The 144,179-nt window shown below is 37.9% G+C and overlaps 2 protein-coding genes across 8 annotated transcripts; one reads left to right on the top strand and one right to left on the bottom strand.

Annotated features, from left to right (window-relative positions):
* Nucleotides 1-589: 589 nt before the first annotated feature.
* Nucleotides 590-108,964, top strand: ZDHHC17 (zinc finger DHHC-type palmitoyltransferase 17). 7 transcript variants are annotated; one of them, XM_045062096.1, is made up of 18 exons: nt 590-812; nt 22,664-22,759; nt 25,806-25,909; nt 33,625-33,747; nt 41,703-41,780; nt 42,366-42,510; nt 47,487-47,551; nt 48,193-48,355; nt 56,149-56,274; nt 68,207-68,349; nt 69,690-69,790; nt 77,799-77,923; nt 78,997-79,059; nt 81,974-82,067; nt 82,947-83,030; nt 84,276-84,433; nt 85,131-85,225; nt 94,872-96,657. In XM_045062096.1, the coding sequence occupies exons 1-18, from the start codon at nt 720-722 to the stop codon at nt 95,158-95,160; spliced, it is 2,145 nt and encodes a 714-aa protein (XP_044918031.1). In that variant the 5' UTR covers nt 590-719; the 3' UTR covers nt 95,161-96,657. The 7 variants fall into 7 exon arrangements, with proteins under 7 accessions (XP_044918031.1, XP_019690813.1, XP_044918033.1 ...); XM_019835254.2 differs by lacking the exon at nt 94,872-96,657 and adding an exon at nt 87,683-87,989 and having other exon boundaries at nt 591-812; XM_019835255.2 differs by lacking the exon at nt 94,872-96,657 and adding an exon at nt 104,344-108,964 and having other exon boundaries at nt 592-812.
* Nucleotides 96,357-115,295, bottom strand: CSRP2 (cysteine and glycine rich protein 2). The gene is made up of 6 exons (XM_003989061.4): nt 115,157-115,295; nt 104,413-104,525; nt 101,332-101,500; nt 97,994-98,123; nt 97,213-97,306; nt 96,357-96,665 (listed from the first exon to the last, which is right to left on the bottom strand). Exons 2-6 carry the CDS (start codon nt 104,522-104,524, stop codon nt 96,589-96,591), a joined length of 582 nt encoding a protein of 193 aa, XP_003989110.1. The 5' UTR covers nt 104,525; nt 115,157-115,295; the 3' UTR covers nt 96,357-96,588.
* Between the last annotated feature and the right edge of the window lie 28,884 nt (nt 115,296-144,179).

Consider the following 144,179-nt stretch of genomic DNA (forward strand, 5'->3'; position numbering starts at 1 on the left):
GTTAGCTCAATGAGGACGGGCTGGATCATTTAAAAAAGGCTTCTGGAAGAGGAAGCCCCAAGCTTCACCCGTGTTTTTCCGGGCGACCCCGAGGCACAAATTGCCGGATGACCTTTTTGAATGTAGAGGAAAGGGGTGCGTCTGTCTTCTTCGGGAACGCTGCACATTTGGATTCAAGCCTGACAGCCCAAAACCTTGTACCTGGAGCCGGGTGATGGTTCCACCCCGGGTCTCTGGGAAGGAGTCCCGGGGGTCTCTGGACAGGGTGCTCTTGGGCGTGGGCCGCCTCGGCTGCCCGAGCCCCCAGTTCTCCGCTGCGCGGCGCCGGAGCTGTGTCTTGCTCCCGCGCCGCCTCCAGGTTTCCCGCGTTATTGACTCAGTCCCCCCTTGGCAGCCTCCCTCGAGCGGACTGTGGCGCACATCTGCCTCGTGCCGGGGGCCCGCCCCCGGGCTATGCTGCCCACGCCCAGAGCCTTCCGCCCATCTGGTCCGGCGCAGTGCAGCAGAGCGCGCTCCCGCTCGGGGCCGGCCCGGCTCGCGCGCACGCGCGCTGGGACCCCCGCCCTCAGAGGGGAGTGGGGCAGAGGGGGCGGTAACGGGGGAGGGGAAGGAGAAGGAGGAGGCGGCGGCCGCATCGCCTCCGGCGGGGCTCGAGCTCGCCCTCGCGCGTGCCCTCCGCCTCGCCCGAGCCCCGCGAGGGTGAAACGCTTTCTCCCGGCATGCAGCGGGAGGAGGGATTTAACACCAAGATGGCGGACGGCCCGGATGAGTACGATACCGAAGCGGGCTGTGTGCCCCTTCTCCATCCAGAGGTGAGGAACCGCGCCGAGCGCATTCCTCGCCCTTCGGGCCCCGACCGTTCTCCCCCGAACTTGCGGAGGGCTATGGCCTAACCGTGTGGGGGTAGTGGAACGTGCCGAAGTTGGGGAGGGCGGGGAGGCAAATCCAGGCCCGAGCGCGGCTGCGAGCGGATAACGGGGTGGAGATAGCGGGGCGGGCCTGGTCGGGGCGGGCTCTGGGACGCAGTCCCTGGCTGTGCCTAGAGGACAGAGGTGGAGATGTTGATGGTTCTGCTCTGTCGCCACGCTGCTCGCGGGTGCACAGGTGACGGGGGCCTAGTGCTGGCTTGGAACCGCAGCTTACGCCCCTAGTCCTGCTCCAAGCTTCTCGGGGGCGAGGACAGAGCGCGTCTGGTTTTGATTTCTTCTCCTTTGCTTCGCTGTGGTGAATGGTGGTAGCTCTTCCTCCCATTTAGCTCATCACTGTGGGTAGTGCAGGGTAAGAACACAGTTTCTGTATAAAGTGATGTCCTTCCAGGTTATGCCATAGGCAGCACCTCGGCCGCCTTGTGTCGGATGTCCTTATATGAGCGTTTGTCCTTATGCGATTAACGAGAGAGGTCAAAACTTTTGGGAATAGAGCCACGCTTACACTAGCTTGTCAAAGTATGGGTTGTTTTGGTTTGGGTTTTTTTGGTTTTGTTTTTTGGAGCCAGGGGAAGACAGTGCAACACGTTTCCCATCACAACAGGAGTATCTTCCCATGTAAGTAAACAGTGTCCCGCTCCAGGATCTGTCATATTCTGTACTTGTTTACTTCTTAATTTATAGCTGAGCTAGTGCTAGTTCAGTCCTGGAAGCAATTCGTGATGCATTCCAGTTTTCAATGATTCACAGTTAGGTGTGGGTCAGGTAGCGGCAAAGCTTACTGAAGAACTGTAGTTTTTATGAGGTTAAGGGATGAAGACAACCTTTGTGTTGTAGTGAGGGGAACCAACATGGAAGTGTCTATCTGGTTACTTTACAGTAGAATGATTCTACTTGTTTCTGAACTTTGGGCTATATTGCATGCTTTTATTATTTAGTAAAATGTAAATAAAGATACACACTTAAACATGTTCTGTATTAATACTCAATCACCCTCTTACTCATCACTTTGCTTTACCACAAACAGATGGGACCGTTCCTTAGGAATATGCCTGAGCCACTGTCCATAGAAAAGGCTTCTCTGGATTTCTGAGAAACAGAGCTGTCCAGTAAAACTAAATATTTTTGTGACCAAGGTAGTAAGGTTTTTAGAACTGTCATTGGAGCTTAGGCCTGAAAAATATACCAAGAAACAAAGTAGTTTTCAGATGATGCATTGAAAATAGTGCTAAGGAATATTTATTATTCGTCTATTCCTGTGAAAGTTTCAAATACTTAAATATTGATTTTATGTATTTTAACATACTGTTCTCTTGGTAAACCTTTGCTTTGTAAAATAGTACATTGTTTGGTACTTTGGTAACAATCCAGAGAGAGATTGCTTGGTATAATGAAATGGCCTGTAGGCTTGAAATTTACAGACCAGTCTTCCGGGTGCCATGTAATAGAATGTTATTAGAAAATCGATTGAAAGTGGAAGTTGATATCAATATCTACCATTCCTTTTCACCTAGCAAACACAAAGTCTGATTAGATGTTATGAGTCTTAAGCTTAGAATTACAAGAGCTAAGGTCTTTCTGCATTTTTCCTGTGGTTAGTGTTGTGTGCATACCTGGTAAAGTTCTGCTTCCTTGCAGTATGTGCTCGGGCAAGCTACTTCTGAGTTCTAGCTTCATCGTTTATAATACTGGTTTGGAATAATAACTGATAGGCTATTGTGAGGATTGAGACGATGTATTCTTTTTTTGTTAAAATAAGCAGTGTTTTCACCTTCTTTTGGAAAGAAACCCATTCTCTGCCTTGGTAAGCAAATAAAAATGCTTTTAACTTCTTTTAGAAGAGAACATAGACCTTTGGTCAGACAGACATAGGTTCCAATCTGTATTTGTAGTAATTAGCCGAGGGACCTGAGACAAGCACTTAATCTCTTTAGGTCCCAATTTGTTCATCAGAAATGGAGATGTGGGCTAGTTCACTTAGCTGTAAGGGATTAGGTGAAGCTGTACGTGTTGAGGATTAAGAATTGGCACATTGTAGGTGCTCAGTTAATGTTACTTCTTTTTCCTCTACCAGAAGAAGGAGGGAGATGTTACACATTTTGGTTTTGTTAAATGGTTTAGAGACTTGTGTGGACTTTAATTTATGGAATAGAATCTTGTAGGGACAAGTTTTATTTTACTTTTTATCTTAATTTAACACTGTGTCACAAAAATAGTTTCTCACTTAATATTTGTTGAACAAATTATTATTTGTAGGATAAAGAAATAAGCCATTTCATAAACCTTCTGTTAGTATGCAAACTGTGCACTCTTAAAACCATTCTCAAGGGATTACGTAATTAGATAAACAGTGAAACCTTTTTAGAGATATTTCCTGTGAGAGAACCTTTTTAATTAAGTGATCCATTCATTTAGTCAGTCTTTTAAACATTTGTTTATTTTGTTTGGGTCAGGTACTGTGCTGGACTCTTAAGACTTTGGGATTTTTGTGTTAAATTCAGTGAGAGACAGGATAGGGTTAAGAGCCACTGGTGATAAGCAGAATTTGGGTTTTGCCACTTGCTATTATCGTGATTCATTTACATTTGTAAAATTGGGTCAGTATCTCTTAGAGTATTTATTGTGAGTATTAAGTAGTATAATAATGTTTTTCAGTGTTTATATAATGTTTATAAAGCAGTCATCCCAGACTGAGGCTGCCAAACAAATCTAACCTTCTGAAAGTCCTGGCATGTAGCGAATACTGGTGCTATTACTTTGTTTTCTGATGAAATAGGTGATTATTCATTTTATCATAATGGAAGAAATTAGAGGTTATTTGGGAAAAGATGAACTGATTATCATGGGATTAGGGTGCTAATCCTAACTCTTGACTTTCGGCTGTTGTACCTTTAACTACTCTTAGTTTTTTTGCTTTGAAGATAAAAGAGTTAGACTAGATGATCTCTTAAGATTTCTTTAAACTCTAATGTTGTGATTGTATGTTGTGAGTTTTCAGAATCAGTAGGTTTGAGCATCTACTACGTGCATAGCACTGTGCTAGGTTATATGGGTGAAAATAAAATAAATAGGATAGCTCCTGCTCTCCAGAGTTAGTGATCTAATTGGGAATATATACGCTGTTAAGTGTGAAACACTTAACAGAAGGCAAATAAGTGCTGAATTGAGTAGTGTAGCCTGCAAGCAGTGTCAGATTTCTGTCATCTAGAATGGTTAGAAGAAAGACTTTAGCAGGGACATAGAGACCATATGTTGGTGTACAATCCAGCTGACTTGCTATCATCACTCTTCCGTTTCACCCGCTAGTATATCCTCAGTAAGCCTTCCTAACTCTTTCATAGAATGAGGCCACAATACCCCCCTTTGCCAGAGTATTATTATAGGGACTCTCTGTTTCAGCAAGATCTGACTCAGAGCTTTGAACTGGATTGCCTAGATTATCTAGGGCTTTCATCTCTTGTTTTCTTTTTTTCTCAATTTAAGAACTTCTGTCACTGCCTTTTCTTTAGTTTCTCTTTTTTAAATGGTATATATATGGGTTTTTTTGCTTTACATTAATTTTGTCCATATTCATGTCTCATTTTTTTGTTTAAAATTTTAAGGCAAAATATTACTACGTCTCCCGCCTTCAGATTTAAAAAAAAAAATCTCTTTTTTGAAGTTTTCTTTAGTGAAAGTGATTTTGCCTTTTTCCGTTACTGTTTTTTTGCCCTATCATGTAGTTAGAGATACATGTGTACACATAAGTAAATTAATTCATTTGCTTTCAGAAAGTAGATAGAAAATTTCTTTGAAAATTGCTTTTCTTCTTCTGTTGGGTTACCGGCACACGCTTTCCCTTTAAAGTATGTCTTTCTGGCCGTCTTTAGAATCTGATGCCTTTTTTTATTCGGGAGGAACGCTATAGGTCATGTAGTTGTAATTTAGATTTAAAAACACTGTATCTCAAGCATAGTAATCACTGAATCAATGTATATAAAATACAAATGCAACTGATTGGTGACCTCATAGATTGTGGCAAAGCCAAAGTTGCAAACTACTGACCTATAATTTAGCTGTGAGAAATTAAGCTGTGAGAAATGCCATTTTACAGTTTTGACTTGTTTTATTTTGCTCATTATTTTTATTTAGTTTGAGAGAATCATTCTAAAAATATTTAAGAACAGACTGTGGAGTGGATAGATATAAGATAGAGGTTAAAAGTGTGAGTACTAGTGTATGGCTGCTTGAGTTTAAATTCTAGTGTTGCCACTTACTAGCTATGTGACCCTGGGCAAGTTATTGAATTGTGTCCTAATTTTCCAGATTTAAATGAGAGTATAATAGCACCTACCTCATGAAGTTGTTGTGAAAGTTAAATGAGATAATATATGTAAAGTTCTGAGTCTGGTGCTTAATAACACGATACATGTTAGCTGTTAATGTTGTGGTAAGAAATTAGTAATTCTCAACGTTTATTTATTTTTGGGACAGAGAGAGACAGAGCATGAACGGGTGAGGGGCAGAGAGAGAGGGAGACACAGAATCGGAAACAGGCTCCAGGCTCTGAGCCATCAGCCCAGAGCCTGACGCGGGGCTCGAACTCACGGACCGCGAGTCGGACGCTTAACCAACTGCGCCACCCAGGCGCCCCAAGAAATTAGTAATTCTCAAGCAACAGTAGTATACATTATTATTGGGTATGGAGGCAACTAAGTAGGTAAGAAAATTAAAATTGGGGATTGAGGAGAGGATAGGCAGAGGACTCTATTTTAAGCCTTTTTTATATTATTTATTTATTTTTAAATGTGTGCTTTGATATGAGGAGTGTTTGTTGAGCATCTAAGTATGATCTTGATGCTTTGATAGTCCACAGAGTAATGGGGAATATAAAATAAGGCATTGCAGAATAACAAAAGATTAACTGTAGGCCTCCAGATCCCTCCCACTAGATGAAAGTGAGCATGTTAAAATTTTGTTAAAAGTTAAAAACCTATGGCAAACCTCTTTTCCTCTAGAAAGTATCCTAAGGTTATGTTAGGGTAATTAGGATTAGTTAGTTAAGGCATCTTGATATAGTGTACTTTTTTAATGGAACCTCCTACAATCACACAATCCAAAAAACATTATTTCAATACAAGGTTACATGAAATTCTCTTTCACAGCATCATCTAACTCTTATATTATTTTGTAATTAGATTCTGTCGCCGATAGGTAATTTAAGAATAAAATATCAAATACTTAAATTTTTTTTTTTTTTAATGTTTATTTTTGAGGGGGAGAGGCAGAGAGAGAGAGGGAGACACAGAATCCAAAGCAGGCTCCAGGCTCCGAGCTGTCAGCACAGAGCCCGACGCGGGGCTCAAACTCGGGAACAGCAACATCATGCTGAGCTGAAGTCGGATGCTTAACTGACTGAGCCACCTAGGTGCCCCAAATATCAAATACTTTAAACTTTGGAATTAGAAGAATTGATTCAAGGCAATATTGTATTTATGGAAAATGAAAGTAAAATTCTCACCCAATGTAATAATTTTCTAATTGTAGGATAATATTTTCTATTAAAATATCCTTAGAATAGAGCTACAGGCAACTAATTTGAAAGTACAGTGAAATTTAGCTTTCTGTGAAGGAAATATTGCAAAGAACTTAATTTCCTGAATTATAGAGGGATAAACAGAATATTTTTGTCTTCTGTTTTAATCAGTGAAAATTTGCCATATTATTCCATTTTCTAGGGTTGATACATACTAAATATGATAGAATCTCAGATAAATTGCAATATTATAGTGTCTTAAGCTTGTCTTTGTGATTATCAATGATTATTGAGGAGATGGAGATGAGGGGGTTAAATGTATCTGAAGGGGTTTTTTTTTGTATATATGTTAGATAGCTTGTATCTTTTTTTAATGCTTATTTTATTTTGAGAGAGTGAGAGAGAGCCTGTGTGCACACGCGAGTGGGAGAGAGGGAGAGAGAGAATCCCAAGTAGGCTCAGTGCTGTAAGTGCAGAGCGTGACATGGGGCTTCAATTCACGAGCCCGTGAGATTATGACCTGAACTGAAAGAGTCGGACACTTAACTGACTGAGCCACCTGGGTGACCCTAAATAGCTTGTGTTTTTCAATTGGTTATTTAATACTAGGAAAAATCAAGTGAAAAAATAGTAACCACTGATTGAGAATTTACTGTACTGTACCCTTGTGAATTAAAAAAAAATTTTTTTTTTTAACATTTATTTAGTTTTGAGAGAGACAGAGACAGAATGTGAGTGGGTTAGGGGTAGAGAGAGAGACACACACAGAATCCGAAGCAGGCTCCAGGCTCTGAGCTGTCAGCACAGAGCCCGACGTGGGGCTCAAACTCAAGAGCTGTGAGGTCATGACCTGAGCCAAAGTTGGACGCTCAACCGACTGAACCACGCAGGCACCCTTACCATTGTGAATTTTTAAAAATGACTTTTTGGATTACCAACATTTGTTAATTTATGAAGGATTTAATGAGGAATGAACAAACCTATCCCTGTTCTTATGATTGATAAACAAATAAGTAAGTCCTTCACTGAAAAGAGAAGTTATTTGTTGTGTAAGAATCCTTGAGTTGCAAATGTCTCCAACGCTTTAAAAATTCTTTTTAAAAATGTTTATTCATTTTTTGAGAGAGAGAGAGAGAGAGACCAAGTGTGAGTGGGGGAGGGGTAGAGAGAGAGAGGGAGACACAGAATCTGAAGTAGGCTCTAGGCTCGGAGCTGTCAGCACAGAGCCCGACATAGGGCTCGAACTCATAAATCATGAGATCGTGACCTGGCTGATGTTAGAAGCTTAACTGACTGAGCCATCCAGGAGCCCCATTGTCTTCAATCCTTTTAAAACTAACTTGGGCAAAAAGGAAGTTACTGATTCCTATAATTCTAACTTAGGATAGCGAGAGACTCAAGGATCCCTGGAATCTGAGCCAAGAATGTCAACAAGACTGTTTTTCCTCTATCCTCATCTCTGCCTTTCAGCTCTATTTTCTCCTAATGTAGGACAGCTGCTTCTCTGTAGTGGTGATATGGATGTGGACTTTTTTTTTTTTTTTTTTTTTTTTTGCCATATGTCTCAAATATCAGCTAACCATTAGAGGGGGACTGCATGTTTTCCCTTTTCCACATTGGAATTGGGTTTTCCTGATTTAGGTTTTTTTCCATTCTTACAGCCATGAGATAGGACCTGTTATTTGCTAAGATCTCTTGGTTGGATTTGGGGGAAGAACAGTTTCCTTAAGGAATGCTAGCATGTGAAATTATTTCTGTCCTCTATACTCTTAATTTAAAGAACTTTTTGTTTGCTTTGTTTCCAGCCATCCAGTTTTGTTGTTGTTGTTGTTGTTGTTGTTGTTGTTGTTACGCTTTAAGAGATGTTGTAATAACATTGAACTCATTCTTAATGCCAAATGTTCTAGTTGGGTTACTGAATAACAAATAACCTAGACCAGGGGTTGGGAAACTTTCTGTAAAGTTTCCAGATAGTAAATGTTTTCAAGTTTGTGGGCCATATGAGTCTCTTTGGCAACTACTCAGTTCTGTGGTGGTCATATGAGAGCAGCCAAAGACAATATGGAAATGATTGGATGTGCTGTGTTCCAATAAAACTTTATATATAAAATCAGGTGATGGGCCAGATTTGACCTGTGGGCTAAATTTGCCAGGGCTATATTTGTCCCTTATCTGGGCAATACATAGGTACTCCAAGAAACTTATATTAAAATATAGATTTCAGTGCATTGAATCCCATTAATCACTGGTATTCAGTAACTTTATCACAACTTGATTTGTGTGGGAGATGGATTAGGTGAAGTAAGAATATGAGTGTGTGTGTGTGTGTGTGTGTGTGTGTATTAGAATCTTACTGAGAATTTTGTTAGAATACACTTATTTCCATGCACACCACTCACAGTTTCCAATTTAGTATGTGGGTTTGTGGTATGCATATTTTGAAAAAGTTCCAGAGATGATTCTTATCTTATAAACTCTCATATTTTGTTCCCCGTTCAGTGATACATACTTGATATGTGGGAAAACTTTTACTCCAGGAGGAGGAAGGAAGGTAACTTGACATTTAATATATGAGGCATTGTACTTCTTGCTATTCATGTTATCTCTTTGGTTTGATAGATCACAATAATGGTAATTGCTAACATTTATCAAATTATAACCATGAACTAGTCACTATCCTGAAACAGTTCTGCATATATATTCATTCATTTAATTCGTACATTTTTTCATACCTATTTTATAAATGAGGAAATAGAGGCAGAGAGAGGGTAAGTAACTTGCTGGTAAGTGGCAGTACTGAATTTGAATCCAGGCTTACTGTTTGAATTTGGTTGCTCCTTTTTAAAAGTGCAGCACAGTGTGATAGTGATAATACAGTCATAGAGTTGATTGAATATTATTATTTGCCAAGGCACTGGTTAGCAATGCCCAGGGATTACAGATGCCCTCATTTACTTTTCAAAAATTCTTAAAAGTTTTTTTTAATAGAATTTATTTTTTAGACTAGTTTTGAGTTCACGGCAAAATTGAGCAGGAAGTACAGAGATTTCCCATATACTGGCTGCCCACACACCTGTACCACCCTCCCCATCAATATCCTGCATCAGAGTTACATTTGTTACATTTTATGAGCCTACATTGATACATCATCATCACTGAAAGGTCATAGTTTACCATAGGGTTCACTTTTGGTGTAAATTCTATGGGTTTTGACAAATGTATAATGCATCCACTATTACAGTAGTATATGGAATAGTTGCACTGCCCTAAAAATCCTCTGTGCTCCACCTGTTCATCCCTCCCTTCCTGCTAACTGGCAATCACTGATATTTTTACTGTTTTCATAGTTTTGCTGTTACTGTAAAGCCACGTAGTTGGAATCATGCAGTATGTAGCCTTTTCAGGCTGGCTTCTTTACTTAGTAATAGCATTTTAGTTTCTTCCATGTTTTTTCATGACTTGACAACTCATTTCTTTTTTAATGCTGAATACTGTTTCATTTTCTGGATATACCATAGTTTGTTTATTCACCTACTGAAGGACATTTTGGTTATTTCTGTGTACTGCTCATTTACTTTTTACAGTTCTGAAAAGTAGGTATTATTGAACTGTTTATAGATTAGGAAGCAGAGTCAGAGAGGTGAGGTAATTTATTCAAGTTCACATCATTAGCAGTTGGCAGAGTTTATATTAGAATCTGAACTCTGACTCCAAATTCATAATCCTCGTATATACTCTGCCATATAATTTAATAGGCCAAAACACAAATTAGTTTTGATTATATAATAGAAAAACTATCAGAGTTACTATCAGCTTTTGTTGTTAAAGAAGTTAGGGGAGGACTCCGTTTTGGCAGTTGCTGTAAGGCTACTTTTTTGAATAATCGACTTGAAATCCTAAAACTAGATTTTTGTAAAAACAGCTTCAAAATTTTTGTTAATTCAATTGATTTTTTTTCTTTCTTCCGCTTAGTCTAAACTCATAAGGGAAAATATGTTTTCATTAATAAAATCCCTTGAAAGGAAATGAAATAACCCTAGGTATGGATCAGGGAAGGCTTTGGAGGGGTTGGAGATAAGTATTCTTAGCATTAAATCTGTGGTAGTAGCTGATGAGAGGACAAGTGCTGGCTTGAGTCTAGGCACCTCCGGTGTAAAACTTTTTGAAGAGTCACACTATCATTTGTGTTATCACCCTTCACTGTAATTATAAATATTCACTACTCTCCATTTGCAATTCTGTGACTATGGTCATGAATAAACTGTAGACATTCTTTCTAAGGGAATTTTCCTTTCTGATTGAACACTCATTACGAATATCCAAGATCTTTCAACTCTTTGTATAAAAAGTTAATTAAGTTGATTTCATAAGTTTCCATTTTCTAAACTTGTTTTTTCCTTATTTGTCTTCTTTTTTTCTGTGGATAGTTGAATGTAACCAAATCCAAAAAAAGTCACACTTGGGGGAAAAAAAATTGACAAACTAGAATCTAGCACTATAAGATAGCAGACCAAATAAAAACTTAAAACTTTCTGAACTATCATCCTAACATCTGATTTATTCTATATTGTTGGATAATATATGTGAATTTTCAAGGTATCAGAAATTTAAATTCCAGTATGGGTTTTTGGCTTTTAAGAAACATGGCACATGATTATTGTTAAAAATTTAAGGAGTACAGAAGGTGTATAGTAGAAGGTAAAGTATATAACTGGTGCATTTTTTCTTAATACACTTAGGACATAGTTCCATCTTAGCATATAATTATTTTTACCATTCTTTGTAATATCTAGACCTGCCTTTTTTTTTTAAAGTTCTTATATTTAATGCAGTTTTATAATATTATTTGACTATAAACAGATAAGTTAAAGTGTATATTATAAACACAGACAAAGCCTGCTGAGTTCTGTGGTTCAGGTTGTGCAGATTATTATGTTAATCCTCAAATCAGTTTTCTAGGTGTGCAGGATGGTTTAGTGTTGATCTGGCTGTATTTCATGGATGTGATACACAAAAAAAACTTCTATGCTGTTCTGTCATCTTGGTTTCTCCTAGACCTGCCTTGTTAATGTGGTAGCTACCACCAATGACATGTGGCAATTTAAATTTAAACTAATAAGAATGAATATAATAAAAAGTTCAGCTTTTCAGTCACATTAGTCAGGTTCCAAGTGTTTATTAGGTATGTATGGCTAGCAGCTACTGTTTGAGATAGCACAGAAATGTAGCATACGTCCATAATTGCAGAAAGCTCTATTGCACAACACTGGTCTGGATGGGTTTTTTGTTTGTTTGCTTTTTGTTTTTTTGAGAGAGACGGGTGCACAAGTGGGGTAGGAGCAAAAAGCGAGGGAGAGAGAATCATTTTCAATTAAAATTTTTTTTTATATTTATTTTTGAGAGAGAGAGAGAGAGACAAGCATGAGTGGAAGAGGGGCAGACGGAGAGGGAGACATAGCATCCGAAGCAGGCTCCAGGCTCTGAGTTGTCAGGATAGAGCTGGACAGGGGCTCAAACCCACAAACTGCGAGATTGTGGCCTGAGCCAGAGTCGGAGGCTAAACTGACTGAGCCACCCAGGTGCCCTGAAAATCTTCTTTCTTTAAAATTTTTTAAAAGTTTATTTATTTATTTTGAGAGAGAGAGAGAGAGAGAGAGAGAGAGAGAGAGCAAGCAAGGGAGGGGCAGAAAGACAGGGAGAGAAAGAGAATCCTGAGCAGGCTCTACACTGTCAGTGCAGAGCCTGATGCGGGGTTTGAACCCATGAACCGTGACCTGAGCTGAAATCAAGAGTCAAACAGTTAACCGACTGAGCCACCTGGGTGCCCCTGGATGATTTTTTAATCATGTGTATTTTTTAAAAATATTTTTTTTTAATATTTAAAAATATTTTAAATATTTAAAAATATATTTTTAAAAATATTTTTTTTTACTGCAGAGCCATTTTTGTTGAGGTATATTTTATTTATGATAAATTGCATAAATTAAAAATTTTTAAGTTGATAATTTTTCTTTAACTTAAACTTTTTTATTTTTTTATTTTTTTTTATTTTTTATTTTTTTTAATTTTTTTTTCAACGTTTATTTATTTTTGGGACAGAGAGAGACAGAGCATGAACGGGTGAGGGGCAGAGAGAGAGGGAGACACAGAATCGGAAACAGGCTCCAGGCTCTGAGCCATCAGCCCAGAGCCCGACGCAGGGCTCGAACTCACAGACTGCGAGATCGTGACCTGGCTGAAGTCGGACGCTTAACCGACTGCGCCACCCAGGCGCCCCTAACTTAAACTTTTTATTTTGAGATCATTTAGATTCACATGCAGTTGTAAGAAAAAGTGCACAGAGATCTTGTGTTCCCATTACCCAGGTTCTCCCAATGGTAACACCTTGTAGAATTATAGAGTAATATCACAACTGGGAGATTGATATTGAATCACTGAAGATATAGAACATTTCCATCACCAGAAAGATCCTTTGTATTGCCTTTGTATATCATGCTAATCTAGTATCCATTTCTGTAGTTTTTGTAATTTTAAGAATGTTATTTAAATGGAATCATAATTGTTTGTAACCTTATGGGCGTGGCTTTTTTCAATCAGCATAATACTCTGGAGATTGATCTGGTTGTAGTGGACATCATCACTTTGTTCCTTGTTATTACTGGGTAGTATATGGATATACTACAGTTTGTTTAATCATTTACCTATTGAAAGATATCTGGGTTGTTTACAGCTTTTGGTTATTATAAATGAAGCTACTTTAACCATTTGTGTGCAGGTCCTGTGTAAACATAAGTTTTCATTTCTCTGGGATAAATGCCCGGAAGTGCAGTTACTGGGTTATATGGCAGTTTTATGTCAGTCTTTTTAGGAAACTGTCAAGCTGGTTTCCATAGTGACTGTACACAACCAGCAGTGTGAGTGATCTGATCTCTGTATCCTCACCAGCATTTGGTGTTGACACTTAATAATTGTAGCCCATTTTAATACGTATATGATTATAAGTCATTGTGGTGTTAATTTGCATTTCCCTAATGGCAAATGATGCCAACTATGTTTACATGTGCTTGTTTGCCATCTTTATATCCTCTTGGGTGAAATATGTCTTTATATCCTCTTGGGTGAAATCTTTATATCCTCTTTGTTTGCTAGGGCATACAAACACCACACACAATGTAGCTTAAATAATGGAAATTTATTTTCTCATAGTTCTTGAGACTGGAAGTCCAACATCAAGGTATTAGTAGGTTTGGTTTTTTCTGAGGTCCCACTCTTTAGCTTATAGATGGCTGCTCTCTTGCTGTGTCCTCACATGGTTTTTCCTCTGTGCTCACAGTGCCCCTGGTGTCTGTGTCCAGATATCCTCTTCCTTTAAGGACACCAGTTAGATTGGATTAGGGTCCACCCTCATGACCTCATTTAAACTTAATTCCTTCTTTAAAGGGCCTGCTCCAAATACAGTAACATTCTGAGGTACTGGCAGCTAGGCTTCAACAAATTGATTTTGGGGTGACACAGTTCAGCCCATAACAATGTCTTGTGCCAGTTTTTTTTCAATTGATTCTTTATTTTACTGGTGAGTTTTGAGAGTTTTTAGTATGTATATTAGACACTAGTTCTTTGTCTTAGTTTGCAGATATTTTCTCCCAGTCAATAGCTTGTCTTTTCAATCTCAACAGGGTCTTTATTAGAGGATAAGTTCAAATTTTGATGAGATCCAGTTTATACATTTTTACTTTTATGGGCTGTATTTTTTTCTGTCAAGTCTAAGATTCTCCTTGCCTAGCCATAGATCTCAAAGACTTTCTTTTTCTTGTTTACAGTTTATAGTTTCGTTGAAATATTGAAGTTCAGGATCAGTTTTGAGGGTTTTTTTGCATAAAGTGTGACAATTAGGTTGAGGGTTTTTGTTTTTTGGGTTTTTTTTTTTTTTTTTTTTTTTTTGCCTGTAAAGGTCCAGCTGCTTCAATACCCGTTGTTGAAAAGCTTACCTTTCTTCCACTGAATTACTTTTACATTGTTGTCAGAAATCAGTTGAACATATTTGTGTGTGTTTATTTCTGGGTTCTGTGTTCAGCTTTATTGATCTATATATCTATCCCTCAGCCAACACTATACCATCTTGATTACTGTAGCTATATAATAGGTCTTGAAATTGAGTCACTGCTTTCTTACTTTGTTAATCTTTTTTCAGAATTATTTTAGCTATTTTGCCTTCCTATATAAATTTTAGAATAACCTTGTCTACATCTACAAAAATTTTTGCTAGGATTTTGATAGGAATTGCGTTAAACCCATGTATCAATGTGGGGAGAATTGGCATCTTTACCATGTTAAGTCTTCCAATCCATGAATATGGTATGTCTGTTTATTTAGATCTTTGATTTCTTTCATCAGTGTTTTGTGGTTTTCAGCATAAAAGTACTGTATATGTTTAGTTACACTGATTTCTATCCTCTCAGACTGACTTATGGCATCTCTCCAGCAGTTCTCATACTCCTACTTCATCAGTTTTTAGCTTTATCAGATTATATGTACTAGTGATAATTTCTCCCATCCTAAAAAAATCCCCAAACCAAACCATATTTTCTTTTTATCCCACTTACCTTCTGTCTTCTGCCCTATTTCTTTGCTCTTATTTATAGCAAAACTCCTCAGAAAAGTTGCTTATATTTGCTGTTCCCAGTTCCTTTCCTTCCCATCTTATCTTTAATCAGTCCAGCCTGGCATATGCCCTACCTTGTCAAAGTAAAGCAGCATCTATGTTGCTAAATCCACTGGTCAGCATGAGGCCCTTATCCTTCTTGACTTTTCATTTCCATTGATACAGTTGATTTCTCCTGGATAAACTTTCTAAACTTTGATTCAGGGAAATGCAGATCAAAACAAGGTATAAGTTTGGTACCCATCGGATTTCCTAAAAATTAACTTTGGTAAATCCAAGTATAGTGAAAGGAAAACTGCACTGCTAGTGAGAGTATAAGCTGGTACTACCACCTTAGAAAGCAATTTAATGAAGTTGAAGATACTCAAAGTCCTTTTATCCAGAAGTTCTACTAGTAGGTGTTTACCACAGAGAAACTTTTACTGGTAAGCTCTGTGTAAGATTGTTCATGGTTTATAATGGCAAAAAGTCTCAGGGAAATGTATGGTATTTATTCATCTAATCAAGTACCATGTAGCAGTTGCATTGAATAAACTAGAACAACATCTATCAGCACAGAAAAATCTAAGAAACGTGATGTTAAGTGAAAAGTACTAGGTATGAAAGGACAAATGCTTTATGATGTATTTGTATATAATAAGATATTAAGTGAAACTTTTCTTGTCATCTAAGCATGTTTCCTGGAGCTCAAAGCTGAGGACAGTAGCTGACAAAAGATCCCTGTAGTGTAAACAGAGATGCTGAACTTGATGGGAAGTGGCCATGATTTGTCCTGGAACTCTATTACCTCCAGCTTATACAAAATAGAGACTTTACTGGGAAGAAGGGCTCTTTGAAGAGTTATCAAGGCAAAATGGAGTGATGTAGTGTTTTTATTGTCCTTTGTGGGTTGCAAACAATTTCTTTGAAAGACGGGCACTTTTCAGGAGGGAAAATGTGTCTATAGCTGGATGTCTGCTGGGTTGCAAAAAATAGGCTTTTCTTGGGATGCTGTCTTGTTAAAGAATTCATGGAAAAGTGTGATTTGGGTCCCCTGGAGCTTTTGAAGGCCCAGAGATAGGGGGCTGCTGCTGCTTTCCTGGTGAAGTATAAAGGTAAGGGATACATAAAATAGCCTTGCAGTGGAAGAGCCAGAGAGAGGGCTTCCTCTGTGTGTGCAGTGATGTTAAGAGTATTTCCTTTGGACCAGGCAAACACTTTAGAGGCTAGATAGGCTAGAGCCATCATGAAATAAACTTACCAAAAGAAAGTTTTCTGCTTGGCATAAGCAACCCCAGGGTTATACCACTAGCATAAGAGCTGAGGAGGAGTTTTAGAAATGAGCTAGAGAATGCCTATTTTATACCAGAAAATGTTACAGAGGGAGGTTCTGTCAGAGAAAACCAGAGCTGGACAATAGTTAGAATGGGAAAAATGAATTTCATTCAGGAACTATTACAATAGGGAGGAAAGAAGCCCCTCAGTATAGAACTGGGCTCAGTTCTGAATACAGCAGGGACAATTGGGGATTTATAACAGAATGAGGGGCTCAGTGGATGGGAATACTAAAAGGAGACATCAAGGGTAGGGGGATTCTTGCTAAACTAACTTAACAGAATTCTTTCCGAAAGCTAAACTGTGCAGTCCTAGTAAAGTTATGGGGAATAAGGGTGAGGCCTAGTTGAGAAGAGGGCTCAGACGGCTCTGACCAAAGTTTGGTTAAGAGTTACTGTTTGTCCTCATGGGGTGAATTTCAGAAATCTCAAAATGCTCCACAGGAGAGAGCCACATTATCACCAATGATTGAGGGTATTTGATAGCCAAGAGAAAACTACAGATAGCACCAGTTTATGTAATATGAACTTGCCTCTGTCCTATGGTAAGCAGAATGATGGCCCCCCAAAGATATCAAGTCTTAATCCCTGGAACCTCTGTTACTTTATGAAGGGAAAAGAGCCTCTAGGTATAATTAAATAAAGGGTCTTGAGATGGGGAAGTTATCTTAGATATCCAGGCAGACTCTGATTATAATCACATGTATCCTTATAAAAGGGAGGCAGAAGGAGATTTGAACACACACACATGCAGAAGGCTATATGAAGCAGACTGGAGAGATTCGGAGATGCTGGCCTGAAATTGGAGTGATATCGCTACAACCCAGGGAGTGCCAGAAGCTACCAGAGCTGGAAGAGGCAAAGAATGGCTTCTACCTTAGTACCTCTTCAGGGAGCATGGCTCTGTTGACACCTGTGATACTGATGTTTGATTTTGGACTTCTGATCTCCAGAACTATAAGATCATATATTTGTGTTGGTTTAAGCCACTAAGTTTGTGGTAACCTATTACACCTGCAGTGGGAAACTAACACACCATCACACAGTACTGTAATTATTGTTTGCAGAACACAGAAAACTGGATCACTAACTCTGCCTGAGGGAAACAAGGAATGTTGTAATGACATTTGAATTGTGAATTGAAGGATTTGTAGAAGTTTGCCAGACCTGAGATGGGGTGTGCCTTCTAAGTGGAATAGCTAACATGAGCAAAAGGACACTGAGGTTTTCAATATACAAAACCTTGGAATGGCTGTTAAACATACGGGATGTTGGGGCGCCTGAGTGTCAGACTTCTGCTCAGGTCATGATCTCACAGGCTCTCTGCTGTCAGCTCAGAGCCCGCTTGGGATCCTGTGTCTCCCTGTCTCTGCCCCTCCCCTGCTCTGCTCTCTCTCTCAAAAAGAAATAAACATTTAAACAAACAAAAACATGTAGGATGCTTGGAAGGAAATGGTGGATACCAAAGCTGGAAGAAGTTGGGGCCAATTCATGCAATTTTTCATGATTACTGAAATGTTACCGTTTTACCCTATATACATGATTATAGATTTTAAGCAGGGGAGTGATTGGAACAGCAAGGTGGACAGACTATTTGAGAAGGTATTATAGAGGCAATAACAGAAAAGAACTGATGAATTTGTTTGGAGAAAAATAGTAAGACTTGGTAGCTAATTAATTACACCTGAAGTGCATCTGGGTGGCTCAGTTGGTTAAGCGTCTGACTTTGGCTCAGGTCATGATCTTACAGTTTGTGGGTTTGAACCCTGCATCAGGCTCTGTGCTGACAGCTCAGAGCCTAGAGCCTGCTTCAGATTCTGTGTCTCCCTTTCTCTCTGCCCCTCTCCTGCTCACATTCTGTCTCTCTCTCTCTCAAAAATAAATAAACATTAAAAAAAATAATAATTACACCTGAAATTTTGGGAGACTAAATCAAGATTGAATGAGATTTAATATGAACATTTTGGTAGTTGGAAATGCCTTTTAGTAAATCATACAGGAAGGAGGAAAAATGTATTGTGGAGGTGGTGAGGAGGAAAAAAAAAATGATTAGATGATCTTTTGAAATTGTACATCTGATTGGCACGAAAACAGACACTCAGATCAACGTAACAGAATAGAGAACCCAGAAATGAACCCACAAACGTATGGCCAACTAATCTTTGACAAAGCAGGAAAGAATATCCAATGGAATAAAGACAGTCTCTTCAGCAAGTGGTGCTCGGAAAACTGGACAGCGACCTGCAGAAGAATGAACCTGGACCACTTTCTCACACCATACACAAAAATAAACTCAAAATGGATGAAAGACCTAAGTGTAAGACAGGAAGCCATCAAAATCCTCGAGGAGAAAGCAGGCAAAAACCTCTTTGATCTTGGCCACAGCAACTTCTTATTCAACACATCTCCGGAGGCAAGGGAAACAAGCAAAAATGAACTATTGGGACCTCATCAAAATAAAAATCTTCTACACAATGAAGGAAACAGACAGCAAAACTAAAAGGCAACTGACAGAATGGCAGAAGATATTTGCAAATGACATATCAGATAAAGGGTTAGTATCCAAAATCTATAAAGAACTTATCAAACTCAACACCCAAAAAACAAATAATCCAATGAAGAAATGGGCAAAAGACATGAATAGACACTTCTCCAAAGAAGACATCCAGATGGCCAACTGACACATGAAAAAATGCTCCACATCACTCATCATCAGGGAAATACAAATCAAAACCACAATGAGATACCACCTTACACCTGTCAGAATGGCTAACATTAATAATACAGGCAACAACAAATGTTGGCGAGGATGTGGAGAAAGAAGAACCCTTTTGCACTGCTTTTGGGAATGCAAACTGGTGCAGCCACTCTGGAAAACAGTATGGAAGTTCCTCAAAAAATTAAAAATAGAACTGCCCTACAACCTAGCAATTGTACTACTAGGTATTTATACAAGGGATACAAGTATGCTGTTTCAAAGGGACACATGCACCCCCATGTTTATAGCAGCATTATCAACAGTAGCCAATGTATGGAAAGAGCCCAAATATCCATCAATGGATATGAATGGATAAAGAAGATGTGGTATATATATACAATGGAGTATTACTCGGCAATCAAAAAGAGTGAAATCTTGCCATTTGCAACTACATGGATGGAACTAGAGGGTATTATGCTAAGCAAAATTAGTGAGTCAGAGAAGGAAAAATATATGACTTCACTCATGAGGACTTTAAGACACAGAACAGATGAACATAAGGGAAGGAAGCACAAATAATATAAAAACAGGGAGGGGGACAAACCATAAAAGACTCTTAAATATGGAGAACAAACAGAGGGTTACTGGAGGGGTTGTGAGAGGAGGGATGGGCTAAATGGGTACGGGACATTAAGGAATCTACTCCTGAAATCATTGTTGCACTATATGCTAAATTATTTGGATGTAAATTAAAAAAATAAAATTAAAAAATAAATTGTATGTGTAATCTGTAATTTTGCTCAGAACTTCCTGATTGTTAACTACTGAGCTAGGTACCTGAGTGCCTTTGTTCGCAATTGAAGATGTGATTTGTGAATTTCTTCTTTTAGGCTTTTCAGTGTTTCTTTGCCATGATATTTGCAATTTGGTAATTAAATTTGAAACCTAATGTACACGTGCACTTGACTGACACATTTAAAAAACAAACAAAACAGCTTACAGTGCTTAAGAGGTACTTCCTCAGAATTTGCCACAGATAGGACATTTTGTGTTTGCCCTATAGTTTTCTGGAGCCAAATTGGAAGTGTGACCAGCACTTGAGCTTGGACTACTGGTGAGAAGAGTTGGCTGTGGGTGTGAAAGGCAGGAAGGAGAGAAGGTGACTTCCATAAGATTTTCAGGCCAACTAGGAGATATATTAAAAGAATGCTGGTCCGAATCCTATAGTTGGAAGATAAAATTGAGAATCTCTAGTGAAATATCAAATTTGACTTGTTATAGTTTACAGTCCAATGGTCAAGAGAATGTTAGGGGAGGACTAAGAAGAGAATGCCTAAGAAAAAAACATCTGAGTTTAGTTAGGAAATGTAAGATTAACCTAAATGTTCAAGTGACTAGGAAATGTTTCAGTATATCAGTTTAAGTATTTTGTAGTGGTAAAAAGCGTTACTTATAAAAACTACCTGTAATGGTATGAAGAAATGTAAAATGGAAGAATATAAAATATGAGACTATAATTACAGACTACATAAAAGTATTTGGACAAATAAGGATTGTATAGTAGTATTGAAAGAAAATTTAAAAATTAGGTTAAATTAGAAAACATTTTCTCCTAAAAACACATAACTCTAGTCTGACAATGAAAAAAAAATCCAGACAAATTCCAGTCGAGGGTCATCTGTAAAATACCTGACTACTCAAAACCGTCAAGATCATCAAAAACAAGGAAAGTCTGAGAAATTATTAAAGCCAAGAGAAGCCTAGGGAGCCATGACAACTTAAATGTAATGTGATATCTTAGATGGGATCCTGGAAGAGAAAAAGGATATTATGTAAAAACTAAGGAAATCTGACTAAAATACAGACTTCAGTTAATAATAATAATAATAATAATAATAATGTATTAATATTGGTTCATTAATTGTAGCAAATATGGCATACTAGTGCTAGGTATTCATATTAGAGGAAACTGGGTGTGTAGAATATGAGAACTTTGCATTATTTGTAAATCTGAAACTATTCTGAATAAAAATCCTAAAAATAAAGTTTATTCCTAAGAAGGTCGGAAAGGGAGAAAAATACACATGAAGGCATCTATTCATCAAATGCCTGTGGATAGAAAAAAACAGTATGCCATATACATATGTATATAGTTACAAATATTTGTATACATATGGATTCCAGAGGGAAATAAAGTGAAAACCAGTTATTTGTTTATTTATTTAGTTTTATTATTGAGAGAGAGAGAGAGAGAGACAGAGCATGAGGGGGGAAAGGGCAGAGAGAGAGGGAGACACAGAATCCAAAGCAGGCTCCAGGCTCTGAGCTGTCGGCACAGAGCCTGAGCCCAGTGAGGGGCTTGAACCCACAATCTGTGAGATCATGACCTTGAGCTGAAGTTGGACGCTTTAACTGACTGAGCCACCTCGCTGCCCCTGAAAACCAGTTTTTAAAGAAGCTAGGTGATGAACATTTTCCCACTCTAAAGTTTGTTGGAAGCAAGCAAGATTAATTTGATAGTTGGATTGAGGTGATGGTGATAATACTACAGTATGAGAGAACCTGTGGGTCAAATTGGATTCTTTATTAGAAGCATCAATTGTTAAAAAAAAAAAAAAGAAAAGAAAGAAAGAATCAACTATCATGTAGTGTTAGCCAGGGATCCAGGACCACAGTAGAATATGTAATAAATGGGACCTGTTGCTTACTGAAAAAACTTGATTTGAAATCTTTCCATTGTATAATCAAATCATTTTTGTCTAATCTGTTAAGAGTGCAGCAAAAAAAGTTAGGAAGAATTGTCTTGAGTGTAGTGCCATCTGCTGGCACTAGTACCTAAATACATTTAAAAATCATTTTATCATCTTGTGATGTCTACTGGTTTTCCTTATTCATTATTCCCTTGGTTATATTTGTTTTGTTCTTGTGCTGTCTTCTTGTTATATATAATTGATACTCCTTTTTAAAAAATCCTTATGGTATCCATAGAGTTTAATTCATCACTACCTCAGGTTTTAAGAAGTTCTCATGTTTGGCTTGTCAATTTTAGCTGGAACTTAAAAGTAAGTCAAGTGTGCATGGACCTTTTTTCCTTTTATTTGTTCTTGTCAGAAACCCTTTATAGTGCTCTAATTTTATCTCTCTACATTTAATGGGATTAAATGTGAGCGACTCAAAATTATATAATTAAGTACATTTCACTTCTTGATTCAGAGTCTATCCTATTAGAATTATACCTGACAGCAGACATTTACACGGTGCAAGTCACAGGCATATACTTAATCCCTGCTGGCTTGCTAATTCACTGTGTATGTGGGCTGTGCACCAAAGACAGGCAGGTAACATGTGCCTTGTAGGTAACGTATACGCCCTAGAATGCTGTTAAATTGATTTCTCCCTCTTTTTTGGGGGGGGGGTTGGAATTATGGCATCTTTTCATCTCTCTTGCTCCCTTTCTCTCTCTCCAGCAATTGTATTTTGCTCCCTTTGAATTCTCTTCATATCCTTTGCCTATTTTGTCAAATGTGATGTTATTCATGCTTTTCTCAGAGCTTGGTATATGGCCAGAGAGTCCAGAACAGTCAGAAGAGTCCAGGGAGTGCACACACTCCCCAAGAACAGGAAGATGCATCCTTCTCTCACCAGGTGAACGATCATTCTTTCACATTGGTATATGTATGCTTTTATGGGGAGTGTGGCTGACCTGGGAAGCCTTCATTCATGCTGCCCTGAATTCTCTGTGTGGCCCTGTTATTTTCAGACACATTTCAGTATCATCTGCCGTTAAGGAAACTATATCCTTGGCTGTATTTGTTAGCATCTTTATATCAAGCATATTAGCCTTTATGTTGGAGACTGCTAATTTTTTTTAAGTTTTTTTTTTTTTTTTAAGAAAAAAAGATTATTTTGAGAGAGTGTGCATGTGCACATGAGCAGGGAAGGGGCAGAGAGAGTGGAGGTGAGAGAATCCCAAGCAGGCTCTACACTTTCAGCATGGAGCCAGGCGTGGGGCTCGATCTCACATACCCTCATGTCCCCCACAGATGTCCCCCCTCCCACTGCCGCTTTTAAAAATGAATGTAACCTAAAGGTTTAATAAGTCTGGCATTTAAAAAAAGTTAACTAGATTGCACACAGACAGTTGGTAACTAGTTAGTTGGTTATATTCCATCTGGACATGTGAATAAACGTGTATTGTGGCATCTATCTTCTTGATACACAAGCCAGCATTTGCCTGTACCTGCTGTGTGAGTTTCAGTTCTGTCATGTTGATTTCTCTTTGCAGCAGTGTGCAGCAGCTGAGCTCTCCCAGCTCCTCTCAGTCTTGTCTACTATGTCAGCATTAGATTGGGGAGGTGCTTTCTCATTCCAGTTCTCTTCAACAACACCAGGGTTGTAAAAACCTTTGGCTGCGAACTAGGTACTTTAAGAATCTTCATATGGCATAATTTCTTTACTCCAATACAGAAAATCACTGTGTTAGCCTTAGAAGGGATCCTGGAGGACTTGTAATCTAGTAGTTTTTAAACTTTTTTTAAAAAGCTGCTAATGTTTTTTCAATTAAAGAAATCTTATATAAAACCTCAGTATCTGAAAGGCAGGGTAGATAACAAAATGCTGTGTTTAAAGAATTGAGAGTAATGAAGCTCTTTAACACCTTGTTGTTGGTCCTTGAGGCACCTCAGAGAAACTCTGACCTCATTTTATTCATCCTTCTCTTTTTTTTTAAAGTTTGTTGTTGTTTGTTTGTTTGTTTTGTTTTGAGAGAGAGTGAGAGAGAGAGAAAGCGCTCAGGTAGGAGAGCTGGAGAGGGAGAGTGAGTATTCATCCTTCCCTTTTCACAAATAAGGGACCTGAATCCTACAGTAGTGAATTGCCTCACTGGGTGTAGCCTAGATAAGAAAATGGCAGACTTTGGATTCAGTAGCCTCTCAGTTAAGGACTTTTTTTTCTATTACACCAAGCAGTTGCTAATGGAATTACTGCATTTCTCAGTGCTCATGATAATTGTATTCTTAATCCCCTTGATCCATTTCACCCATCCCCTCACCCACCTCCCCTCTGTAACCATCAGTTTGTTCTTAAGAGTCTGTTTTTTGGTTTGTCTCTTTCTTTGTTTCTTAAATACTACATATGAGTGAAATCACGTGATATTTATCTTTCTCTGACTTATTTCACTTAGCATTATACCCTCTCTCCATCCATGTTGCTGCAAATGGGAAGATTTCATTCTTTTTTATGGCTAATATTCCACTGTACATATATACCACATCTTTATTCATCTATCAGTGGACACTTGGGCACTTTTATTCTTGGTGACTGAATTTTTTGGCACCCTCTTAAACTTTGCACTGCCCTTACCATGTTCTGGCCTGAGGTTGCAGTACATTGTATAGTGCTTTATGTACAGCAGGCCAAACATGCTCTGTGTTTTGTTGTCATATAAAATAAACATAATTGTATCTTGGTGCTGTGTTATATTGAGGAAGCTGACTATGCATAACAAGTTTTGTTAAATACAAAATTACAACATACTAGCTTTGAATGGGATGTAATATTCTGTAAAACTGTTTAAAATTAGGAGTGTTGACCTTTTTAGAACTATTTAAGTAGATTTACATTTTATCAGAGCTGCCCCATTGTTCCTTACTCATCTCAACATAGATGTTTAACAAGCCCTCAGCATGGAGTGTAAGAAAAGATAGTATCTGAAAATAATAGAAGAGTAATCTCTGTTGGTTTGTTTCTTTACCACCTTAGAGTTTATTTGGCATGTGATGAAAGTTTGAAAATTAAAAAAAAAAATTTTAATGTTCGTTTTTGAGAGGGAGAGAGAGAGAGCACGCACGGGAGCACAAGTGGGGGAGGGGCAGAGAGAGAGAGGGAGACACAGAATCCAAAGCAGGCTCCAGGCTCTGAACTGTCAGCACAGAACCCCAGGGGGGGCTCGAATGCACAAATTGCAAGATCATGACCTGAGCTAAAGTCAGATGCTCAACTGACTGAGCCACCGACTGTGCCACCCAGCCACCCCTAAATTTTTTTTTTTAAGTTTATTTATTTTGAGAGTGAGAAAGTGTGAGCAGGGAAGGGGCAGAGAAAGAGGGAGAATCTCAAGCAGGCTCTGCACAGAGCCTGATGCGGGGCTTGAATTCATGGAACAGTGAAATCATGACCTGAGCAGAAATCACAAGTTGGACACTTAACTGACTGAGCCACCCAGGTGTCCTGTGGCATGTGATGAGGGTTTTAGAGTGTTAGATATGTACAAACTTGTTGAATCACTATGTTGTACACCTGAAGGTACTGTAATATTGCATGTTCACTATACTCAACCAAATTCAGAAATAAAAAATAGAATGCTCAAGGTAGAGGTTTTGCTGGAATAAAAGACAAATTGGTCTGAGAGAATGAGAGTTGAAGTTCAGAGTTCTGTGGAGCTAAAGATGAATTTCAGTTACAAATTTGTCACTCATCTCTAGTCTGGCAGCTTTTGTGTTTTGAGAGTATGTGCAGGGGTAGATCTATTTGAACATGCTTTTTCTCTGAAGAGGACATATTTCAGAATAAGGTAACAACCATTTCAATAATGAACCTTCTTCAAACAGTGCAAAACTGGTAGTAAAATATTGAAATATTCTCTGTATCTCTTTTCTGAACTTTTGCCTTTGTGTAATTTACTCTTTAACAGGAAATCAAATCCCAAAGCCATTATAACCATGGATATGGTGAATCTCTTGGACGGAAAACTCATATTGATGATTACAGCACATGGGACATAGTGAAGGCTACACAGTAAGTTTTTTGTTATAGTTGTTTTCTTCTTTGATACCTATATTTTAAGTAAAATATGAGCACATGTATTTCTCCTTATTGATAATTCTCTATTTGGTGAGATATTGTTCTCATACTTTAGCTCTTTGTACAGATTTACCATGGCTGATTTAAAGATTTTGTCTAGTTAGTCCAATGTCTGGGATTCCTCAGTGACAGTTTCTGTTAATTGCTTTCTGTTCCCCTCAGTGGATTATACTTTCTTGTTCCTTTGCATGTCTTTTAATTTTTTTTTGTTGAAAACTAGACTGTTAAAATTATATGAGGTCACAGTTCTAATATCAGATTCTCCTGGGGTTTGTTGTTGTTATTTGTGCCATTTCTAAATTAATGCTGTAAACTGTCTTTGTCATGTGTGGCCACTGAAGTGTCAGCTCAGTTAGTGGTAAGTAAATGATTGGACAGAAACTTTTTTTCTTTTTTTTCTTTTTTTCTTTCACCTTTATGTATTTATTTTGAGAGACAGAGACAGTGTGAATGGGGGAGGTGCAGAGAGAGAGAGAGCAGGAGAGAGAGAGAGTCCCAAGTAGGCTCCTCACTGTTAGCACAGAGCCCCATGTGGGGCTCAAACTCACAAAATTGTGAGATCATGACCTGAGTCAAAACTGAGAGTTGGCTGCTCAACCAACTGAGCCACCCAGGTGCCCCAGAAACTTCTTAAATCCCTAGAACCAGTAAATCCTGGTCTTTGTTGAGGGACTTTCTGTATGGTTTGGACACTCAGTACTCTTCCAGGCAGTTTTCCAATGCCTTAGCCTTCATTGTTTGCTTGCCTGGAACCTCAAAGTCAATCTGATGTGAGAGCTTAGGGTTTTCTTAGGCTTCTGTTGAATATATGCACATAACCTTATGCTTGTGCATGGCTTTCTAGATTCCCAGGAATATGTCTGAGCTTTTCAAAGCCCCTATGGATATCTCATTCCTCAGCCTTTGTTTCTTTCCTCAGATTTGTCTGTTTGCCCCAGCTGTTACACATCCTCTCAAGCAACTGTGATGTTAAAACATTGGCAGTCCCCAGACAGAAGCTTTTAATCAGTTTAAGTTAGGTTCAGTAGATAAGCCTTTCAAGTGGACTCTTCTAGGGAACCACCAAACAGGTCAAACAATGACCTCTCTTTTGGAAGAAGGCTTTGCAAGAACTCCATCCCTGTTCTGCTTACTCTGGTACTAGTGTAAGGGAACCAGTGTGAGTTTGCTCCTTGGTGAGTCACAGATACACCAGGTGGAGCTGTCACATTAGTTAAACTTTATTTGCAGCAAATGAGATCATGGGAAATAACTTGCAAAGCTGTGACTCCCTGAGCAAGGGTGGATGGATTCCTTTTATTTAGTGTTAAGATGAATATTTAAAAAGGAGATCCTTGTCATCATATGTAGAGATGGGCATACGGTTGCACACACACCTTAAGGAAAAGGAAACCTGCCTGTATACACATTGTATGTTCTGTAAAAGAGGCATGTGCTTGGGGTGCCTGGGTGGCTCGGTTGGGCATCCAACTTTGGCTCACGTCATGATCTCACGGCTTCTGAGTTCGAGCCCCACCTAGGGCTCTGTGCTGACAGCTCAGAGCCTGGAGCCTGCTTTGGATTCTGTGTCTCCCTCTCTCTCTGTCCCTTCCCCACTCTGTCTCTGTCTCTCTCTCAAAAATAAATAAAAGTTAAAAAAAAAAAAGAGTCATGTGCTCCTCCTTGGGCGGAGATTTTGGTCTTATAATGAGTAAAGGTAGTTGTCAGTCACTCTAGAGGTTATGCCATAGTCTGTGCAGGTGCGATTCAGAGGTTATGCTCAAACTGGTCTGGATGGTCTGGACTGGCTGGAGGTCCTGTCTGGGCAGTTGCTATTGCTTGAGGGGTGGTTTTGGTTTCCATTTCTGAGTTAAGAGATAAGCTGGAAAGAAGAGCTTAAGGAAAAATGTGGGATGAAGGTTGGTGAGTTCAAGCAATAAAGGTCAGGTCTTGGAGTCTAGCTGGTGATGTTGGTACCAGGAATACAAACATTTTTCAAGGCTGCTGGGGAGCAGAGAGTCTGGGACTGGGACTCAGGGACTCTGGGAGTCTGGGACTCTGTGTTAAAATACCACAAAATTCTCTGTTCTTACCGAAATTCAGCTGTTTTTTTGACTGAATGCTCTTTGGATTGTTGAAAGCCTTTTGTTAATTTCCATAGTTCTGAAAGCATTAATTTTGACAGTTTTTGCCATTTTTTTTCGTTTTTTTTTGTGGAGAGACAAACTTTCAAAGGTCCTTAGTTCACTGATGTCACTCTGCCTTCTTGAATGTTATATATAGTCAAATATCAAAGCACATTGTGCCCCCTGTATTTAGCAAACCGATTACACTGTTTTACATTCATCTTTCCTTTTGAGACTCCTTCTTTTTATACCTCCTTTCTCTCATTCGTGATTAATCTGTCTCACCCAAATGTATCATTTCCATCAGCAAATATACTCCAGTATCTTTGATCTTAAGAAGAAAACAACCACCCTTTTTTATCCCTTACATACTCTTCTGACTATTCAATTTCTTGAAAAGTATCTGTCTGTAATTTCTATCTTTAAAAACGTTTAAATTGTGAAACATTTCAATCCTACAGTGTAAAGTGTAGAGAAGAATATAACTGTCAGATTAATCAGATGCTACTAACATTTTGCTGTAATTGCTACAGGTTGCTCAGTGTACTACTCTCTTCCTTCTCCTCAAGGGAACCTCTCTTGAAAGTGCTGTGAATTATTCTCACGAACATTCTTGTACATTTATTTCTACAAACATCTATAAAAAATATGCTATTGTAATATATACCTAAAATTTATATAAATTGTATGCTATTCTTTTTTTTTTAAGCTTATTTATATATTTTGGGAGGGGAGGGGCAGAGAGAGAGGGAGAGAGAGAAACCCAAACAGGCTCCATGCTGTTGGCACAGAGGCTGATGGAGGGCTCAAACCCACGAACCGTGAGATCATGACCTGAGCCAAAACCAAGAGTCAGTTGCTTAACCGACTGAGCCACCCAGGTGCCCCTAATTGTATTCTATTTTACATATCATTTTGCAGCTTTTTTTTTAATTAAAAAAGCTATATACCTTTAGCGATTTATCAGTATTGATAAAGACCTAATTTATTTTGCTTTGTTGTTTTTTGAGAGAGAGAGAGAGAGCAAGAGAGGGACAGAGGGAGAGAGGGAATCTTAAGCAAGGCTCTGTGCTGAGTGCAGAACCTGGTCTGGGTCTCGATCTCCTGGCCATGAGATCATGACCTGAGCTGAAATCAAGAGATGGCCGCTTAACCAACTGAGCCACCCAGGGGCCCCAAGGACCTAATTTATTGTTTAACTGCTTTGTCTTATTCTATCATTCTACTTACTGAAGGATACTTACAACTGCTTCTACAGTACTTTGTTAGTATTACAAACATTGCATCAATGAATATCCTTCTTCCTGTTTTCCTGAATACATAAATAAGAGTTCTAGGGTAGAAAAATCAAGTGTAATTTCTGGCTTCTTCAGTATGTTCCTTCAACCTTACCAACTATTGCCAAATTGATTTCCAAAGTGGCTGTGCCAATTTGTACTTTAACCTGCAGCAAATGCGTTCTTCTTTGACTACTTCTTGCCAAATCCTAGTTTTGTCACACGAATAATTGTTACCAGTTTAATGGTTGTGAAATGGTTTTCTGGGGTTTTTTTTTTTGTTTTTATTTAAAGAAAAATTTTTTTTAATGTTTATTTATTTTTGAGAGAGAGAGAGAGAGAGGCAGAATGCCAGTGGGTTGGGGCAGAGAGAGAGGGAGGCACAGAATCCAAAGCAGGCTCCGAGCTGTCAGCACAGAGCCTGACAGGGCTCAAACTCACGAGCTGTGAGATCATGACCTGCGCTGAAGTCACACGCTCAACTGACTGAGCCACCTAGGTGCCCTGGTTTTCTGTTTTGATTGGCCTTTCTCTGATAACAAATAGTGTTGAATATATTTCCTATGTTTATTAGCCGTTTGGATTTCTTCCTGTGCAAACACATGTTAAATCTTTTACCCATTTTGAATTCTTATGTCTTTTTTGTAATTGATTTGTAAAAGTTCTGTATGTATTTTGATGGGAGTCCACAAGAAGTTAGTGGAATATGTGTCCCCTTAGTGCCCTTCAAAGTCCTATTTTGCTGCTGTGCTAGCCCCTTCACACCTCCCAGACATGCAGCTCACCATTCAGTACTCCTCTCCAGTGTGTACAAACTTCAGTTTTTTTTCTGCAACAGTGTGGTAGAAGTTCTCCTCTGGAAACCTGGATTTCCACAAGGCTCTCTCATCTGTAGGAGGTTGTCTAAGACAGTGTTGTCCAGGGTTCCCAGACCATTGCCAAGAAGGACTGTAACCAGGTCATGGGCCACTGCAGGATCTGTGGCTGGGGCACTGAGGTCTGTATGCCTATTACCCAGCACATGGATGGATGAGACTTCTCATCTCCCTTTTAGTGTGGTACCGGATCCCATAACTGCCGCGTGGTACTGGATCCCATAACTGCTGCAGAGGCACTTTTGTCCATGAGTAGATGCCAAATTATTGTTGGAAGGGGGACAAAATGATGGATGTCTTATACTACCCTGATGCTGACATCAGTCTGGTCCATTTCATCTTGTATAATATATATTGTTTTAATCATTTCTTAGTCTTCACAATTGACCTAGCTATTTTGGCCTTTTACTCTCACAAATGAATTTTATTTATTTTATTTATTTTAATGTTTATTTTTGAGAGAGAGAGACAAGCAAACAGACATAGAGTGCAAGTGGGGAAGGGGCAGAGAGAGGGGGAGACACAATCTGAAGCAGGCTCTAAACTCTGAGCTGTCCAGCACAGAGCCCAATGTGGGGCCTGAATTCACGGACCGCGAGATCATGACCTGAGCTGAAGTTAGACACTTAACTGACTGAGCCACCCAGGCACCCCCACAAATGAAATTTAGGTTCTACTTGAGAAATTCACGAGATATTTATTTGGGATTTTAATTAGAATTTCATTGAATTTGTAGATTAATATGGGGGAAATTGGTGTATATATTTGTCATAAGTGTTGTTTATAGTGAGAGCAGTGTAATTAAATGTGCTTTCTCATTATTTTAGACGATTTAACATTTCATATTATAATGATATTGGAATCTGATCCTAAATATATTTTACTTGGATACTTTGTTTTAATGAATTTTTTTTTTTCTGAAAAAAGATAACCTCACAAAGATACATAATTTCCTGATGGAAGAATTATAGTCTATGCTACATTGACTAAGTCACAGTAATTACTTTTTCAGTATTATTCACTAAGCAAATATTTTACTGACTTTTAACCTGAAATACCCATTTTTAATGACAGTTCTTGCAACCTATTCAGGTTCTGGCATTTTTACAATGACAATAAATGGGTTTATACGTATATGTTAGAGAATTGTGTCAAAAATTTTAGCATATCCACATGAGGAAGTTTTCATAGGTGATATATTTAGATCTTTCAGAAACTATATTATGTAATGATGCAAACATTTTCAACTATACAGTTTTTAAAAACTGTTCTCTTTATAGCAAGTTTTCTTCTAAAGTAGAAGTAGTTATTTTCTCACTGTGTCTAAAATACCCTTTTGCCTTGAGGAACAGACTAAATATCTTTATCCATTTTAAGCATATATGGTTGATAGTATACTGTGCATTCATTTGCTGTCACTACCCCTCTCAGCGCCCCCCCCCCCCCTCCCAAGCCAGTACATTTGAAATACTTTTCTTTTTTGTTAGAGGGAAAATGCAGTTCACTTCTTTGTATGGTTAAGAAGATTTTCGGGTCATCTGGTTGGCTCAGTTGGAGAAATGTGTGACTCATGACCTCCGAGTCATGAGTTTGAGCCCCACATTGGGTGTAGCAATTACTTACATACATACATACACTAGAAAAACAAAGATTTTCGTGGTCACTTATCTCATTTAAAATGTGAGGTAGATTCTGCTCTTCAAGGTTATGTGTCTAGTTTACTTAACTAAGCACCTGTAGGCAGTTTTTTGAAAAAGAACAAAGAGCTTAAGATACCACTATCATCTCTGAATTGTGAAACTCTTGCTCTTCCCTTTGGTTGATTACGTTGTGCACGTGTGTGTGCACATGTACATATACAGTACAGAGCCAGTGAGGGCAGCAATGTGAAGGCTCTGTTAAATATTAGTGAAGCTTGATTAATTACCTATGGCATTAATATAGTTAGACATTTTAGTGTTTGTTTCTAGTGCCCCATTATTGCGCTACCCCTCCCCCAACCTCACCCTGTGGTGTGCCTTCCCCATTTTGGAGACCGCTCTAAGAAATACAACTATAGTCAAAGCTCGTTTAAATTTGTTTTTGTGTCTCATATTTCCAAGGACGTGATATTTTGTTTAGAATAAAGCTGGTGGTTCTTGAGGCTCCATGGTGGATTCTTGGTAGTTTATTGTACTGTGCTCTCCATTTTTGCTTATGCTTAAAATTTTCCATAATAAAAAGTTTAAAAACTATGTAGCCAAACAGTATTCAAAAGCTGAAAGGTGGGGTAGGATCAGGCTCTCTGCAAGTGCCTATCTTCTTTATCAAATAAAAACATCTTTCCCAGATCTCTTCCAGTGTACTTTGTCTTATGTCTCAGTGGCTTGAACTAACAGGACTCTTTCCCTACCCACCCTACTTCCTGTCCCCACATGTTCTCTGTCCTCTTTTATTTGCCCTAAGGAATATCAAAGCTAAATTTGTAAACAAAGAATCCTGAGGCTTGTGAAATATCCTTTCTTCTTGTTGTTCTTTTAAATCATTGATGCTTTTTGTTACTGCTTTTTTGTGATTTAATATTTTTTTTATTTAAAAAAAATTTTTTTTAACGTTTATTTATTTTTGAGATAGAGAGAGACAGAGCATGAACAGGGGAGGGTCAGAGAGAGAGGGAGACCCAGAATCCGAAGCAGGCTCCAGGCTCCGAGCGGTCAGCACAGAGCCCGATGCGGGGCTCGAACTCATGGACTGTGAGATCATGACCTGAGCCGAAGTCAGACACTTAACCGACTGAGCCACCCAGGCGCCCCTGTATTTTTTAATATAATTGTCTGTATTTTTTTTTTTTAATTTTTTTTTTTCAACGTTTATTTATTTTTGGGACAGAGAGAGACAGAGCATGAACGGGGGAGGGGCAGAGAGAGAGGGAGACACAGAATCGGAAACAGGCTCCAGGCTCCAAGCCGTCAGCCCAGAGCCTGACGCGGGGCTCGAACTCACGGACCGCGAGATCGTGACCTGGCTGAAGTCGGACGCTTAACCGACTGCGCCACCCAGGCGCCCCAAATTGTCTGTATTTTTATAAGCAGCCTTAAGTGTTTTATAGACTAAGAGGTGATATTGATAAAAACAAGCAATCACTAGACATTTTATTTCTGGTATCCTTTTCTCTTCCAATTGATGAGATATTGCATTCTTATAGATAAGACATTTAAAACTGAAAATGTTGCTAACTGGATTAGGAAAAACTGTTGGAATATTGATATTTTTAAAGTAACATTTTACATTGAGAAATCCATTTTAATTTCCAGGTATCATAATAGAGCATTATTTTCTTCTGGAAATGTTACTTTCAGCTTTACATTTGTTGTGAAATAGTAATAACAATCTTATATTTTTTTCTTTTCAAGATATGGAATATATGAACGCTGCCGAGAATTGGTGGAAGCAGGTTATGATGTACGGCAACCAGACAAAGAAAATGTTACACTCCTCCATTGGGCTGCCATCAATAACAGAATAGATTTAGTCAAGTATGTATTTTTTGTATTTTAAAGTAATTATTTATTATAAAATTATTCTAAATTATAAAAATTAGTAATTTCTAAAATTCATTGCTTTTACTTTTTATTTTTTTAATGCTTATTTATTTTGAGAGAGAGAGAGAGTGTGAGTGCAAGCGTGGGAGGGGCAGTGAGAGAGAGGGACAGAGAGAGAATCCCAAGCAGGCTCCTCTGATGTCAGCATGGAGCCCGGCACAGGGCTCGAACTCCTGAATTGTGAGATCATGACCTGAGCCGAAATCAAGAGTTGGATGTTTAATCAACTGAGCCACCCAGGCACCCCCCACCCCTTGTTTTAAAATGTAGATTCTATGTACCTTTTTTTCCTGAAAAAAAATAGTTTTTAACATACATCAAACACTTATTTGTACAAGGTGCTGTGCTGAGTGTTTTTCCATGTATATTTCCTTTAATCTTAATTCTTGAAATAACCCTATGTGAAAACTAACAACTTTCACTGTTGTCTTGATGTGGAAACTGGAGCATATAAATAGGTTAAATAGGTTACTAATGACATGCAGCTAATAAGTTGGAATCAGAATATCAACAATCTAACTTGCAGCTCACGTTCTAAATGTGAATTCTTTGGGAAAAAGCTACAGAAGAAAAGGGAGCAGTCACAAAGATAGTAGGTAATAATAATCTAACTATTCATGCCAGTATAAGTAATGAATATTTACTAAGTATAAATGATTTTTATTACTTACTGCTAATCTGCTTTTTTAGGTTTAATAAGAGGCAGTTAGATAAGCAAGAGGTTAATAGAAAGTCTTTTTAGTGAATCTAGTTTAGTAGTCTCTGACAATTTGGACATAAGTTCTTTAGATAAAGATATGAATCTGAAGTAAACCAGTTGCAGATGTGCAGTTATGTACAGCACACAGAGTCCAGAGACAAATGGGATATTAATGCCAGGTAAAAGAATTTTCCATTTTGAGTATGAAAGAAAGGATAAGCAAGTAATAACGAAAGCATTGAACTTGAATCACTTTCTTCCAGAGAGCATATCTCTATTTGTTCCTTTTGTATTCTTGTATATCTCATCTTCCCTCTGCCTTCGATATGGGTCTCCTGATATCTAATTCTGTTTTTGTTTGCCAGAAAATGTTTTTATTGCATCTTTATTTGTGAAGGAAATTTTCCATATGTATAGAAATCTAGGTTGGCAGTTTTTGTTTTATTTTTGTGTTTTACTCATTGAAAATATCATTCCACTATTTTCTGGCTTCTGTTACTATTGAGAAATCAGGCTGACTATTGTGCTTTTGTGGGCTTTTTTTTTTTTTTTTTTTTTTTCCCTTTTCTTCCCTTGGCTGCTTTTAAGTTTTTTCTCTTTGTTTCTGGTATTCTGCAGTTTCATGATGATCTAACTAAGTGTGGATTTCTTTTTATTTACCCTGAATGAAATTGCAGTGAATTCTTGATACTTCAGATTGACATTTTCATCAGTTCTGGAAAAATCCCAGCTATTATATCTTCAAATATTGCTTCCATCCCATTCTTTTTTTGCTCTCCTTCTGGAACTCCAGTTAAACATATGTGTGACCTTTTCATTGTATGCTCTGTGTCTTTTATCCTCTTTTCTGTGTGTACTGTCCTCCGGTGTGCTTCATTCTGGAAACTTCTTACTTACCTTCCAGTTTATTTATTCTCTGTGTGTAATTTGCTGTTAAATCTATTCAGTGTGTTCTTAATTTTATTTTTCAGTTCTAGCATTTTCGTCATTTTATTTTTTAAGCCTGTATTACTGAAATCATTTGTGGCTGAAATTTTCAATCTTGTATTCTTGAACATCATAAATAATTATTTTATAATCTGTGGGAAGATAGCATTTGTTGTTTGTGTGGATCTGTATCTGTTAATGTTGTTTCTTCATGTGCTGATTGTCTTTAAATATGTACCACACAATGTGTTTGAAAAATTATTTGTTGAATAATTTGAGGCCTAAAATGAGATTTCCATTTGTTTCTGCTAGGCACACCTTTAATTTAATTTCAAGGCTTTAGATTTTCTGGATCACCCACGTGGCTAAACACAGGCTAGAGCCAGGTTTATTTCTGGTTCATAATTACTGCTACAGTGCAGCTTTTTGGGGTCTCAGCCCTTGTTTTGTTTTGCTTTTGTCTGCTTAGCTTGCTTCTTGGCCAGCTCTTCTGCATCAGCAAATTGTCTCCAGGGCAGATGGTGCGCACCCAAGTAGTTTTCTAACTTCGAATTTTAACGTCTCCTGACTTTTGGCCTGGTTAATGCTCTTAATCTTGTTAGGTTTTACTCTTTAGGAAATGTTTCTTATATTTCATTGAACTTTTTTAGTTTAATGGGAGGGTTGATTCAAATTATCTAGTCTTCTAAACCTCTGTTTGTTTTTTTGGTTAATGTTATTTAAGTCAAAGTAGTGTATAAACAATTTGAAAACTCAAATAGTACTTAAAGTCTTACAGTAGGAAATAGCAGTCACTCCCCACCACCTGGGTCCTATAGCCCAGAAATAACTATTTTCAGTACTTGAGCTGTTTCTTTCAGTATATATGCTTTATTTTATATATTTATGTTGCTACTTTTATCTAGAAATCTATTCTCTTTACAAAAACGACAGTACTTTTTCTGCTTTTTCATTTAATATATATGTCTTCAAGATTTCTCATTGTCAGTACAAATAGAGCTGCATCATTCTTTTTAAACAGCTGTACAGTGTTCATTTATATGGATTTAATGTATTTCATGGTTTTCCTGTTGATGGATGTTTGGATTGATTTTGATGTTTCTACCATTACAGCCAGTGTTCTGATTGCTAATCTTGGTCATATATCATTTTGTTTATTTTTATATATACCTGTAATATTTATAGGAGAAAAAAAAGAAGAATTTTGATTTTTTTTTTATGTTTATTTATTTGAGATAGACAGGGAGAGACTGCATGCAGGGGAGGAGCAGAGAACGAGAGAGAGAAAGAAAGAGAGAGAGAGAGAATCCCAAGTAGGCTGTGCACTGTCAGTGCAAAGGCTGACACGGGGGTTGATCTCATGACCCTGAGATCATGACCTGAGCTGAAATAAAGGGTCAGACGCTTAACTGACTGAGACACTCAGGTGCCTCAGATTTTGAATTTTAATAAATATTGCTCACTTTTATGCTGTTACTTCTTGATTTATCAATTATTATATATTTTGACTTTCTATTTTAGGATAACTAGATGTCCTAGAGCTCCTCACCACTAATCATTCTTCCATCCTCTATTTTAGTATTAGTTAAGTCACTGTGCATAGTGTAAGTTGTGAGAATGTAAATTCTCACTGCTAAGCTCAGAAGTGTTCGATGATTATTTGTTCTTTCCTTGCAGAATTTTGATTTTTGTCTGAAGCTGCAGTTACTTCATTTTATTTTCTTCACTTGTTTAATTTTCTCTATATTGTAAGTAATCCTTCCCGTATCCCATACTATTACAACCGTAAAACCCCTCTATCTGCCAACAGCATCACCTAATTTATCTGTTCCATTTTTGGAGTTGGGAGGGGGAGGAAATCATTCCTGGAATTCTCCACTTTTTTCCTCCAACCCAGATTATTTGCTCTTTAGAACTAACATACAGCCATTATCTTAAGACTTTGCTTTGCCATTATTCTGGGAAATCCTTTTGCTCCAATGTTGGTTTCAGTTTCCTGGATCTCCTGTTTTTTGTCTCTTTTGGGTTGCTCCCTGATTTTAGTAGAGCACAATTTCTGATAGCTTTCTGAGAGAGACAGCACTTGGGAGGTAAATGATTTGAAGTTACAATTATTTCTGTCCTTACACCTTATTGGTTGTTCGGCTGAGCATGGACTTACAGATTAAAAGTAGTTTTCTTAGAATTTTGAAGCATTACTTCATCATTTTCTTAATTCATATGTTACAATTGAGATTCTGTTGGTCAAAAAATTCACAGTTGTCTTACGTGTAAAAATAAAGTCTGAAGTGAGAAATATAGACAAAAAGTCTTGATGCTGCCTGCCTTACAAGTGTTCCCAGCCACTTGTGGAATAGTGAGGTTATAGAGTAGTCAGTAGTTGTAGAGTGGGTTAATAATTAGTATCTGTGCGTATTATATCTTCAGGTGGGTAAACTTAATTTTTTATAGTGCATAATCTAGCAAGTTACTTTCCTAAAACAAACATGGTGATTAAAGGCAGTTTTCGATAACAACTGGTATTTATAGCCTCAAAATTACTTTTTACTACCGATCTGGAATTATACCCCCACTTAAAAACTACAGCCTATTCCTACCACAACAAATAGCATGAGCATCATATTTGCCTAGGGTCCTTGTACACATAGGTCTTATGGGAGTGGCTTGTGGTTGTTCAGATGTATACAGCACACATAGTGGGTTTGTATTGCATCTTGGGGAATTCATTGCTTTTATAATAAGAGCAGGCTTGCTCTTTGTTCCAGAGGGAGACATTACCTCATCTCTCAAGGTTGCTGGATACAAACACAACTCTGAGAAATGACCTATGTAGAAGTGGTCAGGGCCTTGTATTCTTCGTTTATACCTAGCAAGGCATATGGAAACATGAGAGACCCATGGAGAAATGTCTCTCTTAACAGTTATGTTTCATTAGCATGTATTTAACTACAAAGTAGTCGGGACACTTTCATGATAATAAGAAATAAAATAAGTATAATGTGGAAAGGAGGAGACCTTCAGCTTAGCCTGGATTGTCTATAGTTCCAATGTTTTCAAGCGAAAGTCTTTATTTCTCAGCTTTACCCTAATGTAATAAAATAGAAAGGATTAGCTCAAGCTCTTGTGTTCAACAGTCTCTTGTTACCTTAAGATTCTTCGTTAAGAGTAATAATAATACTTGTAAATAATACTTGATTATTATAAATAGTCAAGTAAGTAATACTTGAGTTCAAGTCAAAGCTTTATTAAGGAACATGGGGCTTTATTAAAAAATATAGGGTTCACAATTTTTTGAGAATACATTGTATGTGTGGCTTATTCTTCTTCCCTGGGAACATGTACTTTTTTTTCTTTATCCTTGGCTTTGTGAAAATTCACATTATTGTGCATTTTATTTATTTATTTACGCATTTACTTACTTTATATCTAATTTATGGCCATTAAGTGGCCACTTTTAATCTGGAAACTTGCCTTTTTGGTTTAGGGAGGTATTCTTGCATGGTGCCCTCAAGAGTGCCTTTCATTTTCTCTGTCCGCCCCCCCACCCCCGCCCCCCAGGAACTTTTATTGTCAGATAATGGAACCAACCAGATTGATTTCTTTTTACCATTTATCCCAAATACTTTTTATCTCCCAGTATAGCCATTGTACTTTGGGGAGATTTTCTTAATTTATATAATTTATCTTCTAATCCTTTCTTTGAATTTGTAATTTTACCAATTGCATTTTCAATTTGCAAGTGTTTTTTTTTTTTTTTTTTTATCTGTCTCCTCCTCCCCTTTTAAAAAAATATTTTGTTCTTCATATCATGAGTATATCATCTTCTCTTATTTTTGGAGGATGTTAATTGTAATTTTTTTGTTTTTTAAGTTTTGCTTTATGTTATCTGTTTATTTTAGGCTTCTTCTATTTATTTGGTCTCCTTCCATATTTGCAACTTTCCTCAATTATCTAATCATATTTGGGAGAGACATAACAAAGCTGATTGGAAATTGTAGAACTTAGATCACAACAGGAACCTCTCAAATGTCTACTTCTAGAAGTTTTTCTCTGGCATTGTTCAGTGTCTCTTAGAGAAGAATCTTCTAATCTCTTTGTAGGAGGAGCTGAGTATCTATCTCTGTCTGCCAGCTGAACTGAGCAAGGAAAGGGGTTTGGGGTTGTAGTTGTTGTTTAGCATGTAAACTTTCATTGAATTGCTATGTTTTCAGTATAGTGTCTCATATGGTTCTCTGATTTAATCCCCTGAGTCTCAGATTTCTCTGATGAAGGTGCTCTGAATGTACTTTTCAGCAAATGCTGAGTGGTTGAGTGTTAAAATCAGTATGAGCCTGAGGCTGAAGCCAGAAGTCATCATCATACAATGAAATTTAGAGATGTAAGAATGAATCTGAACTTTTAAGAGTTTGAGGTATTACAGTAATTTTGAAATTTTGAGGAGTCACATTTTGAAATTCAACATTACAGTGCACAAAGAAGTACTTACCTAGCACTGTCAGCTGCTTGTTTCCATCCATGTCACTAAAATGCCTGTTTGTGGTGCTAAATACTTAACTTTTGGCAAGAATGTAAGTTACAAAACAATTTTTTCAGTAACTTTTATTAACTTACAGCCAGTGTTTTTGTTTATAGTCTAGCTTCTTTACATTCTACAGAGGTAACAGTTACCTTTAATCCCTTAGTCTTTCCAGGGTTTTATAAACTCTGGATTGCTTCTCATTGGTGTTCCCTCTGGAGACATTTGAGTTTTAGCTCTTTACTTTTCATCTTTCAAATACTTGTTAATATCTCTTGTTCATTGATGGTCCTATCTCAAAACCTAGGGATCATTAGTTAATACCTGCAGGAACATTCCTTGGTAACCTTGTAGTATACAGGAGGCTTAAGTTTAAAAGTAAGAATTAAATGATCTTCTCAGAATTTTGTAGTTTTGAACTAGGGTTTAATAGCTATAAAGAATAACATGTTGTAAAAATTTGGTACTTCTTTTCCAGTAGTTTACAATGAAAAGGCAATAAAAGTTATTCTTCTTTAGCATACAGAAAAAAAAAAAAAAAAGTTGTACTTTAGAACCAGTCTGGAAATCACTCATTGCCATAGCCCTAGCAAGGATTTGAAATGTGAGTAAAAATAACTCTCATGAACAAATATATTGACTATAGAGAACATAATATAAAATTGCCTTAAAAAACATCCCAGCTCTTATCAAAGTTGTTCTTTGGCCTAGCTATATTTCTCTTTGGGCTCAGAAAATCATTTTCAGCTATTATATAGTTTAAACTTAAGAAACAGTTTAGGAATAGTTAAATGTTTGTATTCAGACTAATGTCTGATATTTTGGACTGGAAATATTTTAGTCTGGAAATATTTTGTTAAGTTACTTAAACTATTTAAGAAGATATGGTAGAGTTGGGCCCTTTATTGTGTAATGTTTTAAAAACACCAGTTTAACAAATACATAAAGCAATAAATTTCTGAATCAAACACATGAGTATATTAAATGTTTAAAACTGTGTACATTAAAAGTGAATGTGTTAGTGATCTAAAGCAGTAATCACTTAGAACAGTTTAAGAATCTCAGTAATATACACACATCAAGTATTTGACATCAGAGGTGTGAAATCACTTATATTCAAGATTCATTATATTGATCAGTTCAAAGTAAGCATTATGATAAGCAGCTAAGTCCTGTTCATTTCAGAAGATATCAAGATGTTATAATGTTAATATATTAAGCAGTGAGGTTGCTTTTTTTTTTTAAAGCAACATACCTTTAAAGGCATAACAAGGCATTCTAAAGAACCTCTATGTTATACTTACAATTTATAAAATTCTTGCACGTAAATTGTTTGATTTAATCTACAGTAATTTTGTGAGGAAAGTAAAGCTCTAAAAGCTGAGCCTCTACCAATGGTAGACTAAGTGGCCTGTTCTACAACTTTTCTGTGCTGTTGCTCTTTGATCCAAGTCTTAATGGTTCTCTCACCACCTTCTTTTTTTATAGAATTGTTATTTGGTATTGCTGTTCTTTTTTGTAACTTTGAAAAAATTATTTTCCTTTTGCTTCTAGAACAAAAGAGAGTGATGTGTTTGATATAAATTCTACTAAGTATATTTTTTAAAGATCACAAAAGATTGTTTATCAAGAGACATAAACTAGCATGAGATCTACAATGGAAAACATTTTTTTCTTTATTTTTTACATAATTTCATAAAATTGAAAATGCAAGTTGTCTAAATTATTTAAAATTTTGTCTTATAGATACTATATTTCGAAAGGTGCTATTGTGGATCAACTTGGAGGAGACCTAAATTCAACTCCATTGCACTGGGCCACAAGGTTTAAATTTGCTTCTGGATTATTTTTTTCCTTTGGTTTCTTTTTTAGTCTATAACTAAACAATTTTCTTTTTTTAATGATATGCTAAAATGAATGGGAGAACTTAAAGTAATAGTTAATACCAACAGTGTACTAACGTATTGCCGTATGGTGTTACGTGCATTGGCAGCAGTTTGTTGTCCCAGAATATCTTTAGGGAATTCACCATGCTGATATTAATCCAGTTAGGTTAAGACTGAGTTTGTAAATGTAATATTATGCAGCCTCTGTATATTTACAATTAAAAGAAGTTGCCCAGTTTCTGAGATAATTAAGATAATATTTGAATAGGATTAATAGAATATAGTAACTATTTATTACATATTTAAAGAAGTTATAAGTATCTCTAAAATTTAAAAGACTTATTTCAGTTGAGACTTAAAAACCTTAAAATCCTAAGTATGTCTTGACATATGCCTATTTTAAAAAACTTTTTAAACATTTGTATAATCTTTTCCACCATTACCCTATTTTAAAAAAGATCTTCCCGGAGATCCTGTTTGAAATAACTTTATATATTTAAGTGTTTATTCTTTTATGTTTTAGACAAGGCCATCTATCTATGGTTGTGCAACTAATGAAATATGGTGCAGATCCTTCACTAATTGATGGAGAAGGATGTAGCTGTATTCATCTGGCTGCTCAGTTTGGACATACCTCAATTGTTGCTTATCTCATAGCAAAAGGACAGGTAAAAAAATTACAATGGTGTGGATTTTAATCAGATGTTCTTCATGGTTTATTTTGAATAGTACTCTCTGATGGATGACAGTGAATAAATATATAGTTAGTTTCATATTGAGGTAGTAAATGTAGTTAAGTTGAAAATAAGAAAGATAATCAAGAACCAGATAATTATCTATTAAATTGCATTTTTTATTTCTGAGAATGATAGAGATGAATCCTGGAAAGTAAGAAAATTTAAGTATCTATTTTTTCCCTTAATTACATCTTTTGAATATATCCTCTGAATTCATTTAAACTTTTTTGAACATATTTTACTGGTTATTTTCTCTATTAGGTACCTCTTGGAGAAGGGGATAAATTGTTTAGGATCAGTTTCTTGGTTTCTGCTGTGTAAAATAATGCTGCTTCATACATGTCAGAAAACTTCTCATGTTTAAGGGGTTCTTCCTGACTTTTTGAGTGTGTACTGACTATAATCGCATTAAATAGGTACCAGTTTATATATACCATGTTTTTGTGATAAATGTATTTCATTAAAATTAATGTTTCTCAGTTTTTGTTTCATGTGTTTTCTCTGGTCATACTTAAATATTAGTTTTATAGCTAAGGATCTCATCATAAGAGTAAGACAAATGATTTTACTTCAATGCTATTAACATTTATTTTAGATTAAAATTTTTATGCAGATTCGCAATTTGAATAGCATTTATCTTATGAATTCTTTTAAGATATTTGTTGTTGGCAGTGCCAAGCACTGACCCTTGTGTGTTGTGCTTATAGCTTAAGGAAAGAGGCGTAGACCGGCTACTTGCTAGTAGGGGAAGGGTTTCTGTTATGGTATTGACAGACTACCCACAAAAGCGGTTCTGACAGCTTTAGAACAATATCAGCTATTCCTTGGGTTGACTGGTCTTGGCTTGGTGGTTCTTTGCCTTGTGATAATGGCTGGGGCTACAGTCGTCTGGGGGCTTAACTGAGATGGAGGATGGCTCATTCACATACCTTGTATCTTAATAGGAATGGCTAAAAGGCTGGGTCCAGGTGGAATGCTGAGATGACTAGTCCTCTCTCTTTTTCTCCATGCAGTCTCAGAATTCTCTCTCCATAGCACCCTCCACGTAGTCTTTCTAGCAGGGCAACTAGACTTCTTGTGCGTTGGGAGCTCCCAAAAGAACAGAAGCAGCTCTGCCTCTTTTAAGTCTTAAGTCTTGAACTGACACAGCAACATTTGTGCTCCATTCTGTCGGTTAATGCAAGTAACAGGGCCAGTCCATGTTCATTGGGGGGACACGTGGATGTGAATACCAGCAGGTGAAGTTTATTGGGGGCCATCTTTGGATACCAGCTGCCACAGGAGATTACTTTTGTTCTCCCAGAGTTCCTTCTAGGCTGGGGTTTGGAGCAACAAATGGTGCTGTAACCCATGATAGTGTTGTTAGTGGCTTTTTATTTTGCAGGTATAAATTTATATTTGCTTTTTTTCCTTTTGTTTTTTTAACTGGATAAGAAAAGTGGTATAAATTTTTTTAGTCTTTTTGTTAGCATATTGATTTTGGGTTTTGGATGTTTTAATAATCTTTTTAATTCTGGCATAGGATATTGGCTATAAAATTCTCGGGGCAGGGATTTCTACCTGTTACAGTACCTTTTGTATATAATAAATGCATGATGATAACAAATGGCAGTTTGTTTTCTTTTTCATGAGTAATTTTTTTGCTACAAAAGTAACACACTGTAAAATATTCAAACAGAAGAGCAGAGTATGACTTAGAAAATGAAACCCCATGTCTTCCCTTACCCGCATCCCAAACTGAGATCACTTTCTTTTAATTGTTTAGTATATTTTTCCAGAATTTTTTTCCATCTATACACTAATTATAAAAGTAAACTTCTGTAGTGTTCATTACATCATACTTTGGGGTCCAAAGTCCTTCTTTGGCCTACAGAACCATGGGTTCTTTGGCCTACAGAACCATGGATTCTCCAGCCCATCTTTTGTCATTTCCCGTCACTCACTCTGCTTTGACACACCAGTCTTCCTCCTGTTCCTTGAGCAGCTCTGCTACGCTGCTGCTTTAGGGCCTTTGTGATTGATCTTACCTTCTGCTTGGTAAATCCTTCCCTCAGATAGTCACACAGTTCTCTGTCTGTTTTATTGCAGTCAGATGTTTGCTCAAATTTTATTAGTTCTGATTAGTTCCCAATTATAAGTAATAATAAAATTACTATATTTTCATTTTTTCTTTTTCTTCCCTTTCACTGACTTTAGTCTATAATACTGTTTTTCTTAGTGTTAACTTCTTTCTGGTAGATATAAGTACATTTCCATTACTAGATTTTTTTAACTATAATTAATATCCTTTGACTCATAGCTATTACAGATTAGGCACTCTTCACACTTTCTTTCCAACCTTCTTTTTCCATTTTTGTCTTCATTTTTTTCTCCATTTTTTTGTTAATTGTATCAGTTTTACATTCTTAGGGCATATAACATTTCCATTTAGTTTGTCATTCTGTTCCTCACACATTTGTTTCATTTTAGCTCTATTGTTAAAATATATTTAGTGTTCACTACCAATTCTTTTGGATGATTTTCAGGAGAAAAGGGAAAATGCTAAGTTATGGAGCCCTGTTGATCATGGAATCCCCATAAGCTTTTGATCTGGGCTTGTTAATTCTTCCTAATAGAGAATACCCATACGTCCAGGCTGAACTTGGAAAAGAAGTACCAAGTTTTAAATCCTGAGCCAAAGAAAGAAAAGGTTGAATTTCATTTTTCTTTTAGTACTCTAGAGTTGTGGCATTATTTTACATTTTTAATTTCACTTATATTTTTTAATACTGTCACTTTAAAAGGATAGGAAAAGACAACTAAGAAGGAAGAAGAAACTAAAGAATTTACATGTCTGTCTTACTTGGACATCAAATTTAGTTGAGCTATCTTGAAATTAGGACAGTGAAAGAAGTAAAATAAGTTACAGTGCTTGACTCATATAAGAAACAAGGAAACTTGTCATTTCTGAGAAGATTTTCGTAAAGATTTTAATTGAAAAAAAAATTGGTGTGTATATTGGAAGTATCGAATGAGGTTACATAGGACATTCCCACCCACATTTAACATGAATCCAGAAATGGATTTATAATGGATAAGGCATGCCATTTGATTACAGTATTTACTACGAGAGACAAAACTGATGATACCAAGGATGCGTCTAGTTTGTCTAATGTACTGTTTCCTTAACATTTTTTCTGCCTCCATACCCTTGAAAATGTTCACATTTGAGGCATATTCCCTCGGTATCAGTGGCTCAAGAGAATTGCTGCATAGAGTTTTAAAGTGTTTTGCAGTATACTCGACTATGACTCTGTCCTCTCTGCATGACTGGTATACTAGATAACACAACTTGGATTACAGCTGCTACTTTTATATAATCCAGAATTGGGCGATGGGGAAGGGAAGAAGAGGAAATTTAGTATCTGTTGAATGTCTGTTATATTCTAGGCTATAGAGTGCTTTACACACATAGGTGTTATATGTATAACACATAGCCTGTTATATTCTAGGCTATAGGTGCTTTACACACATTGTTCCATTTAATCATCACAGGGTTCTTAGGAAGCCATTATATATTCACGTTTTTAAATGAGGAAGCTGAAGCTCAGAGAATTAAAGTGATTTTGCCAGTCTTCTAGCTAGTAAGTGGTAGAGCTAAGAATTCAAAACCATGTCTGTCTAAAAGCCTATGCCTTTCCCAAACAAATAGGTAGATAAACATGTCTTTTCACTTCACAAATGGTTTTTGATCACTTCACAAATGGTTTCACTCTGCTGGGCACTGAGAATACAAAGATGAATTTTAAAACAATTTTAATCCTCAAAGAACTTCTCTTTAGCTAATGGGACAAATACTTCAGGCATAGAGGATAATTAGTCCAGGTTGGAGTTAGGAGAGATAATTTTAGAGAAGTGAAACTGATAGTATCCCTGATACATCAGGATGTCTTGAAAGGAGATTTAGGTAACTAGGGAAGAGTTTTGGTTAAAGAAATGGTAGTTTTAATTCTAATTTGTCAAAAAACTAAGCAAAAGGGGGGGGAAGTACCATTAGGAAAGCAAAAAGTTGGGTAGGAGAAATAAAATAATCACTATTTTGCTGGGAATAGTATTCATATACATTTGTAATAATGTAAATACCAAATATTTATAGAACCAAAAATACAGTAGATCTCTTGAAAGAATAGAAAGGTGCATATTTGTTATGGGGCAGGAAGAGTAAAAAATTCTCATTTTGCATACCGAAGAGTCTCAGAAGATAATGCCTAAAACTGAAAAATGAAAAAGTAGTAATTCATGCATCTTACTTTAAGATGTGGAGGGTAAATACCAAAGCAATGAGCTAAAAGAGGTGAAAATAGTGGAGAGAAAGGCAGAGAACAGCTTTATCACCACAAACTTTGCAAAGTTATTTGACTCTAAAAATGTACGTACATACCAATAAAATAGAAAGCGGACTTTTTTTGAGTTTATTGAAAAGATAGGTCTTTTTATTCTTTGTTTTGAAATGGCTAGAAGTAAACAGGGTTTCGTTATTCCTTCTTATCACGAATTTGTATAAATAAGTTTTTTGGACACTTAAATCATTTAACTTCTTATTTGTGGGTGAAAGATGAAGAGTAGGTCAGGATCTTTAAATGCAAAACATTGAAAGGCTGATTATAGCATCTGAAAAGGGAAATCTATAAATATATGATAATTAAATACATATTTAATGTTTTGTCAATTAAATATATGCCCATTAAGTAAAATATTTAGTAACAATAGGTGGTTTTATTTTAAAGTTAGAAAAAGTTTCATAAATGACCCTTGATTGAAGAGTGTTATATTGGCTTTTCCTGTGACATGCAAATTAGATTTTTCAAGTAAGTTTTGTAGGAACTTAGAAATTTTTACTGTCTTACTTTTTTCTTTTTATTTATTAGGATGTAGATATGATGGATCAGAATGGAATGACACCTTTAATGTGGGCAGCTTATAGAACACATAGGTATGTAACCATCATAAAATATTTATTCAGATCATTGTCAGCATAATAAAATGTAAAATAAATGATGGGAAAAGGCAGTTAATGTTCTATTTGCTAATATTTAGAATTTTTATTATGAGTACATAGTGTATGACAATTACTTTTTTGAATGTTTGAATCTTTGTGCTTACCTTCACCTTGCTAGTTACGGTATTCTTAATCTATTCCTCTTTTAGCAGTTTTTAAGAATAAAAGATGTTATCTTATTTTTAAAAATGATTTTTTTCACATTATTTGTATATCGACAGGGTTGATATATTAATTAGTAAGTAGCCTGAAAATATTTTTGGAACAATCCAGATTTTAATTAAAAAATGTAATTGTTTAATTATATAGGTATTAAGACCTCAATCCCTAATGAAAAACAGAAAATGTCAGGACCATGTATGCCTTCTCTTGGAACTTTGTATAGGTGTTGCACATATTTAATCCTTCAGATTAGAATATTGTCTCATTACTGATTATAAGGTTGAGTATAGGTTAGAATGGAAGTGTTCCAAAAGGGGATGCAAATGCAACCACGATCAGTTTAGTATTTGTAATAATTTCTATAATTGAAATTAGGGTTGTTGTTGTTGTTTTTTTTTTTTTTTCCTTTTCAGTGTGGATCCAACTAGATTGCTTTTAACATTCAATGTTTCAGTTAACCTTGGTGACAAGTATCACAAAAACACTGCTCTGCATTGGGCAGTACTAGCAGGGAATACCACAGTCATTAGTCTTCTTCTGGAAGCTGGGGCTAATGTTGATGCCCAGAATATCAAGGTAAAAATACCCTGTATTGATTATGTTATGTGAAATGTTAAGATCTCAGTTCCTCAATAAAAAACTAGATTTTTTCACAGACTGTCAAAGATGGAAGAAACGTCTTATTTAAGCTCACACCCTTTGCTTCCATGCAAGAATTTGTTTTGAAAGATTGATTTATTTACTTTTGTCTTGTAGTATTGAAGTAATTGTCAGATTTTGATGGCCTTTTCATTAGTGAATTCTTTCTTTTGAAAATTAAATTACATAACCCATATCTTCATAGGTGAAGGGAATAATTTTCTGGTTTCTTTAAGAAGACCAGTACAAAGAATCACATGTTTGTAGTTATACCACATTATGCATAATAACTTTCAGTGATTCTTTGCCTTGTAATTGTCTTGTTTTAAAGATCAGGACCTTTACAGATTTATTAAATGTAAATACCTCTCCCGCGGATGTTTGGCCTGATCCAGGAAAAGTATACAAGAGTATCTAAGAGCAAAGCACAATTAATTAACATTTGCATTCTGAACATTTAGAAATTTGCAGACATTTCATGAGTAGTTGAAAGACAGTTCTGTTGGTAGTCTTAAATTTTGGTTAACCATTTTTATTTTTAAAGCTTCAGGATCCACCATGTTGTTTGGCACCATTCTTTCTGTGAAATGACTTTAAACTTTGAAACATCATCTTTCAGTAATGTGAATTCATAAATAATTTTGTGCCCTTTGACAAGTGTTCTTTAATTTTGACTATAAACCATAATACTTTTGGAGTCAGATCTCTTAAATTTCTAAGGGATGTGTGCTAATTCAATTTGAAAGACATTTGAGCCACACAATATTCTGAAATGGCAATCAAAAAGTAGGTTATCTCCTGCTGGATCAGGGCATCTAATTATTCAATTAGAGTATTCAATTACTCTGAGGTTAAACTGCTAAAATAATATAGCTTAGACTAGCTGTATGGAGCCTAATTTACTTAAAATTTTAACCAATTTTTAAAAATGAGTTTAATTAAAAGTACTTAGTTAAAAGTAGATATCAAATATCTTGTTGGAAACTATAAGAAATTGAGAAAAAGTTTCTTTCTTTCTTTTTTAAATTTCAGGTCTTTCTGTCTTTCCCCAAAGTGATCAGAATGGCTGAATATCTGACAATAAAATATTGAAAGAGGAAAGTCAGCATATTATAGGGCCTGACACATGATGGGCACTCTAAATATTTTTTGACAGACTGAAGATTTATGTAGTCTTGAGCTTTACCTCTAAGCTAGTTTTTCTGACACTCTGCTATTATACCTCCCTGCCACTTCTGAAATTATAGAGAGAAAAGTTTGCTTTTTGAAATGTTTTTTTTTAATTTAATTTAAAAAAAAAAGTTTACTTATTTATTTTGTAAAAGAGAGAGAGCCCCAGTGGGATAGGGGCAGAGAGAAAGAGATGAGAGAGAATCTCAAGCAGTCTCTGTGCTGTGAGTACAGAGCCCAGAATGGGGCTTGATCTCACAAACCATGATATCAGACCTGAGCTGAAACCAAGAGTCAACACTTAACCTACTGAGCTACCCAGGTGTCCCCCAAATGTTCTTAAATAGGAAGCTCAGAAACGTTTTTAACACTATGATTAGTAAATTGGGCTAACCTCAAGGCCTAAAGGACAGGAAAGGAAGAGTTTGACTAAGGCTGACTAATATCCCCATATGAAAAAATTAGTGAGTTTACCTTATGTTTATATCTGTATTGCTTTAGAGCATTGTTTCTCTTCTGTTTGGTACTGGACAGCCATTCTTTCTTTCTTTCTTTTTTAATGTTTATTTATTTTGAGAGAGAGAGGCACAGGGGAGGGGCAGAAGGAGAAGAAAGGCGAGAGAATCCCAAGCCAGGCTCCGTGCTGTCAGTGTAGAGCCTGATGTGGGGCTCACGAACTGCGAGATTATGACCTGAGCCAAAATCAAAACTCAGATGCTTAACCGACTGAGACACCCAGGCAGGTGCCCGCCTCCTGGACAGCCATTCTTAAAGTGATCATGCCCCAGGAATATATTTCAAAATATTACATGTTACATTATTAAAAAGATAGAACCAATTTTACTGTGTCAAATACTGAGTCTCCAGAGACTCTACCAAGAGCCTGTTGAAATTACAATAATACTAAAAATTGTGATAACATGACTGAACAGTTCTGGAATTTGAAACTAGTAGTATGTATTTTTAGACCATTTAAGAGTATATTTTTTATACATATAGACTTTTGGATAACTTCACTTGGATCATGATCTTTAAGTCTTTGAAGTGTAGATTGTAAATTTAATATCTTTTCAAATAAATAGTGAGCCCTTGCACTTTGCATTAACCATTGTATAAAGATGAGATTATTTATGTATGTACGTATGTATGTATATTTTTGAAAGAGCAAGTGTAAGTGAGCGAGGGACAGAGAGAGAGAGAGAGAGAATCCCACAAGGGGCAGAGAGAGAGGGGGAGTGTGGAGCCTAAAGCAGGGCTTGAGCTCACCTGAAGCGGGGCTCAAGCTCACTTGATTGAACTCACAAGCCATGAGATCATGACCTGAGCTGAAATCAGATGCTTAACCGACTGAGCCACCCAGGTGCCCCATAAGCTTTTTTTTTTTTTTTTTTTTTAAAGAGAGCATGCGCAAGCATGGGAGGGGCAGAGAGACAGACAGACAGACAGACAGACAGAGAATGAATTCCAAGCAGGCTCCACACTGCCAGCGTGGAGCCCCATGCAGGACTTGATCTTGTGACTGTGAGATTGTAACCTGAGCCAAATCAAGAGTCAGACAATTAACTGACTAAGCCACCCAGGCACCTCAACCATTGCATAAACTTTTATTAGACTTAGTAAAAGAAATAATCTGTAATGAATTTCAACAGAAAGGTAATGGTAAGAGAGATATTTGAAATGATGTAAATAATTTGAACCTTATAATTTTAATGGTTTGTAGGTTCAGGCATGTGAATTATTTGGTACCAAGATAGGATAAAGCTTGAATGTAGCTTTCTTAACTAGTGCAGTCCAGCGTCTACAGTGTAAAATAATTATCGTGCCTGTAGAACTTTTATTTAAATTCATGTTTGTTTTTTTTATTTTTATTAATGTTTTAATTTTATCTGACATGTATAAGCAGGATTGGCTATTGACAAAAAGAAGTTAGTTTGAAATGTAGTTCCCTGATAGCTTCTGGAGTTACATCATCATCATCATCATCATCATCATCATTATCATTGTTATTATTATTTAAAATTTTTCTAAATTAAGGTATAGTTGGCATGCAGCATTTTACTAGTTTCAGGTGTACAGTGTAACCTGAACTTGTCGCGAGATGACCACAACAGGTCCAATCAGCATCTGTCACAAAACTTTGTTTTCTCTTGTGATTGGAACTCTGAAGATTTGCAGTCTTAGCAACTCTCAGATATACAATACAGTAGTATTTATTTTTGAGACAGAGAGAGACAGAGCATGCGTGGAGGAGGGGTAGAGAGAGAGAAAGAGACACAGAATCTGAAGCAGGCTCCAGGCTCTCAGCTGTCAGCGCAGAGCCTGAGGCAGAGCTCGAACTCACGAGCTGTGAGATCATGACCTGAGCTGAAGTCAGACGCTTAACCGACTGAGCCACCCAGACGCCCCTACAATACAGGAGCATTAACTGTAGTCGCCATGCTGTACATTACATCCTCAGGACTTATTTTAAAACTGGAAGTTATTGTTAACTTTCAGCTCCCTTCACCTATTTCACCCACCCCCAACCCCTGCTTCTGGGAACCACTGGTCTGTTCTCTGTATCAGTTAACTTGGTTTCGTTTTATTTGTTTTATTTTTTAGATTACAGATATAAGTGAGATCATACAGTATTTATCTTTCTCTGACTTATTTGGAGTGACATTATTTTTAAAGGAAATAAAGTTTAAGGAGTTGCTTCAGTTGCTCAGGGAACACTTACACTTTCAGAGGAAAACTAATCTTTTTATCCACACTGGTGGAAAAGTAGATTTTTGTTTTAAAATGCACTTTTTGTGGAATTAAAAAGATGAAGTATCAGATGCTTTTTTTGCTGGAATCTGGCATTCCAGATTCCATATGCTGAAGTCTAGTCACCACCTTCTAATGGAAACCATACATTCATTCATTCACTCATTCATTCATTTAACAAATATCAGTGCTTGGGAGTCCAGGCGTTTAAGATAGATGAAGTCTGTATTCTCTCAGAATTTACATTGTATTAAGAAAATAGACAATAAGTAAAAACACATGCATATGCATCCTCATAGGAAATGTGGTACAGTGATGAGGGATGAAGGGGCCACATGAGGTGAGAATGACTTGTGAATACCTCTGAGGAGATGACATTGCTTTCAGACTTGTCTGATAAAGGGATCAATTATGCAAAGACATGTGAGGAAGAAACTTCGCACGTAGATGAGCCTGCAAGTGCAAGTCCCAAGGTCAGGAGTAAGCTTGCCCTGTTAGAGGTGCAGCAAATGACAGCCTGGACTGAGTGCAGTGAGCACGGGAGTGCAGTCACTAAGGAAGGCAGGTGCCAGATAGTGCAAGGCCATGATAAGGTACTTTGTGTTCTCAGTCATGAGAAGCAGTTTGGGAGGATTTACATAGGCTGGCTTTATAATCTTTGTGTCTTAAATATTTTTAAAAGACTACTTTGGTTGCTGATGGAGAATGCATTGAAGAATTAAAAAAAAAATGGAGGGGATGGGTAAAGATCAGTTAGGCTATTGTAATAAACCAGGCAGGTGATGTTAGTTTAGCCTACAATTGTAGGAATAGCGATGGAGAGCAATGAATGGATTTGGAAATGATAGTTTAGAGTAGAAATGAGAATGATAGTTTAGAGTAGATTAGATATGAGGGTGAAAAGAAATATTGATGACTTAGATTTTGTTTTGAATAACTGAATGTCTTGTGATATATTGAGGTTGTGAAGACTGAAGGAGGAAGACTTTCTTGGGGTGAGGGTGGTAAGAATATAATTTGAGGTGTGGTGCCTTTTAGCTATGTGGAATAGCAAGCTAATTAAACTTAAGTTGATATGAATGTCAACAGGGGGAAAATTAATTAATTGAAAACAACGTAGATTCTTTGTCCAGGAATTTGACAAAGTTGATTTATACCTGTATATTTTTCCAGTTTTTATTTCGAGAGCTAAGAAAGAGACTAATTGATAATCATGAATTATAACAAAAAAGATACAGTCTGCAAATCTGGCTGTAATAGCTAATAAAAGTTGCACTTTTCAAAGAATATGAAAAATTATACTTTGTGTTATAGTTATAAAAATATTGATCCTTTTTCTTCTAAAATAGCTTTTCTAATTAAAATTAGTTTCTTAGAAATCTGTCTTTATATTATTTACCCTTATAAATTAGTTATTTGAATAAAAAATTCAATTCTTTTAATATGTAAATAAATGATTTTTTTTTTCAAAATAAGGTAACTTTAAAATGACTATTTTGATCCTTAGAAGGATCAGGAATGGTCATATACTCTAGATTAGAAATTCTTAATCTGGGACTTACTAGTGAATTTTGGTTAGAGGGTGAGCCCATGAACCCCTGAAATCGTTACCAAAAAATTACTTGCATCAGTGCTTTTTGGGGAGAAGGTCAATGGCTTTCATGAAATATGACTCAAAAGAATTTAACAACCGTGGCCCCACATAATAGTTACATGGAATAAATCCAGTCTTGTTAAATGATAACAATAAGGAAGGGAAAAATGATTTGGGATACTAAGGATTTTTTTAAAGTGACCTATGCAGTAATCCCTTTTTATTACAGCATCTCATTTGTGAATTTTTAAAAAATAATATTTTACCCTCTCCCACATGTTTTGGTTATACAGATAAATTTAGATGAATTGAGTTTTGGGAGGACAATTAATCTCCAAGTGCTGCCCAAGCATTTATCATTTTTCTTTCTAAAATTATCAAACAGCATAATTTTTACCTTGTGCGGGCTATAAGATTACTGAGCTTTGTTAATATATGGAAAAAATCTTATATGGTTTCTTGACATGAGATAAGATACTTTTTTCTAAAAATAGTTTTTATTACCTCTTAAGTAACTGCCCTAGATGGTCTCCAAACAAGAATTTTCCTAGTTTTAACAATGAAATTCAACCTCAGGCAAAAAGTGATTTTTCTCCTCTCCACCTTCCATAGTGTTTTTCTCACCAAAACCTTTTAAATACTTCTTTTATTACCAGTTACATAGTCTATAAACACTCCATGACTCTTGTTGTTATTGCTCTTGTTATTATCATTTACTGTTTGGGCTGACACATGGAGTAATCAAATATAGACTTGACTTAGAACCCTGGTTTTAGTATCATTCTTTAAATTAATTGCTTGTTTATTTTACCAGCTGAATAAAAACTATACAAAAGCAGTCAGAAGACTAGAGGAATAGTTGAAAGATTTCTTAAAGCTCCCTCCATCTTTTTATCTAGGCAATCCTTAGGTGTCACATGGCCCTCTAGTGGAAGGGATGCTCAGCTGGACCGAGGCAACAGCAGGATATTCTCTGGGAATTGTTACCCAAGGGATTGCTTTTATTCAGGTAATCTTTATAGTTTGGATTAATTAGCTGGTTCTTACAACTTAGGTGATAGAAGTTTTGAATAGGTAAGGAGGTATTTTACAGTAAATATTCCTATTTGTGGAAGACTCACCTAGCTTAAGCCCGTGCCTTATTAAATACTATTGATCTTTTATTAAAGGATTGGTTGGGCATTTTGTTATTGTTGTATTGTTACAGTTGTTGCTACTGGTGGTAGTGCTGTGTTTGTTTTGTTCTTTGCTTTTTATTTTTTAGTGTTTTTTTGTTTCATAGAGTGTACTTTATACTTGATAAATAATCATCCCTCATAAGTCAAGCTCTCCAAGGCTCCTTATTCTTTTGTTTTTATCTAGTTTTTCAGAATAAAATTTCAGTATTTTCCTTTTTTAAGTAATTTTGAATATTCATCTATACATTCTTAAAATTTTGTCAGACACAATTTTTCACTTTACTTTTATATTTAAAGTAGATAAATAGTGTAGAATATTAAAAAGAATAGAAATGTAGGTGTCTCACTAATGAGACAGAAGATTTGAAATTAACAAGGGCAAAAAGAAGCATAGATCTAGAATTGCGGGCGCTTATATCTTCTTTCTTCCTTTAAAACATACTAGTTTCATTCACTTCTACTCTTTGGCATTCTTCTTCTTGAGATTAGAAGCTACAGGTCCACAACTTGTTTCACTATTTTTTGTTACTGTTCTCATTCTCTTTGGAAATTTCTGGATGTGTGAATGAATTTAAGATGATAGTACAACAGTAGGAGAAATAGAAGTTGACTTTTCTTCTTCTTCCCTATTCTCTTCAGACCTTTGTCATTATTGAAATTAAACTGAGAGGTTTCTGGCAATTTAGTATTCTAGTAGGATGTTTTGTAGTAATAAGTATTACTAATAAAACAAAGATATGAAATAACCGACAAACTTGATAGCCTCTGATCCAGCAGGTGCTGAAATACCTACTTTTTGATGTACTTTAATATAAGCCAAAACACAAGCAAAAATAGAATTTATAGAATAAGATGAGTAAATACTCTTACTGATTGTACCTTGAATGGGAGAGCATAAGTAATATGTAATGATTTAGATTCTTTTAGTATTTGACTTTGCCTGATGTCAAAACAATGTTAGTGAACTAATTGTTCAGTCAGTTTATTTTTATGGGAGTGCTTTAAAAGTTTTTTAAATATGAATTTCTTCTACTTATCAGGGTGAATCAGCACTTGATTTGGCAAAGCAGAGAAAGAACGTGTGGATGATCAACCATTTGCAAGAGGCGAGACAGGCAAAAGGATATGACAATCCGTCCTTCCTTAGAAAGCTCAAAGCTGATAAGGTAAATTCATGACTGAAGTTTATCAGTATATAATCTTTTTAAGTAAAATTCATAGGCATGCCTTCTTACCTGAGCATTTATAGTTTTTAATTTTGCCATTGACCAGTGTGGCTAATTTGTCAATGATCAAAGGTGAATAGCATTAAGCCTTGAGTACCATTTTATTTTAGGCTGTTCTGGTGGTAATACTATTTACTTAAAGTTAATGTTGATCTATGTGTTATCACAACAGAATGACAAGTTTTGGACAAAGGGAAATGTAAAAGCATGCCTCATTTATTTATAGTTCAGACTTCCTTAATGCATTGAAAATTCATTGGTCCATTACTTAGACATGAGAAGAGTTAGATTTATAGTTTATAAACTTGCCTTTTTCCAACCCCACAGTTGAGAATAATGAGCAATTTTTGCATGTTGTATTACCTCTTTCATTTTACTACTAGATATGATATAGAGAATGGTTATTTTTTTATTTTCTTTGATTTTGCTCTGTCCTCTAGGATTTAGAGTTTTTCTCAACATAGCAAACAAAGGCTGATGTCTCATAATAACTAAGCTTGTAACAAAAGAGTCTTATATTACTTTGGAAAGTCCCATAATCTTTATGCTTTCATTTGTTTAGTGTAAATATTATAAAGGATTTTTAAAAAATACATTGTCAGATGAAAATGACTTTGTAAATTCTAGATGTTTATTAATATATAGTTACTTATTATAGCAATAATGAACTAGATGCCAGGTTTATGTGTTTGGATGTGATTTCTTTTTTAATTTTATTAAAAAGATGTATTTACTTATTTATTTATTTTTAATTTATTTTTTTAATTTACATCCAAGTTAGCATATAGTGCAACAACGATTTCAGGAGTAGATTCCTTAATGCTCCTTACCCATATAGCCCATACCTCCTCCCATAACCCCTCCAGCAACTCTTTGTTTTTTCTCTATATTTAAGAGTCTCTTATATGTTTTGTCCCCCCCCCCCCGTTTTTATATTATTTTTGCTTCCCTTCCCTTATGTTCATCTATTTTGTATCTTAAAGTCCTCATATGAGTGAAGTCATATATATGTTTTTCTCTAATTTTGCTTAGCGTAATACCCTCTGGTTCCATCCATGTAGTTGTAAATGGCAAAATTTCCTTCTCTTTTGATTGCCAAGTAATACTCCATTTGTGTGTGTGTGTGTGTGTGTGTGTGCGTGTGTGTGTGTGCGTGTATATACATATATATATATGTATATACATATATATATATGTATATACACATATATATATATGTATATACACATACACATATACATATATACCACATCTTTATCCATTCATCCATTGATGGACATTTGGGCTCTTTCCATACTTTGGCTATTGTTGATAGAGCTGTTATAAAGGTTGGGGTGCATGTGCTCCTTCGAAACAGCACACCTGTATCCTTTAGATAAATACCTCAGTAGTGCAATTGCTGGGTTGTAGAGTAGTTCTATTTTTAATTTTTTGAGGAACCTCCATCCTGTTTTCCAGAGTGGCAGCACCAGTTTGCATTCCCACCAGCGATGCAAAAGAGATCCTCTTTCTCTGCATCCTCACCCACATCTGTTGTTGCCTGAGTTGTTAATGTTAGCCATTCTGACAGTTATGAGGTGATATCTCACTGTAGTTTTGATTTGTATTTCCCTGATAGTGATGGTGAGCATTTTTTCGTGTGTCACTTGGCCATATGGATGTCTTTTTTGGAGAAGTGTCTATTCATGTCTTTTGCCCATTTCTTCATTGGATTATTTGTTTTTTGGGTGTTGAGTTTGAAAGTTCTTTATAGATTTTGGATTACTAACCCTTTATCTGATATGTTGTTTGCATATATCTGCTCCCATTCTGTCGGTTGCCTTTTAGTTTTGCTGATTGTTTCCTTCCCAGTGCAGAAGCTTTTTATTTTGATGAGGTCCTTCCCAATAGTTCCTTTTTGCTTTTGTTTCCCTTGCTTCCGGAGATATGTTGAGTAAGAAGTTACTGTGGCCAACGTCAAAGAGATTTTTGCCTGCTTTCTCCTCAAGGATTTTGATGGCTTCCTGTCTTACATTTAGGTTTTTCATCCATTTTGAGTTTATTTTTGTGTAAATTTTTTTCAATGTTTGTTTATTTTTAAGAGAGAGAGAGACAGAGTGCAAGCGGGGAAGGGGCAGAGAGAGGGGAGACACAGAATCTGGAGCAGGCTCCAGGCTCTGAGCTGTCAGCACAGAGCATGATGCAGGGCTTGAACCCACTGATCGCAAGATCATGACCTGAGCTGAAGTGAGACACTTAACCTTCTCAGCCACCCAGGCGCCCCTAATTTCTTTCAAAAAAGAGAGAACAGTTTAGCACAGTTTTATTAATGTTTGTATATTACTGGGATCAGTTCAGAAATTGAGTATTCCTGTTTTTGTTTTTGTTGGTTTTTTTTTTTGCATTAGTATTTGTAAATACACTACATTTTTAAAAAAGATTACTCAATAAAAATATATGATGGTTGAGGGCTTTGTGAAACGAAGTATTTGTAATTATGTAGATTGTTGTCTTTTCCTCCTATTAGAAATATTTAAGTCATAAACATGACTTGATTTGCTGTTCTGTACAGTATGTTCTGTATTTAAACAAGAAACAGTGGCATGTAGGATTCAGTAGTATTTTTCTAAAAATAAGTCATCCCAAAGGGGGAAAAATATTTTTGGACACTGCTAGTAGATTAGATAGATGTAGAGAAAACCTTGATTTCAGAAAACTGTTTTAAAAGTTGTTGGATTTTTTAATATATTTTTTAATGTTTATTTTTTTTGAGAGAGAGAAAGAGCGTGTGCATGCATGAGTGAGGAAGGGGCAGAGAGAGAGAGAGAGAGAGAGGGAGACATAGAATCCAGAGCAGCTCCAGGTTCTGAGCTGTCAGCACAGAGCCTGACATAGGGCTTGAACCCACAGACTGTGAGATCATGACCTGAGCCAAAGTTGGCCATTTAACCAACTGAGCCACCCAGGTACCCCAAGAGTTCTTGGATTTTTAAGGTTAAAAAGTTTTAGTTAGGCAGATTTATGGCTAAATAAATGCTTAACAATAAGTTAGAGGGAAATCTCTATTATTTCTCAACACTTAAAAACCCATGATCCCTTTTGTTAACAATGGTAATCTCACATATTGTCCTCTTTAATATTGTTTATTGATATATATGAAAATAAATCTTGGAAGATGGAGTAGATATTCTTTTCTCATACTTCCCCACTAAGTATAACTGCAAAACCTGGACATTATGTACAAAATATTTAAATGTAGGAAGATTCTGGGAGATGGAGAGAAAAAGTCAGAGTGGTTAGGGAGCTCAGGACCTGAAGAATGACATAGTGGTTAGTTTCCTGTGTTTTGTTTTATTTTGTTTCATTTTTTTTTTTTTTTTTGCCTCAAATATCCCAAAAGTGGAGCTGACAAAGCCAACAACCTAGAATCACAAATGAATGCAAAGTCTCTAGCAAAATCCTCCTGTTTAGCCAAAGAACCACAAAAGAGGCAGCTTAACAAGATAGAGATTTTTAGAAAATAAATTTCTGCCACAGCTAAATATTGCAAAAAAACTGTGGCTCCATCCCAAATCATACCAGCAAAGGCCACCAGACTTCCACCCTTACCAGGCTGTAATGAGGTGTCCTATCTTATCTCCTGGGATGGTGTCAGAGAAGGCTAAATAAAGATTTGGCACTTTCATCCCCACTGGTCGTTAATGAGGTCCCATCCCCTGCTCTATCAGGGAAGACCACAGAGGAAACAATAATGAGGCACTTCTAACCCTCCCAGCCAGGGAGGTATAAGTAGAGGTATAGTGAGAGTTGAAAGTTCCACCTTTGCCCAACAGTAATTAGGAGCCCCCCCTTCTCGGGTGTCAGTGGAGTTCAAGTTGAGATCTGAGCTTCATTCACATCACCTGGCAGTATTGGGAAGGTGCATCACTCCCTCCTTCTGCCATGCTGCATCAGAGGAATCCATCTAAAAGAAAAGGTTTAATAAGATCCAGTGTCTGATAATACCCAAAATCCAAAATGTCCAGATTTCAAAGGAAAATCATTCATCATACCAATAACCAAGAAGATCTGAAACTGATAAAAAGAGAATCAAGTTAGGTACCAACAACATGATGACAGAGATGTTAGAATTATCTGACACAGTATTTTAAAACAGCCATTAAAAAAGACTTCAGTGAATAATTATGAACATGCTTGAAACAAAGGAAAAATAGTCTCAGCAAAGAAATAGAAATATAGAAATAGAATATACAGAAGAACCAAATGGAAATTTTAAAACTGAAAATTGCAATAACCAAATGTACAAAACTCAGTGAATGGGCTCAACAGCAGAATAGAGGGGACAGAGGAAAGAATCTGTGACCTTGAAGATAGAACAATAAAAATTACACATTCTGAATGACAAAAGGGAATAAATTGAAAAAAATGAACAGAGCCTAAGGAACCTGTGGTTATAACAGAGTATCTGATATTGATATGTTTGGTGTCCCAGAAGAAGAAGAGCAGGAGGGTGGAACTAAAAAAGTACTCAAAAGATATGATGGCCCATAAAACCCCCAAATTTGTCAAAAGACAGACCTACAGAATAAGAACTGGAACATACCCTAAACAGAATAAACTCAAAGAAATCCTGCCTGAACACATCATAGTCAAAATTCTGGAAACAAAAGACCAAAAAATAAAATTCTTGAAATCCCCTTACCAGCAGGGGTGAAACAGTTCAGATGACCCTGGAATTCTTATCAGAAACCATAGAGGCCAGAAGAAACTGGCACACATTTTTCATGTGCTGAATGGAAAGAACTGTCAACCCGCAATCCAGTATCCAGTAAAAATATCTTTCAGGAATGAAGGAGAAATCATCACCTTCCTCAGATAAAGGAAAACTAAGAAAATTTGTTACCAGCAGACCTACCCTAGAAGAATGGCTAAGAGAAGTTCTTTAAACAGAAAGGAAATGAAAAAAAAATTAGAAAAAAAAAAAAGAAATGATAAAAGATCTTGCAACATAAGATCATGATAAGCCAAATTATGGGTAAATACCATGGACTTCTCATCTTATACCTTCTAAATTATGTTTGATGATGGAGCAAAAATTATAATACTGCTTGATGTGTCTCTAAATTTTTTTTTTCAACGTTTTTTATTTATTTTGGGGACAGAGAGAGACAGAGCATGAACGGGGGAGGGGCAGAGAGAGAGGGAGACACAGAATCGGAAACAGGCTCCAGGCTCCGAGCCATCAGCCCAGAGCCTGACGCGGGGCTCGAACTCACGGACCGCGAGATCGTGACCTGGCTGAAGTCGGACGCTCAACCGACTGCGCCACCCAGGCGCCCCTTGATGTGTCTCTAAATGTGGGTAAAGAACATATGTGAGACAATTTATTTATTTATTTATTTTTAACGTTTATTTATTTTTGAGACAGAGAGAGACAGAGCATGAACGGGGGAGGGTCAGAGAGAGGGAGACACAGAATCCGAAACAGGCTCCAGGCTCCGAGCTGTCAGCACAGAGCCCGACGCGGGGCTCGAACTCATGGACCGTGAGATCATGACCTGAGCTGAAGTCGGCCGCTTAACCGACTGAGCCACCCAGGCGCCCCAATGTGAGACAATTTATAATATAATCAGGGGTGGGTAGAGAGGCATAAAGGCAAGTAAAGTTTCCACACTTCTCTTGAACTGGTAAAATGATGGCACCAGTATATACTAGGATAAGTTATGTTTATATAATACTTAGAGTAACTACTAAAAAAGCTATACAAAGAGATAAACTGAAAAACACTATAGATGAATCAAAATAGAATTCTAAAAAGCTTTCCAGTAACCCACAAGAAGGCAGGAAAAAGAAAACAGAGAAACCATAGAGAAGAAGTAGAAAACAAAAAATAAAATTATAGACGTAAACTCTAGCATATCAGTAATCTCATTACATTAAAATATTCTAATATACCAAGTAAAAGACACACATTGGCTTTCTGTATTATAAAACATGACCCAACTATGTACTGTCTATAAGAAACTCACTTCACATGTAACAATAATTGGCAAGTTGTTTATATAGGCAGAATGGAAATGATATATGTTACCCTGATATCAAAATCACACAATGGCACTACAAAAAAAAAAAAAAAAAAAAAAAGAACTATAAACCAATATCCCTGATGAATATACAGTTGACCCTTGAACAACATGGGTTTAACTGTGTATGTCCACTTAGATTTTTTTTTTGATATAGTACTGTAATGTATTTTCTCTTCCCTAATGATTTTCTTAGTGATATTTCCTTTTCCCTACTTTACTGTAAGAATACAGTGTATATATAATACATATAACATACAAAATATGTTTAGCCAACTGTTTATGTTACTTGGTAAGACTTCTGGTCAAAATAAAAGGCTGTTGTTAAGTTTTGGGGGAGTCAGATGTTATATGCAGATTTTTTATTGCATGGGGTTTGGTACCCCTAACCCCTCCATTATTCAGGGTTTAACAGTATACTCAAAAATTTTTAATAAAATGTTGACAAATAGAGGTCATCATTACATAAGAGGACTTATGTACCGTGACCAAATTGGGTGTATTATAGGAATGCAAGGCTCATTTATTTATTTAAAACAATTTTTTCAATGTTTATTTATTTTTGAGAGAGAGAGACAGAGTGAGAGCAGGGAAGGGGCAGAGAGGGAGGGAGATACAGAATCCAAAGCAGGCTCCAGGCTCTGAGCAGTCAGCACAGAGCCCAACGTGGGGCTTGAACTCATGGACCGCGAGATCATGATTTAAGCTAAAGTCGGACACTTAACTGACTGAAGCACCCAGGTGTCCCTGCAAGGCTCATTTAATATTCAAAATTATTCAGTGTAGTATACCATATTAACAAAGAATAAAAATCTCATAATTATATCCATGCAGAAAAAGCATTTGATAAAGTCAATGTCTGTTTATGGTAACACTCTCAAGAGAACTACAAATAGAGGAAAATTTCCTGAACTTTATAAAGGACATTTCTAAAACCTTCAGCTAATATCATACTTAATTGTGAAAGACTGATTTCCCAGTAAGATCAAGGACAAGGCAAGGATATCCCTCTTACTGTTTTTATTCAACTTAGGGCTGGAAATTCTAGCTAGTGAAATAAAGCAAGAAAAGGAAATTAAAAGGCATATAGTTCGGAAAAAGGAAAAAAAAATTGCCCTATTTGTGGTTGACATGACTGTCAGTATAGAAAATCCCAAGGAATCTGTAAAGTAAACCCCTAGAACTAATAAATGAATTTAGTGAGTCACAGGATATAATCTATTTTATTTTTAAAAACTTTTTTAATGTTTATTTGTTTTTGAGAGAGAAAGACAGAGCATAAACGAGGGAGGGTCAGAGAGAGGGGGACACAGAATCCGAAGCAGGCTCCAGGCTCTGAGCTGTCAGCACAGAGCCCAACGCGGGGCTCGAACTCACGGACTGAGATCATGACCTGAGCTGAAGTCAGATACTTAACCAACTGAGCCATCCACGTGCCCCCTATTTTATTCTATATACTGTAATAAACATGCAGACACCAACATTAATACAGTATTACTAGAATTGCACAAAACAATTGGGTACTTAAGTGTAAATCTAACCACACACGTAAAATAACTATATACTGAAAGTTTTTTTAAATGCCAATGAAAGAAATCAAAGGTGATCTAAATAAATGGAGAGATATACTGTGTTCTTAAAATGGGGGGTGTCTGGGTAGCTGAGTTGGTTAAGTGTCCGACTCTTGACCTCAGCTCAGGTCTTGATCTCAGGGGTCATGAGTTCAAGCCCTGTGTTGCGCTTTGTGCTGGATGGGAAACCTATTTAAAAAAAATATGTAAATTTTTAAGTAGTAAATATGTCACTTGTGCCCAAATTGTTATACAAATTTCAAGTAATTAAAAAATTCCAGCAAGATTTTTTTTTCTGTATGGCCAAGATTATTCTATACAGAAAGGCAATAGATCTAGGATAGCTAAGACAATTTTGAACAAAAAGAATCATTCTGTGCAATTTTAAGACCTGCTATATATCTATAGTAATCAGGACTGTGTGGTATGCTTAGAGGAACAAATTTCTAGATCAGTGAAAGAGAATAGAGATCCCAGAAATAGAACCACAGAGATATATATGCCCATCGACTTGATAGAAGTGCAAAAACAATTCAGTGGAGAAAATAAAACCTTTCCAACAAATGATGCTAGAGCATTTGGACCTGTATAAACAAAAAAATAAAATAAACCTCTACTCAGACTTCACATTGTATAAAAAAGTTAACTCAAGGAGCTCCTGGGTGGCTCAGTCAGTTAAGCGTCCGCCTTCGGTTCAGGTCATGATCTCACGGTCCATGAGTTCGAGCCCCACGTTGGGCTCTGTGTTGACAGCTCAGAGCCTGGAGCCTGCTTCACATTCTTTGTCTTCCTTTTTCTCTGCCCCTCCCCTGCTGATGCTCTGTCTCTCTCAAAAACAAAGATTAAAAAAAATTTTTTTTCAAAAAAAAAGTTAACTCAAAATGGTTCACAGACTTAAATGTAAAATGCAAAACTATAAAACTTTAGGGCTATGCAAGGAGTTAGACTTCACATGAGAAGTATGATCCATGAAAGTAAAAATTGATCAGTTGGACTTAATTAAAATGAAAAGCTTTTGTCCTATGAAAGACCCTGTTAATTAGGATGAAAAGACAGACTACAGACTAGGAGAAAATATTTGCTAGCCATATATCCAACAAAGGACTAGTTTGCAGAATCTATAAAGAATTTTCACAACAATGAAGAAATCAATCCAATTAGAAAGTGGATTAAAGGCAAAAAGATATTTCACCAAAGAAGATATAAAAATGGCAGATAAACACATGAAAAGATGTTCAGTATTATTAGTCATTAGGGAAATGCAAATTAAAACCACAATGACTTACTATCATATACCTATCAGAATAACCAAAGAAGTTGCAGCAACACCAAATGCTGGTGAGGGTACAGAGAGATTACTCCACATGATTCCTACATTGCTGGTGGGAATGTAAAACAATACAGTACTCTGGAGAACAGTTTGAGAGTTTCTTTTTTAAAAACTTAATATGCATTTACCGTACAACCCAGAAGCTGTACCGTTATGTACACAAAATCCTGTACATAAATGTTTATCGCAGTTCTATTCATAATAGCCCCAAACTGGAAACAACCCCAGAGTCCTTCAGTGGATGAATGGTTAAACTGTGATACATTCATACCATGGAATGTTCTTTAATAATAAAAAGAAGTGAACTAAGGATATATGCAATAACATGGATCAATGTCTAGACAATTATGTTGAATAAAAAAGCCAATCCCATAAGGTTACATACTGTATCATTCCAATTATATAAAATTCTTGAAATGACAAAATTATAGAAATGTAGAATAGATTAGTGGTTGCCAGAGGTTAATATACAGGTGAAGGTAGAGTAGGAGGGAAGTTGCTCTAAAAGGACAACATGAGCAGTCCTTGTAGTGATGGAAATATTCTGCATCTTAACTGCATCAATGTCAACATCATGATTATGATATTGTACAAAATATTGTACTATATTTTGCAAAATGTTAGTCTTTGGGGGAACCTGGGTAAAGGGTACTTGGGCTCTGTGTTATTTATTACAACTGCATGTGAACCTATAGTTGTTTCAAAATTAAGTTTAATACAAAAATGGCTAACTGAATTACAGACTGTAGCGGGTAGATACACAGGTATTCACCATAAAATTCTTTCAAACTTACTATATATTTGAAAGTTTCCATAATAAAATTCAAGAGAAAATAGATTTTTCATATCTACAAAAGCAGCACATCACCATTACATCTTTTTTTTTTTTTTTTTTTAAATATCTTTACAGTATCATAAATAACATGGTAAGTAACATTTTGGAAAAGAAAAAGAAAATTCTGGAAACCCCACACATGGATATTTATCCAAGTGAAATGAATTTACATTCATGCAGAAATCTGTATGCAAATGTTTATAATGGCTTTATTCACAGTCCTCAAATTTGGAAACAACCTTTATCCTTGAGCTGGAGATGGATAAGTAAACTGTAATACATCCTATAATGGAATACTACTCAGCATTAATAAGGAACAAACTGCTGATACACACAACAACATGGGGGAGTGTCAAATGAATTGTTGAAGTGAAGGAAGCCAGACTTAAAAGAGTGCATCAGTATGATTCCATGTATACAACATTCCTGCAAAGGAAAAACTATAGGGGGAGAAATCAGATTAGTGTTTGTTAGGGGCTGGGTCTGGGGGCATAGGTATTTCAGGACTTGATAGAACTGTTCTGTGTCTTAATTTTCATGCTGACATAACTGTGTATATTAATCTAACTTCAGAGTACCCAAGAGAGGGTGAATTTTACTGTATGTAAATTGTATCTTTATTTTTAATGAAAAAAATGTAGCTATTGCTGAGGGAGAATGAGTACCTTAAATCAAGGCAAGTTACAGATAATTTTAGAAAATACTTCTTTAAATAACACATCTACTTTCTCTGCCACCAACACCCACCCACACTTAACCATACACCCTGTCCTCCCTAGTTATAAATATTCCCTAATGTCTTTTTATTTTATTTTATTTTATTTTATTTTATTTTATTTTATTTTATTTTATTTTATTTTTTTGAGAGAGAGTGAAAGTATGAATGGGGAAGGGGATAGAAGGAGAGAGAGAATCTTAAGCAGGCTCCACATGCAGCATGGAGTCTGACACAGGGCTAGATCCCACGACCTTGGGATCATGACCTGAGCCAGTATCAAGAGTCAGGCGCTCAACCGACTAAGCCACCCAGGCACCCCTTCTCTAATGTCCTGATATAAAATCCATCTGTGTTAGAGATGAAATAACAAATCAGAAGGGTTATTTTACTACAGCATAAAATTAAAACTCTGAAGTTAAGTTTGTTATTCAAGCTAAAATTGCACACACTATTTAGAAAATGAATTACAGTGGCTAAATTGGGAAAGATATGGCCATTTATTTATATGAAAAAGTATTTATTTCATTAGAGGCCAACAGTATAAACAGGGTGCTACAAAAAATGTAATATCTTAGCTTTCAAAAAGGTAAATAGTGAGGAAAGTAATGTTTGTACTTTGACCTTTATTAAATCACAGCTGGAATATCTTAAATTGTTTTGTCACTTAAGGTTACTCCAGAGACTTGATAGCTGCCTATCAACTGTGGTATGTGTTACAAGGAAATAGGTTTTATACTTAGAAGTAGGGACTTTGTAGCAATTAGACTAGTACAAAAATGAAATGGAACTACCTCCAAAGTATTAAGTGCTCTGGTTTGATCTGTGTTCAGGGGCACATACTCTTCCTTCTATGGACTCTGGGACTCTGTAGACTGATTTTGTTTTCTATTTCATTTTAAGGTTTTTCATTTTTAGGTCATTCAAAGTATCTTCTTCAGGCTAAGCATCGGCAGGATTCTTTATCTGTTGTAGCTCTTAGAACATCAAGTTATTCTAGTTGGTCTTATCTCTAGTTATCAGTGGCCTGTTAATGGGGTGGTGTCATCAAGAACTGTTTCTAGTTTATCCACATGTTGGCAAGCAGCAAATACTGCTGTCTTCTATTATCTGATATCTAGACCCACTCCTATAATTTATACTCTCATTTTCCACAATTTTAACTGCTTTTAAATTGTCTATAGAAGACTGAGACTAGCATCTTGAATAGTGCCTGCGCATAGTAAACATATTTGAATGAATGAATTTCACTTTCTGATGCATGTTTCCACGAAGATAACAGTGATTCACATTCAGATAACCTGAAACATGCAAACTTTCTGACTAATTGTTTTGTTTTGTTTTGTTTTTTCTGTGCAGGAATTCCGGCAGAAAGTAATGCTAGGAACTCCTTTCCTAGTTATTTGGCTGGTTGGGTTTATAGCAGACCTAAATATTGATTCTTGGCTCATTAAAGGGCTAATGTATGGTGGCGTTTGGGCTACAGTACAATTTCTTTCAAAGTAAGTGTGTTGTTTTTAGCTATGTTTTTATCTGTACATGAAAAGATATAATTTGGACGCTGCTTTGTAAAATTAATGTTTTGTATGTTTAGAATACTACCTTTATGTAATATATTTCATCTTAATTTAGTGTTAAAGAATTTTGGCAGATTTATATCTGAAATCTTTAAAATTTTTAATGTTGAAATGTTGAAATTCTAGAGGTATATTCAATGACAAACTCTAACATATAATTTTTAAGTGTAAGATACAATTTAAAAACATTTCAGTAGAAGTAGATTGAGTTCGTTGACCTCTAACTAATATACATATTGCTTATTTCTAGGTAATTATAGCTTTAGCTTACCTTTTCATAGGAGTTATATTTTCTTTGGTCATAAGCAATATGCAAGAAGGAGGTTTGATTTTAGTAGTAAGGTACAGTCTGAGCATATGAAGTACGCTCAGCCTTTTTATTTTCTCCTCCCTCTTTTTTCTTTAAAACATTGTGATCTTTCCCTTTTTTTTTCTCCTTAGATATCTCATTTTCTAAAATTGCCTATTCAGCAAACCTAGGCAGTTGTCTATGATCTAGAACTTCCTACCTAATCTCCATTCCTTTAGTACTTTGTTTTCACCTGAATTTCCAACAAAAAAGAAAAAAAGAGTTCTGAAAATAATTCACATAGAGTATGTTAACTCTCAGGAATAGGCTTAATTCTAGGTAATTAATCTCGTTTTAGTGTTTCTAGGGGCTCCAAGGGGTCCTATAAATAGGAAGACTTCACACATAGCCTACATGGATAGTTGATCCTGCCTATGTTTAATAAAATTCATTAATACTTTTCCCAAATTCTAAATTCTGTAAATAATGACCTTCACATCCATTAAATTGGCCAGTTCATTCTGTTTGAAAAGCTGTACTAAAAGCTTAATAGGAGTGTGTAGGTAAGGAGAAATAATGAAACAGAAAAACTTGAGGATTGCTTTGTACTCATTTGTCAAAATTATAATACATCTTTGATGAATAATATGCTAAATGATAGAGTTACTAACTATACTGAAGTGAATTATTGACTTAAGAGAATAGAAGTAGACTGAAATTCTGAGGCTGAAAAATATCTAGAATAGAACATAATTCTGTTGGTAAATCCTCAGAATCTTGCTCACTCATTCAGCTGTAATCTCATTTATTATTGATTACCATGAAAAATGGTCTTGGTATTTAAGCATTCTGGATGTCTGGATTTTGGTTAAACCAGAGTTTACTATGTGGAACATGTGTAATTTTCATTTAAATAAATAATTCCTTTTTACAAGGAAATCTAGAGCTCAAATTTTATAAAACTTGTGTTTTGCAGATCCTTTTTTGATCATTCAATGCATAGTGCATTGCCTCTTGGAATATATTTGGCAACCAAATTTTGGATGTATGTAACATGGTTCTTCTGGTTTTGGAATGATATCCTTTGGTTATAAAGGTCTTGTCTAAAGCAAATGTTGTTATTTAAACAAGTGTTTTATAATAATTTAACATTTGGGACTGAACTATCCATGATTTGTTGCAGTAGAACAGTATTTCTAGAAAAATAACGTGTGAACCAATGTAAATATTGCTCTTAAATGTTTCATATTTAATAGATTGCTTTTGACAGCCGCTTTTAATAACAATATCAGAAATAATAATAGTAGCTACTATTTAGTATTTGAGTGTTTAAAGGGTATTTTCTTAAATACTTTGTACTCGTTTAGTACACATTCTATATGTTAATATTGTTATCTCCATTTTATACATGAGAAAATTTAGGCTTAAATAGGTTAAGCTGTTATCCTTGCCCAAGGCTACACAGCTAGTCTCTGGTAAGGCTGGGATAGAAACACATACTTGTCTGCTTCTATAACACCTATTCAAAACCTTTTTACTAAACTGTGATTTTCGTGTTTTAGTACCAGACTATGTACTCTAAATATTTTCTTAATATCACAACTTTTTATTTTGTTGTGGAGGATAACAGTTAATTTCCTTTTGCTTTATGAAAAAGCACGCAGTGCTGTATCTTCAAATATTTGCTAATTATTTCAATGTAGTATACTTTTACAAAAGTAATATAATCTGAAATTGTAAATGTGTGTGTGCATGTGTGTGTATCAAAGAAATAAGGACAGGGTCACCTTTTGATATTTTTACATAGAAAAAGCTCAATCAGTAAGACAGTCTGTTTTATTAAAATAAAGGCACATGTTTCACAAATGTCTACTAAAATCATTTTTTAAAACATTACTATAAAAATATATAAAGTAGATTTTAAGTAACATGCAGTTTTTGGTGGCTTATAGCTATTCTGAACGATTTTAATTACTATCTAGTTTCACTTCACAGTCGTGCATGTTATAACATTGTGTTCTTTTTGTTGTCTGTGTTTTAAACAAAAACAAAATACTGAAAAAAAAATGCTTATTTTGAGACTGAGTCACAGTCTTACGTTTTTACAGCGTTATATGATTACTTTCAGAAAGTGGAGTGCTTTTTAAATATTTTTTTAGCGTAAGTATCTTTTGAAATGTTGCCATGTGACAGTTTTCACTAGCTCATTCTGCATTGTACTAAACTTTGACATAAACATTATTCAAGGATTTATTAACCATTAGAATTATGTTATTGAAACATTTAGTATAAGTAAAATAGATCTTCTTATTTTCATTACCTCATCTATTTTAAATTTATAAAAAGCACTGACCTCTGAAATGACTTTAGTATTCCAGACATACTTTCTAACTTTGTTTCCTAAATTGGACAGTAAATTTTACATCCCGAAAAAAGTCAGATTGACATTTCAGAATAATTTTAGACTGTTGCTGTTCTCTTAATCTGTTGTGCATATAAGTGGAGAAAAGCTGGAAAATTAGTAAATTATAAATATTGAAAACTTCATGCCAGAGAGTTTTATGTAGTCTGATTTGAGTTTTTTGTTCCTTTTTTGGAGACAATAAATAGCTATGCAAGTTTCTAAGCTAGGGAGTTGAGAATGTGAGAGGTAGATTTTGAGAGGAAGGTCAGCACAATCAAATCTATTTAACTTGTTCTATTTGAATAATTGTGTCTTTAGAACACATTGGCATATAGTTCATTTTTTAGATGCACTGAACAAATTGCATATATTTTTCAAATAAAAATTATAGTATGAAAATACCAAGTTTCATACTTGTCTGCACAGGAGTGATGATCATAGTACTGTCTCACAGAAGTTTTGAGCATGAATGTAATAAAGCTTAGGATACCTGACATGTAACAAATGTAAATAAGTATGTGTTATTATCTTCTGCATGACTTTTTGGATCATTGTGTCTGTCTACATCAGTTTTAACTGTGCATTTATGGTTTCTTTTATTCAGATGTTTGTATATGTGTATATGCTACTCATGGAATGTGGAATGAAATCACAAATGACTTTAAATTCTGATTATAAAAAATTGTTTTATACTTATCTATGTTATAAAAGAACCATATCTCTAGACCTTATATGATATTAGAGCTATATTTTTTTTGTTTTTAAGTATTAAACTTCTGAGACCAGTGATAGGAACTCAAGAAACCTATAGGAAGAAAACAGAAAGAACCCAGAATAATTTATAATGGAAGCACAAGGAGTGTTAGGCAGGAAAGAGTCATGAGGTTCATGATATAAAATAATGATTAAGATATAGAGTTAAAATAGCAGCTGTTATCAGGGACTGCCTCTCTTATTGACCTCAGCCTCTCTGTTGTTGCTTGTACCACTTTCCTCATGCAACTCATGACTGCGTATGTAATTAAAACTGATTAGACTAATTGTGGAAAATAAGAGTTACAGTCAATTTTTATTATTTGTGGTAATTATGTTCTATAAAGTTGCTGCAAACACTGAATAAGCAAATACTAAACCTATTGCTCCTGGAGAAGAAGAAAATGTCAGGCTCTGGTCACATTTTTGTCCATCAGTCAGTACAAAACCTTGGTTTTGAACCTGTGTTCTGTTTCAGTACCAAATTTAAGATTTATTGTTGATTGATTAACATCGGACTCACAGCCAGCCGCAGTATAACCCATGCCTGAACAAAGCTTATATCTGATATTTTCTCTGTAAGGCACATCACAGCCCTCATGTGTTTAGGAACGTGAGATAACACCTCAGCACTTCACTAGGAGGCCATTTTAAACAGTAAAATCACCAACAAAAAACACAAAAAGGCGAAAGTGTGGCCCATAATAGACCTTTCAACTCAGCTGGCATTACGTGCATAGGGAGATACATATTTTTTGCTACTTTGCACATACCCATGATGACTAAAAAGTACCATGAATATTGATTTTAGGGTTACAAATAAATTTTATAGGAAGTAGGCATGAGGATCAACTGTATAAACTTTAGTTTCTCATAATATACCCAACTTAAGTGTTATTGTGGTGATAATGAATTTTATATTGATATAAACTATTCTTACAAGTGAGTTCTTAGTGTTTTCTATTATTCATTAAATAACTATCATCTCAGGGTCGCCTGGGTGGCTCAGTCGATTAAGCATCAGACTTCAGCTCAGATCATGATCTCACGGATCGTGAGTTCGAGCCCCATGTCCGTCTCTATGCTGACAGCTCAGAGCCTGGGTCCTGCTTCAGATTCTGTGTCTCCCTTTCTCTCTGCCCCTCCCCCACTCACACTCTGTCTCTCTCTCAAAAATAAACATTAAAAAAATAGTAATTATCATCTCCTATGTACCTGATATTTATTCAGCGCTTTTTGGTTTATAGTCCTTTCAAATCTATTATGTGACCTGGTTCTCAGAGCAATTCTTTGAGATTAGAAAAACCACACAAATCCTAATCCTGTTTTCCAGCTGATGGAAGGAACCCTTGAGGTTCAGAGAAGTTGTATGTCTTGCTCAAAGTCATATGGATAGGTTATCAAGAGTCTAGTATAGCACCCACCTTTTTGATGTGATAACAGTGTATCTTCAAATGTGAACATAATTTTAAGTTTTTAAACCTTGCTGGAAAGCAACATGTAGAAAGAGCTTTAAACATATCCTTAACTGGGGTACCTGGGTGGCTCAGTTGAGTGTTCAGCTCTTGATTTCGGCCCAGTTTATGATCTCATGGTCCTGAGATCAAGGCCCTTGTCAGGCTCTGTGCTAGGCTTGGAGCATGCTTGAGATTTTCTCTCTCTCTCCACCCCCTCAGTCCCCCTCCCCCGGCCTACCCCCCCCCCCCTTCATGTGCATGCTCATGCTCTCTCTCTCTCTCTTTCTCTCTCTCTCTCCCCCTCCCTCCCTCCCTCTCTCCTTCCCTCCCTCTCTCCCTCTCTCTGTCTCTCTGTCTCTCTCTCTCTCTCCAAACAAACAAAAAACCCTTAAACATTCATAAGTAAATCATAAGAGACAAGATCAAAAATGTATTTACAAAGCTGTTTATCATAGTACTAATAGGAAAAAAAAATGGAAACAACCTGAGTATCCATCCTGAATGGGAAATAGTTTTTATCAATTAGCTATGTGTAGTATGGGATAAAATCGCCATTAATAATGCTTTTCTAAGACTTGATGTGGGCTTATACTTAGGATGTAATAAGTGAAAAAATATATTAAATTATATTTACAGAGTGATTCTAATTTTAAAATGTGTAAAGGATAAGAGTTGAAAAGTGAGTACATGTAATGTTAACAGTTGTTATCTCTGTGTTAGATTCATGACTGATTTTATTTTGTTTCTTGTCCTTTTATTTGAAAATGTTGTTCATTGACCATTTTTCTCTTAAAATCAGACAACTCCGAAATTCAGTCATAGCCAGTACAATCAGTTGTTTATTGTGTTGGCACCACTTGTGAAATATTGATGATAGGTTATTAGAAATTTTATGTCTAAAAATAAATTAGTTTTCAGTCAGATTTTAAGCATAAACTGAAGATAGATACGAAGCTCTTCTGGAACTGGGATGACTACATATATAAAAATGAAGACATTGAAGAATTCTTGTTTTCACCATTCTCTCCTATGCATTTTTCTCTTAAGCATTTTTTCCTGTAGTTTACTGTTAGAGGACTTCTTTAGTTTTTTGTGTGTATCTTTTCTAGTTTACTTGTAATATTCTCTAAGCTTTTTAATGCCTATCTTCAGGTATCCAGTCACCACCAATGGTGAATTCTGACAATATTACTATAAATATTCTTGTATATCATTTGTGTGTGTGTGTGTGTGTGTGTGTGTGCGCGCGCGCGTGCGCATGCAGGTGTCTCTGAAGTTATTAAAGATAATCTCTAATTTATTTCTTAATTCATGTGTATTTGACTACTCTGTATAATGAATGATGTGAGGGGAGCGTGTGTGTGTCTTCCTTTCTGCTTATTCGGGAACTCATTGCTCCAACATACCTTTTCCTCACTCAGTTTCAGTATCAACCTTGATATTTATCAGTTTTTCTCTACTCTGTTCAGTTTATTGATCTCTTGTGCCAGTACTGTATTATCTTACTACTATATCTTTCCTTCCTTCCTTCCTTCCTTCCTTCCTTCCTTCCTTCCTTCCTTCCTTCCTTCCTTTTTCCTCTCTTTCTCTCCTTTTCTTCCTTCATTCCCCCCTCCCTCCTTCCCTCTCTTCCCTTTCTTCTTTCCAATACACACAGTTATATCAGTTTTAGGTGTACAATAATCGTGATTAAGCAATTCTATACATTACTCAGTGCTCACCATTGTAAGTGTATTCTTGATCCCCTTCTCCTGTTTCACCCCCTCCCACCACCTCCCCACTAAAGCTTTTTTCTTAAATCATGATATCTGTTAGGCCAAGTTTCCCAGCGTTTTTATTTCTCAGGAATGTTTTAGTTTTTTGGCCCTTTGTGCTTCTGATTAAGTTTTTTAGGATTAGCTGTTTAAGTTCTGTGAAAAGCCTAATGCAATTTTGGTTGAAATTCTATTTAAGCTATAGAATAATTTAAAGAAAAGTGAATTCTTTTGATGTTTAGATCTTTGCCATTACAAAGTAACATAGACTGGCTAGCTTAAACAACAGAAATTAATTTCCTCACACTTCTGTATCAGGATGCCAGCATGATTATATTCAGGTGAGGATTCTCTTCCTGTCTTACAGGTAGGCACCTCCTCCCTATGTCCCATAGAGCAGGGGGAGAGAGTGAGGTTTCTTTCTTCCTTTTAAATCTTACATAGCTGCAGTCCTATTAGATTAGGGTCGCACCCTTAGTAACTTGTTTAATTACCTCCTAGAGACCCTATTTCCAGAAACAGTTGCATTAGAGGCTAGGGCTTCATATGAACTTGGGGGGTAGGGGGAGTGGGAGGGGGGGCATGATTCAGTCCATAGCAGAGGGCCAGGGTGGGACTAATGGGAATTCTGCCTTTTTATTCTTATCCACATGTTCCATACCACTTAATACAAATTAAGAACAACCCCAAACAGCTTGCCTCACCAGAGTTGTTGTCTTTTCTTGACCTCAGGTTGAACTTGATGGTATAGTGTGGAATTTCCCCTTTTTGAAGCTGTCTCTGGTATTTTGTAGATAGTTGATTAATTTGATTTGCTGTTTTTATTTTATTTTGTTGGGTATTATGGTAAATCAGAGCTGCAGTTCACAGCAGGCATCAAAGTAACATCCAAGTGGATTAAAGAGTTAAATGTAAAACAGTATTCCATAAACATTTAAATGAAAATATTGACGACACGTACTTCTTTTTTTATTTAATTAGAAGACTAAATGTAAAAGCAGAAGTACAAGTTAAGTCAAATAGAGCTTCTTTTACTTCTAAAATTGACAACTTTTTTCTTTGATGAAAATGTGGTAGTCAAGCAATATGTACTGTTAGTGGGATTATAAATTGGTATATCTTTCTGGAAATAATCTGACAGTATAAAGAATATACATCAAGCCTTAAATATGTTCATACCCAAAGATATTGTCTCCATAATATTTAAGGGCCTAGGATATTCTGCTGAGTGCTTTGGAGAAGCAGAATAGCACAGGTAAAAAGAGCCCAGATTTTAATATTTCCTCCACCTCTAATTTACTCTGCAGCTTTGGACTGTTTAGTTAACCTCTGCCTCAGGTTTGTCACCTGTTAACATGGGGATAACTGTAGTATATATCGTAGTTTTCATGCAGATTAAATGGCAGATAGTCAATTAATAAGTGTTATTTGTTTTACTAGTGTTCATAAAACACCATGGTCTCAATTTTGATTAAAAATGCAGAATACCGAATATAAAAGGAATTATCTCTGGATTATGGAAGTATTTTTGCCTTTATACTTTTTAATGTGTTTTTTTTTTTCTTTTAATCAGGAAAAAAAAAGTTGTTTTAATCCTTTACAAAGAACAACCAGGCCATTTGTGGAGAGTTTGTAAATTTTTGTTTTTAAGTTTAAAAATTAACTGGTGTGACCTATTATTAAAGCTAAGTTCAAACTACCATTTGAAGATATCTAATCTCCACACTTTTAAAGACCAAGCAAAGAAATTGTTTAAGTTCATCTGATATTTAATTCTTGAATATCCCTTTCAAAACTGTAGACATTTATTGAGCTGTTTAGCCCCCTCACAAATTTAGTCCAGGCTGTAAGAAGCTGAGCTATTTAGTTACATTTAGCACCTTTTGAAATTGTTATAGTGAATAAAGGTCCTGCTCCTGAATAGTACCAGACTTCGTATTCTTTGCATATACATTTACCCAGCTTTATTCTCGAGATTCTTAGTTGTTGATACTTGTGCCAACATAAAATCTTGAAAATGGTATTTGAGTATTTCAGATATTTGTGTCTCAGAAAATTGTTGCTCTAGCAACATTATTTTTCTTAGTGTTATTTAAAATAGTTTTTGATTCCTCATTTATATTTATAAAGGTTAGTACATTTCTTACATTTTCATTAGGTAGAAAAATGTGAACATGGAAACTTCTGTTTTAAGAATGTTTCTAAATAGTTTTCTAAAATTAAGGTCAATTTGTGTTCAAAAAAGCAATGGAAAGAATTTAAAAGCAGCCTTTTAAATGCATGGGTGTGATATCTTAAGTAGTAGATATATAAAGATTTTAATGCAAAGAGATAAAGCAATATATTAATATAACTTTGAAGATGAGAATTCCCTTCATTTTTGATCAAAAGGAGTAATGGTCATTTAAAAATAACGATTCACTGAATTTTTAATGCATCACTGACTTTTTTAAAGGGTCAGATAAGCCAATCCTACATGACTTAAAGTTTATAAAGAAATCACATTTTTACTTTTTCCATTCAGTTATGAACATAATTTAAAAGTATATTTATTTTGATGTAATAATAGATAAATCAGCTTGTATTTTTTTTCATTGGTAGGTGTTTTGTGTGTGTGCGCGCGCATGTGAGCATGTATGGTAAAATTTTACAGATTATAAGTTTACCTATAATAGTAATTCATTTATCATTGCTTTAGATTCCTTAACTTTAGTCACATCTCAATTTTTTATTTATCCATCTTCCATTCCTTGCCAATAGTGTTGCACTTTTCTACAATTTTGGAAAATCTTGGAAATCAGATCCAGGGATTATTAAAGCTACAGAAGAACAAAAGAAAAAGGTAGCAAGATAGAATTTAACTAGTCACATGTGTTTGTGAAATTATCAGTATTTATACCAGTTATTAGAGTACAAAGAAAGAAACTGTCTTTTAGAACATAAAAAAGAAGTTTCAAACCAAACTGAGATTGTGCGTAATTATTGCTCACCCTCGGTACTCCTGAATGCCTGTCCTTACACTTCCATGACATTTTAAAATTTCATGTTTCTGTCCTTTAAAAGAATTGTGATTGCTTTGAGGGATGAGTACAATATTTTAAACATCTCTGTAAACCCTCAGCAAATAATAATGAATTCAGTAAATGTTTGTTAAATGTGTAACTGGAAGACCAAAAAAGTGGTTGATAGTGCACATATTTTGTTTTAATAATATTTTTATACACCACACACACACATTATATATGCATGTATATATGTGTGTGTGTGTATCTATATCTATATCTAATCCACAGCACCTCTCACCTAAAGCTCAGGTACTTAGGAAACCAAATTGACAGTCTGAAGGTGTCACGTAAGAGAATTAGACTGGAGGCAGTTAAATTATCTTAAGAGCTATTTTATCCAGTCTCCGAAAACAAAACAAATCCTAATGAATTATTTCTGTCTATGAAAGACTAGAGCACTAGCAAGTTCCTAGGGACTAATCTAGGCTGCAGAGAGGTTGCTACCCTTATATTTAGTTTTCTTTAGACATTACTGCTAATTGATTTGCTAGGTTTTCTTAGTCATAATCCAGTTCTGAAGATTTCAGTTCTTTATTGAACTTAAGTTTATTTTCATGTCTTAGTCATCACAGCCTATATAGTCCTGTTCTTAGGGTAGGTAACTTAGTTGTATTCTCAGAGGAGTATCCCCCTAAGTTTAGAGTTGTTTTCATATATCCAAGAAATAAAATTCCTGTGTTCACATTACAATGAAATAGCAGAAGTAAATGAATGAAAGATTTTATTATTTTGAACTGAAAACATTGGTTAATTAAAAATGAACATCATATTTAGTGATTCATATTGATGGCACTATAGTTGGTGAACATTGTTCAGTTTGAATAAAATATATATATTTTTTAATTCACAGACAATAGTTGAACTTGCAGAGACAGGAAGTCTGGACCTCAGTATATTCTGCAGTACCTGTTTGGTAGTATTTTTTTTTCTTTATTCTTTCCTTTCTCTTCCCATGGCAGTGGCATAGCATAGAAGGGGTGGGGAACAAGGAGAACAGTTTCTTCTGCTGAGCACATTTCAGGCCCTCCACATTCCCCCACAAGTGCCTTTTAGACCGTAGTACAAGAAGAAAGATGGTAAAAAGATGTCTCCTCCCAATCTGCTTATTCACCCTGGTGGTAGACCTGGACTATACTTCTGATTCGAGGTGCCATTCATTCATATTCATCCTTAATCTCTTTTTCTTTCTTAATATGTAACTCAACAAAGAAACTAAGCAATAAAGTACTAACAAGGTTTACTATGATTCTCTAATATTGTTTTCCCAGGTATTTTTAAGAAAAAATTTATTCTATTTAAAGGTCACAGTGGGAAAATCCGTTAGATAACTTTTAAGACAACAAGGCCTATAAAATGGTTCCGTTTGAGTAGTTATCTCTTTGTAGTAGAGTGTTTTTGCAGCTTTGAGCACTGTTTTGTCATTGATATTAAAAGTTGCCATCTTAAACCAGGTCATAAAGAAAGATATAAATGAAACTAAATAGTATTTATTTATGGAATCAGGTATAGTAATACTGACATTGTTTATTTTCATAGACATCCCAGATTTCTATAGCATAATACTGTTTTGTGTTTTAATTATTTTCTTAATATTTATGATTAGTTCTTGTGAAAAATCTATAGACTGCCACAGTGGTTAAACCATGTTTTCCTTTGTAAAAATAGAAATAGTCCCTAAATCATACCTGAAACTAAATGTTCTTTTATACTTTTAAGATATACGTTACAACTGAACTAATGTCTTAACATGTGAATAATAACAAGAGAATTGACTTAATTCAGGATTATGGAGTGGGTCTTTGAAATGGAGCTGTAACTCTACAGATCCTTTAAGTTGTTTCACCTAACATTCTTTGACCAAACAGTTATGATTTTCAGTATTCAGAATGTATACTGCTTTACTTTTGGTAACAACTTTAGGGTGCTGACTAGATTCTCTTGCACTTTCAATCATTCTTTATAAAAAGGTTTTTGTTCCTATGCTTTACAATGGTTAATTTACAGAATTGGCACCTTAATGTTCAGAACATTTTTATATTCCGTTGTTCTTTGGAAATATTATTTTGTTCTACAAAGCCAAGAATGAATTGGCTGATATGTTTGCCATATGGCAAACAGATTCTTTATAGAGTCACTCAGTATATTTCATTGTTAAATAAATATCTGATGGCAAGAACAAGACTATTTTTATTATCATAGTATAAATGTTTTGTTATATGTTGTGTTATTGTAAGCTGTGTACTTCTGGATAGATAATTCAAACTGACAGAGGTAGCTGTCATAATATCGGTGTCCTTCACTTTGATGAATTGACAAGTCCCTAAGAAGACATATATAAATCAGAATTCCCTAAAAATGAATTAATTACTCTGTAAGTGAACTGAGGAGCCTATCATGTTTAGGAGCCTTGTGTCAGTGTTTGTTCAGAATTCATTGACAAGTATTGCCCAAAGGGGAAATGTAGCTGAGGGTTGGAGGTGGGGGTAGAGTTTGTTTAATACATCCTTCTTCTTTCTCCTAAATAGCTTTAATTTCATATCTGTGGTAAAGAATAAGTGGCACTTTTTTTTAAGGGTTCACAGATCACTTTAGTACATGTAAGGACCACATAGTCCACCTATGCTTTTTTCCTAGTACCTCAGAATGGTGTCTAACCTATTGCAAACTAGTAGAGAAATGGCAGTGGTTTTTTTGAAACACCAGTAAAGGATATTATAGATTTTGTTTCTGGCATGGGTTGATAACTAGCTCTTGTCACGTATCCAGCATTAGGTCTGGGTAGCCCTTCGGAGGTCACTAATGAGTTCTTTTAGTCACTTGACTGATTCAGAGTAATATAGAGAAACTTTTCGCAATACTTAAAATAGTATGGCATCATAAACATGAATTTTTTTATTACTTGTCAAGAGCTGAATAATGTATTTTATGTTTTTGCAAGTAATAGGGACTACCTAAACTTGTTAAGCATGGTGTACTTTCTCAGATGGGTCATGCAGTTCAGCAGAAAAGATGCTGTACCTTAATCTCCGAGATCTCAGGAGCCACTGAAAGAGAAAGATATGTACACTTACTGCTTTTTGCTAGATTTGTTAACTTTGGGAAGACATTTTATTAATGACTTTGAATTTTATTTTATTTTTAAAAAAATTTTAAACATTTACTTATTTTTGAGAGAAAGAAACAGAGCATGAGTGGGAGAGGGGCAGAGAAAGAGGGACACAGAATTGGAAGCAGGCTCCAGGCTCTGAGCTGTCAGCACAGAGCTGGATGCGGGGCTCGAACTCATGGATCATGAGATCATGACCTGAGCTGAAGTCTGACACCCAACTGACTGAGCCACCCAGGCACCCCTAATGACTTTGAATTTTAAGAGGTTCTTTTATTCACTTCGAACTTGACCTTCCTTTTACTAAGGAACAATTTCCTTTTATTAAACAAGAACCAGTATCATGACCATTAATCACAATAAATTTTCATTTGGAAGCCTGGAGAGTGATTTTTTTTAATCAGAAATGTGAGGGATGTGAATTAAATATAGTACCATTCATTACAATAGCAAATAGGTCTGTGATTCTTAATTACTTTTGTAAAGTTATGGTTCTGCCCCATTCTTAGGAGTTTATATTCCACACTAGCCCTATCCTGTCTTTTCTTTGTTGTTGCAGTTGAAATTCCATTGAGGAAAACAATAGTGGTTTTTGTTTTATTTTGTTCCTTTGGAAATAGAGTTTTGTTTTCTTCTTAATTGTATTTTGAGAAAATAAATGTTCAGCCTTCCTTTCTTCGGTATAATGCCTTTCATAATCTTTTAACATGCTTGTTAACAGATACGGAAACCAGTGAGGTCCAAACACTGTGGTGTATGCAACCGCTGTATAGCAAAATTCGATCATCATTGCCCATGGGTGGGTAACTGTGTAGGTAAGTTTTATTAATGATTTCTAGGTATGTTGTTCATTTAAGTTATTCTAGGTAACTAATGAATTACCGTATTAAATTAGATGTTAGAAACTTCATTCCTACACCCTACTACAGCCCCATTCCTCCCAGTTATCTTCCGGTTGATAAAACAGCAACTCAGCTGTGAGAAAGTTATAAAACCAGTGTCTAGGAATGATTGATATTTCTCTATCAGTTCTTTCTGGTGCCGCCTCTTTCCTGTTTTCTTTATTGGGTAATAGTGAAATCGATAAGGAGGCAGAATAGTATTGTGTTTTAGTTAAGCTGAAGAAAGTAAGGCAATAAAAATATCTGGAAGGATGTTGTGTACAGAAGCAGAGAGGGACGACCAATGGAATTCTGTATACCTCAGTACTCAAGAATGGTGTGGTCCAAGGAGGTGAACTAAGTGGTCTGAGAGATAACCCTAAGGATTTTATGAGGTGACAGCAGGGAAACATTACAGAGATTGCATAACCGTTGAGAAGAAGCCTTTAAAAAGTTGGATTATAAGGCTTATACAAATAAAGATAAAATAGAGTTATTTTAAACCTCACAAAACAAAACAGTACATTAAAACTCAGAATTGAGATTCATTTGGCTCATTGGGACTCTTGACTTCAGAATGAATGTCATTGCAGTCCTTATATCTTTGCGTGTAGTTACAAGCATTCTTATTTTAAGACTTTTATTAAAACATTTATTTTCCTGAGGAGCATTTAATCAAGTAAGTAATGTATGTGTTTATTGTCCAAATTGTATCACACCTTTCATGGCATTTGTCTATCCCCATCCCCAAAAGGTGTATTTCTAGTTGTTTTTTCTTAGCTGAAAAAAAATTGCTTCTGTGTTGTTCTTTAGGTGCAGGCAACCATAGATACTTTATGGGCTACCTATTCTTCTTGCTTTTTATGATCTGCTGGATGATTTATGGTTGTATTTCTTGTGAGTACAATTAGCTTTTTACCTTCTTAAGACAATTGTGTACTTTTGCGTATTACCATGTTAGCAAAATATAATGGTGATAAGTCTTTTAACTAAAAATTAACGGCTTTGGACACCTTACTGCACTGAAGCATAAGGAAAAAATAGATATAGAACTATAAACATACTCAACACATAGCATAAGCAACAGAATTATAGTTAATTCTGAAAAACATGTTAGCCTAATAGGCTTTGCAAAGCTTCTGGGTAAAATACATCAACATTTTTCACATCACGTGCTTGCCTTACTCTGGTAGCTTACAGATTTTGTGACTGTGCTAGTTGCTCTTCCTTACCAGACAGTTGGGAAAGTATAGTGAACTTCACACAGAACTTGAAATATTTTGAAAAGTAAGGTGTAATTATTGCCTACTGGAGAATATTAAAAGTTACTCTTTTAAGAATAAATTGCCATTCACTTGATCATATGGGTATAGAGGAAATGATGTTTTTGTTTTGTTTTTTACATTGAGAACATGGCTTGAGAAGGGTTTAAATGAAGATGTTAGTTGCTATGCTTCAGGGCTAGGTGGTACTTATCATAATATATATTATAGCCTGGCTTAAAAATAGGACTTGGAAGGATGATTTCCTAGTCCTCTTCTCCCGCAGATATTAAGACTAATGTCTGTTATTGCCCTGATGAAAAAGGAGGCTACTTCCTCAAATAGAGATTAATGGAGAGAAATATTTGATAAAAGATCTTGACCTAACTTCTGGCCCAACACACTAGAGAGAGAATACGGCCTAAAGCAGCAGTAGTTTTTATGGCAGCAGCTCTCAAAGAGGAGACTTTTGTTTTGGAAAAAGCCCCTCTCACGGAGGTGATCTCATTGTATTTATTATATGTTCCCCCCCCCAAAAAAAAAATTTTTGACTTATATGCATGTCACCTTATCTCTGTATAAAGATGTTAATCATTATGTGTAGGCAATGCCAATCAAATAAAAACTATACTATTTAAGTACAGTAGTTTTTTTGTTTTTTAAGATTGCTGCTTTGTCCACTTCTATCTTTGCTCTGATTTTTTCACTGATGTAGAAAGGGATTATTTAGAAATATAAAAGTATAAACAATTTGTATCGAAAGTTATTGGTTAAATCTAGACTTTTGGATCATGTTTTCTAAGTGGTGCCTCTTGCAGTTGTCTTCGTGAGGTGGTTGGATGATTACTGAGTAAATGTGAAACTTCTGTTCTCATTTTAGACTGGGGACTCCACTGTGAGACCACTTACACCAAGGATGGATTTTGGACATATATTACTCAAATTGCTACATGTTCACCTTGGATGTTTTGGATGTTTCTGAACAGTATTTTTCATTTCATGTGGGTGGCTGTATTACTCATGTGTCAGATGTACCAGGTATGTGCAAGTACATGGCTGGTTCTTTAGTGTGCTGACAACTCTTAAAACTCCATTCCTTGTTGAAAGATAATAATGCATTCTGTTTCCAACCAATCCAGCTTTTCAAGGATTAAAATTTTCCACTTAGTTTCCTTCCTCTTCCTTTACTCTTTACTTTTCCTTTCTAGCTCCCACTCTCCCTCCTCCTCTCCTTCTTATAGTATGAATTCTTTTATATTATGAATTTTCAATACTACTTGTGACAAAACGTATTTCTGTTGTTCCCGATTCAGCTATATCCATTTGGATATAGGTGTGAGCTCAGATCGATGATGCCATTAGTTTTGTGTTTATTCATAATGTTTTATTACCTACAAATATCAGTATTTATTCAAGAGTCTTTTTTTAAATTAAGGATTTTTTTGAAAGCTCTTTTTTAAAGGGGCTCATGGAGAGGTGGTCTGTGTACATAGTGTCCATCTCTATGTCCATCAAGCCCAATGCCAAATAACCTGTGCTTTAAACATTTTTCCTGTTTAACTGGCGACTTTTCACCAGAGTCAAAGTGATACTATGTAAACAAGCTTGATAATCTCCTAATGGAAAAACAGAAACAAATTTCACCACTTTTTCCCCCTTGAGAATTAACTTCTTTTACATTAAAACTTATTTTCCATCAGAGGGAGTTAATGGTTTGCTTTCTCTTACCTCCTAGATATCATGTTTAGGTATCACTACAAATGAAAGAATGAATGCCAGAAGATATAAGCACTTTAAAGTCACAACAACATCTATTGAAAGCCCATTCAAGTACGTACATGTTTATAAATTTAATATTTTATTTTGGCATATAAAATTCCTTACTTAACCAAACTTAGCAAATATCTAGTGAATACATCAAAGAGAAATATTTTTTTTAGGTATGTCAATAGGATATGAAGCAGGGAATTTTTCTTTTGGTTAGCAATATGTAAAATAGCTTAGAAATCCTACTGAATTCTAAGATTTCTGCCAGATATAGCATTGGTTAGTTTACCATAACTTTAGAATTCATCACATTAACTGCATGTGAATTTGTAACATTTTTTTTCTTATTTGCACAATTCTAACTCTATTGATCTACTAACATTTGGTATAAACAGAAATCTTTATACATTAACATTCAGCTTTAACATTGCCATAAATTTTTACAAGTTTTCACTGATAAATGAATGTATCCAGAGAATTGAAATATGATTTTTAAAATATAATCAATTGAAACTTGTATATAGGGAAATTTTCTAGACTCTAGGGCAGCTGCTTTTCAGTGTGAATTATTTTATTTGTCCTTTGAATGACAGAAAAATTTCCATAGACATAGTTTTATTTTATATTTCCTTTTTTTAATTGAGGTGTAATATATAACATTTCAAATGTACAACATAATGATATTTGTGTATCTTGAAAAATGACCAACACCATAAGTCTAGCTAACATTTGTCACCATACATAGTTACAGAATTTTTTTTCTTGTGATAAGAACTTTTTAAGATGTGTCTTGGCAACTTTCAAATATGGAACATAGAACTACTAACTGTAGTCACAATGCTGTGCATTATATCCCCATGACTTATTAATTTTATAACTAAGTGTGTACCTTTTGACTCTTCTCACTTATTTTGCCCACACCACACCTGCAGCCCTCTGAGAATCACCAGTCTATTCCTTGTGAGCTTGGTATTGTTTGTTTAGATTCCATATATAAGTGAGATTATATGGTTTTTGTCTTTATCTTTCTAATTAATTTCACTTAGTCTGAAGCCCTCAAAGTCCATTCATGTTGTCACAAATGGCAAGATTTCCTTATTTTTTATGGCTGAATAATATTGCACACGCGCGTGTGTGTTGTAGGTACAAACACATACCACATTTTCTTCATTCATCCATCAGTGAACACTTATGTTGTTTCTATGCCATGACTGTTGTAAATAATGCTGCAGTGAACTTGAGGGTACATATATCTTTTCAAATTAGTGGGGGTTTTTTTGTTAGTTTCTTGTTTTTTGTTTTTTGAGGTGTTTTGGTTTTTTTTTCCCAGACAAATACTCAGAATTGGAATTGCTGGATCATATGGTAGTTCTAGCTTTAGTTTTTTTGAGGACTCTACTGTTTTCCTAGTAGCTGCAACAATTTAACCTTCCCACCAGTAGTGCATAAGACATCCCTATTCTCCACATACTCACCAAACTTGTTAGTTCTTGTCTTTTTGATACTAGCCATCCTAGCAGATGTGAAGTGCTATCTCATTGTGATTTTGATTTGCATTTCTTTGAAGATTAGTGAGCATCTTTTCATGTATCTGTTCGTCATCTCTCTGTTTTTGGAAAAATGTCTGTTCAGATCTTCTGCCCGTTTTCTAATTGAATTGTTTTTTTCTTTTGAGTTGTATGAGTTCTCTTTGCTCTTGAGTTGTAGGAGTTTTTTATATATTTTGGATATTAATCCCTTATTGTATATGATCTGCACATACTTTTTCCCATTCAGTAGGTTGCCTTCTCATTTTGTCGAGGGTTTCTTTTCTTGTACAGAAGCTTTCTACTTTGATGTAGTCTCACTTGTTTACTTTGCTTTGGTTTATATTAAAAAATTCATTGCCAAGATCCATGTCAAGGAGCTGACCACCTATGTTTTCTTCTAGCAATTCTGTGGTTTCATATCTTGCATTTAAGTCTTTAATCCAGTTTGAATTAATTTTTGTGTGCGGCATAATATAGTGGACCTGTTTCATTCTTTTGTGTGTAGCTGTCCAGTTTTCCCAACATCATTTATTGAAGAGACTATGCTGTTCAGTAGTTCAGATATATAGCTCAAATAGTTCAATATATAGTTCAAATATATATGTATATATTTAATTTTACATTTAGTTTGATGCTGAAAAGTAGTAGTTTCCTAATTATATGAAGTATTTAAAACTTTTGATTTTTACTCAAGCTACTTGGCCTTCAGTTTTTTGTGATGCTGTTAATTATTGCGTGCTTCTGGAAAGCATACAAACCGTTAAATGAAAGCAAAAATAAGGGAGTTGGGTAGTTTTGAGAATTCTCCCACAGTCACGATTATTATATAAAATGGAAAACTGTGACTGCTTTTCCAGAGGTATTCTTCAAGCCCTAAAATTCCCTGAACTTACCCTTGACATTTCTTTTCTTAAATTGTTACTTTTAGGTACATTGCCAGATTCATGCTGTTTGTAATCATTTTGCCTTTTACTTTCTCAATTTTGGATAGAGTTTGTCTCCTTGCCAAAGAGCTGCCCATCAAGGAAGAGTTTTATAAAAAAAAATTACATAGGACACAGGAATGAAAGAAATGCAGATTTGAATAACTTTAAAATATAATTGTGTAACCCATTAAATTAACAAAAGAGAGAAGAAAAATTATTGTTGGCAGAACTATGAAGAAACATTAATGCATATATATTTGGTAGAGTTATAAACAAACAGGTTCTTTCTGGAAAGTAACCTGAGTTTTTAAGTTTAGAAAAATATATATTTAACACCAAAATTAAATTAAACTCATATATCAAATTATTGTACTAATAGGCTTTTTCTTTTTCTTTTTGTTGGGGGGATATTTTAGCCATGGATGTGTAAGGAACATTATAGACTTCTTTGAATTTCGATGCTGTGGCCTCTTTCGTCCTGTTATCGTGGACTGGACCAGGCAGTATACAATAGAATATGACCAAATATCAGGATCTGGGTACCAGCTCGTGTAGCAACATCTTTATCCTATGAAGCATATTGCTGAGTGGTGCCTGAAAATTGTGTCTGTCCGTGTCTCTCTCACACTCGAATCCACATTTTTGAACAATAGCATGCTATACGTAGGGCTAACAGTGGATTTTACAGTCTTTTTTTCAACACTTTATTAACAAAAGTAAACATGGACAGAACACACTGCCACTTCTGGGAAGAATAAAGATCATAAAAAGGAATTTTAATGGTTCGTAATGTGGGAATTCACAACATACTCAACTTTTTGGTTTTGTTCTCATAACATTTTTCACGAAGAAAGAGTGAACTTATTCTGAACTTATTCTGTTGATAGACATGGTATACTGATCAGAAATGTTCAATTCTAGCTAAAACTAAATTTATGATTTATGGCTAAATTTTATGATGCACTCTACTATGACTATTGCATTTAATTCCAGGAGAATGGTCTCAAATTGATTCAGATTAGTATTATGTACATTTTAGAATGTACATGTAAATACTGTGATCAAAATCATGTGGTTTTATTAGGGATCTACTGTAATGTGTCTTCAAGGGCACGAGAAAATAATGTTCACAAGAATATGTGCTAACACTATTTTATTGCCATCAGCTGTTGCAATGCTGATATATTTCTAGTTCAGTGAAATAATTTGTAGTAACCTTGCTCTGAGGTTTTATGGTCTGATTAATAAAGCACTTGCATGAGTATAGTAAGTCATGTTATTTTGTTCAAACTTAAAAGCCCTACTAAGTGCATGATACACCTCATAGAATACTAGCACATACTATCCAGTAAAGCATAAATTAGAATTTAATTTGATGTGCAAACAGTCCAATTTTTAAGAGTTGAGGTAATTTCAAAGCAGAACAAATAAGTTCATGCAAAATTCTCAGTAATAGAGATAAATGGATATACTTCTAGAATTCTGAGTTGCGAAATAAATTGTAAACAAAATAATGGAGTTTAGCTAAAAATGGAGCATGATCTCTGTACATATAGCACATGTGAATAAAAGAAAAGCTAATGGTATATTCTGGTTTTTAAAAAATGACCTATCAGAAAGAATTTAATCCTCAAGATTATTTCAATTTCCCCAATATTGAATGTTTTGAGGTTTGTTAATGCTGTCTGAAACCATTTCAGAAAGATCTTCTTTGTTAAATGTGATGCACTGATCAATTTTTGTTGCAGCATTTCCATACTCTCACGGTGAACTATTAGTCACTGCTTCCATAAATATTGTTTACAGAGTGAGACTTGGTTTAGTCCTCTTAAGTGCTGTAGCAAACTGTGGTTCGAGCAACCTGTGGGAATCCTGTGAGAGGGAATGGGCTTGGGGGAGGGTGGGGAAAGGGTGGTCAGACTGATGACAGATCCTAGACCAGTGTAAAGATTGTGTATCTGTATATAAATAATTTATCACATAGTTTTCTCTTTGTGTCTGTATGTGTTAGTGTATTCAAAGCTGCTCATTTCATTTTATCCAACCAAAAAGAAAAGGGAGATAACCTAATGAGCTTCTAGTGATGTTCAATATTGCTGTTAATAGGCATTATACCCTGCAAGTTCCACTGCATGTCTGAAGCTTGGTAAAATTAGTATTCTCTGTAAAATGCAGATTACAGGTATTAAAGCAATCTAGTGGTATACCCGCCCCTTGCCTTAGTAAGAGGAGCAGTGAAAATGTATATAGTTGATGTTCAGTATTTCCAAGTACCATTTTTATATAGTAGTTTCTTTGACCATAAGTCACACATCAGAAAGATTACCTTTAGTGTATTTGAGTGTTTTAATATTAGAAAATTGGCATACGTACTTTATTTTTGAAAAGGGAAAAGATGGGTGTGGGGTGGCAATAGCATTGTGCCATTTTGTCATAGAATGTAAAAAATTGGTTAACTTTACAAATGTCTCTGCTAGTTTTGACTACTAATTGGGGGAAATTTTAGATAATTTTTAAATTCAAAGTTATTTATAAAAGGCTAGAATTTGTTTTAATTTTTTGTATTTTGAGCCACTTCACATGAAGACTCGGTTGCAATTTTTATTGGATACATTTTTATTAACAGTCGAATATAATGGTGGTATTCTCAAGAGTTTGGATAAGAGTGTTGTTACCATGTTCTTTCTTTGTGGTACAATATTCTTTTCAGTGCAAAAGAGATGTCTTTCAGTTCAATAGAAAAGATACTCTAGATACAGAAGTACATGGAAAATACTAGCAATGTTAATGCTTTCGTACTAACCATCTCGCAGTGCCGGTAAGATCTATAGTTTAGAGATGGTCAGGTGGTCAGATAGCCAGGAGCCAGCTATGCAGCAGTGTACTGTACCGTCCGTTTACTTACTTTATAAGTCGTGTGTGTGGAACCAGCTTAACCCAGTTCTAAAGTTGTGTATGAAGGTGACCCTTTGGGGAATAGTTCATATCAGCTTAATTGGATACTTATAGCAAATAGGAACTTACTTCTCAGCCCGGAACATGAATTACTTCTTTGGAGTTTTTTTCCTTCACATTTTTGTTCCCAGGAATTTATTTGAAATATTAATAGGCATAAAGCAGTATCATTATACTTAAGCTATGGATATTTTTATTTTGTATTTTCTTTATTTATAACTGTGCCAAGTATTATTTTGCTACTTACCGTGTTACTCTGTGGAAAGAAAAACCTGTAAAGTGTTTAATAAATTAGCTCTCCTTACATAAATTAAATCTGTTAAAATTTTGTAAAATATTAATCAGAATAAATATTGACTCTTAAGCGTGTGTTTGTTTGTTATTTCGTTCAGTTCACTTCAAGAAATTGATGAGACACTGGGTAGTGGTAACCTATTATATTGAAAAGATTATTATGTATATTTGTATCTGGAACCACTAGGATTCAAGTGGGAGGACTAGAAATTAGCAAAAGTAAAAGGTGGTGGTAGTATTTTAAAAAACTCTAATCCCATGTCTATGTATATGTATGTAATTAATACTTTTTAAGTAAAAGGAAATTTTTCTTTAAGAATTTTGGATTCCATAGAGTAATTAGGATCCTCAAGGACTGTATGAATCTCCAAGTTTTAAATCTAAGTATTATCTAGAGACACTGTGGTAAAATTTTGGAAAAGGAAACCTACCAAACATTGATCTCAGTCACTTGAAAAGCTATGCATCATAACTTCTTTTTTGGGGAATTTAAAAAGGAGAAATTGTGAAGGTGCCTTTTCCTGCATGTGCATGTCCACATGATTGTTTATGGGTTGAGAACCCAGTGGTATTAAGTATTTTCAGACTGGAATAATTAATACTCATTTCATAATTATTTTATGATGTTTAAAGTAATGCTTCCAGAGCTGTGTAGAGCTCAAGGAACAATATTTTGAACAAGTATAAAAATAAAGCAAATTCTGCAACAAGCCATCAATTTTCATTCCGGGTATATTTCTCCCCTTCATTGTTGACTTACATGGATCTCCCAGCCCTTCCCAAGATTGCTAGGTTGTGCCAAGATAAGGATACCAGATTCTAAGAGTTTATAGAGATAACTGGAAACAAGTGGTATATATCAGGACAAGAAATCTTAGCTTCTTGTCAAAAAGTAAATCTTCAGTTTCATAAAGTTGTTGGTATTAAGAGTTACTTATTAAGTATCTTTGTGTGACTTTACAAAATGGAAAGTCTGTAATTCCAAGTGGGATATTCAGAATGTTCCTTTATCGGGGTCAGCTAACTCACAAACTCCAGGAAACCAGATGTGCCTTTTAGAAAACTTTTTGCCTTTGGAGTATGAATTTTTTGCTTGGATAAATTTTACCCGAACATCTGTCATCATTTACTTCGATTGAACAATGCGTTTTAATAGCAGTGTTTCTAGTACTCCAAAAGAGGGACTGTTTCCATTCAAAGCATCAGAAAGCCTCATTGCTGCTGGCTTGCATCTGTAGGTTTACAGTTTTCATCAAATTTGGAAATTTTCAGTTATTATGTCTTCAAATATTTTTCCTTTTCCCTCCCCCACCCTCAGGAAACTCTAGGTACACATTGATTAGGCAACTTGAGATTGTCCTACAGCTCACGATCAGTTCATTTTTTATTTTTGAGAGAGCACGGGGAAGGGCAGAAGGGGAAGGAGAGAGAATCTTAGACTCCGTGCCCAGTGCGGAGCCCAACGCTGAGATCATGATCTGAGATCATGACCTGAGCTGAAATCAAGAGTTGGACACTTGGGGCGCCTGGGTGGCGCAGTCGGTTAAGCGTCTGACTTCAGCCAGGTCACGATCTCGTGGTCCGTGAGTTTGAGCCCCGCGTCAGGCTCTGGGCTGATGGCTCAGAGCCTGGAGCCTGTTTCCAATTCTGTGTCTCCCTCTCTCTCTGCCCCTCCCCCGTTCATGCTCTGTCTCTCTCTGTCCCAAAAATAAATAAACGTTGAAAAAAAAATTAAAAAAAAAAAAGAGTTGGACACTTAACTCTGAGCCACCCAGGTGACCTAGTCAGTTCACTTTTTAAATTCTCTTTTTCCCCAGTATTTAGTTTGGATTGTCTTCAGGTCTTTAAGTTCACTTAAATCTTTTTCTGTCTAGTTTAGTCTATTGTCAATACTATTTAGGCATTCAGGGGATTTTTCATCTCCGACATAGTTTTCACCTACAGTGTTTGATTTAGACCATTTTTTATATCTTCTGTCTCTACTGTTTTGAAGATATGGATGGAGTACACTTATAATTAACTTTATTTTTTTTTATATTTTTAAAAGTGAGAGTGAGTAAGCAGGGGAGGAACAGAGAGAGAGGGAGAGAGAATCCCAAGTAGGCTCTGCTCTCAGCATAGAGCCCAGCACGGGGCTCAGTGTCACAAACTGTGAGATCATGATCTGAGCCAAAGTCAAGAGTCACGCTCAACCAACTGAGCCAACCAGGTGCCCCATAATTAACTTTTAATATCCTTACCTGCTAATTTTCACATCTATGTCAGGTTGGGTTGGTTTTGATTTTTCCTCATTGTTACAGGTTGTATTTTCCTGCTTCTTGGCATGACTAGTAATTTTTTTTTCTGTTCAAATTTGTATTTAAGATGACTAGTAATTTTTGATTTGGTGCCAGACACTATGAATTGAGTACTGGATATTTTTGTATGCCTACAAAAATTGCAGAGCTTTGTTCTGGGATGCAGTTATTTGGAAGCTTCAGTTCTATCAGATTTTGTTGTTAGCAAGATTGGTTAGGCAGGACCGAGCAATGTTCAATTTAGGATTAATTATTCCCCATTGTTGAGATGAGCAAGAGCAATGTACTCCATCGAAAGCCCCAAGAATTGTGTTTCCCCGTGTCACTGGTGGCAATGAACAGGAACTATTCCCAGCTCCATGTGAGCACCAGACTTTGTTCTAAGTCTTTCAGTTGCTTTTTTTTCTCTGGTCTTGGACAGTTACCTCACAGGCACTATCAGCACACGGCTGAAGACTTGCAAGGTGGGGGGTGGGTTGTCCTCTTCATGTCTGTGGAGTTATTTTTCTGTACGGCTCTCTCAGGTCCTTTGAACTCTAGCTGCCTTGGCCCTTCTGGACTCCACTCAGTCTCAACTTGGGGTGCCTCCCAACCCCACCTGTGTTTTCCCTCCTTGCACTACAGCTGTAGCTTGGAAACTCTCAAAACTAGTGAGACTGCTAAGCCTAAGACTGATCTCATTTCCCCATCACTGTTCTTTGTTGCCTGTTGTCCAAGGCCTGAAAACTTTTTTTTTTTTTCCGATGTAATTTGTGGTTTTGGTGTTTCAAGTGAGAGGGTAAATCTGGCCTGTTATTTTCATTTTGCTTTAAGTGGAAGTCTGAGTTAACACATTTTTAAAAATTTTGTTTTAATTTCTGATACAGAAAATATTGGTAGATGTAATCATAAACAATAGCTCCTTGGGCTCCTCAACAATTTAAGAATGTAAAGGGGTCCTGAGATTTAAAAAAAAAAAAAAAGTTTGAGAACCAGTGGACCAGATTCCCAGTGCTTCTTTTAATGTTAATGGTTCCATGTGCAACTAAAGGCTCTCGAGTTAAAACAGACTTCTCAACCACATGCTCTCAAGGCCTTCATTACGCTAGTGTGTCCTGTGAATCTACAGCTGTGTGTGTATTGATACAGATTGGTAGCAGCAACACTTGCTAAACTTAACTGATCCTGAAGATTTTGGGGAACTAGAGTTCCCAGCCCTCCTCAAATATACCAAACCACCACAAGGGACTGAAAACATCCCAGTTGGGTCACTTTAAAAATAAAAGTATTTATTTACCATTCAGCACTTTAATAACACATTTGGATTACTTTTGGGCTACCCTGTTGACTTATTCCAAATGATGAAAGTGATTCCTCCCAGAACAGAGCCTAAACAAAGCCAAATTTCTTCTTCCACTCCTAGAACCACTGGTAGCTAATTTTACATTTTGGGGGGAGCTGTTTGTTATGGCTCCCAATTTAAGAATAATTTTGAGTAGGTTGTTTATTGGGTAGAAACCTCAAATTAGTAGGCACCTGGCAGCTTTGTTTAGAGTAATTTCCTTTCAGATATCTACTAATATCTCCAGTATAATTTGGGAACCTTAGTAGGTATGGGAAATGTTGGTTCTGTGTGGGGAATGGTTTAATATTTACATTTGGGTTACCTGTAGCTACCTAACCAACCTCTCAAAAATTTAGTGGCTTAAAATGGTGTTTTTGTTCACAGATCTCTAGTTTGCTCAGGACTCAACAGGAATAGCTCACCTTGTTCCACTTGGTGTGGGCTGGGATGTTCAAAAACCGGGGACTGGAATAATCTGAAGGCTCACTCATGTCAGTTAATACTGGCTGATGGTCAAGATCTCTCAGTGGACGCTATGGCTGTAATACCTCCATGTAGTTTGGACTTCCTCAGAACATGGCAGCTGAGTTCCAAGATTAAACTTCCAAAGGGAAAGAGGCAGGCAAAAACCATTGCCTTTTCTAACCTCGCCTTGTCCATCATATTGTGCTAAAAATGAGTCACTAGGTTGGCCTTTATTCAGAGGGAGGGGAATTAGTCTCCGTGTTTTGTTGGGAATGTCAAAGAATCTGTGGGCAAGTTCTAAAACTACTACATACAGATTTAGAAGTTATTCCATAACTGTTCTTCAATTCAGCCTATCTTCATTTATGGTTGATTAGCTTCCCCAGCCTGCTTAACAAAGAGGCCTTCCCCTCTCCCACAGTGGAACTTGTCTTCTAAGACCACGTGAGGTGCTCAAGGCTATGATATAAATAAGCATGAATTCTTTCACCTAGTACATCCTCAGTTGATTTCTTCCCACTAAGTTTCTGCTTATGTTTTTGATGCCATACACAGCAGAACCGCTGTAGCTTTTCAAAATAAGCAATACAGTATGTTAAAATAGGCTTTGGACAAGATGAAGATATGTTCATTGGTCATGCTGGTTTATTTTACCAATCTCACACCTTACCCCTGAAATTAAAGGTTAGATTGAGTCTTTGATAAAAGTTTCTGGGGAAATAGTGAAAATATTGTGTATAGTCTGGTGCCTCCTTTTCTACGTGAGCCAGCTGAATGTGTCAGGACACTGCAACATTCTTTGTAACTTATGCAGGATTGAAATGTTTGAGGAAATCACTTCAGTTTCCAGGATTTAGTAAGTTACCATGTATCAGGTCAGAGTGGAGTCTAAAAAATGTCACACCAAGCCTCAGGTTCTGTAGTTGTCTGTAGGTAGCTGTTTGTAATGATCTTTAGACTTAGATGAATTAAATATTTCAGTGTTTTGTTTAACTGTGCCCACCACCCTGGGTCCTTGTGCCTTTCTGAGGAGCTTATTAGAATGGCTTCTATGGCCCTACCTCTAGAGTCTGCTTCTGTAGGGCCTGGGAATCTGCTTTTTAATACTCCTTGGTGATTCTAATGCAGGTTGTCTAAGGAGAATAACCACCAGCTAGAGCGGGGCGGACAGGTGGGTGGGGGATGCTGCCCGACCATCTCTCAAGAGCTGGAATCGGTTGGCAAGCAACCCTGACCAGGTTAAAAGAGATCTTCTCCAACAGCTGTGATGCAAACAGCCTAGTCGGTCAGCTGCATAACGGGGTGGACTCTAACCACTAAAGTACAGGTAGGGACCCAAGTGATTTTCCGCCAACTGAAATCACAGCAGCTCCTCCAAAATCTGAACGACACTGAGCACCTGAATCCAGCTGAAGTTTTATTTAAAATGTAAAAGAAACACTTCTTGAAAATGCCGAGGAATAAAAAGCAAAGGGATACAGTGCTCTCTTCCCACTAGTCAGCCAGCCTATCCGTGTACGGGGCAACAGACAGTACGTAAGTGCCGGCAGGATTTCACAGTAGTTTAGTGTTAGATTATCTGTGCCTAGGCCATGTAGAGACTTTCCGTGTTTGATGTCAGCTCAGGGTCACGCCTTTACTGAGCATGAACAAGGGCTCCTGCTCCTTGACCATAGCCAAATCCCTTGGGCCCAAAGTTCTTTGCGTAGCATCCTAAAAAAGGAAAGAGAATTAGCAGAAGGTCCTTTAAGCTTTGCTAGCATTAAGACCCACAAAATGACAAACCCCTGTAAGATTAAAAAAAAAAAAATGGTTTGCCATGCCCAAAAAGAGTTCAACTTATTTAAGATATAAAATGAGCCACATAGCAAGTATCTGAGAGTTGCAAAGGTGAGTCCAAACATTCCGACCCACTGGAGTTACAAGCATACAAATCGGGCCGGGCAAGTTACGTGTTTGTCTGTTGTTACCTTCATACATTCATATGCTTTGCTGGAAACATACAGTGTTTCAATGAGGTTTTTATCTTATTTGTCGGGGTAATTTTAAATGACAGTCAACTTTATTGTCTCAAGTTATCTCTGTTATCTGTGAGCATCTCTAGATCCTTTATTTTCAAATAGCGAGTGGCAATCCCTTGCTTTCCTTCCCGGTTCCTCTCCCCACTGTCACAGTACTTTCTTTTTCTTGTATGCTGGTGAAATTTCCTTAACCAGGGTGGGATATTCAGATGCACAGCAATAATGGAAATTAATTTTACCTTTACAATAGATTTCGCCTTCTTTCTCAGTCAGAGTTGTTGATTCAAGACTCTTCCCACACTTGGCACACCGGAAACAGTTTTTGTGCCAGGGCTGGAAGAGACAACTGAGTAAGTCTGAGAGGGTGGTTTCTTGCAGTACAATGTAGACACTTGGGCAAGTGGCTCGCAAACGTCAACCCAACGCATACTCCTGACTGCTGTGCTTCAACTCCAACAAAAAGCCTGGAACTGGACCTCCCTGTGTCTACACAGGGTGTTGGCCACCTACACCAGGGCTGGGTTCAAACTTCATTTACAGAAGACACGGGCTGTACCAGCCAAGGGCCATCTCCCCAAGAGCCGTCTCAGACCTCACCGCAAGCACAATGCGCTCCTTTAAAGACTGCCTCTTTTATGGCTGAGAGCATTGCAGCTGGAAGAGGTGAAGTGGTTAAGTAATTTGCTCAGAAGTACACCTCAGATTAGCATCAGGAGTCCCAACTCTGGTTTCCCACTACATGGAATAACCTGCAGAGTGCAGATTTAACAGTCGGCCTTTAACATCCTTGAGGAGCGCCCCTTATGAAAACAAGTTTCTTTCAAACATAGATGTGATTTGTCAAGTAAGGGCATTGCTTCAACAAGTTAATGATTCAGATGGAAATCTAAGAAAAATCTGAATCCAGGGCATTAATGTATTTATATAAGACAGCACGCCTGAAGGGGATGTGAGGGGGACGGGGGAGAAAGGGAGGAGAGAGGAGTCATTCACTGCTGCTAACTCAAGACAGCACTTTACCTTTCCAGCTCCGATTATCTTCTCAGCAGCATACACGGAATCCCCACATCGGGAACACTTCTCAGCACCTCCATACTTCTGAGCAAATTTAGAAGTGTTTGGATTTGTTGTAGGCCTATGAGGTTGAACACTTGAAGAAAGGGGGAAAAACTAGGATTTACCAAAGGGCCCATTCTAATTAATAAGCCCACAAGACAGGCACAACCGAACGCTGGGGCTTAACTGCTGTCTTGTCTCACGGCCAGAGGCCCTCACTGAACTACATCCAGGGGAAAGAAGAACTGTGTCTCAGGTGCTGGCCGGCTGGTACTTTAACCTGTTTATGGGCTCATTACTGCCATAAACAGACGAAGCCCCAAACTTAAAAACCTGTCTCTGTGAGTCTAAACAGAATTCCTTGAATCCCCAGTGCTGGCCTCTATGAAACAATTATGCTATGCTTTATAAAAATATACACTGGACATATTTTTACCCCGTATTCATATCATTGTTCATATTACCACTGGAATCACAGGGAGTTTTTTACTTTACCAGAGTCTGAAAAATCACTGTTAGCCTAAGCAGTTAAAAGTTTCTGCAGATAGGTCAGTGGACTCAGGTAGAATTAAGAACGTTAAGCATTACTTACAGATTAATTTCCTAATATACGCTAAGTGGGGAAAAATGTGAATAAACTACTTAGCTTCATGGAAAAATACTGTAGAAGGTTTGCCTATTACTGTACGATGTTTGCTTTTTCTGTGGATATTGTAATTTTTGTCACTTATTTTCAAGTCACTGGGTAACTTCTCGCTTTCTTTAATTCCCCTTCAATATGTAGATGTACGTACAGTGCAGAACACCATTCTGGGCTCTGAGAAGATTTAAAGGCCCCTCTCAAACCTTGTAAGTCAGTCAAGCAGATAAGAGGGCAACAGCAGTTAGCTCAGCAAATGGTACAAGTGTCCCATTTTTCCTGTTGGAAAAAGTTTTCTTTCCTGACTCTAGTTTAAGTTACATACTTATAGAAAATAAAATGTTAGTTTAGAAATACTGCCTTTTCATAAAACAAAGGATTCAAACTCCTCCCCGGTATCTTCCATTTCTTCACCTCCAGTGTATCCATGTTTTAGTCATCTGTTTTCTGTACTTTCACATGAGGTGGCAAACATATAGCATTTCTGGAGTCATGTTTGCTATGGCCGCTGGAAATTTTATTCTAAACAACAAATACCAATTCACAGTACTGATGCAAGCATTGGTGTTTCCAGTTGCCCCTAATGTACGAATATCTTAAAAAAACTGTACAACCTACTGTATGTACTTCCTTTGGAGAGTGATTTTTGATAGCTATTCACAATGATATCCAACATTTGGAGTTAGGAGTTTCCCCCCAAAAATGTCCAATATATTATGTTAACAAGAACTTAATGTAGATTATCTCCCACCTCCCTGCTAATGACATCGTGGGGTGTGTATAGTCGTTAACCTCATGAGAAATGAAGAAATAAGGGCTCCGACAGTAAATAATGTGAAGAGCTACAGAATTAGAAAATTGGTGAGTCTGAACTGACAGTTCTGCCTCAGTGAAATGTTCTGCCCACACAGTGCTGCCTCTCCGGGAGACTCCTGTGAAGATAATGTGGTCCCCATATGTTATATCGTTACCACATCCCACAAGGGTGCTCCAGACCACAGGTGCTCCCAGAGGTCAGTCATTAAGAGCAGAGAGGCTTCTGGAAAAGGAAGTCTCTACATCTGGCCCTAGTAGGTGGCTAGGCTAAAAAGGAGAAGAGGCAAGGGCACAGATCAACAGGCCAGCACAGAGGGCTGACCAGCTATTGGAGAAGATGGAGCAGCAGGAGGTAAAGAAGTGGGTCCACTGCCCTTTGTGACTTTAAAACTGGAGCCACAACCACAGACTTAACTTTTGGGTTATGGATGAACTTGGTTTGGGGGGGTGGTGTGGAGGGAGGTATATAGATATGTGTGTTTTGAAAGATTTGAAAGAAAGTCTTAGAAAACAAGAAAGGATTTTAACAAGCTGGAAAAGGAGAGCAGAACAAGCACAATGAACTTCAACAAAGACCAAGGTAAGCTGGGCTCCTACAAGTGATGGCGCATAACAACCGACGAGCCAGCCCTTGTACAGCTGGTTGACAAGGCACCATGGCTCGGAAACTCTGTGGAAAAAACCCAAAGAACACACAGGTGGGCCTCAGTGCAGTGGAAAGAGCACAGGTTTGGGAGCCAAATGGGCATGCGTCAAATCCGGGCTGTGTCACTTACTTGTGTGACCTGAGCCTTAGTGTCCCGTCTATAAAATAGGGACAAGGTATCTAAACCCCCAGAGTTACTGTAAGGATTATGTAAAATGAACATAAATGTTCAGCAAACAGCAGGCACTCAAGTATTATTTCAGGCATACCATAATGCACCGTGCTAAGCTTTGGAGTTACACTAGGAGTTACATTAATTGCTGCAATTAGCTAGCAATGCGACTTTAGGAAATAGCTTAATATTTCATTGTCTACATTTGTTGAGTAAGATGGGAAACCCTACCCTGTAGGGCTGTCGTGAGGATTATGTGAGGTGACGTGTTAATATTGCAGGGTGTCCAGCTCATGGGGCATGATAAACGGTCTTGTTCAAGAAAAGACCACTTTATTGGAGTATCACACCAATTTTGGCCTCTTCGATATAAAACGGATGTGAAAAATGTGAAGTTCAAATGAGAGAATTAATCGGTCAAAAACAGGAATTAAGAGGAAATTCCAAATGAAGAAATTATGTAGCCTGAGCATAAAATACTAAATGAAGTTTAGCAGACTTAGTACCTTGCTATTTTGGCACTGGAACCTTTACATTTTAATACTAATGTCTCAGCGAATCAAAAACAATTTCAATTTGAAGTAAGACTTTGTAAGTTCGAGAAAAGTAATTTCTTGGTGAAATATTCTTACATGGAAGGAGTGACTGAGAATTTTTCCTTGCTTAACTGCACATGAGAAATGTGTCTCATGATTCAGACATCACTTGATTTCATGACATCTGGTCTCCAAAACACTGTGAAATGGAAGTAAATGTAAACCATGTGCTTTTGAGAACATGAGTCCTTGATACACTGGAGCATGGCCCAAAATCAAGACTAGAAATCACTGGAATAATCAATAAGAATTCTATTAGGTCCCAAACTGTCCATTTCAAGCTTAAAGAATAGTCACTAGTTGATACATGAAAACCAAGAGTCCTTCTGTTTGCTTATTTTAAGCTAAAATCTGTCCCAGACTGCTATTTCACCAAGCAACATTAATTGTTATAACTCCGTTCTGAAGGTAAGAAACGTGGTCCTAACTCACCTCTCTGGCTTGATGCCCAGCCTCTCACCCCGGTCCATGTTGAGCGTGCCAGCGCCCTGGCCATAACCATAGCCTTTGGGCCCATACTTCTTTCCATAGCAGGATTTGCAGTAGATCTCTTCATCGTGAATTGCCACTGTGGTGCTATCTAAATTCTTCCTGCAAACCACTGAGGAGGAACGAGTGAGACCTTTAGAAACATGCTAGAGATGCCATTTCCCTAAGAGCAGTGGTGGCCCTGACACATGGTCTACAAATGGGAAAGGCGCAGGCTCTCTCACGTTCCTATTTCCCCTGTGGTTTCCCAAAAGCCATGGGACAGCATCTGGACTGGGTCGGCTACAGCTGAGGACGATTTGCCTTTCTCCATGGATAGGAAGGGTGTTGTTTCAGAAATGTATCAGAATTTTAACATCCTGAAGCCTCAGACTTTTCAATTGGCTTGGCCTCTCTGGCAGGACGGAGGGGTTTCAGAGAATTACACGGCTAGAATTACATGAACAAAAGGAACAAAACTAACGCTTGCTCCAACCCTCAGCACAGTCTTCCACCTCTTCACCCTAGTGGTGCCAAAGCACAACCTAACAAAGAGCAAAAGAGTGGCTGAGTGCCCTGTGGGGGCTGGCTCTGCAGCCCTCCCCTGAAGAGCACCCCCCCGGCATAAAAACGGCTTTAACTCCAGAATTCCAGTTTTCCTCATGAGTCCGGAAGGGATAACCTATTATTCTTTCATCTCGCCACCGGCTTCTCCAGCAGTGATGAGTAGGTCTGAAAATCGCAAAGTGGTTTCAAGTCTGCATTTGTGTTTCCCTTCTGTCCCAAAGGAGAATGCATTCTTTCTTGATGGTTTTCTCGCCACAAGACATTTCCACGGATCCCACTTCATAAAACTGCCAAATGTCATCATGTTTTACCCAGACATTATTTCACTTTCTAAAACTTCAGTTAAGCTTGGAAAACACACACACACAAAACTGTGAGGGAACTTGCTGGGCAGCTGGAAATCCGAAGTTAGTAGAAAGGGGGATTTTTCCTCCCTCCTACTTAAAAGGGTAGGGGGAAGGGAAATAAAAGGAGGAAGAAAAGAAGGACATCAGGGAACGGCGACTGGCTGGTGTAAAACAGTTACAATTAGGAAGCTTCTATTAGACTAACACTTTCTCTGGCGGAACAGAATGACGTCATCTGCTCTGGAACCTTGCTGTTGAGGCTCAAGAACTGAAATGTGTTTGCTGAAAGACACAGGTAACCTAAAACCACACATTATAGGAGAATAAACAACCTTAATAGAAAAAATCAAAATACAAAAACTGTTTCAAAGACCACAGAGTTATTAAAGCAATTTTATGAAAATTTTATTGTATGACCATCCTTCCCTTCGTCCTCATTCTCTATTCTCTACAGTAAAATTCTAAGTTTGCAAACTGTTCTGAATTATATTCTTAAAAGACCTTAGTCAGCAGAGACAGACACTAGGAAGTAACAGTAAAATTGCCAGTAAAGAAGTTGACATTGGGGAAACAGTGAGTTTATTATGGTGGAGAGACTATCCTGGCTTAACCTAGATGAAACTAATGTTTCATGAAACTAAGAACAATGTCTAAAGTATCTGTATTTCCCCTTTTGTTCATGTACTCTTGGTTTCAAACCTGCTGGAAAACAGATTCCTTAAAAAAAAAAAAAAAAGTAACTTCTAAGAGAAGAAATGGTGAAACCAGTTCCAAGAAATGGTAGCTATTATGGGGGCATACACAGTAAACATATGTTAGATTTTTATTCTTTAACTGCGACTTTCTGCTGTTTCTCGTTGCCTGCAAAGCAGTTAGACCATAAAAAGGTCCCAACATGTTGAATGCTGGTGCCTAGAGAGAAAAGGGCAACTAAAATTTGAGAGAGGTTTTTCTGGACATTATTTCTTAACGTAACCCAACATATTTAATATACGCAGTTTCTAGCAATAATTGTCACTATATGGTACTATAGATACAGCAAGTATCTGCATGTACGGGGGGGGTGCTCATGTAACAAATCCTTCATCAAAGAAAATTTGTCCTTTGAATCAGAAGATGATGATTAACAAAGAGCTTTCAGAAGTGGCTTCTCTCTTGCTTGAAACTGAACACTTAGTTATCACTACAGTCTGCAGGGGGAGGGGCCCTGTGTCCGGTTCTGTTTCTCTTACTGTCCACTATGTACAGTCTTTCGAGCACAGACGTGTGTTTTATGTCCTTTTTCTTGTCTATATCAGACACTGATAATCTTCCATCTTTAAACAGTAATAATTCTCAACTTGCCTTGATGGCATTTTCACATCCTAAGCTCCTTTCCCTCCATTAGGATATCAATAACCCAGAAATAACTGAATTTTCATGACCAGAGAAGATGGAAATGTAGCTTCTAGACATTTGATTTCAACCAGTAGTATGCCAAGAAACAAGCAAATAGGTTTCAAAGAGAAAGGCCCCTGCCAAAGAGAAAGCTGGGGTGGATGAGGAGGAGCAAACCGTTCATTCAGAAATGAGAGCCCAGCCCTTACAACACACCAGAAACTGTGCCCAGTGCCAGACTATAAACAGCACTGAGCTCTCAGTGAAGCAGGGGAATGGACGTGAGGACAAGTACAGTACAGTAAAGGCCCAGTGGAGGCTAAAAGCCGTGGGGACATAGTACGGCCACATGCCACAGGTCAACCCTGCCGTCCTTGCTGCTAGGCTGAGCGTTCACGATGTCCAGGACAGATAGGCAGAAACCACCTAAGCTTCTAAAATCATCTCTGTGGGGCGCCTGGGTGACTCAGTCAGTTGAGCATCCAACTCTTGATTTCAGCTCAGGCCATGATCTCACACTGCATTGGATCGAGCCCCGCCGACAGCATGGAGACTGCTTGGGATTCTCTCCTTCTCTCTCTCAGCACCACCCCCTGGCCCCACTCATGCTCTCTCTCAAAATAAATAAGTAAACATTAAAAAATATATATTTGTTAACAAAACTACAATGTTTTTCCTTAAATAGGTAAACTGAAGCTTTTACATTCATTACAACCCATTCATTGTCGAAGATCGAGCCCTGGAAGATACTTACTGCACAGAAAGCAGCAGCGGTGGAAGCTTCTCCCATCACACTGCACCTCTTCTGCGTGGTACACGGTCCTCCCACACGCCCCGCACTTGTTTCCACCTCCCCACACGGGCATTCTGCAGGAATAAAGGACTCATTAGAATGTCCCCACACGAGACGAGATGCCTGCCAAGCTCCCGGGAGGGCTGTTTAAACCCCAGGGCCAGCTGCAGATTTTGTCTAAGAACTGCTCTAACCACGTCTTTAAAGCCCTGCGTTCCTCCAAAATCGCCTCGTCTCATCTTCCAAATTGCAGCTCTTTCCTTAGCAAACTCTGACTTGTCACGCGCAAGTTTTTTTCCCCTACAGGACAGAGGACCTGCATTCAGTAAAACAGTACAGGTCGCCAGGCACAAAACAAAACTATGCCACCAGAAGCATGATGAGGGTTGAGAAAGAAGTGTGGGAGTGGAAAGGCAAACACTGTCCGCCCCTGACACCCCCACCTTAAGGATGGGTTCTGAAAACTCAGCTGAAGAACATGCACCCGGGTGGAGGTCTTTATCATGTGTTCACTTCGTTGTAACACCGCCGATTTTTTTTTTTTTTAATGTTTATTTTTGACCGAGAGACAGAGCATGAGCAGGGGAGGGGCAGAGAGAGAGGGAGACACAGAATCCGAAGCAGGCTCCAGGCTCTGAGCTGTCAGCACAGAGCCCGACGCGGGGCTCGAACTCACAGACTGCGAGATCATGACCTGAGGTGAAGTCAGACGTTCAACCGACTGAGCCACCCAGGCGCCCCTAACAACGCCGAATTCTTAACACAATCTACAAGAGCTCTGCCACTTTCGAGGGATGAACAGAGTGTTGTATTGCCTCGCGAGAACTAGTCTTATCTGTGTCTGCTGAAGTTATGCAAGATGACGGTGTAAATAGTTGTGTCTGTGACTGGAAGAACTGTGTGCATGGAGCCCCGGCTGTAACCACAACAAACATCCATCGGGATGGCTACGATTTAGGTTTCTGTGCTTCACTAACCCCCAGCTCCTCTAGCCCAGCCGGCAGTAGTTTTTCCCCTCTTCGATAGGTCAGTCCATAGAGAATATACTACCAAGTTCCCTTCCTGGCGAAGTGAATTGTCTTTTGAGCACATCTGCAGTTGGCCTGACTCTGGGGTAGTGCTCCAAGCTTAAATCCTGCTGTGATGTGGGGCCAACATGTTCTAACCTCTCTTCTCAATGAACTGGCCTACCTGGCCACGGTATCAAATGCCTACTTCTGAATGGCCAACGTACTCAGGTGCCTTAGCAGTACAGAAAGTTGTCCTTCAAGGATGGTGCCCTGCCCTGCCCTAAGTGGTGTCTAAAAACACAGTGAGAATTTCTTTCTCCTCCAGCCTCATTCTCACACTTCTCTTCTGTGAGTGGTATTTGTAGCCCTTGGTTGTTCAGTCTCCTTAGATGAGATGCACACCTCTCTAGGAAATAGCTGGATGAGAAAGTGGAGACCCCCTTGCTAACTCAGACTTGGCTAGCCTCATAAGGGAAAAGGAGGGCTGCTAAGCAAATAGACGGAAGAATCTTCAATCCTTAAAATAAAAAGGAAGGCGGTCAATTCCCATCCTCCTGCCCAGCCTATAGCATTAAACGATCCAGAACCCAGTGACTTCCTTGACACTGAGATGAGGTCTTTCTAAAAGCAAGTTTTACAGAATCAATCACTGTGTTGGCACATTTCTGGGATACAGCATTCTCTTGACCCTCTTGTAACACTTTCCCCCAGATGTTCTCCAGGCAAGTAACCATCTCTTTCTTAGTCCATGTGGGTTAGGAAGTACTTATTAAAATGTAGTCTCCTTGTGATGGTCCACCACATCTGGTACCAATTCAAGATGAAATGCAGGTGAGAGTTCAGAAACTTTATACAATTTTATGTCACAACAATCAAGAGCATGATCAGTGGACTCACCTTACTGAATAGCATAGAAGCAGAGAATCTGTGCTTGGAAATTAAACAAAAATGGTCCTTTACCAGATAGTTTGAGAAGTACTTGTTTAGAGGGTGTTGACCGTACCCTCAACTCCAGGGCTGGGCGTGTGACTCGGTCATGACAATGAGGTCACTGCATCCCCCCACCCCCACCCCCCGCCTGCCTCCATCACAGTGTCTGGCAGTTCAGTGAAAGTTAAACCCAGGGCTATGTGGATGTAGGGGTGGAGCTGCTAGCAGCTGCCTAGCCACTGGAAGAAAGGAACTTAAGAATGAAGCTGGCCCAGAAGAAGAGAGATGGAGAGACTAGGTTTAGACACTTTTCAGCTGTGTCTTGTCTTATCCTATAGACATTACATGAGCCAGTACATTGCCTTTTCAAAGTCATTCTGAGATGGAGATCCTGTTCCTTGAAAAACACACAGACCTGACTAATATGACTAGTTATCACCAAACTGTTGGTCTCAACTTGCAAAAAGCCTACTTCCTTATTCAGACAGGACCAAGGTGATTCTGAGGGTCCATGAAGGCAACAGGCTACTGTGAAGGCATCCACAGAGGATCAACGGCTAGCAGCAACGGGATAAATCTGCAAGCTTTCCTATAGTAGTTGCATAAATCTTTTATTCCCTTCCCTGGAGACAGGTGCTCCAATGTTTAAATCCACAGTGAAATTTGAGCCTGACTGTAAAACCTCAGACACAAAGCCTTGGCTCCAACAGCCTACACTGGCTTGGGTCTAAAGTGCAATTAGTGATACTGACTTTGCCCCCCGGCTCCAAAGTTACCAGAGTTCTGGAATGTTCATGGATGCCACAGACATCTGCTGGAAGTACCCTTATGATTCTGGAGGAAACCTAAAACCCAACCCTGGCTTGTAGGTAATGACCTTACAATTAATTACTACCTAAAATTGGATCCCAGCATCAACAGCCCAGCTGGCTTCTAACCTATTCTGTTATTGTCAAGGCATTTCTCATCCTATTAGAAACTATACTATTTAATATCAACCTAGTAGCTTATATTTTCCCACCTATTTACTTTGGAGCTATCACCAATAAGGAACCAGATTTCTATGAAGACTAATGCCATCTTGGGTTATCTCTGAATACCATTTAAAAATACTTTTTTCAAAAACTAATCACTTTGTTATTCCCTATTAAAGAGCAGCTTGGACTTTTAAACAGGGAAGGTCTTTCCTTTCTTTATGTAATTCACAGTTACTTAAATTCACTTATTGTAAGTCAAGTCTGATTTCTGCTGCACAGGCCACACCAGCCAAATGTGTCATCTTTTCAGGAAATACCCATCAAAGTACTACAACATTCAGCTTACTATGTTAAAAGCTTTTTCCCCTCTGGGGTGGGGACCACATTTCTGTATTCCCCATACCATGTACCAGAGTGCTTGGCACCTATCAAAATAATGTCTGTTGTTTTAAAGAATTCTTCCTTTTTTAAATTGTACAATTCCCAATTCGATTTTATGTTTACCAAGACAAAGGTAGCACTGGTCTACTTCCCTTTGTCACATTTTTTGATTCTACATAAAATTTCCAAGTCATTAACTTTTCAAAATTTCCATTCGGTTTCAAGGCTTTCCTAAGGATTTCTGAATAACCCTCTCTGTGGTCCAAGCACATGGTGTAATAAAAAGAGCATCCTCATAAAGCTTCAGCTGGAGTAATCTTTATTTTTTTATGTTGGATACTGGGTAGTTGGGCATTCCTTATATTATTCTCTACTTTGTATGTCTGAAATATTTCATAATGGAAAGAAGGGGGAAGGTTGGTTTGGATGGATCTATTATTTAAGATGTTACTTAAGATGGTTGTGCAACCTTGGGCTTAGTTTTCTCATCTGTAAAATAGGGAAAGGCAGCCCTCTCTAACCAGTGGAGATACTGTGAAGATAAAAGGGGGTAAACAAATGTATTGGCAGCTGTCCAGTTAACTGTTTGCTTGAAAATGGAGGGGCATCTCCTAACTGTCCATCCTGCCAGGAGTACTCCAGTAGGAAAACCCACTGGCTGGCGCCTACAGAAGAACAGAGCTCAGAGCAAAAAACAGGGTAGAGAAAAAACTTAGCTGGTTAGTCACTCATAAACCTTCTTCTGGGATGTTAATACGCACTGCAGACAATGATAGTTCCATTTATGGTGACTAAGAAATGAAGTTCAAATTTACACTTTTGAGGTGAACCCCTGTGGACGTTCCCTGAATTTGGCAGGAGGAAGTGTGATGATCTTCCATTTCTGTCACTCTTGGCATTGCTTTGCACAGAAAAAAATTCTAAAGCTTCATGTTCCCTACAGGCCTTTGGCCGTACTACTCCACAACAGCTGACATTAATCACAGCAGACTGGATTTGCACTCCGCAGTCTGGGCTACGTGCCTCTCCCCAATCCTATGCATTAATTTACAGAATGGTGAGAGGAGAAAAGAAATCCCACTTTACACATATCTCGCCAAAGAGGCCAAACAGGCTTATTCTCGGTTTCTCAGTCCACTCTTTGTTTTTCAATGTCTGAAAGAGTTCTAATACTGGGGCACTGTGTTAGATTAAAAGGCTTGGTTTACATCTGAACACCTGTATGCGATTTCTCTTTGCTCCTTCTCCCCAGGCAAAGACACCACCCAGAATTTCATAAGACTTACCCCTAGGAGAAAATTACTGTCGTCTAAATCTGAGTCACTTGTGGTCAAGTTACCTCATTCTCCAGATAACCGGCAAGAACCGCAAAGTGGCTACACAGATCATTCTCACACTACCTGTTCTGCATTTACCATCTTCTTTTAGATTCTGAATGTCTTGAATCCATGAATCGAGACTCTACGTGTCGCCACTCACAGTTTCAGTCACTCGCTCTGATAGCAAAGGTTTGGAATGAATCCGTCTATAAACCCGAATTCTAAATACTTCCAGAAGCTTTGACATTTTATTATTACATACAGGGTTTTCTTAGGACACTGGAATCTGGCTAGAATCCAATTTCCAGAAAGGAAGAATTCATTATAAACCAGTTTCATCTTGAGACACATGGAGAGGGGTCGCTAGTTAAAAAATATGTAAATTATAGCACTGTCCCGAATTACAATGATTTTTTAACACAGCCAGAGTTTGAGAGTAGTAGTTAATTGGAAATTGAGCTCCACTCCGTGCCCATTCTAAAAATTTTTCCTTCTGCTTACCAAACAATCTGGTTAGTCTACTTCCCTTATCTAAGTGAATACCACTGAGCCAAGCACAGACTTTACATGTTAGTGATGAGCTACATGTGCCATTTGGCTCCTTCTACCAAAGTCACGACTTCAAGACAGCTCGGCCTAAGAGTCCATTAAAAGAATGGCTTTCAGTCCGACTTCAGCCAGGTCACGATCTCGCGGTCTGTGAGTTCGAGCCCCGCGTCAGGCTCTGGGCTGATGGCTCAGAGCCTGGAGCCTGCTTTCGATTCTGTGTCTCCCTCTCTCTCTGCCCCTCCCCCGTTCATGCTCTCTCTCTCTCTCTCTCTCTCTCTCTCTCTGTCCCAAAAATAAATAAAAGTTGAAAAAAAAATTTTTTTTAAAAAAAAGCATGGCTTTCGGAGTCAACACAGTCTCATTTCCCTCATACGTAAAAGGAGGATAATGTGCCTTTGTTACAGAGTTAAGAGAATAGGTTGAAGAAATGCGTATCGGAGGCAGTCTGTGTAGAATGATATACTCAACATACTCAAGAGATGATGTTTTGTTATCAGTCCTCATCTACACATCTCAGATAGCCATTCCTTCATTATACCCCTAATCCCCCTGCCTCTCCCCATCAGGCAACTGACTTCCTGCCCTCCCTCATCCAGCTAAATCCGAATTCCTTTCCTGTATCTCAAGTAATTCTTCTAGGGTAAGGGCAGCTAATAACCACTGTACAATGCTTTACTGCATGGAGATTTCGTCTAAATGTATTAATTCTGCACTCTGTAAGCCACATCCTGGGTTAGGAACTGAGGCTAAAATAGCTGGTCCTAAGGAAGGGTGCCTGTTCCTCAGGAGGTCCTGCTTTGGTGCTAGCATGACATGAACAAAAGGCAATACGGTAGAAGCCATGACACAGAAGCAGGTAGAAAGGGATTCGGGAAGTCCGCAAGGTCTCAGGGATGGCAAAAACAGTTTCATCTCATAGATTTACTCACAGTGGGCTCCTGGAACTACGTTCAAGATTCCGCATTAAAGACGACTGTGATTAATAACGTCTGCCATGGGAAATGCATTGCATGTGCCACCTCTAACATGTTCCTAGTATAAGAGAAAGAGCGTGGAGATAGAAGGCTGAAAGTCTGTTACTGGCTCTGTGATCTTGGCCAAGTTCTTTAACTTCGACATCCTCAGCTGCACCTTGGAAATGGATGAGAACGCTCGTCGGGTGGTTGGAGGATTTCACGAGATACCGTTTGTGAAGTACCTGGCAAAGAGCCTGTGCTGCACAGACGCCGGCTTCCTCTTCCTTCAGCAGCGCTGCTGGGCCTGAATATGGCTACCAGAAGGTCGGCCATTAGGTGACTTGCTGAGGTCAATGACCTCCAAACACCCAAAGCCCGGCTCAACCCACTCCTGTCCAACTCCAGAACCACAATCTCTTCCCCAAACTCCCATATCTGATTGAAGGGTTGAGACCATTCAGATCACCTGAGAACTATCAGTCCTTTGGTTACCAAATTACTTGTGCACAGGAACGCCTTCCTCTCTGACCAATCTTCAACCCCCCAGCTACCAGTTAGTGAATGTCCTCTCTGTGCCTGGCTCACCCCCAAACTGCTACTTTCGACCAGAAAGCTCTCTGTCACTCCTCTCTGCTGCCCTAAGTCTATCCTCGCTACAGAGAAATCGGCCCTTCTCTCCAGTAAGTTGTCCTGTGTTCACCTCAGCACCACCATTAATTACTAATTCTATATCCTGTTTCCATTCATGTCTTCAACGTGCAGTACAGCAAAATCCTTGACACAGATTTCAGTACTACCTGCCAAATCACATACTGTAATTAGAATGCAACTAGGCTATAGATTTGGTCACCGACCCCCAGCATCTGCCATCTCAATCCACAATCTGTGCGATCCACAAGATATTTAATTATTCAAATAATTTAATGTTGGTGTGATTTTTACATGGAGTCAGACCGAGATTTATATGCCAAAACTACTACTTATATGCCAAGTGATCTTCGGTTGGTTATTTGATCTGCTGGTTTTCTCATTTTAAAAAATGGAGATAATGCTTATTTATATCATAAACTAGTTCTGAGATTAAAGAGTATATGGAAAGCATTTAGAATAGCGCTTGCCACGTGAAAGGTAACAATAATCACAAATACGCATGTAATACAAGCTCTTTGCCTGTATTACAGGCACAATGTTTATTTCACAAACATTACCATTAAATCCCCCGACGCTTACTACATGTGCTACTTATATTAAGTAGTTTACTTATGTTAACTTACTTAATCCTCCTAACAGCTAAGGTAGACATTATCATTATACCCATTTTATGGCTGGAGATGCTGAGGTATAGAGATCAAGTGACTCATAACTGTGAAACCAAAGCAAAATTACCATTTCAATTGAAAACTGAACACCAATAAAATTCAAATGAACTACAGAGTTTGTTTCACTGATGTTTTGCTAAAACTAAACCACTGTTAGCAACACAAATATAGTAGTGACTTCTAGGCTCTGGCACAGGTTCTTTTCAAATTGGGCATTTCCTGTACTATGTGAAGACTGAATTCTCTCTTCACTCTTCTCTTTTAGAAGTACTATGAAGCCACCATGAAACCTTCTTTCCTGTAGTGAACTGAGAAGGTATTTGGCCCTAATGTATTATATGGTATCTGTCCTCTTTTCATTAGTGAAGGACAATTAGTAGTTACTGTTGGCACAATGAGATAATAAAAAAGGGCAAGGAGAACTGATACCCTTTGCAAATGATTCACAATGTACTTGTTCCCCTGACTTGGTTCTTCCCTTGACTTACACAAAAACTTAAATTTTTTTTAATTTTTAATTTTTACTTTATTTTGAGAGAGAGGGCAAGCACGCATGTGAGCACGGGGGAGGTGCAGAGAGAGGGAGGGAGAGAGAGGATCCATAAGCAGGCTCCACACTCAGCATGGAGCCCAACTCAGGATCTCACAACCCTGAGATCATGACCCGAGCTGAAAGAGTTGGACGCTTAACTGACTAAGCCACCCAGGCACCCCCAAAACTTAAAATTTTTAACTATCAGAACTTGTGCCGGGTTCTTCCACAATCCAGTTTGAGAAAACTCCAAGTCAGGGTACTTAAACTGGGACCACAGATTCCTTGAAATAGCAGGGACTGATGAACTTGGTACCACGTACTTTATTTTATGCACTTAAAAACATTTTGAAAAGGAGTTCGGAAGCTTCACCAGACGCCAGAAGGGTCCACCACACAAAAACAGTTAAGTATCACAATTGTGGGTAATCAAGGCCCCAAGGGAGTCTAGAGATCCCCACCCAATAGAAACCCAAGGATGCCATGCAAATACCAGCCCAGGAAATAATATGGTACCTTGAGGAAACCAATGAATATCAGCAAAGGGAAGAAACCTGTCCTCATGGCAAGGCCTAATAGATACTGGTAAGTCTGCATCAGTGCCCTCCTGGAAGAGGCTTTCACTGATGACCATTTCCCTATATATTCAATAAAATTTACAATAGTGTCCAATTACAAGGAACCTCTCCCTGGCTGAGCCGGGCTTTGTACAAGGATCACAATCAACGTGCCTTATGACAACCCTGTTGTAGGTGCTGTTACATCCATTTTATTAGATGAAGTAACTAAGACCAGACAGTAAAGATGCCCAAGGTCATCAAACCAATGGGTGCTAGTACTGGCATGTGACTTGGGGCATGGCTGGCTTTAGTCCTGTCGTTTTCACTAGGCCAGGACTCCTTCTCCATAGGAGGTTTGCTCTCCTCAGCTCTCCTGATTTACCTTATTTCTGGCAGAGAAGAACAATTAGACGTCCACATCTCCATGGCCATTTAGTGGCAATGTTGAGGCTGGACTGAGGCTTCTAAAGCTCATTTACTGCCACCGCCTCTATTCTATGCCAACATTCTTGCTGTTTTGGTATAAAATGCAATTTTGCTAAAATCCAAGTTATTGCCAGTTTCATCAGATCTCCAATGAGTATTGCTTTCATCATAGTATTTAGCATATTGGTATTTGTATCAATCAGTATTTGAATACATTTGGAGCAACCGTTAAAAATTTACAATCGAAACCTTAAGTCAAATTCGCTAATATTACCTACTGCCTGAGTTCAATTAAATATTTGTCCCCCACAATTGCAATCTTACTCCTTCCTTTCTTCATTCAATTAACCAATAGTGGCTCTGGTCCAACTGTGTTCAAGGCACGCAAGCAAGTACTGTGAGTCTCAAAGACTCGTGAGATGCAGATCTTGTCTCTTGTAATTTTCACTCTAAAAGAGCAAACTAGACACCAGAGTAGAAAGAACATTGAGAAATATTGATCAAGTACCAGCTGCAATCAACCTGAGACAGCAATGACCAAGGATAGTGAGGGCAGACCAGGGTGGCCTTCATAAAATCACTTATGGTTTGGTACACAGTTTTGAAGTTATGTGATTCATTTAATCCATCGCCCATCTCTTTCCTGAAAAACCTGAGTCAAATTAGAGACAAATTTGTGATTGTCCTATTTGAATTCTTGTCATTCCGTAAGTAGAGCTTTAAAACAGGTTAATTAGAAAAGAACCAATGACACCATTTTTACTGCCTGAGTTAAAAAAAAAAATTACGACCCCAAATTAAAATATTACCCATATTGAAAGCATATTAAAGGTGAAAATGTGCTTAATCTGCTGATGGCAAATAAAACAGGGACCACATTTTGGGTAACCATTAAACAAATATCCTTCAACAAACGTCCGGACCTGGGAGTGGGGGAGGAAGGTGAGTGTCTCCCGACTTAGAAACCCCCTCCCCCAGGGACTGCCTACGTGGAGCTTTGGAACTCAGGATGTGATTTCAGGACCTGTTGCAGAATTTCACAACCAAGCATTCTTGCTTTCCCGTTTATACCTGAATCGTAGAAAGTTCCGGAAAAAGCTCGACCTGATGTTTCACTGCTGTTCTTTCAACATTTAAGGTTCAGTGCTTAGTGGGCAGAGACCACTAAACAATGGGGATGCCAGAAATCTGCACCGCAGCAGGGGAAGGATCCTGGGCTCGGCGGACTGTGGAAGCCCCCACCTCACTCCCAGGACTCCCAACCAGCCCCTGGTAAGGTCGCCCTCAGCGCAGCGAGGCAGAGGAGACCTCCTCCGGGCAGAGGAGACCCCGAGACTCGGAACCCACCCCACCCTCTTCTTGGAAAGAAAACCGGCTGCTGGAGGAGGGGGCCCAATGCTACCAAAAGGCGGAATAGCAGCAACGCGAAACTCTCGGCCCCGCCTCTCTCCCAAAGAAACCGGTGTGAAGCAACTGGTAGGGAGGTCACGCACGATTATTTATCTGCCCGAAGGGCCCGGGATCCAAGGACAGGGCCGCGGCTACGGGGAGCGGGGCAGGTGTGTGTGAAAGGGGGCTGGGGGAACCGGGGGGGCAGGGGTGAGGAGAATGGCAAGTGGGGATCGAGATGGGGATATCGGAGATGGGGGGGGGGGGGCACCGGCAGGACGTCCCGAGGAGCCCGGGAGGCTGTGGGAACCTTCCTCCCCCGGGGAGGGCGGAGGCGCCCCCACTGCAGTTACTCACTCGAGTCGGAGGCAGGACCACGCACCACCCGCGGCAAGGCCAGATCCCTGGGAAAGCTCCGCGAGTCCGCGAACAGCGGCGAACCCAGAGCCCTCACCTTTTAAAGACTCCGTGATGGGCGTGGCCCTACGCGCCCCGCCCCGCCCCGCCCCGCCGCACCCGGCCGATTCCCGGACCCGCTCTGGACGGCCGGGGGAGTCTAGCGCGGGGGCTGCTTGCCGAGCGGCTTCAGGCAGGGGGCCGCGAGACAAAGGGCAGAATCCCGCCTCTTCCTGCTGTTTCCCGCCCGCCTGGCATCTTCCCACGTCCCGGGACCCTTCCGCCGGCCTTACCCCTCTCCCTCCTAACGGGATCCGGCAGTTTCCAGAAGTGATTAGCAGCTGGGAAAGGAGACTTTCTTACCCTTACAGAGGAAACGGGCCGCGAGACTGTCCCGTCGGGAAACAGCCCCCTCCACCCTGTGAGGTACCCTTCCCACGGGGGGCACCAGGTCTCCTTCAGGAGGCCACAGTCCAAGGCCGCAAGTAGAAAATCCGCCAGATCGGGGGTTTCCACCACCCGCTCCCTTGCCTTATCCTTATAAGTAAACTCAACGTGATTAACTTCCCCAGTGGACAAATAGTCTCTGGTCCGATTTCCAACCTCTGGGAATCTTCAACCTTCCTGTTCTTAAAGAGCAAAATATCTCATCTAGACCAAATAAATGACGTTACGAAAACGCCTCATTCCCCAAGTGTTTTTTGCATTTCCCACCACAAGGGCGCGGTTGCGCACACACAGGGGGGAAGAAACATAAACCCAGCCAGAAACCAGGGCACCTAAGGGCCCAAAGATGCCAGTGACAACGCAGGGGACCTCATACTTGAGCTGCAGGATGGTTTATTGTTTTAGATGAAAAGAAAAATAATGTCGGTTCTGTGCGGTTCACATCCTAGGCCTGCTGATGACCTCTGTGCCAGAAGCCATGATCCCTGAGAACTGTTATCTGGGACAGGGACCTCAAAAAAGGCTGTTACTGAAACTATCCCTCAAACCACAAATGCAAGAGCTTGCTCTGGTCCAGAACTTCTCAACCTGAACACTTGACATTTGGGGCTGGCTGATTCTTTGCTCTGGGGCCTGTGCTGTGCGTTGTAGGGCACTTCCACCCGCTAGACGCCAATATCACCCTTCCCTCCACTTTGTAAGAGTCAAAAACACAATTTGACTTTGCCAAATGCCCTGTGGGGAAAGAGCAGAGGGCATTGGTTGAGAACCACCACCCTGGTATATATATGATATTACTATTGTTTTATTTCATATGCTGGGGCTAACCCAGGGTAAACTCATTATAATAGCAGCTTTATAGTCTCTGTCCACCAAGTACTGTGCAGAAACCTAGTGATGACTGACATCTCCTGATACTGTGGCCGGAGTCTGGAAGTATTCCTGCCTGCTGTGAGCTTTTCTAAATATGGTCAATCTGTGTTTTCATGGCATCAGCTAATGTAAAAGTGACATGACTCCTAGGGCAGACATGAAAATCCTGTCCTTGAGATTCTACACTCACTGTAGCTCTGTTGCTTACAATACTTACTTTGTCTTGCATAGATAGGTTTCTGTAAGTGTTTCTACTGAATGAAACGCTATGAACTTTTCTGCTGCACTGGTTTTCAGCAAACCATTGCTTTTTCTCCCCTACTCTTGGGTTCTTGATGCCTCCGGGACCTGGCCTGTTTGCTTTCTGACAGGCTCATGTGGTCCCTAAATTTCACAGCCTCATCCTATCATTTGAAGTTGGGCTTACTTCTAACCTAAAAGTATTTCCACTATCTGTTCTTTTGTGTATTTGTCTCAGTGTATTTTACAGCGAGTTTGGGGATAATGTATAACATTTGATTTTAGATAAGTCTGTGTTTGTATTTAATTATCAACATTTTTTAAAAAGTATTTAATTTGCCTTTAAACATTTCTTTAAACTGTTGACGCTTTTTTGTTGTAAATGTTAAGGCAGTCTTTCAGATATTAGAGAGAATGGTGCAAAAAGAGAGTATGGGCTTTGGAACCAAACAGATGTGGTTTCAACATAGAGTTCTGCCACCTAGTAGCTCTGTGAGCTTGGCCTAATACTTGATTTCTTCACACCTTTTCTTTATCTGTAAAATGATGATACTGCGCAGTGTGTAGGATTGTTAGGAGGATTACATCAGATTATGTACGTAAAATGCCCGGCAGAGCACCTGGCTCATGGTAAATTCTCAATAAATGATGGTTGTTATGTTGAGCAAGGCTATCTTGGTGTCCTTTTCTGCCTTGAGAAAGAAATAGAAACTGTGTTTTGGTGAGCATTCATCTTATGTTGCCTAATGAAAGGTTTGGTAGTGAGAAGGTATTATGTGTTTTCTAATACAATCAGGAGCCTTCTACTAGAAGGAAATTGTGTGTCTGGGGAAGAGCTAGTGGGAGAAATTTGCCCTCGTGGAGAAGAATAAGCCCTTCTTAATTCCATATGGTCCTAGTCGGTTTGATCCCCTCAATCTTATAAAAGACAAAATTGAAGGTTAAAAGTGTCTAGCAGGATGTTTCTTTTTCCGAAGAAATGCACGTTATACTTGTAACAGTTCCTTCACTCTCTGGAATCCATTAAACAATTTCCAATGAAAGTTCTTTGTCAAGGTCACTGGCCTGAGGCAAGTTGAACCAAGGTTGCCTTTCTTCATGACCTTGTGCTCAAGTTCAGATTTTTCAAATATTTTTATTATTTTTATTTCATGCTACTTTTTCTTAACAAAACTCTGAACCAGATGAGTGTGAATATAAACATAGGGCCTCTTTGTTTTATTTTAGGGCAAGGATTCCTTCCCAGAAGCCAGCTAGGCTATGGTGAAGAGGAATTTTTTAGTATATGTTAAAAAAAGGAAAAAATAAATTCTCACTCTGCTAATCTACATGTTTAATAAAAAAAATAAGAAGAAGAAGAAGTAGCAGCTGTTCCATCGTATTTCTTAGCCAAGATTTAACAGCAGTGGTAGGAATTAAAAATTACGCATACTCAATCCTAATAGACTGTGATGCATTTTCTGGCAGAGAAAAGAGTCATACAAGTCGTATATGCTTAAATTTTGAAAGGTAGATTAAAGTTCCTTATTCTTGATGTTTGCCATAGTTGCTTTTTTCTAAACTGACTTGTAACTCCCACTTCTCATAACTGGCATTATTTCTTACCTTTCTTTCTCCAATGAATACTATTTCTTTCAGTGCTATCACTTCTGTTACAAAATTATTGATGTTTTTTTGTTTTTCTATCAGAGTTTTCTGGCTTTTCTAGCTATGCTTATGTTTTCTTATTACAGCAGATTTTTCTAGCCCAACAAGCATATAAAATATTGTTAACCTTAATCTCCAAGACAGTCTATTCCACCCATCTTAACCTAACCGCATAAATGCCCAATTACACTTTTCTCACTCATGTTTAGTTAGTCACCTCCCCTCCTTCATTCGCGTTCATAACCAGAGCCAACATCCGGTCAGCCCACTTCCTCTAACTGGCGATGTTTTCTCCCTTATTTACACTTGCTGTCCCCTATGTCAGAAGGAGAGGTGGTTCTCTGACCCCTTACCTAGAATATCCACTGTGCTGGTGCCTTTGATCCAATTTTTCAGCATTCTTAGTTGTTATATTCTCTTGCTCTTCAATTTCTCAGTCTCTACAGCTTTCTTTGCCTTCATATTACAAAAATGCCGTGTACTCCGTGTTTTCAAAAAAGCTGGCAAAACTTCCGTGACTTTCCTAGGAGGCATTCATGATTGCCTCTCCGGCATCTATTCCTTGTTCCCCGAGGCCCAGGTTTCTGTTTGATGTCTGTGTGGTTTGGGGGATGTGCCTCCGTAAGCCTTGGTTCGGGGATAGGGTACTGGAGTCACTTAAGGCCTTCAGACCCTGGTTTGGATGGGGTGGGGGTCATGTGACCTAAACCCATCCTATCAGAGTGTATCTCTGAACTCTGGGGAATGCTAAGACAGAGCCATGTTTACCTGTTCTGGAAAGTTCTGTGTGCATACATGAGGCCCAGAGGTGCTGCAGTCATTTTTGCTGGTAGGAAACCTGCCTGGGGATAATTCAACACAGAGAGGTTAGAGAAATGGAGCCAGAGCTCTGAACAAAGTGCTCTCGAAGTTCATCTACCTGTAGGATCTTTGAACTCCCATTGTTGTTTATTCGATTTTGAGATAGATTTTCTGTTACTTGCAATCAGGACTTCCGTTTGTGGTGTTTTAAAACTATGTCCACAAATTCTATGTCCATATTTCTCTGTTCATCAAGTGGAATTTAATTCCTCTCCCCTTGAGCATGTGCTAGATTTAGTGTCTTGCTTCCAGAAAATAGAATGAAGTGTACAATTCTAAGATTAAGTAAAAAAAGATATTGTGACTGCCTTCTCATTCATCCCTCTAGTGCCCTTCTATCTCTGTCTCTGTCTCTCTCTGTCTCATTACTTGCTGTGGGGAAGCCAGCTGCCATGTCAGGAAGACACTCGAGTGGCCTTGAAGGGCCTACATGATGAAGAACAGAGGCCTCCGGCCAACAGCCCCAGAAAGTTGAAGCCATCTGCCAACAAAAATATAAGTGAGATCAAAAGGTGAGTCTACAGTCTTATTAAGCCTTGAAATGAAAGTGCTGACACTTTGCACCCTTGTGAGAGACCCTGAGCAACTCACTGTGGTCATCAGAAAGTCCCTAGCTACCAAACCCATGACCATTTTTCAGTTCTTACCCTACTTAACCTCTTGGTTATGGGACAACACTGAATAAGTATATGATCGTGTATATATGCACAGAATGGAATTTTCTAAGAAAGGTCACACTTCGGGGTGCTTGAGTGGCTTTGTCGGTTGGGCATCTGACTTTGGCTCAGGTTATGATCTCACCGTTTGTGGGTTCAAACCCCATGTTGGGCTCTGTGCTGACAGCTCGGAGCCTGGAGCCTGCTTCGGATTCTGTCTCCCTCTCTCTCTGCCCCTCCCCTGCTCGCACTCTGTCTCTCTCTCTCTTTCGCTTTCAAAAATAAATAAACATTAAAAAAAATTTTTTAATAAAAAAATTAAAAAAAAGAAAGGTCACACTTCTGAGGTTTCACACACATGTTAACTTCGGTCTTATGATAGTATTCTGATGAGAAATGGGAATAAGTTCTCAAAGTCACAATCACTAGGAAACTTATTTCTTCCCTCCAAAAATTGTACTGTGAGGAATAGAGCATACTGGAGGACGTATTGAATAGTTTATTATCTCACTTGTCACAAGAAGCACCAGACACTTCCAGGAAAATAAAATATAAATTTCCTAACTTTTAACAGATTTTTTTGGGCTACAGATTACATAAAAATAAATGTATATTTTATCCGCTAAATTTCAAGGAAAATTTTTAGAATTTGCAGTAGGGCTTATCAAAGAATTTTTATTCCCCTCCCCCCGTTCAGAAAAAGTCTAAGTAAATTAGTCTAATTTAGGATTTAAAAATTAGCATTTGTATATAATTTATTTCAAATGTAGTTAAATAAGATTTCCATGTGTATTTTGATCACTGAACAGAGAAAGTCTCATAAAAATTTCCATTTAAAACATCATTCAAATATATACATATATGTATACATATACATACATTTATGTGTATACATGTGTGTATACATATACATGTATAAATATACATGTGTCTATTTATATATACACATATGTAATGCTCTGAAGGAAGTGATGTAAGGAAGGTTAACAGGGTTTGGAAACAATGCACAGTTGCTATAATTGATAGGCATTTGATTATTTAAGCAAATGCCTGCCAGGATTTTTGTGCAATGCTCACATATGGGATTAAAAGTCATTTGTAAAATGAAACTTCTCTTGTAAAAGAAAAGAAAAACTGTCATGTTTCTGCATCTCTCACCTCATAAGAAAAGTGTTGAGCTATAGACAAAAGGTTAATACTTAAAAAAAAAGCTCCTATAAATTCTGTATATGTTTATAAGGAATGCTGACTTAGATTTTATTTTAAACATTATTGACCTACCCTGTTCCAAAAAGGATAGTGGGAATACCTAATTCCCATTCCTAATTCTTAAATAATGCCATGTGTTAAAAGACTCAAGTTTTGGATTTATTTGTCCCTGTGTTCACATCAACAGAAGACTTGAGGTGCTGAGCAGAACCAAACTCTATTGGCCTGGGAATGGCTGGGTATGAGCTCAAATATGCATGTTTACATGGACTTGCAAAACCATTGGAGTCCTCTGTGAAAGGGCATTGGGCTACCCTGGAGCGATCTTCGCCTCCTGTCCGAATTCAGCTGCAAAACCATAAATGGGGAACAGCCACAGTACGCACCATTGGCTGTTGTTCACGCTGACTGCATATGTTGCACCCCAATAACAATAACCATTTACCTAATGTCCCTTGCATGTCAAACGTAATAGGAATATTTCTTCTGGGCCGAACACCAGCCTTTGAAGGTCATCATCTTTCTTTCCGTTTTACAGATAAGTGAGGCTCATGGAAAGTGAATAACTTGTCCCACAGCCACATAGTAAGTGGCAGAGCTGGGGCTCAAATCCATCCTGTATCCAAACCTCTTTCTCTTTCCATTACCAAATGGTGCTTTCAACAATGATTCTTCCCTGTCACACAAGAAGAGCAAAAATGTAATTTTGCCTGACAGCACCAAGGACTGCTAGCTCCTTGGGAGCAAGTCTTCAGCCAGGCAAAGCAAGAGCAAACCTTTGCAGTCTGCGGACACGCTCCACGCCATGGCTGACTGGTGTGAAGGCTACGACAAGAAGTGGCTCCAGGAATAAGCCTAGTTGGTCTCAACCAGGGGAGGTAGGTCTGGGGATGGGGCCTGTGCTGGTCTGGGAGGGGTAGAAACGGTGGTGGATGTAAGAGGAAGGAAATGCATTAAAAAGCCATACACTCTGGGACACCTGGGTTGCTCAGTTGGTTAAGCATCTGGCTCAGGTTATGATCTCATGGTTCGTAGGTTGGAGCCCGCATTGGACTGTGTGCTAATGATGCAGAGCCTGCTTGGAATTCTCTCTCTCTCTCCCTCTCTGCCCCTTTCCTGCGTGCTCTCTCAATCAAAAATAATAAATAAATAAAAGGGCATCGTAGTCTGACATGAGTGGTTTGGGCTAAAGCCTGCCAAATGATGGATGAGCATACTAGGCAACTCAGAAACACCAAAGTTTAATTGGGGCACAGCCATTTTTGTCCCATCCCCTTTTTGGGACACAAGGATGGAATGAATTCCTTACACAGAGTGGGAGCCAGGCATGTGGCCTTCCCTCCACCTCTATCCATCTGAGGAAGCGGTGAGTTCTTTAACTTTTTAGAGCTTCATTTTCCTCTAAGTCTAGCTGATCACTATGGACCCTTTAGCTCTAAAATTCTATGATTCTACTAGCAGCAACGAAATGATATCATGGTCCTATATTTTTTGACATGGAAAGGTGTTCACATTAGTTAGGCTACAGATATTGGCAGATAACAGAATTTCCAGGAGAAGTAGGAAAGCGAACGATATGATAGAACTGGCATCAGTGCCCGACCCCAGCCCGGTGCAGTTTTCAGGGGACCCCTCTGCTGCCCAGGCCTGTCTCTCAATGTATATTACGCCAGAGCCTGAGAGTGTGCTTTCTACTTCAGGTACCGAAGGTCTGCTGTCCTTGACCATGGCCAGCACCTCATGTTACTCACTTGCTTTCCAGGTACACACTCGGGGTATGTATCAACCGTTAGGACTCGGTGAGAATTTGGTTACATGTGGAACCCAAGCTGCAAGGGTGTTTGGAAATGTTTAGCTTTCCAGCCTCTGGGTACAGGAAGCCATGTCAGAAGTATGAGTGGGTGTTATGGTGTCTGCCACTTTGTGTTATGTTATTGGGTGAGGAAAGGGGGCCTCTTACAGATGTCTATTAAAATACTACACAAAATGTTGCAAGGGTATTCGCTAAAATGTTAGTAACCTTGGGGCACCTGCGTGGCTCATTCAATTAAGCATCTGACTCTTAGGCTCAGGTCATGATCTTATGGTTTGTGAGTTCAAGCCCCGAACGGGGCTCTGCACTGGAGCATGGAACCTGCTCGGGATTCTCTCTCTCCCTCTCTCTCTGCCCTGCCCCCACTTGCACACACACTCTCTCTTTCTCTCTCTCTGAAAATAAATACATATTATTTTTAAAATGTTAGTAATGTTTTGCTTTGATCAAAAGTATAACTACTCACTTCTGACTGGTATTTCTACCATGAATGAGTATTACTTGTATTATTTCTTGAAAGAATGATCTTGTTGTTTATGTTCCTGTGATTCAATACGAAATAGAGATGCTGTCACTGCCTCTTTGTGTTTTATAGATAATCTGTCTTCAAGATACAGGCTCACAGAATTAGACCATGGAAATAGGTTGAAGGTCATGATATCATTATCCCAATTCAGATAGTGTTACCAAATCTCTGGATACTTGAATCACTTTCTTTTTTTTTTCTTTTCTTTTCTTTTCTTTTCTTTTCTTTTCTTTTCTTTTCTTTTCTTTTTTTTTTTTAGTTTATTTATCTATTTTGAGAGAGAGAGAAAGCACAAGCCAGAGAGAGGCAAAGAGAGATGGAGAAGAGAGAATCCTAAGCAGGCTCCACACAATGAGGGGCTTGAACCCACCAACCATGAGATATGACCTGAGCTGAAGTCAGATGCTCAACCTACTGAGCCACCCAGGCACCCCTTGAGTCAGTTTCTTAATGAAGACTCATAGACAATATAGTAATGACAGGGAAGCAAAGTGGGATCTGAGAAAGCATTATTATCTGGGGGAGTTGGTTTTTTTCTAATAGCATGTATCTGATTGCCCATTTTAAAATAATGATAAACTTTCTTATGAAGTGAGATCTGCCATATTATGAAGTTTTCACAAAGATAAACCTGAAACAGATCACTGCACACACAGAAATACAGCTGGCTGGGAAGGGAGGTGAGAGCTAGATACACTGTTTATTTGGATCTTTGAGTGCTAGGTTAAGAAATAAAACCTGATTCAAATCTTATCTCCTCTAACTCCTTCAATGAGTGCTGAATTTTGTTTCAACCAGAAAATATTAAAATATATTTAATCTATTGCTTAAACTTGAAGATCCATTTTGAACTTGGAACAGCTTATGAGATTTCTAAATCAATGTGATTCATAAAAATTTGCTTAAATCATGTGATTTATATAGTGCCAGAGAAAATATAGTGCCAGAACTATTTAGGTGTTAGATTGCTATAGTGCCTTTCTTATAAAAATCCTTGATGTGATTAATGTAGTTACTTAATCTAGTATTTTTAAAGCACCTGCTATATGCAAGGTACTTTGTTAGGCTTTAGGGGATACAGCATTTAAAGAAAATTTCTCTTCTCAAAGAGTTTAAGGTTTAGTTACGAGAGTCTAGACATCTATAAAACCCTGCAATAAAGAACATAACGTGAGACATATTACAACATGGGAACACCGGAGCCCAGATGGGGAGCAGACCCTGACACAAGGATGCAAGAACAGGGACTTTTTTTTGAAGGTATGAGAAGGAAGGTGAGTGGGGAAATGAGGCAGATAAGAGAAAGTCATGGACGTAAAATGCATTATCAAGCCAGTCACCACTCTGGGCAAAGGGAGCTTCAAACCCTGAGGAACCCAGGGAATGATATGGACAGAACCTCAGAGTTATAACACCCAAGGAGCAAAGGAGATGAGGTGCTTATTCACCAGGTTGAAGTCTTAAGCCCCAATGTGATGGTATTGGGAGATAGGGCCTTTGGGAGGTGATTTGGTTTAGATGAGGTCACAACAGGATTAGTGCCCTTACAGGAAGAGACACCAGAGAGCTTGCCCTCTCTCTCTCTTCCTCATGTAAGAACACAGCAAGAGTCTACTGTCTCAAACCAAGAAGAGAGCCTCACCAGGAACCAAAGCAGCTGTCATCTTGATTTTGGACTTCCCAGCCTCCAGAACTAGGAGAAATGAATTTCTGCGCTTAAGCCACCTAGTCCATGATATTTCATTATGGCAGGCTGAGCACACTAAAACAGCCAACTTCCATCAGTCTTGGAGCAGGGGATTTCCAGCGGAAGTTACTCCTTTTGCACTTCCAGACTGCCAAGCACGGGCAGAACAGCCTTCTCCAGGTTTGCGGGAGGTTCTAAACCAAAGACGTGCTGCCCCTGCGGTGGGAAGCCCACCCGTGAGCGCTGAAGGTAAAGCTAGAGGCATATGGGTGAGAAATAACAGCATCTTCTAGGAGGTTAATTCTGATAGAGGGATGCAGAAGTCTTGATACTTCAGGGAGGATGTAGTGTTTCAACCGAGCCTCAGATGTCAACAGAGGCAGGGAAAAGCCATTCCAAGCACAGGGAGTGTCTAGAGCCTAAACCTGGGAAAGGCAAAGTTTGGGATACTTTAGCTGGTTGATACAATTGCTTTAACTCCATTTAACTTGTTTTTCTCCTTGACATGATTTAATTCGTGGGTTTTATGTCTAAAAAAATTGCATGCACCTCAATTTAAAAATTGTTTATCGCTAACAAATGCTAACCATCGTCTGAGCTTGCAGCGAGTTAGAATCACGGATCCCAGATCACCATGACAAATACGATAATAATGAAAAAGTTTCAAATATTGTGAGAATTACCAAAATGTGACACCGAGACATGAAGTGAGCAAAGGCTGTTGGAAAATTGGTGCTGATAGAATTGCTGAAAGCAGGGTTGCCACAAAACCCCCAATTTCTAAAAACTGTAATATCTACAAAGCTCGATAATGCAAAGTGCAACGAAATGAGGTGTGCCTGAATCTAGATTGTTTTCAAGCTTCATTCTAAGGAATATTCATTTAATCAGTAGGTATGTATTCTACGATATGAAGATGAGCAAGAGCTGCTCTTATGAAGCTGACAATTTAGTAGGGGACGCTGTTGAAACACATTTACAGAAGATCAGTCTACAATAGTTCACAAGGCCTCCACCCTTGGGAGAGCAGGCAGGGACCTCCGGTGACTGTTATGAGGTCCTGGCATTCGGGGCACTGCTTCTTTACATTTAAAACCTCTGTAACCTTCATTCCATCTGGCCCTTAGTTGATACTGGGTAACGTTGGTCAAATTATGGGAGAATATGCCTAAACATGGTGTGAACAGAGTAATAGGAGAATTGAGTTTAGGTTTTATAAAAGAATCATTGTGATTAGCCGCACTTTTCTCCTCTACAATTTTCTGCATGTCCTGAGACATGAAATTTATTTCCCAGATATTTTCTTCTGTGGGGTCTTCTGTGGGGTCTTAACTTCGGATGAAATGCATTTCACTTCCTTGGAATGTGGTCGGTGAAAGCCACACCTCCCTTTTTTTAAGTCATAATATGGAAAGACAAACTTCTCTTTAAATTCTAGAAGCAAACTTAATTTACCATGTTAAGTGTCTTCAACTCAGATGGCTTCACAGAAACGCCTGCCCGGGTTTCTGACTTTCTCTCAAGTTACATTTTGGTCAGCAGTTGCATGTGTAGTATTTTATCTTGTTAAGTTTTGTCTCTCATTAAAACAGTTCATGAATCACTTTTTATGGTTTCCATATAGGTTACAGAATGAGCTCATTTACATAGAGATCCAAGTCCCTGCCAAATTTAGGAGCCCACCTTTAAAATGTAAACTTCTATTTACCACCTTTAAAACTTCTATTTTCTCGCTAAGACCCCCTTTCTAATATCACGTCCATCTCTACCTCCTTTTTTTCTTTTCATACTAATTTCTTTCCATCACCAAAACCATCAGTTGACATTTTTCTCAGGGCCATTTTCACAAGTCAAACAGATTGTTATTACTATGAAAGCTACTGCCTAAAGAGCAGAAAACTAGAAAGCCACATTGGGGTATGTGCTGTGGGCTATGGGCTGAGCTCATTCATTAGCTGGGCGACTCACTCCCCAGCCTCCATCTTGTCCCAGCAGAATCCCAGATTACTACAGCAATGGAATGTCTTCTGCCAAATAGCTAACTCTGAAAATGGTAATCTTACAAATGCCAAGAGTTTGCTCCAGTATTTCCGAAACTGGCTTCCAAGGAGCGTTATAGTTCAAGTTGCTAATGGATGTTTTACAAAATAATACAGTTTTGTGGTCAAATAAGTTTGGGAAACTCTTCATGTTCTATATTTCTCTTGGATAATCCATAAAATACATTAACATATTACAGGTTCCTAACCCTATTTGACCATAGAAACCTTTCACAAAGAACCTAATAACAAGTCACAGATTATTAATTTCCTAAGGAATATTGTTTGAGAAAGATTGGTCCATGTGGTTTCTATGGAGTTTGTTTCCTGGATTTCTCAGAAAAGAGAACATGAACAGTTGTTTTAGTTCTTGATATATGTGCCTCCGAATGGATTCAAACAACAGTATATTTACTGATGATTGTGTTTCTATGACTGACAAGCTTTGCCTTGATTATCAAAGTGGTTCACACTGTGTTATTTATTCATAGGTGATATGCTGATACTTGATATGTTCTTAGCTGAATAGCTTAACAAAGTAGTTCTCAAAGTGTGGTCTTTAGACCAGAAGCTTCAGCATCATTTAAGAACTTGTTAGAAATGCAAATTTTCAGGTCCCACATCTACTTACTTAGAAACTCTGAGGGAAGTCTAGCAATCTGTGTCTTAAGCTTTCCAGTTAATTCTGATAGCCCACTGAAGTTGGAGAAACATCAGTTTAATACCGTTTAAGACTTCTGCTTTTATCCTCTTATCTGAAAGAACTGAAAAACTGAACAAAAGATAGGAAATAATGGTTCTCAGACATTGGACATCAGGCAGCTCAGGATAGTCATCCTTGAGAAATGGAAAAAAAAGTGAAATGATCCCTATCACTGCTCTGGCTTACTACCTAGACAGAGTTTCCAGACTGAAGTCAGGGAGAGGGTTTTCAGGCAAGGCCTGGCCATCTCTGTGAGTTAAGGAGATGGAGCTGGGTGGCTAGATTTTTCAGGGCAGAATAGCAGATAAGAGAAAGCTACATAGAAAAAAAGACCTAGAAAGCTGCAGAGCCCCCCCCCCCCAAGTCTTTGGCTGATTGCTGATCAAAACACGAGTCTGAGGAAACCACCTGAGGGAAAGATCTGCCCAAATGGAGCAGAGGAAATAATCCCTACAGCTCACACAGGGCTGGGGATAGGTTGTGTTCCCACCATCTGGAGGCAGAACCTTCTAATTCACAGAGCACTGGTAGAATACCCAGAGGGTATTGCCTTAGTAGTGGGGCAAAGTTGGCCCTCAACTAAAGGCCGTTCTGGTCCTGGCTAATAAGACTTAAAAGTCTTGAAAGGATCAAACTATTTCCAAATAACATAACTGCATCCTAGAACAAAGCTTTAGGATATTGATAGGAAAACTTACAATGACTGGTATCTAATACAATCAACAATGAAGAGGAAAAAAACAAATTAATAGGAACAGATCAAAAAGTGACACAGACAATAAAATCCATTAAAAAGGACATTAAAATGGTTATAACTGCATTCATATGATCAGGTAGAGAAATGCTTGAGCATGTTAAATGGAGACATGGAAAATATCAAAAAAGCCTAAGTTGAATTTCTAGAGACAAAAGGTACAATGTGTAAGACGAAAACTGCTATTAGATGCAACAGAATAAAAAATTAAATAACTTAAAGACACAGCAGCAAAAACTACCCAAAATGAAACTCAGGGGAAAAAAGACTGAAAAAAAAGTGAGTAGAGCATCAGTGAACTGTGGAACAACTTCACATGACCTGATACATGTGCTTAGAGTTCCTGAAACAGAGAATATTTGAGAAAATGATGACCAGACATATTCCAAATTTCATGAAAACAAGTCTAAGTCCAAGAAATTCAGCAAAGCCTAGGAACAAGAAATATGAAAACTATACCAAGGCGTATTATGATTGAATTGCTTAAAATCAGCGATAATGAGATAATATTAAAAGTTGTCAGAGGGTAAAATGCCACAGAATATGTGGAGTGGGGGCTGGCTGGTGGGGGTTAGGGGGAGGGGTGAATAAAAAGGTAAGAATTACAGCAGATTTCTTGCGGGAAACAATGTAAGCCACAGGACAGTGGAACAATATCGAAAAATCTTTCAAAAATGAAGGTTAAATAAAATTTCTTTCAGGCATATAGAAGCTAAAAGAATTCATCACAGCAACAGACTGAAACAAAACACATTTTTAAAAGAAGGCAGAAATTTTTAAATTTGCAGGCAGAAGGAAAATGATATTAGAACGAAATCTAGAGCTACTTAAGGAATGAAGAACACTGGAAACAGTACATAGATAAGTAAGTATAAAACACTCCCCCACCCTACCTTTTTAAAAAAATCTGCTTAATAGATAATTGTATGTTTAACAGAAAAAAAAATACAACATATACAATGTACTGTAGGGTTCATAATGTGGAACTCAAATGTGAAATGTATGACACTGAGAGCACAAAGGCCTGGAGGTGGGAAAAGGAAGTGTGCCATTGTGAGGTTTTTATACTGTATATGAAGTGGTATATTATCACTTGAAAGTTGGCGGTAATAGAATAAGGACGTACACCATAAACTCTAAAGTAACCACTAAAACAAAATAGTTACAGTCAACAAACCACCAAAGGAAAGAAAATGGAATCATAAAAATATTCCAAAAGAGAGCAAAGAGATAAAAAAAAAAAAAAAGAGAGAGAATAACAGATGGGCCAAATAAAAATCAAATTGCAAGATGATGGATTTAGAAACCCACCATATCAGTAAATACTTGGACACATAAACAAGATTTTTTTTTTTTTTTGCCTATAAGTCTTAGGCAAATAAACAAGTTTTATCTCCCATCAGCATTAAATTTCTCTCAAAAAGTTGTGCCGTGAAAGATTAGAAAGTTGAACTAATCGTGGTTATAATAGCAAAATGATCTTGGCAGTGATTCCTTTCTGAACTTAAGCATATCACAGAAAGATGTCTAACAAGTTCAGCCAAGAGACACTGCTGAAGGCACTTTTCATTTCTTACTTCACAGAGATTTATGTAACTCAGATTGCTATAGGGTAACGATCCAGGCATGGAGGGCTTGAAAGGGATTTATTGCTCACAAGGCTGGGGCTTAGGAACGCTATTAAAAGGACTTTCCTTTGTTCCCCTGAGACTCAAGGAAACTCTGCAGGCTTTTGGAGCCAACTCTCTTGTTTGGTCAGTGGGGTCTGCTCTTTTGCAGTCCACTGCTTGAGGAGTCCCTGGGCCTCTCCTCTGCCTCATCTGTGTCCTGCTTCCCTCCCTCTGATTACACCTGCTGCTTTTTAGTTCCTGCCTCCCTCCAGGCTCGGGCCTTGTCCAATCGAGGCACAGGAAATGAGGGAAGGACAGCAGGGATGTGAAGTGGGGCTGGGAAGAGTTTTGTTGGAGACTGGTTAATAGTCTGGGCAGAGAGGTACTGGGACGTCGTGGGGTGTGCGAGAGATTGAGAATGAAAGAAGGAAAACAGAATATCAAGATGTGTGTCTGTGGCTATGAATTGAATCCCCTTGACAATCATTGAGAGGCACCGTTAAGGAGAGAAATTGCTTTCAGTGGAATTTTGCCTGCTATATTTGACTCCAGGAATAGGAGGGCACAGACAGACTAGACCACATGGGGCATATTAGTGGACAGTGGCTAGTGCTCTTTGGCTGCCATTGTCCACCCCTCTCCTTTTGGTAAGGCACCCCCAATTTCTTCTGAGCACCAACTCTCTTCCCCGGTCTCAATTCATGGGCTTCTTCTGGAATTGGCTCCACCTCCAAGCCCAAGGATGAGCATGTGACTTAGGCCTGGCTAATCAGAGCACCACATTCCCCTGGCCAGGATGGATTTAGGGAGTATGCATAAGTTCTCTTTTGAACAGGGAGAGCCATGCCCAGGATATTTGCTGAGCAAAGAGAAATACTTCCTTTACTACTGGGTTTTAACATAGGAATGAAGCTGAAATGTAGGTGAACAGGGCTGACGTAAGGAGACGGGAGGTCCTGGTAACATTGTTTTAGCTCCTACACCAACCCATGCCTCAGCTAGCCCTCAGCTTTTTAACTACATAAACCAATAAATACTTTTTTTTTTTTTTTTGATTATGGTAGTGCGAGTTGAGTTTTTGGCCACTTGGAACTATAAAAGTCTAAATTACACAGCATTCAACTTATATCTGTGTTAATTTGTTTTTTTGTTTTTTTTCTTTTTTTGTTTTTTTTATACTTCTTTTTTTTTTTATATGAAATTTATTGACAAATTGGTTTCCATACAACACCCAGTGCTCATCCCAAAAGGTGCCCTCCTCAATACCCATCACCCACCCTCTCCTCCCTCCCACCCCCCATCAACCCTCAGTTTGTTCTCAGTTTTTAAGAGTCTCTTATGCTTTGGCTCTCTCCCACTCTAACCTGTTTGTTTGTTTTTTTTTTTCCTTCCCCTCCCCCATGGGTTCCTGTTAAGTTTCTCAGGATCCACATAAGAGTGAAACCATATGGTATCTGTCTTTCTCTGTATGGCTTATTTCACTTAGCATCACACTCTCCAGTTCCATCCACGTTGCTACAAAAGGCCATATTTCATTTTTTCTCATTGCCACGTAGTATTCCATTGTGTATATAAACCACAATTTCTTTATCCATTCATCAGTTGATGGACATTTAGGCTCTTTCCGTAATTTGGCTATTGTTGAGAGCGCTGCTATGAACATTGGGGTACAAGTGGCCCTATGCATCACTTGCATACAGGATACAATTTATCCTGTATCCCTTGGATAAATTCCTAGCAGTGCTATTGCTGGGTCATAGGGTAGGTCTATTTTTAATTTTCTGAGGAACCTCCACACTGCTTTCCAGAGCGGCTGCACCAATTTCCATTCCCACCAACAGTGCAAGAGGGTTCCCGTTTCTCCACATCCTCTCCAGCATCTATAGTCTCCTGATTTGTTCATTTTGGCCACTCTGACTGGCGTGAGGTGATACCTGAGTGTGGTTTTGATTTGTATTTCCCTGATAAGGAGCGACGCTGAACATCTTTTCATGTGCCTGTTGGCCATCCGGATGTCTTCTTTAGAGAAGTGTCTATTCATGTTTTCTGCCCATTTCTTCACTGGGTTATTTGTTTTTCGGGTGTGGAGTTTGGTGAGCTCTTTATAGATTTTTGTGTTAATTTGTTTAAGGCCTGTCTCCATGACTGTACTTCATAAGGGCAGGGTCTGTGTCTTTTTTGTTCTCTACTGTATCCCTATCACCTTGTACAGTGTCTGGAGTATTCATTGGGTAAATAATTAGGGGCATCTTTGTGACTGGTTATTGTCTGTTTTCCTGCTAGACTTTAAGCTATCTGAGGGCTTTTGTATATATAATATGATATATATAACGTATATATATATATATTTTTTGTCTCGTTTATCTTAGGCTTTCAGCCTAATGCACAAGCCTTGGCATCTATAAGGTACTTCACAAATGTTGGTAGAATGAATGAACAAATACAGGAAAAAAGATATAAACCCAAAGCACAACAAGGGATTAAGTGCCCATCATGAAAAGGCCAATTAACTCTTTGTAACTTGATTTCCCAGATATGCAATGCCTATGAAGTGAAAGCTTGTTTTTTTTTTATTTTTTACATATTTTTTAATTTTTTAGTGTTAAGTTTATTCACTTATTTTTGAGAGAGAATGCACATGAGTAGGGGAGGGGCAGAGAGGGGGAGAGAGAGAGAATCCCAAGTAGGCTCCATGCTGTCAATACAGAGCCCAATGCAGGGCTTGAACTCACAGACTGTGAGATCATGACCTGAGCTGAAATCAAGAGTCAGATACTTAACTGATTGAGCCACACAGGCACCTCCTTGTTTTGTTTTTTTTTTAAATGTTTATGTATGTATGTATGTATGTATTTGTCTATTGAGAGAGAGAGAGAGAGAGAGAGAGAGAGAGAGTTGAAACAGGGGAGGGACAGAGGGAGAGGGAGACAGAGTCCCAAGCACTGGCAGTGCAGAGCCTGATGCAGGGCTCAAACCCAGGAACCATGAGATCATGACCTGAGTCAAAACCAAAAGTCAGACACTTAATCGACTGAGCCACCTAGGTACCCCAAAACCTTGGTTTTTATGACAGATTTAGAAGACTGGGAATGAATCAGGTAATCATCACTACTATATTTTCCTCTCTTCTACTTATCAAAAGTGATCATATCTTTTTACTTCATGCTTGCTTCTCTGACCTAAGAAGGCCTAAGCTTGTGTATAAGACTTAGAGTAGTGGTTAACATATCATTATCATATAGTTTATGAATTTGCAATATCTAGAGAAAAAGACGTAGGGCTCTATAGTAGTTACAGTATCAAAAGGTAGGGCAGAAGTTCAAGTTACATAAGCTATATTTCTAGGTTATTTAAAATTGTCACTTATAAACGACAAAGAAATGAATATCTGGTAAAGATCCTAAAAAGCCCACAAGTGATTCTAATCCCTACTCATGGACCCATGCAAGCAATGAGTCTATTCCAAGACCAGGAAGAAAAGTTTTCATCATTTCCTCTCCCTGCTTAAGTATTGTATATGATTCAACAAAGAAAGCAGAGTTTTCTGAAAAAGACTTGAATGCTATGAGTTGTCTAAACCATCTTCAGTGGTAGGAAGGAAAGGCTGTGATTCCAGAAAAATGTGGTTTTGCCTGGGCCATCTTTTTTGTCAGGACAGTGCTGGTAAACAGGCTTCTGGAATGAGCAGAAGCATTCCTTTTCTCCGGCAAGAACAAACCCAAGCCACGCCCAGTCCTGAGAAACAAAAGGCAAATAGGGAGCAAAACAAGACTTCCTTTGCTAGTTTCTGACAGTCTTCTCTCATTTGTTCCTCTTCCCCTGCCCCTCCTCAGGTGAAATGACCCATTAAGTTCAGAGTTGAGCATTGTCATGCAGAGGAATCTCAGATTTCTTGGGTTGATTTTATCAATTAACCAATGCATGATGTTGTTGGAAATTGTGGGCGTTGGCTTGCAGTATAATGAGCTCTAGAGAATATAAAAAATTTCAAAACATTAACTTTCTGTCAATGAACTCATGGTTAGAAAACAGGTCTGAAAGATTGAACTCAGAAACAGGGAAATGTTTCCTTCTTCATGTTAAAGTCTGGAGCAAGGATTTGAGAATTTATACAACATAGGAAGAAGTGAGGTGCTTCTTTGACACTGGGACAAAAGAAATGTGTGCCCTTAGCTACTATCCAACTTGACTCCCCCCTCTAAGGAAACAATTATGAAACTATAAAGTAACTCTTTTTTAATAGAGAGACATGAAAAACTATTTGTCAAACAACAGGAAGAGAGTGTTGTGGTCAGATCAATAGCACACTGACATTGTGGGTATTCTGCTATGACATTTATAGATCAGCACTGTAGTCTTTCTTGATAATGGTGTTTATTATAATAGGATTTGATGTGTGCTATTAAAGTGATAGTGTCGATCATCTAAATATTACTTATATCCTAAATATGTAAGTCCTAATGTATATCCTTAGTAGCTAGTGTACTATGAGTACATAGCATTTGTTTGTACCGGATATATCATAGGTGCTCATTGAGTGTTGAAATAAAAGGATAAAATGTTGATTTGTTTTAGCGAGCATTTATTTTAAAGTTTCTCTAAGTTCTTATCTGGAGTTTTTGGTAAGAGTAACCTGATATGACTCAATGTGTTTATACTTTCCCAATGATGTACACAGAGATCCCACAGATGTCTGGAAATCATTTAATAGCTTCTTATTATTACAGTTAAGCACTCCTTAGCTCATATGATAATTTTAATAGCCTTGGATGCCCAAATTAGTGGTTCTTCCCATGCTTCATACATAGGAAAGATTGTTTCTCTATGTGTCACATTCTCAAGGCAAGGTTTGCAAATTGAAGAGGAAAAAATCTGATCAAGTTTTTTTTCTCATCAACTAATACTATAAATGTGAATCTATGTCGGGGGTGCCTGGGTGGGTCAGTCGGTTAAGCGTCCAACTTCGGCTCAGGGCATGATCTCACCATTCCTGAGTTCGAGCCCAGCATCAGGCTCTGTGCCGACAGCTCAGAGCCTGGAGGCTGTTTCGGATTCTGTGTCTCCCTCTCTGTCTCTGCCCCTACCCTGCTCATGCTCTGTCTCTGTCTCAAAAATAAATTTAAAAATTTTTTAAAAATGTGAATCTATGTGATATGTATAGGGGAAATTAGAAGAGCTGGTTATTCAGGAGCACCTGGGTGGCTTTGGCTCAGGTCATGATCTCGCAGTCTGTGAGTTTGAGCCCTGGGTCAGGCTCTGCGCTGACAGCTCAGAATGAGGAGCCTGCTTCGGATTCTGTCTCTCTCTCTCTCTCTCTCTCTCTCTCTGCTCCTCTCCCACTGTCTCTCTCTTTCAAAAATAAATAACCATTAAAAAAAAAGAATAGCTGGTTATTCAATTATCAGTTCTTTTTTGCTAATATGTGTGTGTATATAAATACATTTTATATATATATATGTATATATATATTTAATGTTTATTCATTTATTTGGCTGGGGGGGGCATGCCTGGGTGGCTCAGTCAGTTAAGAGACTGAATTCAGCTCAGGTCATGATCTCACAGTTCGTGAGTTTGAGCCCAACATAGGGCTCTGCACTGACAGCTCAGAGCCTGGAGCCTGCTTCTGATTCTGTGTCTCCCTCTCTTTCTCTCTTTCTGGACTTCCCCCACTTGTGCGCTCTCTCTCTCTCTCTCTCTCTCTCTCTCTCTCTCAAAGATAAATAAATAAACATTAAAAAGAAAAAGAAAAAAAAAAGAAATTCCCAAACTTCAAAAAAAGAGAGTGTGTGTGAACAGTGGAGGGGTAGAGAGAGAAAGGGGGAGAGAGAATCCCAAGCAAGCTCTGAGTTGTCAGCACAGAGCCCAACACAGGGCTCGATCCCATGAACCATGAGATCACAACTTGAGCTGAAACCAAGAGTTGGACACTTAACTGAGCCATTCAGGTGCCCCTAAAATGTATCTTCGAGATATATATTTTTTAATGTTTATTTATTTTTGAGAGAGAGAGAGAGAGAGAGAGAGAGAGAGAGAGAGAGATACACAGAGTGCAAGCAGGAAGGGGCAGAGAGGGAGACATAGAATCTGAAGCAGGCTCCAGGCTCTGAACTGTCAGCACAGAGCCTGAGGTGGGGCTCGAACTCACAAACCATGAGATTGTGACCTGAGCCAAAGCTGGATGCCTAACCGACTGAGCCACCCCGGAGACCCAAGATGTGTTTTTTTGAGAAAGTTTGGATAGTGCTAGAACTGTTCTCTTAACCTTACAGTTCCTCTGGATGTTTGCTGTCCCTGATTTTAACCATACAAATTAATCGTGTAAGGATTTGAGATACAAGGCAGAATGTATTTTCCAAAGATGGTCACCACAGTATATCCCACCCCTTACAATGTGATGTTGATACTGCTTCTATTCAGAGGTGGCATCTGTCTTTCCTCCCCTTGAATCTGATGGGCCTGTGACTATGATAGAAATGACTCTGATTTTTTTTTTTATGTTTATGTTTATTTATTTTGAGAAAGAGAGAGGACGAGCGGGGGAGGGGCATGAGAGAGAGAGGGAGAGAAAAAGAGAATCCATGCTGTCAGCACAGAGCTCGATGCAGGGCTCAATCCCATGAATCTGGGAGATCATGATCTGAGCAGAAATCAAGAGTTGGATGCTTAACCGACTGAACCACCCAGACGCCGTGACTCTATGTGATTTCTAGGCAAGATAGCTTCTGCCTAGTGCTTCTGGGTCACTTGATCTTGAATCCCAGTAGGCATGTGTGAAGAAGCCCAGGCCATAGGCAGAGGCTGTGTATGGGTGTTTGGACTACAACCTTGACTGACTTTCCTGCCAATAGCAGAATCCACGGGCTATGAGAATGAAGAAACCTTCAAGATGACTTCAGTACGAAAAACTGTCAGACTGCATAAGAAAAAAAACCCCAAGAAAGAATTGCCCCCTATAGCCAAGTAAACCTTCACAGTTGTGAGCGTCAAATAATAATAAAATGTTGTTTTTTTAAGGCACTAAGTTCTAGGGGCATACATTATGCAACAATAAATAATTGGAACAAATAGAATGAGGTTCTCTTCAATTCCCTATGTGGTCTTTTGTGGTAGAAGAATTCACAGCGTTCTCTGTTTTCTGGAAGTTTTCCTTCTGATCACCTAGCATCAACCTATGGAAAGAGAAGTCAGACTGGACTGCCAGTCATGTAGCAATCTCTGATCATCTTATCTTTTGGTGTAGTCAAGACTACTGGGAAAACTACAAAAGCCTGACAATATGAAAGTATAGTATCATTTTGGTTTGGGTTTTTTTGTTGGTTTTGTTGATTTTTGTTTTTTTCTTGGTGCATAACTGAGCTCATTGAGGGCATAGATTTTGTCTGTTTTCTTTCTTCATGCTGTACCCTCAAAGCCTAGAATAGTGCCTAGCAGAGAGGCTCCCTAAAAATATGTTGGATGAATGAATGTAAATGCATTGAACAGAGTGAGCATCAAAATTTATTTCTGGCAGATAGAATTATGTATGATTTTCTTCTTTGTTTTTCCTAAATTCTCTACTATGATCATGGATTACTTGTATCATGTACTTGTAAACGTTCATGGCATTCTATTTAGAATAATAAGAGCTTTCAAATAAATAGAAACATATATTCAAATCTTCTTATAAGCAAAATATCTTCTTGGAAAAAAAAGGATGCATTATAGTAAGTCTCAAGAGAAAGCTTTGTGTTGTATAGGCAGGGGCAGTAATAAAGGCAGATTCTCTTAGTTCCTGTATGGATTCTCTACAAGGTATCATAGAAGACAGATTTCTGTCAAGTTTTGAATTAGTTGGCTTATTTTACTGTCTTGTTATAATTTCTTTATTTAGCTCAGCTGGGACTAATTTTATCCATCAATTTAAAAATAGCGGATTATCACCTTGTGCCAAAAAGGCCCTGAGAGAAAGTCCTTTGCCTTTACAATTGTTCAGATTTAGGATGGAAAACAGATACCCAATTCTGATCGACTGTGCTGGAGATGACCCAGTACACCCTGCAGAAAAGGTAATGATGATGCCTAGTTGATTAGCAATGTCTGCCATGGATCAGGTGGAGTAGAGGGCAGGTGTGATGGCCCGTGAGTGCAGGCCTTTGTCAATGACTATCTTAATCTGTCTTGTACCAGGCCCTACTTGTTTACAAACTCTAGGGCGAGTTTAAAATGTGATAGGCAGAATAACAACTCTGAAAGATGTCCACATTCTCATCCCTGGAATCGGGATCACAGTTTTGACTGAACTGAGAGATAAAATGATCACTGATTGCAACATAATTGGCAGTCCAGTTAGACTTCTCTTTCCATAGCTTGTCTTTGTGAATATGTTATGTCCCATGGCAAAGGGGAATTAGGGAACAGGTGGAATAAATTACCAGCCGGCTAACCTAAAATAGGGAGAGTACCCTGGCTTACCCAGATGGTTGCATTTTAGTCATAAGGGTCTTTAAAAGTGGAAGAGGAAAAAAAAAGTGGAAGACAGAGGCAGAAGAGTCAGGGTTGGAGGACGATGTGACTGTGGAGAAGAGAACTGGAGAGGTGGTTGCATGAAGGACTCTGCTTCTGGTTGGTTGCTGGCTTTGAAGATGGAGAAGGGCGCTGGGAGTGAAGGATGGCAGACTCTAGAAGCTGGAAAAGGCAAGGTAAAGGGTTCTATTCTTGAGCCCCCAGAAAGCAGGGTACCCTACCAGTACCTTGCTCTTGGCCCAGTGGGATCCACGTCATATTTCTAACTGTAGGGAGGAAAAATAATATTCCCTTTACCTTTCCGAGTTCATGGATGAGCCCTTCTGTACTAAAGGATTAACAAGAAGTAAAAAAAAAAACACAGTTTATTAACATGTATACTTTATGTATATATGCTAGATGTTAATTGGGGATTAAAAACCATCTTAATAGGGAAAGAAAGGGTAGATATATACCTCCTAAATGACTTTTGTGAAAGAAGAATGTTCCACACCCCCCTCCCCAACTGCTGACCCATTGGTTTTTTAGATCTCACTTTAAAATTCACGGCCAGTTTCTTCTAACAACTTGAGTGTCAGGTCTCTCAACTTAATAGGTGATATTGTGTGTGAAGCGAGCAAGTTTTAACATTGCTGATAAATGGTCTAATTTCCCTTTCTTGCAAATGATTTTTGTCTAGAAGAATAGATGGGAGGTAAGATAGTCTGAGGCAAAGTCTGTATGGGTGTGGTGTCTACCTCTGGCCTCAGCAGTGATAAGAGTCGGCTTCCTTGGTTAATGAAACGCCAAAGAAGAGGTTTTATAACAATTGAGCTCCTTTTGGAGGAAGGGGAGATAAGGGAAGTTCAGAGAGGGCCTCTCTGTGCATCTGCTCTTTTTCAATTGCCTACAGATCAAAATAACCAGTATGCCAAAGCCGCACATTTTGGGGCAGTATAGTTCATTACCTCTCGTAAACTAAAGACTTGTAAGATGATAAGTTTGTGTTGTTAAGTTAGTGGTAATTTGTCACAGCTGCAGTGGCAAAGCAAGACAATATGGGCTATTCTACCTTTAAAAAAGAAACTGCTGTTCCACAACCCCCTCCCCAGCTGCTGACCCATTGGTTTTTTAGATCTCACTTTAAAATTCATGGCCAGTTTCTTCTAACAACTTGAGAGTCAGGTCTCTCAACTTAATAGGTGATATTGTGTGAGAAGCGAGCAAGTTTTAACATTGCTGATAAATGGTCTAATTTCCCTTTCTTGCAAATGATTTTTGTCTATCCAGCAAGACCACATTCATCGAACAATTAGAGAACAGTACAAAATAAAGCATTCGAAATTGGATTGCTGTAAGGAAGGGGAGAGATTAATGTTAGCTAGAAATATTGACTATGGCTTTGAGGAAAAACTGTAATCACTGAATACTGGATTTAAAAAAAACTACCACTTAGGAAGAACCAACTATTGCTTCATATACATCATCTTATTTCACCTTTAGAACAACTTTCAAAGGGAGAGATTGTTGCCTCCTTTTACAAATGAGGATATCAAGGCTCAGTCCAGGAATTAACTAGTTCAAGTCCAGGACAGCGTAGAGGGTCCCTTGATGGATCAGGTAACATTTTCCTTTGTGATAAGATTTGCCCGGTGGCCTCCTATTGTCTCAAATCCTTAGTTTGATGACCTGATACACCCTTTTGGAAGGGTTACCTGCAGACCCTCTCCTTCCAGCTATGGGGAAAAGCAGATGATTTGCTTTCCTCTTAAGAGGTATGATTGGCTTTAAGAAACAATAGTCCTACAGGGCACCTGGGTGGCTCAGTGGGTTAAGCGTCCAACTTCATCTCAGGTCATCATCTTGCGTGGTTCGTGAGTTTGAGCCCCGCGTTGGGCTCTGTGCTGACAGCTCGGAGCCTGGAGCCTGCTTCAGATTCTGTCTCCCTCTCTCTCTGCCCCTCCCCCCACTCGCACTCTGTCTCTGTCTCTCAAAAAGTGAATAAATGTTAAAAAAAAAAAAAGGACAACAATAGTCTTAATATGTAAGTATAGCTGACGTAATGTCTACAGCAGTGCTTCTAAAGTTGTGTCATATGTTAAAGCACCTGGGGAACTTTAAAAAAAATCTCTGTACAGGCCACACTGCACACCAATTACATCCTAAACTCTTGGAGTGGATTTAGACAGTGATACTTTTGTTTAAAGCTTCTAAGGCGATTCCAAATTTAGGAACTCTTTTATTTATTTATTTTTAATATTTTTAAGTTTATTTGTTTATTTAGAGACAGAGACAGCATGGGGGGGGGGAGGGGCAGAGAGAGAGGGAGAAGAGGGAGAATCCCAAGCAGGCTCCTCACCATAAGCACAGATCCCAACATGGCGCATGAACCCACAGAGCTGCTAGATCATGACCTGAGCCGAAACTGAGAGTCGGATGCTTAACTCACTGAGCCACCCAGGTGCCCCCCAGGTTTAGGAACTTTTGATCTGCAAACTAGAACCTCACCGTGGTTGTTACAGCCCCAGCATTGACTGGTTTATGGTATGTAACAGTTAAACGAGCACACGAGTTTTTAAATGAGTATTTTGAGAGGATCGCCATAAACTTGGTTCCTCAAAGGTAGAAGCTTAATGAGATTCAGGTTGTTTTAAACCACAGATTCATTTAATAGACTTTGGGTGTCTGAGCATATTGATGAAATTTCCTTTTTTCTAACTTTGCATATATTTTTTCTATTCACAATTCTTCTAATGCCTTCATTTTCTGTAGCTTCTCTATTTATACCACTATACATATGTAGAGAGTGTCTACCTTTCCAGCCTTTGACTACTAAGGTGGTCATACTGTATTGACTTTAAGACAAAAACTCAGAAGCAGGAAAACCTTTTAAAATGTAATGTAAATAAAGGAAATCCAAACAAAGACACTACCAGTCTTGTGATGTGTGGTAGAAAACTCCTGTCCCAATGGGGCCAGGCAGGAAATCTAAATAAACAAAATGGACTAGTGTTGTTACAGAGAATGGGAGGCATGGAGAGGGGGAGAACAGAGGGAGTACACAGTATTTTCCTCTTTTTAAAGAGAAGCCAAATCAGGTCTTTTTAAGTGCCTATATATTTCTTAATGTCTGCTCAAACAATTTTGGAACACTGTGTTATTCAGACAAAACGTGTGTGCTTGGGACTCAGCCACACCGGCCTCTGATACTTTGAAGCACGGACTATGGTGGATTTATGGGGACACGTGTCCTCCAGTGAGTCTCCTTGGGATCCAGCCTTGACTAGAATGATAGCAAATGGTGCAATCCTGATTTTTTTTTTTTTACCCTAGAGATAAGATCATTGGCCATTGATTGGACTGTTAGTCATCATTAGTTATTATTGGACATTGAGATAAAAATGATCACAAAATTGAACAGTTCTGTATTAGTTAATAGCATTGTCTGGAATACTATTTTTTGTGTACTCTGCACAGCTAATATGTATTCTTTAATAATAACATCTATCAGTAAAGAATTAAGACTAATCCATGGCTGTGGAAGAGATCATGGAATGGTGGTAAAAGTGGCTTTTGAGATAGAAAAAGCGTTGAAGGACAGGGTGTAAGATGAAGAAAGATGAGAACCCAGGGAAACTGCATTTGTATCTCTTTGTGGGAAACTGGTAGAATTATTTACTTAAAAGAGGTTTTGATGAGGATGGAAGAATTACAGAAATCCATTTTTATAAAGACTTTGATCTCTTGCTTTGTTCTAGTTATTAGCAAACTCAAAGCAGAGATTTCTTTTTGCTTTGTTGCTTATTATTTGCAAAGCATGTATAGGCCAAATTCACTGTATCTGACCTTCTTCCTCTATGTCCTTTCAGCTTTCATTTCCTTTGTGTCAGATGCTTTGAATTACATATAGTAATAGAGACTGGCTACAGTTGATTAGTTCTGGAGAGTGGTAAGATTAGTCACCTGCAATCCACAGTGGCTGGAAGCATACAAAATCTTTTAATTTGCTTAGCTTCTGACTTACACATATGCAATTTCTGGATAAACCTGCTACTTTCCTTTCAACCCCACCCTCTGTTCAGTTTCCTGAGGTTTGTTAATGGAAAAATTCGTAATCCCATATAATAAAAGAAATAATCAAAAAGGCCAGTTGATGTTCGCCCCTTTTGTTGTAAACAGCTGCAGCTACCAAAGGTGAAAAGGAGGTGGTGGTGATAATTCTGTATTTTTTTTAACATCACAGAATTTGATATGTGGCAAGGATTAAAACCTATTGGGGTGCCTGGGTGGCTCAGTCGGTTAAGGGTCCGACTTCAGCTCAGGTCATGATCTTGCACTCCATGAGTTTGAGCCCCACGTCCGGCTCTGTGCTGACAGCTCAGAGCCTGGAGCCTGCTTCAGATTCTGTGTCTCCCTCTCTCTCTGCCCCTCCTCTGCTCATGCTCTCTCTCTGCTCTCAATAATAAATAAATGTTAAAAAAAAAAAAAAAAACCTATCTGGGCATGCCCTTGTCTTTACAGTGTGGGTTAGTGACTTGGCCAATGTCACACAGCTAGCCAGTGGAGGCACTAGACCCTAAGCCATATGTTTTGACTTTGATCTCACTATAAAGCTCATAATTTCTAAGACCTTCTCCTATTTGGTCCTTATAACAGCACCATGCAAGAGCAGGGTAGGCATTCCCATTTCATTTTACAAATGATTAAACTGGGTCTCCAAAGTATAGAATTATCTTCAAGGTCAAATAACTAGAAGCCAGAGTTCTCCATCATATTCAGGACCTTTCAGAGGTTTGAGATTGTCTAAGCTAGTTCCATTTCTTGAAACTCCCATTGTCTTTAAAAATTCCCAAACAAGATCACCTTTATTTTGAAGGTTTACATTTAACAAATCATTTCTTCTAACAACCCCCCCACCTCCAAAGATTACTGTTAAGTCAAAGTTCATCTGGAGAAAATATCTAAAGTCTACATTTCAGACTTCAGTGAATATGAGGGCAAGGCTAATTTGTCCTTTTGAATGACCCCCTGACCTTGGTGGAGAAAGGAAAGGGAGACAGGCACAGAGATGTGGTGAGACCATAGCACCTGCCTGAAATCAGTTAAAACTTCGAGTTTTTTAGGCAACCCCATAATTTCTATACAGAAAGGCAGCAATTCCTGGAATCTCTGGTTTGAAGCTGCATGTGCGTAATACTTTAAGAACATTTATCAAAGAACAGAGATCTCAGAAGAGGTAGGAACTAGCAGATATTATTGGTTGTGGAGGGAGGGGCCAGGTGGGAAAGATTGGCCAAATTATCCTTGGCTTTCTGCACCTATTATTTGATGCAGTATATGAATCATCAGTGGACTTCTCTCACAGAGAAGTGAATAAAATTTCCATCTACATTCTCCATCCGTCTCTTGATTCTTCGTTTCTAACAAAGAGGGTTCTG

The sequence above is a fragment of the Felis catus genome, chromosome B4, assembly GCF_018350175.1.
Source record: "Felis catus isolate Fca126 chromosome B4, F.catus_Fca126_mat1.0, whole genome shotgun sequence".
NCBI lineage: Eukaryota > Metazoa > Chordata > Mammalia > Carnivora > Felidae > Felis > Felis catus.

What these genes read in the sequence shown, in the direction of transcription:
- CSRP2 (XM_003989061.4), bottom strand. Translation starts at nt 104,524, where the DNA reads ATGCCCGTGTGGGGAGGTGGAAACAAGTGCGGGGCGTGTGGGAGGACC. An exon ending in CCGCTGCTGCTTTCTGTGCA is followed by an intron (nt 101,501 to 104,412) that starts GTAAGTATCTTC and finishes GTTCCTCCTCAG; the next exon opens with TGGTTTGCAGGAAGAATTTA. An exon ending in CTGGGCATCAAGCCAGAGAG is followed by an intron (nt 98,124 to 101,331) that starts GTGAGTTAGGAC and finishes CCTTTCTTCAAG; the next exon opens with TGTTCAACCTCATAGGCCTA.
- ZDHHC17 (XM_045062096.1), top strand. Translation starts at nt 720, where the DNA reads ATGCAGCGGGAGGAGGGATTTAACACCAAGATGGCGGACGGCCCGGAT. An exon ending in AACAGAATAGATTTAGTCAA is followed by an intron (nt 33,748 to 41,702) that starts GTATGTATTTTT and finishes TTTGTCTTATAG; the next exon opens with ATACTATATTTCGAAAGGTG. An exon ending in GTTCTTCTGGTTTTGGAATG is followed by an intron (nt 69,791 to 77,798) that starts ATATCCTTTGGT and finishes AACTTTAGTCAC; the next exon opens with ATCTCAATTTTTTATTTATC.